We start from the raw sequence: 131,468 nt of genomic DNA on the forward strand, positions 1-131,468 counted from the left end.
AGAGGGAGGGGTTTAGTCCCAGGGTCCTTAGCTTAGTGTTGAGCCTCGTGGGCACTATGGTGTTGAACGCTGAGCGGAACAGCATTCTCACATAGGTGTTCCTTTTGTCCAGGTGGGAAAGGGAAGTGTGGAATGCGATTGAGATTGCGTCATCTGTGGATCTGTTGGAGCGGTATGCGAATTAAGAGTGGGTCTAGGGTATCAGGGAGGATGCTGTTGATGTGAGCCATGACGAGCCTTTCATTTAGGCCTGTTGAAAAACAAATGATAAGCGCATACTAGATGGGATGGTGTATTGTTTCAGAATGCTGTGGTAGCCATGCTGGTTAAGTGTTCCTTGAATTGTAAATAAATCACAGACAGTGTCACCAACACATCACACCCCCTCCTCCATGTTTCACTGTGGGAACCACACATGCAGAGATCATCTTTTCAGACACGGCAGTTGGAACCAAAAATGTCTAATTTAAAAAAATCTGACCAAAAGACAGATTTCCACTGGTCTAATGTCCATTGCTTGTGTTTCTTGGCCCAAGCAAGTCTTTTCTTATTATTATTGTCCTTTAGTAGTGGTTTCTTTGCAGCAATTCGACCATGAAGGCCTGATTCATGCAGTCTCCTCTGAAAAGTTGATGTTGAAATGTGTCTGTCACTTGAACTCTGTGAAGCATTTATTTGGGCTACAATTTCTGAGGCTGGTAACTCTAATGAACTTATCCTCTGCAGCAGAGGTAACTCTGGGTCTTCCTTTCCTGTGGCGGTCCTCATGAGAGCCAGTTTCATCAAAGAGCTTGATGGTTTTGGGACTGCACTTCAATAAACTTTCAAAGTTCTTGAAATGTTCCAGATTGACTGACCTTCATGTCTTAAAGTAATGATGGACTGTCATTTCTCTTTGCTTGTTTGAGCTGTTCTTGCTATAATATGGACTTGGTCTTTTACCAAATAGGGCTATCTTCTGTATACCACCCCTACCTTATCACAACACAACTGATTGGCTCAAATGCATTAAGAAGGAAAGAAATTCCACAAATTAACTTAACAAGAAACACCTGTTACAGTTTTTGACAACTGCTTACACATGATTTCTGAAACTATGGCTCCTTCTCTCTAGACACAAAACCCCAAAACACACACACAACATGCAAAACGTCACAGAACTCTTGCAAAACCAAACACTTAATTCAAAACTATTTTAACTCTTCTCAAAATTGTGTTTTTGCATCAAAAATCTACACACAAACCATCAAATGATTAGCTGTTATACACGGCAATTACACACGGATGTGACAAATATAAAACACTATCTTGTGTCTTTTGCATGTTCAGTGGAGTCCACGGCAGTTTGTCATAGCACTCAGGCATACAAATATAAATATATACAGTATATAAGTATATAAATATATACAAATATATACAGTAGGTATGCATATTCAGTATATATACTGCTCAAAAAAATAAAGGGAACACTTAAACAACACATCCTAGATCTGAATGAAAGAAATAATCTTATTAAATACTTTTTTCTTTACATAGTTGAATGTGCTGACAACAAAATCACACAAAAATAATCAATGGAAATCCAATTTATCAACCCATGGAGGTCTGGATTTGGAGTCACACTCAAAATTAAAGTGGAAAACCACACTACAGGCTGATCCAACTTTGATGTAATGTCCTTAAAACAAGTCAAAATGAGGCTCAGAAGTGTGTGTGGCCTCCACATGCCTGTATGACCTCCCTACAACGCCTGGGCATGCTCCTGATGAGGTGACGGATGGTCTCCTGAGGGATCTCCTCCCAGACCTGGACTAAAGCATCCGCCAACTCCTGGACAGTCTGTGGTGCAACGTGGCGTTGGTGGATGGAGCGAGACATGATGTCCCAGATGTGCTCAATTGGATTCAGGTCTGGGGAACGGGCGGGCCAGTCCATAGCATCAATGCCTTCCTCTTGCAGGAACTGCTGACACACTCCAGCCACATGAGGTCTAGCATTGTCTTGCATTAGGAGGAACCCAGGGCCAACCGCACCAGCATATGGTCTCACAAGGGGTCTGAGGATCTCATCTCGGTACCTAATGGCAGTCAGGCTACCTCTGGCGAACACATGGAGGGCTGTGCGGCCCCCCAAAGAAATGCCACCCTACACCATGACTGACCCACCGCCAAACCGGTCATGCTGGAGGATGTTGCAGGCAGCAGAACGTTCTCCACGGCGTCTCCAGACTCTGTCACGTCTGTCACGTGCTCAGTGTGAACCTGCTTTCATCTGTGAAAAGCACAGGGCGCCAGTGGCGAATTTGCCAATCTTGGTGTTCTCTGGCAAATGCCAAACGTCCTGCACGGTGTTGGGCTGTAAGCACAACCCCCACCTGTGGACGTCGGGCCCTCATACCACCCTCATGGAGTCTGTTTCTGACCGTTTGAGCAGACACATGCACATTTGTGGCCTGCTGGAGGTCATTTTGCAGGGCTCTGGCAGTGCTCCTCCAGCTCCTCCATTGCACAAAGGCGGAGGTAGCGGTCCTGCTGCTGGGTTGTTGCCCTCCTACGGCCTCCTCCACGTCTCCTGATGTACTGGCCTGTCTCCTGGTAGCGCCTCCATGCTCTGGACACTACGCTGACAGACACAGCAAACCTTCTTGCCACAGCTCGCATTGATGTGCCATCCTGGATGAGCTGCACTACCTGAGCCACTTGTGTGGGTTGTAGACTCCGTCTCATGCTACCACTAGAGTGAAAGCACCGCCAGCATTCAAAAGTGACCAAAACATCAAAACGTCTGTGGTTACCACCTGCAGAACGACTCCTTTATTGGGGGTGTCTTGCTAATTGACTATAATTTCCACCTGTTGTTTATTCCATTTGCACAAATCAAATCAAATTTCAAATCAAATTTATTTTTTTATAGCCCTTCGTCCATCAGCTGATATTCTCAAAGTGCTGTACAGAAACCCAGCCTAAAACCCCAAACAGCAAGCAAAGCATGTGAAAGAAGCACGGTGGCTAGGAAAAACTCCCTAGGAAAAACTCCCTAGAAAGGCCAAAAACCTAGGAAGAAACCTAGAGAGGAACCAGGCTATGAGGGGTGGCCAGTCCTCTTCTGGCTGTGCAGGGTGGATATTATAACAGAACATGGTCAAAATGTTAAAATGTTAAAATGTTCATAAATGACCAGCATGGTCAAATAATAATAATCATAGTAGTTGTCGAGGGTGCAACAAGCACGTCCGGTGAACAGGTCAGGGTTCCATAGCCGCAGGCAGAACAGTTGAAACTGGAGCAGCAGCACGGCCAGGTGGACTGGGGACAGCAAGGAGTCATCATACCAGGTAGTCCTGAGGCATGGTCCTAGGGCTCAGGTCCTCCGAGAGAAAGACAGAAAGAGAGAAAGAGAGAATTAGAGAGAGCATATTTAAATACACACAGGACACCGGATAAGACAAGAGAAATACTCCAGATGTAACAGACTGACCCTAGCCCCCCGACACATAAACTACTGCAGCATAAATACTGGAGGCTGAGACAGGAGGGATCAGAAGACACTGTGGCCCCGGACAGGGCCAAACAGGCAGGATATAACCCCACCCACTTTACCAAAGCACAGCCCCCACACCACTAGAGGGATGTCTCCAACCACCAACTTACCGTCCTAAGACAAGGCCGAGTATAGCCCACAACGATCTCCGCCATGGCACAACCCAAGGGGGGGGGCGCCAACCCAGACAGGAAGACCACGTCAGTGACTCAACCCACTCAAGTGACGCACCCCTCCCATGGACGGCATGGAAGAACACCAGTAGGCCAGTGACTCAGCCCCTGTAAAAGGGTTAGAGGCAGAGAATCCCAGTGGAAAGAGGGGAACCGGCAAGGCAGAGACAGCAAGGGCGGTTCGTTGCTCCAGCCTTTCCGTTCACCTTCACACTCCTGGGCCAGACTATACTTAATCATAGGACCTACTGAAGAGATAAGTCTTCAGTAAAGACTTAAAAGTTGAGACTGCGTCTGCGTCTCTCACATTGGTAGGCAGACCATTCCATAAAAATGGAGCTCTATAGGAGAAAGCCCTACCTCCAGCCGTTTGCTTATAAATTCTAGGGACAATTAGGAGGCCTGCGTCTTGTGACCGTAGCGTACGTGTAGGTATGTACGGCAGGACCAAATCGGAAAGATAGGTAGGAGCAAGCCCATGTAATGCTTTGTAGGTTAGCAGTAAAACCTTGAAATCAGCCCTTGCCTTAACAGGAAGCCAGTGTAGGGAGGCTAGCACTGGAGTAATATGATCACATTTTTTGGTTCTAGTCAGGATTCTAGCAGCCGTATTTAGCACTAACTGAAGTTTATTTAGTGCTTTATCCGGGTAGCCGGAAAGTAGAGCATTGCAGTAGTCCAGCCTAGAAGTAACAAAAGCATGGATCAATTTTTCTGCGTCATTTTTGGACAGAAAATTTCTGATTTTTGCAATGTTACGTAGATGGAAAAAAGCTGTCCTTGAAACAGTCTTGATATGTTCTTCAAAAGAGAGATCAGGGTCCAGAGTAACGCCGAGGTCCTTCACAGTTTTATTTGAGACGACTGTACAACCATCCAGATTAATTGTCAGATTCAACAGAAGATCTCTTTGTTTCTTGGGACCTAGAACAAGCATCTCTGTTTTGTCCGAGTTTAAAAGTAGAAAGTTTGCAGCCATCCACTTCTTTATGTCTGAAACACAGGCTTCTAGCGAGGGCAATTTTGGGGCTTCACCATGTTTCATTGAAATGTACAGCTGTGTGTCGTCCGCATAGCAGTGAAATTTAACATTATGTTTTCGAATGACATCCCCAAGAGGTAAAATATATAGTGAAAACAATAGTGGTCCTAAAACGGAACCTTGAGGAACACCGAAATTTACAATTGATTTGTCAGAGGACAAACCATTCACAGAGACAAACTGATATCTTTCCGACAGATAAGATCTAAACCAGGCCAGAACTTGTCCATGTAGACCAATTTGGGTTTCCAATCTCTCCAAAAGAATGTGGTGATCGATGGTATCAAAAGCGGCACTAAGATCTAGGAGCACGAGGACAGATGCAGAGCCTCGGTCTGACGTCATTAAAAGGTCATTTACCACCTTCACAAGTGCAGTCTCAGTGCTATGATGGGGTCTAAAACCAGACTGAAGCGTTTCGTATACATTGTTTGTCTTCAGGAAGGCAGTGAGTTGCTGTGCAACAGCTTTTTCAAAAATTTTTGAGAGGAATGGAAGATTCGATATAGGCCGATAGTTTTTTATAATTTCTGGATCAAGATTCGGCTTTTTCAAGAGAGGCTTTATTACTGCCACTTTTAGTGAGCTTGGTACACATCCGGTGGATAGAGAGCCGTTTATTATGTTCAACATAGGAGGGCCAAGCACAGGAAGCAGCTCTTTCAGTAGTTTAGTTGGAATAGGGTCCAGTATGCAGCTTGAGGGTTTGGAGGCCATGATTATTTTCATCATTGCGTCAAGAGATATAGTACTAAAACACTTTAGTATCTCCCTTGATCCTAGGTCCTGGCAGAGTTGTGCAGACTCAGGACAATGGAGCCCTGGAGGAACACCCAGACTTAAAGAGGAGTCCGTAATTTGCTTTCTAATGATCATGATCTTTTCCTCAAAGAAGTTCATAAATTTATTACTGCTGAAGTGAAAGCCATCCTCCATTTGCGAAGGCTGCTTTTTAGTTAGCTTTGCGACAGTATCAAAAAGAAATTTCGGATTGTTCTTATTTTCCTCAATTAAGTTGGAAAAATAGGATGATCGAGCAGCAGTAAGGGCTCTTCGATACTGCACGGTACTGTCTTTCCAAGCTAGTCGGAAGACTTCCAGTTTGGTGTGGCGCCATTTCCGTTCCAATTTTCTGGAAGCTTGCTTCAGAGCTCGTGTATTTTCTGTATACCAGGGAGCTAGTTTCTTATGACAGATGTTTTTAGTTTTTAGGGGTGCAACTGCATCTAGGGTATTGCGCAAGGTTAAATTGAGTTCCTCGGTTAGGTGGTTAACTGATTTTTGTCCTCTGACGTCCTTGGGTAGGCAGAGGCAGTCTGGAAGGGCATCAAGGAATCTTTGGGTTGTCTGAGAATTTATAGCACGACTTTTAATGCTCCTTGGTTGGGGTCTGAGCAGATTATTTGTTGCAATTGCAAACGTAATAAAATGGTGGTCCGATAGTCCAGGATTAGGAGGAAAAACATTTAGATCCACAACATTTATTCCATGGGACAAAACTAGGTCCAGAGTATGACTGTGGCAGTGAGTAGGTCCAGAGACATGTTGGACAAAACCCACTGAGTCGATGATGGCTCCGAAAGCCTTTTGGAGTGGGTCTGTGGACTTTTCCATGTGAATGTTAAAGTCACCAAAAATTAGAATATTATCTGCTATGACTACAAGATCCGATAGGAATTCAGGGAACTCAGTGAGGAACACTGCATATGGCCCAGGAGGCCTATAAACAGTAGCTATAAAAAGTGAGTGAGTAGGCTGCATAGATTTCATGACTAGAAGCTCAAAAGACGAAAACGTCATTGTTGTTTTTTTTTTGTAAATTGAAATTTGCTATCGTAAATGTTAGCAACACCTCCGCCTTTGCCGGATGCACGGGGGGTATGGTCACTAATGTAACCAGGGGGTGAGGCCTCATTTAACACAGTAAATTCATCAGGCTTAAGCCATGTTTCAGTCAGGCCAATCACATCAAGATTATTATCAGTGATTAGTTCATTGACTATAACTGCCTTGGAAGTGAGGGATCTAACATTAAGTAACCCAATTTTGAGATGTGAGGTATCACAATCTCTTTCAATAATGGCAGGAATGGAGGAGGTCTTAATACTAGTGAGATTGCTAAAGCGAACACCGCCATCTTTAATTTTGTCCAACCTAGATCGAGGCACAGACACGGTCTCAATGGGGAAAGCTGAGCTGACTACGCTGACTGTGCTAGTGGCAGACTCCACTAAGCTGGCAGGCTGGCTAACAGCCTGCTGCCTGGCCTGCACCCTATTTCATTGTGGAGCTAGAGGAGTTAGAGCCCTGTCTATGTTCGTAGATAAGATGAGAGCACCCCTCCAGCTAGGATGGAGTCCGTCACTCCTCAACAGGCCAGGCTTGGTCCTGTTTGTGGGTGAGTCCCAGAAAGAGGGCCAATTATCTACAAATTCTATCTTTTGGGAGGGGCAGAAAACAGTTTTCAACCAGCGATTGAGTTGTGAGACTCTGCTGTAGAGCTCATCACTCCCCCTAACTGGGAGGGGGCCAGAGACAATTAATCGATGCCGACACATCTTTCTAGCTGATTTACACGCTGAAGCTATGTTGCGCTTGGTGACCTCTGACTGTTTCATCCTAACATCGTTGGTGCCGACGTGGATAACAATATCTCTATACTCTCTACACTCGCCAGTTTTAGCTTTAGCCAGCACCGTCTTTAGATTAGCCTTAACGTCGGTAGCCCTGCCCCCTGGTAAACAGTGTATGATCGCTGGATGATTAGTTTTAAGTCTAATACTGCGGGTAATGGAGTCGCCAATGACTAGGGTTTTCAATTTGTCAGAGCTAATGGTGGGAGCCGTCGGCGTCTCAGACCCCACAACGGGAGGAGTAAAGACCAGAGAAGTCTCGGCCTCCGACTCCGACTCGCTTAATGGGGAGAACCGGTTGAAAGTTTCTGTCGGCTGAATAAGCGACACCGGTTGAGCATTCCTACAGCGTTTCCCTCCAGAAGCCATGAGAAAGTTGTCCGGCTGCGGGGACCGTGCGAGGGGGTTTATACTAACGTTACTATCTGTACTTACTGGTGGCACAGACGCTGTTTCATCCTTTCCTACACTGAAATTACCCTTGCCTAACGATCGCGTCTGAAGCTGGGCTTGCAGCACAGCTATCCTTGCCGTAAGGCGATCGTTCTCCTGTATATTATAAGTACAACGACTGCAATTAGAAGGCATCATGTTAATGTTACTTAGCTTCGGCTGTTTGAAGTCCTGACGAACCATGTCCAGATAAAACCTCCGGGGTGAAAAAGTTGAATGAAAAAAGTTGAGTGAGGGAAAAAGTAAAAATATACGGTAATGAAAAAGTAAAAAACCATCAGGTATCAGAGTAAGATCGGCAACAAAAACGCACAGCAGCGTAAACAAGTCTGCAAGTTGTGACCGGAAACAGGAGCATGAGCACAACAGCATGTGAAATTCATTGTCAATCAGTGTTGCTTCCTAAGTGGACAGTTTGATTTCACAGAAGTGTGATTGACTTGGAGTTACATTGTGTTGTTTAAGTGTTCCCTTTATTTTTTTGAGCAGTGTATTTACACTATAAACAGAAATGCAAGGGGGGAAAAATTAAATGTATTTCTTTCTCAAAACATTGTATTTTCATCCAGATTTCGAGATGAACAGAAACAGACAAAACAAATACAGTAGAAGATAAACAAATAGGCTTGTCCTTGTAGTCCTCCTCCTCGTCCTCCTCCTTGTCCTTGTCCTCTTCCTCCTCCTCCTTGTCCTCGTCCCCCTCTTACTCTCACTCTTCTTCCTCCAACTCTCTCCAAAATTGTCCAAACCAAGAAAGCCAACCTGAAGCCTATTTATAGTACTCAAGCTCTGATTTCTAAGTGAAGAAATTCGCTGTAAGTGTTTTCACACGTGAGCACTGGGTGTAGGTAATCGGTAAAAGAGTGTGGCATTTGGAATGGCAGTGTTTTCCAAACGAAACTCAAGACCTGTTAGTTTTGAATGATGTGTCTAATGTAGAGAACTGTGTTTAGTGTTTTGTGTAAAGCTGATAATGTGCTTGCAGTTTTGCAGACTTTGTCTGAAGATTAGGTACATAAGTTAATGGTTTCACTGAGTGTGCCTCAAGTACCACTTTTAGTGTGTAAGCGATTGTAAAAAACTGTAATTGAAACCATTCCAGGTGACTACCTCATGCATCTAGTTGAGAGAATGCCAAGAGTGTGCAAAGCTGTCATCAAGGCAAAGGGTGGCTACTTTGAAGAATCTCAAATATAAAATATATTTTGATTTGTTTAACACTTTTTGTTGGTTACTACATGATTCCATATGTGTTGTTTCATAGTTTTGATATCTTCACTATGATTCTACAATGTAGAAAATATAAAAACTGGTACTGTATCTCCCTGGCATATTACATCATTTATGCAGCAGCATACAATATATTTTTGGACTCACCTTGTTGTGCTGTGCTCATTGTACAGGAAGGAGACATGGCGGTCCTTTGTGGGTGTCACAAAGTTCGTCGTCTGAGGAGGAGAAATCATCGGACCAATATGCAGCGGTTAAGGTGCTCATCTTCTTTTTATTTAGAAGGGAAAAGAAAACTCATACAAAAACAAACGACAAAAAACAGTCCCGTAAGGTGCTCAGACTATACGAGGAAACAACCACCCACAAACACAAGTGAAAACAAACACACTTAAATATGGCCTCCAATCAGAGAAAACAACAAACAGCTGCCTCTGATTGGAGGTCATTGACAAAACTAACAGAGACATAGAAAAAATAGAAAACCCACATAGAAATAGAAAACATAGACATCAACCAAAAACCCCGAAACACACTAAAACAAACACCCCCTGCCACGCCCTGACCAAACTACAATAACAAACAACCCCTTTTACTGGTCAGGACGTGACAGTGGGCAAATTTTGTCATCAAACTTCAAACTTTGTCATCAAATTTGGCATTCTCTGGATTTATGGTACTTTATGGTACTTTCAAGATAACTGGGAACTCAGTAAAAAAAAAGGTAGAATCATGATGACGTCAGTGACCTTCAGGTCGTAGCTCTAGAAAGAGGCCAGAGTTCACAACTTACAATTCAGAGTTGGATGACCGTTCCAAAAAGTTGGATGACCATTTTCCTAGTTGGAGCTAGTTTTTTCCTGAGTTCCCAGTTGTCTTGAACTCACTTAAGTCAGATGTCCCAGTTCTGAGTGAACAGTTGTTTTGAGTGGGCAGAAATCTTGCTGGATTGACAGCATGGCCAATGTTGAATGTTTATCATTTTAAGCTTGGAAAAGAGACCCTGAAACCGAGAATTGGGACCACAAACACTCCACTGAATAGCAGGCTAGTGATTGCTTTGCAATGCTTGCAGATAGCCACTGATTCCTTCCAAACCACTCATTGTTGAATTTGCGATTTCCAACTTGTGTAATGTTTATGTCCAATGGCCGATGAGCACTGATATGTTTTATTGATAAGATAATTTATCTGTTTAAGGTTTTGACTAAAGTATTCCACTCTGAAACCATACAACTTTGTGAAATGTATTAGAATTATAAGGCTATAATAATGTGTTAAAGACTATAATCCAATACTGTGTGTGAGTAGACTTTTTAAGACTAGGACACTGTTACTATTTCAAAATGAGCAGGGCATAGTTGATAAGACGACCTTGTGAAAGGAACAGGAAAAGGGGCCTCCCTGAGTTAGGGAGGGGAACAACTGCCCGAAAACGGCTAGGCGGGCAGACGATTAGGAGACAGGTGGCAGAAGTGTGATAAAGAATGTATGTGTACTCTGGAAAAATACAGCCGCCTAAAGCGGGGTGGAGTTCTTTACTGATGTGAGTTCATTTGTGTGTGTGTACATATAAAAAGAGTGTCCTCCTTTTTAAGCAGAGCTCTCGTGAATAAACATAGTTGACTATTGTAAGCTGGGCCTCCATCTGTGTCTTTTAACCAGAATCTTATAAACTCTGGGGTGCAGACTGAGTAGTTTAATTGAAGTTCAGTTTATGAACATTGGGAACAGAATTCTCATAACAATTTGGTCCTTCGAGCCGGATTCCAATACCTGTCCCTGTCGTCCAAAGGTGACACACCGAAAACCGTGCACGGGTGGGTCTTTGACCCGTAAATTAAAGACCTGACTCATGACATTGGGGTTCCATAACAGGCCGGCATATATCTAAGGTCGACAGAGACGGTGATGGAATCCAACCAACATTGCTTTTCCCAGCCTACAAGATGAAGGTCAGTAAATCTTTATTCACGAATTTGGGGGAATAATTTAAGATATCTTGGATTTGATGTTCTAAATACTTGGAATTTATCAATAATAGGAGCTTAGTTATTCTACACAGATTCACTAAGGTGTTTTTACTTTGTGTATTAACAAAATCGATAAGGGAGCAGGTCCGTGAAGACCTGAGGTACATGTGCACTACCATAAATAAAACTAGCTTAAGAGAGAAAAAAAATTGACAGGATCAGACGATAGAAAATGTTTCAATTGCGATGAGACAGGACATCTCGCCCGGGAGTGTAAGGCTCCCTGTAAACATTGTGACCGAGTAGGACACAACCACCGAAATTGCAAACATAAGGGGAAGGATAGGCGTGACAATCGGGAGAGAAAGAGAGAGGCAGAGACAACGAGAGCGAGATTAAGGAGAGTAATCGCAGGAGAAAGGTTTAGACCTTTAAATTAGGGCTATTTTCTGGAAATTGTATCGGTAGTACGTGCCTAATTTTACGACTACAGACAATTATAAATAGGGTTATAAATAGGGTTATTTGCGAGGAGTCTCCATCATTTCAATAGCGTTGGTGGTCCAGTGGTAGAATTCTTACCTACCACGTGGGAGACTCGGGTTTGTTTCCCAGCCTATGCACCAGTGGATTAAAGTTTGAGTTACTGATTGTAATTCAACTATTGGTATGTTTTGCCTGGAACGATACGGTTGTTAGTGGTTGTTAAAGATATAAACTGAATGTTTTAATAGATTGTTTAGGTTAAATTGAAAGACTAATTCATTCAAAATAATGGGCTATATATTGGCTGTAAAGCGATTCAGGTTTGGATAGTTGAATCGTAAAAGTTTTGTGATAGTTTCTGGTTATTGATTCTTGGTTTGATTGTTTAGGTAACACCAGTGAATTTGAACATGAAGTTAATGTATTCTAACATTATAATCTGTTTCCATTACGTGGATCAATGTCAGGTCAGTAAAGTGGATTGCAGGTTGAGTTAATTTTATTTTACAGGGACAGTGCACATTAATCACAGTTGTGTCTGTATAATGACAGGGTATTCCTATCAAACACTTTGAGAGCCTGTTTGCAGACAGACTGAAGGGGTTTTAATGTTGTAAAGCAAGCTTGGCCCAAATTAGTATATTAAGTAGGGGAGTTTCATAGATTTGAAGTACAGTATTGTATCCAAGGGTAGCGCATGTTCAATTAAATACAAATAACCATTGAGGAAGTTTAAAACTAATGATTTGTAAGGGCTGTCGTGAGAGAGAGACCAAGGTGCAGCGGAGTTAGTGTTCATCATAAAAGGTTTTAATGATCAACAAACACTATACAAAAAGAAACCAAAAAACAACTAGCAACAGTTCTGTTAGGAACACTAAACAGAAAACAATTACCCACAAAACCCAAAGGAAAAACATGCTCCTTATGTGTGACTCCCAATCAGCAACAACGAGCTTCAGCTGTGCCTGATTGGGAGCCACACACGGCCCAAAACAAAGAAATACAAAAACATAGAGAAAGGAACATAGAACGCCCACCCAATGTAACACCCGGGTCTAACCAAAATAAAGAACAAAAAACCCCTCTCTATGGCCAGGGCGTTACAGTACCCCCCCCCCCAAGGTGCAGACTCCAGCCGCAAAACCTGACACTGAAAGGGAGGGTCCGGGTGGGCCATCTTACGGCGGCGGCCCAGGTGCGGGACGTGGCCTCTGCTCCACCCTTGGCGTCGCCCTCTTAGGCGGCGCACCTGGCCGCGCCGAAGGTCTGGCGGGCGACCCTGGTTGCGCCCGGCTGGCGGGCGGCGACGGCTGCGCCCGGCTGGCGGGCGACCCTGGTTGTGCTGGCTGGCGGGCGTCCCTGGCTGCGCCCGGCTGGCGGGCGTCCCTGGCGGCTCCGGCGGCACTGACCCAGGATTCACCAGGCTGAGGAGACATGTAAGAGGCCTGGCCCTAGGCGTAGGCACAGGACTCACTGGGCTGGCGGGCGGCTCTGACTGCTCCGGACAGGCGGGCGGCTCTGGCGGCTCCGGACAGGCGGGCGGCTCTGGCGGCTCCGGACAGGCGGCGGCTCTGGCGGCTCCGGACAGGCGGGCGGCTCTGGCGGCTCCGGACAGGCAGGCGGCTCTGGCGGCTCCGGACTGGCGGGCGGCTCTGGCGGCTCCGGACTGGCGGGTGGCTCTGGCGGCTCCGGACTGGCGGGCAGCTCTGGCGGCTCCGGACTGGTGGGCAGCTCTGGCGGCTCCGGACTGGCGAGACCCACTGGAGGCCTAGTCCTAGGAGGCGGCACAGGACGGACCAGGATGGGGAGACCCACTGGAGGTCTAGTCCTGGGAGGTGGCACAGGACAGACCAGGATGGGGAGACCCACTGGAGACCTGGTCCGTGGAGTACCACGCTGCTTCCGGTAAGCACGTGGAGTTGGCTCAGGTCTACCGCCTGACTCCGCCAATCTCTCCGTGTGCCTCTCGTGTCTGCTGCGCTCCCTTTCCTCATACCAGCGCCTCTCAGCTCTCGTCACCTCGATCTCCCACTGCGGGCGGCGATAATCCCCAGCTTGAGCCCATGGTCCTTTCCCGCCCAGGATTTCCTCCCAGGTCCACGAATCCTGAACGCTCCTCTGATGGCGCTTCTCCTTCCTCCGCTACTTGGTCCGTTGTTGGTGGGTAATTCTGTAAGGGCTGTCGTGAGAGAGAGACCAAGGTGCAGCGGAGTTAGTGTTCATCATAAAAGGTTTTAATGATCAACGAACACTATACAAAAAGAAACCAAAAAACGACTAGCAACAGTTCTGTTAGGAACACACTAAACAGAAAACAATTACCCACAAAACCCAAAGGAAAAACATGCTCCTTATGTGCGACTCCCAATCAGCAACAACGAGCTTCAGCTGTGCCTGATTGGGAGCCACACACGGCCCAAAACAAAGAAATACAAAAACATAGAGAAAGGAACATAGAACGCCCACCCAATGTAACACCCTGGCCTAACCGAAATAAAGAACAAAAAACCCAACTCTATGGCCAGGGCGTTACATGATTGGAAGGAGTACAATGGAATTATAAGTGTTATTAGGTTTTGTTTGTAGTTAACGTTTGGGTTTCTGAATCGGTGTAGGATAATGAAATGCTGACCAAGTGGTTGTTTTTTTTGGGGAAAAGGAATGCTTCATTGTCTCTCTTTGGAATGTTTCCTAGAGCCACAATTTCTTAAAGGGGTATACACACATAAGGAATCTTAGAAGTTACACACACATGGAATTGTTGAAGTTTTGTTTTCTGAGTTTTAATTAAACACGTGAAGTCTTTTGATAAGGGAAATGTTCTGGGAACTTGGGATCCAACATGTGGAAAATGTGTGATGGTTTTTCCTTCATTCTAATGTTGTAAGAAAGACTGTTTTGAAAGGGTGGTATGATTTTTGACCTCTATCATGGCTTTCCTTTGTGGTCTGATCAGCCTCATTGAAAAGCCATTTGGATAGTGAATTTAAGGTAATTTCTAATACTAATTTTAAGGAAATAACTGATAATGATGGTAGAGTTTAAAGTTCTTAGACATATTTGTAATTTGAACTAATGAGAAGACTGAAAGGGCAAAGCCTTAGACTAAGGGTAGGCTTCCTTAATAAGTCTATTTTCCTAGAACCATAAGGGTACAATGATTTTTCTTTGTGGAATTGTTCAGATTAGTGATTTTCATCTGATTATGTTATTTGAATATCTTTTGACCAGTAGTAGTATTTCTATACATTATCTAGCTAAGTTTATTTTCACTTAGGTAGTCAGCTGTTGTTGTATGCAGAGTAAGAAATGTAACACAACAAGGCTGTGAAATTAATATAATAGTATTATTAGATTTTGTTGTTGAATAAGGTTATAATCTTAGCAAGAAAAGTTGAATAATGGTAAGACAGGTTAAGTATTTAGGACATATTCTAAGCCAACAGGACAGGGATATATGACATCTGTGGTGATCCTGTCACGTCCTGACCAGTAAAAGGGGCAGCTTGTTATTGTAGTTTGGTCAGGGCGTGGCAGGGTGTGTTTGTTTAGTGTGTTCAGGGTTTTTGGTTTATGTTCTGTTTTCTATTTCTATGTGGTTTTTCTAGTTTTTCTATTTCTATGTTAGTTCTGTCAATGACCTCCAATCAGAGGCAGCTGTTTGTTGTTATCTCTGATTGGAGGCCATATTTAGTTGTGTGTGTTTTCACTTGTGTTTGTGGGTGGTTGTTTCCTGTTTAGTCTGTGCACCTTACGGGACTGTTTTCGTTGTTTGTTTTGTATAAGTGTTTTTTTCCTTCTAATAAAAAGAAGGTGATCAATATACCCGCTGCATTTTGGTCTACCTACAACGACGCTTGTTACAGATCCAGGATCACTGAGAGTATCAGATAAACTTACTTAACTATGCAATAATTTTGATATTACTACCATAGACATGTTGATTTTCTAAAATCCAGAAGTGCAACCAGGGAGACAGTGAGACAGTTAGTCAATAAGTGGAAACAGAACCAATATTTGACACTGACTGTTATGAGAAAGAGCGACAGACAGATAGAAGGAAGGGCAGACGGAGAAGTCCTCCCCTGCACTACTGAGACCTTGATGGTTTGGGAATAGTAGGAAGAAAGGAGGGGGGCCAGGAAGAGAAGATAGAAGTGACACAGAAGGGTTAGATAACAGTTACTGAGTGGAGACCAGCATAGTTAAATTATAAACAGGATTAGATGGCAGAGTATAAGGCTCTCCCGAGAAATGGGGGACAGAAATAATACCGTGACAGACAGAAAAGACAGAATAAGAATAAAAGGGGAAGAGAATTTGGTTCGCTTAGCTTTAGGATAGTAATTCATGGAGAGACTATCGGCTCCATTGGTTTTAAAAAAAAGGAAAAGTTAGGAGGAGAGGCATGTATTTTAGTTTTGATTTTCAGTTTATGTTTGGTAAATTCGCTAGGAAGAGATATGATGATTTTGTTGAAAGTAGTTGTTACCCTAACTAAATGGGGAATGAAAGCTTAGTTGGTTTCAGGAACGAAGGTGTTAGACAATGAACCATTGCCCAGACACTATTCTGCACAGCAGGCCGAAATAGTAGCATTGACTAGAGCCTGCGAAATAAGAAAGGATAGAAATGTTACTATTTACACAGACAAGCACATAGGCATTTAAAACCACACAAAGCAGCACAGATAAATCTTAAAGAAGATAAAACAGGACACTGGACAGAGAATTGTTACAGGATAGCCAAGAACGAACGCCCCAGGGAGAATTGGACATGTGGAAAATGAAAGGGGCAATCCTACAAGATAAGGTCTGACATAGAGATAATTTACTAATCTTACCAAAGACACTGTTTAGATATACTGTAATATTGACACATGGGCAGAGCCAGGTGTCAACAGGGAGGAAGGATGGTAGAGCAGGTAAGGAAACACTGCAGGTTAGGAAAGACTTAGTGGCCTAGACGATAATTACTTTAAAAAATAGTTTGTAGAATATCCATTCCAACATTTGGAAATTGACCTTATTGAACTATTCTGAAGTGAGGGGAAGAAGGGGTGTTTAACAATAATAGATAAGTATAGCAAATGGGTAGAAGCGTTCCCAACTTACTTGATGGACACGATTATGGCAGCTAAAATATTAGGTCAAGATATTATCCCTAGAGTTGGTTTACTAGGATCTATCTCTTTAAATGATGAATTACATTTCGCTAATCAGGTAGAAAAAATAGAATGCCAGAGTTGGGGAGACCAGAACAGATAGACATAGAAGTTGAAGATATACTAGCAGGGCACATGAGAAGACTGTTTGTTAACCAAACCCGTAGGTCCAAGATTTTGTGTCCAACAGGTGAATTACAGGAGAAGGTGATTCACTCAATCCAACCAGGAGACTGGGTGTGGATCCAGTCCCTGAGGAGAAAAGACTGGAAGCAGCCCCGATGGGAAGGCCCATACCAGGTTCTGTTAAACCACTGCCTTTAGAAAAGCTGAGAGAGTCACTTGGGTCCACGTTACCCACTGCAAAAGGGTATGTACACATACAAGCACTGCTGCTCACACACAGAGTTAGGAGAAGAACTGAGTACCAGCAGGGTCCGGGGGTTACCTCCTTAACCTGTTGGGGCTAGGGGGCAGTATTTTCATGGCTGGATAAAAAAACATACCCGATTTAATCTGGTTACTGATCCTACCCAGTAACTAGAATATGCGTATACTTATTATATATGGATAGAAAACACCCTAAAGTTTCTAAAACTGTTTGTATGGTGTCTGTGAGTATAACAGAACTCATTTGGCAGGCAAAACCCTGAGACATGTTCTGACAGGAAGTGGATACCTGATGTGTTGAATTACCTTTAAGCCTATGCCATTGAAACACACAGGGGCTGATTAATGTTTTGGCACTTCCTATTGCTTCCACTAGATGTCACCAGCCTTTACAAAGTGTTTTGAGTCTTTTACTGTGAGATCTGACCGAACAAGAGCCTTGGAACGGTGATGGCCGATTAGACTCTGGCGCGCGAGTTCATGTTGGGTACCCTCGTTCCAATACGTTTTAAAAGAGAATGCATTCGTCCACCTTGAATATTATTCATGTTCTGGTTAAAAAAGGCACTAATGATTTATGCTATACAACGTTTGACATGTTTGAACGAACGTAAATATATTTTTTCCCCTCGTTCATGACGAGAAGTCCGGCTGGTTTAGATCATGTGCTAACAACACGGAGCTTTTTGGACATAAATTATGAGCTTTTTTGAACAAAACTACATTCGTTATGGACCTGGGATTCCTGGAAGTGACATCTGATGAAGAGAATCAAAGGTAATGGATTATTTACATAGTATTTTCGATTTTAGATCTCTCCAACATGGCTGTTTGTCTGTATCGCAAAGCGTATTTTTCTGGGCGCAGTGCTCAGATTATTGCAAAGTGTGATTTCCCAGTAAGGTTATTTTTAAATCTGGCAAGTTGATTGCGTTCAAGAGATGTAAATCTATAATTCTTTAAATGACAATATAATATTTGACCAATGTTTTCTAATTTTAATTATTTAATTTGTGGTGCTGACTTGACTGCCGGTTATTGGAGGGAAACGATTTCCTGAACATCAACGCCATAGTAAACCGCTGTTTTTGGATATAAATATGAACTTGATAGAACTAAAAATGCATGTATTGTCTAACATAATGTCCTAGGAGTGTCATCTGATGGAGATTGTCAAAGGTTAGTGCATCATTTTAGCTGGTTTTATGGTTTTGGTGACGCCTGTCTTTGAATTGACAAAACATTACACACAGCTATTGTCAATGTACTCTCCTAACATAATCTAACTTTATGCTTTCGCCGTAAAACCTTTTTGAAATCGGACAACGTGGTTAGATTAAGGAGATGATTATCTTTCAAAGGGTGTAAGATAGTTGTATGTTTGAAAAATTAGAATTTTGACATTTATTTGGTTTCAAATTTGCCGCTCTTGAAATGCACCTGCTGTTGATAGGGTGCACCACGGGTGGCACGCTAGCATCCCACATAGCCCCAAGAGGTTAACGAAGATTCCCTATCCCGACCGTTCATCACTGTGTGTGCTCCTAGAGGTGTGAGTATGGGGTGGTACCTAGCAGACCGACTAAGGGCAGGAGAGGGTTGGCGGTTTTTGGGAAGAGTAGGGACTCTGAGCTGCATCATAGTCTTGGTAATCTTTCTGATACATCCAGATCCACCACTTTCCAATACTAATCATCCGACACTGTTGTCATTGATAAGAAGTAAAAGATAAACTATATAATACACTGATGAGTGACATAGAATAAGGAGTCAAAGAAGATCAAGATGTAGGGTTTAAGGTAAACATTAAACAATTCCCTAGGAAAGCAAATAACTTTACAGGGATTGGGTTAGCCAGATTGAAGTACTTGGCCAACCCACCTCGGTTCACTTTAACTCCTGATGAGTACCAGTGTTATAGATACAAGAATGGCACCGAGAACTTAGATGATTTTAAGGGTTGAAAGGTAATCGTTAATGTGACTGACTTAGGTTTAGAAGTACAGGAGAAAATTCTTAACCTCACAGCACCTATAACTGATGTAGGGTGGGCTAGTACACAAAGGACACATACGACAGAAACTACCAAAAAGGGTGGTTAGGAACTTGCACCCCGGGGTTATTGGTCCAACCAGTTCGAGTTAGTCATCAGAGGCCAGTTATAGGAGGCTAAAGTAGGCACAGGAGGAGTTTTGACTCTCATTTCCAGGGCTCTGGAGAGATCGATGACGGAGCAGATGGTGAGATACGGACCGATTCCAAGTTCAGACCAGTGGGATGACAAATACCTACCGCCGAGCCTGGTGGAGGATTCATTTAATTACGAGGAGCCCATGTTAGATGAGACTATCTTTAAGGATTATCCAGAGTGACTTACAGTAGTGAATATATACATTTCATACATTTGTTTTCTCCGTAGCCCAAGCACACATCTAATATATGGTAAATTTGCCAGAAATTCTATATTTTGCAATGGCCATCTCAGTCTCCTGTGGTTTGAATTGAAGAGGGCGGTCCATACACGCAGACAAAGGATATCAAGGATCGAGAAAGATTCTGTATGAAGGAAAGGTCTAAGATCCCTCCCAACATGTTCTGCAATCTCAGAAATAATTTTATAAAAGGCTCAGTGTAGAGTAGTGTCTTTGTAGAAAATCAAAGGTGATGAATTAAAAATAAATAAAAGGTGTCTCTTTGATAAGAGAGGTCAAGGAACACGCAGCACTTGTCTGTAGATACATTTGACCTATCACAGGAAATATTGATACCAACGTTTTTTTCCACGGTGAGAGACTTGTTTTTAGAGAGGTGGATTTTTAAAAGTAGAAGTTCAAATTGTTTGGGTACAGACCTGGATAGTAGGACAGAACTCTGCAGGCTATCTCTGCAGTAGATTGCAACACCGCCCCCTTTGGCCGTTCTGTCTTGTCTGAAAATGTTGTAGTTAGGGATGGAGATTTCAGAGTTTTTGGTGGTCTTCCTAAGCCAGGATTCAGACAAGGCTAGGACATCCGGGTTGGCAGAGTGTGCTAAAGCAGTGAATAAAACAAACTTATGGAGGAGGCTTCTAATGTTAACATGCATGAAACCAAGGCTATTATGGTTACAGAAGTCATCAAAAGAGAGCGCCTGGGGAATAGGAGTGGAGCTAGGCACTGCAGGGCCTGGATTCACCTCTACATCGCCAGAGGAACAGAGGAGGAGTAGGATAAGGGTACGGCTAAAAGCTATGAGAATTGGTCGTCTAGGATGTCCAGAACAGAGAGTAAAAGCAGCAGGTTTCTGGGGGCGATAAAATAGCTTCAAGGTATAATGTACAGACAAAGGTATGGTAGGATGTGAATACAGTGGAGGTAAACCTAGGCATTGAGTGATGATGAGAGAGATATTGTCTCTAGAAACATCATTGAAACCAGGTGATGTCATCGCATGTGTGGGTGGTGGAACTGAGAGGTTGGATAAGGTATAATGAGCAGGGTTAGAGGCTCTACACGGAAATAAGCCAATAAACACTAACCAGAACAGCAATGGACTAGGCATATTGACATTAAGGAGAGGCATGCTTAGCCAAGTGATCAAAAGGGTCCAGTGAGTAGTGAGGTCGGTTGCGGTCACGGCGATTCAGACAGCTAGCCAGCTACTCTCTTCATTAGTTTGTTTTGGGCCCTTTTTGATTTGTCCTTCAGATTTGTTGTTATGTCACTGAACCACGAGATACAAGAATAGTCATAGTGTGTGGTAGCATACTATAGGAAGAGAGAGACTGTAGATTCATCTTACAACAACTTTATTATAAGATTTGCAAAAATGAAGCAATCAACCATTACCAAGAATGTTTCAGAGTTGAAAGCTTAACAAACATAGTCGGGTCTCTGCTTTTATAGAAAAAATACAATCCCTTTTTGTATGTGTAGGTCAACAGATAGTGTGTAAAAGGCAATTCGTTTTAAGATAGATGGTTGAGCCCTCGGTCTATCAACCTCATGCTAACTGCATTCACAACAGAAAACACAATAATGTGCTCCTTTCTGCAAATATAATATACTTGTAATATACTTGTAGATAATAAACCCATGGGATGTCGCATGCTGCGGTCACACCCAAAACGGCTCAGCTGTAAGCCCAGTCTTATGACTAAATCACAGAAAGACAAGTTTGTATCAGTTTAGAAAAAAACTATCATATAACAAGGCAGTAAAAAATGGGATGGCATGACTAATTACGTAATTTTTACATAATCAGTTTGTGCTTCTAGCTCCGACAGTGCAGTAATATCTAACAAGTAATATCTAACAAATTACACAACATATACCCAATACACGCAAATCTAAGTAGGAATGAATTAAGACTATATACATATGGACGAGCGATGTCAGAGTGGAATGGACTAAGATACAGTAGAATAGTATAGAAAACAGTATATACATATGAGATGAGTAATACAAGATATGGAAACATTAAGTGAATGAGATAGTATAGAAAACAGTAAATACATATGAGATGAGTAATGCAAGATATGTAAACCTTATTAAAGTGACTAGTGTGTTCCATTTCTTAAAGTGGCCAGTGATTTCTAGTCCATGCCTATAGGCAGCAGCCTCTAATGTGCTAGGGATGGCTGTTTAACAGTCTGATGGCCTTGATATAGAAGCTGTTTTTCAGTCTCTCGGTCCCAGCTTTGATGCACCTGTACTGATCTCGCCTTCTCGCCTTCTGGATGATAGCGTGGTGAACAGGCAGTGGCTCGGGTGGTTGATGTCCTTGATGATCTTTTTAACCTTCCTGTGACATCGGGTGCTGTAGGTGTCCTGGAGGGCGGATAGTTTGCCCCCGGTAATGCATTGGGCAGAGCGCACCACCCTCTGGAGAGCCTTGCGGTTGCTCGATGTGCAGTTGCCGTACCAGGCGGTGATGCAGCCCGACAGGATGCTTTCAATTGTGCATCTGTAAAAATTTGTGAGGGTTTTAGATGACAAGGCAATTTCTTTTAGCCTCTTGAGGTTGAAGAGGTTCTGTTGCGCCTTCTTCACCACACTATCTGTGTGGGTGGTCCATTTCAGTTTGTCAGTGATGTGTATGCCAAGGAACTTGAAGCTTTCCGCCTTCTCCACTGCAGTCCCGTCGATGTAGATAAGGGGATGCACCCTCTGCTGTTTCCTGAAGTCCACGATCATCTCCTTTGTTTAGTTGACGTTGAGTGAGAGGTTGTTTTCCAGGCACCACGGTACCAGAGCCCTCACCTCCTCCCTGTAGGCTGTCTCATCATTGTTGGTAATCAAGCCTACTACTGTTGTGTTGTCTGCAAACTTGATGATTGAGTTGGAGGCGTGCATGGTCACGCAGTCATGGGTGAACAGGGAGTACAGGAGGGGGCTGAGCACGCGCCCTTGTGGGGCCCCAGTGTTGAGGATCAGCGGAGAGGAGGTGATGTTTCCTACCTTTACCACCTGAAGGTGGCCCGTCAGGAAGTCCAAGACCCAGTTGCACAGGGCGGGGTTCAGACCCAGGGCCTCGAGCTTAACCTCTTACATCTAGATGTTCCGCTAGCGGAACACCTGCTCCAATAGCCAATGATAGGCGTAACGCGAATTACAAATTCCTCAAAAATCCCAAAACTTCCATTTTTCAAACATATGACTATTTTACACCATTTTAAAGACAAGACTCTCCTTTATCTAACCACACTGTCCGATTTCAAAAAGGCTTTACAGCGAAAGCAAAACATTAGATTATGTCAGCAGAGTACCCAGCCAGAAATAATCAGACACCCATTTTTCAAGCTAGCATATAATGTCACAAAAAACAAAACCACAGCTAAATGCAGCACTAACCTTTGATGATCTTCATCAGATGACACGCCTAGGACATTATGTTATACAATACATGCATGTTTTGTTCAATCAAGTTCATATTTATATCAAAAAACAGCTTTTTACATTAGCATGTGACGTTCAGAACTAGCATTCCCACCGAACACTTCCGGTGAATTTACTAAATTACTCACGATAAACAATCACAAAAAACATAACAATTATTTTAAGAATTATAGATACAGAACTCCTTTATGCAATCGAGGTGTCCGATTTTAAAATAGCTTTTCGGTGAAAGCACATTTTGCAATATTCTCAGTAGATAGCTCGCCATCACAGGCTAGCTATTTAGACACCCACCAAGTTTGACCCTCACCAAACTCAGATTTACTATAAGAAAAATTGGATTACCTTTGCTGTTCTTCGTCAGAATGCACTCCCAGGACTTCTACTTCAATAACAAATGTTGGTTTGGTTCCAAATAATCCATAGTTATATCCAAATAGCAGCGTTTTGTTGTGCGTTCAAGACACTATCCGAAGGGTGACGAACGGTTACGCGCACGACGCGTTTCGTGACAAAAAAATTCTAAATATTCCATTACCGTACTTCGAAGCATGTCAACCGCTGTTTAAAATACATTTTTATGCGATTTTTCTCGTAAAAAAGCCATAATATTCCAACCGGGAAACCCTGTTTTCGTTCAAAGACGAATGAATAAAAACATGGTGTCGCCTCGTGCACGCGCCTCAGTCTCATGGTTCTCTGATCGACCACTATCTAAATGCGCTACTGTTTTTCAGCCTGGGCCTGCAAAGGCATCATTCAGCGTTTTGCCGTCTTCTGAGAGCCTATGGGAGCCGTAGGAAGTGTCACGTTACAGCAGAGATCCTCAGTTTTCAATAAAGAGAGTGTAGAAGGCCAAGAAATGGTCAGAGTGCGCACTTCCTGTAAGGAATCTTCTCAGGTTTTGGCCTGCCAAATGAGTTCTGTTATACTCACAGACACCATTCAAAGAGTTTTAGAAACTTTGGAGTGTTTTCTATCGAAAGCTAATAATTATATGCATATTCTAGTTTCTGGGCAGGAGTAATAATCAGATTAAATCGGGTACGTTTTTTATCCGGCCGTGAAAATACTGCCCCCTATCCATAACAGGTTAATGATGGCAGAGGTGAGTGCTATGGGGCGATAGTCATTAAAGTCAGTTACCTTGGCCGTCTTGAAGCATGTGGGGATAGCAGACTGGGATAGGGAGAGATTGAATATGCCCGTAAACACACCAGCCAGCTTGTCTGTGCATGCTTTGAGGACGCGGCTAGGGATGCCGCCTGGGCCGGCAGCCTTGTGAGGGTTAACTCTTTACTCACTTGTGAGGGTTTAAATGCTTTACTCACATTGGCCACGGAGAAGGAGAGCCCACAGTCCTTGGTAGCGGACCGCGTCGGTGGCACTGTGGTATCCTCAAAGCGTGCGAAGAATGGGTTTAGCCTGTCCGGAAGCAAGACGTCGGTCTCAACGACGTGGCTGGTTTTCCTTTTGTAGTCCGTGATTGTCTGTAGTTCCCGCCACATACATAACGTGTCTGAGCCGTTGAATTGTGACTCCCCTTTATCTCTATACTGACATTTAGTTTGTTTGATTGCGTTGCGGAGTGAATAGCTACACTTTTTTTATTCTGCCATATTACCAGTCACCTTGCCCTGGTTAAATGCGGTGGTTCGCACTTTCAGTTTCGCATGAATGCTATCATCTAGCCACAATTTCTGGTTAGGGTAGGTTTTAATAGTCACAGTGGGTACTACATCTCCTATACACTTCCTTATGAACTCAGTCACCGTATCTGTGTATGCGTCTAGATTATTTTCACAAGCTACCCGGAACATATCCCAGTCCACGTGATCAAAACAATCCTGAAGCGTGGATTCCGATTGGTCAGACCAGCATTGAATAGTACGAAGCACGGGCACTTCCTGTTTGAGTTTCTGCCTATAGGACGGGAGGAGCAAGATGGAGTCGTGGTCAGATTTGCCAAATGGAGGGCGGGGGAGGGCCTTGTAAGCATTCCGGAAGTTTGAATTGCAATGGTCGAGAGTCTTAGTTCGCGCGAGTAGGACAGTCAAGATGTTGATAGAACTTCGGCAGCCTAGTCCTCAGATTTGCTTTGTTAAAATACCCAGCTAGAATAAATGCAGCCTCAGGATATGTGATTTCCAGTTTGCATAAAGTCCAGTGAAGTTCTTTGAGAGCCGCCAATGTTTCGGCTTGAGGTGGGATGTAACATCCGTGGCGATGACGGAGGAGAATTCTCTTGGGAAATAATATGGTCAGCGTTTAATTGTGAGCTATTCTAGGTCGGGTGAACAAAATGTCTTGAGTTCCAGTATGTGCCCAGAATTACACCATGAGTCATTAATCATGAAACACAGACCTCCGCCCTTCTGCTTTCCGGAGAGATATTTATTCCTCTCTGCATGATGTACTGAGAATCAGAGATGTTGTCAGGGTCCTCATAGTCTCTGTATCCAGGAACTTGGTGTCTATTTCCAGGAACTTTGTCCTGTAGTGAACCTTCCCAATGACTTTCAGAACCATGAGTTCACCTGTCATGTGTTGGTCCAGATTACATCCCAAGTATGTAATGCAGCATTTCTCCTTCACCGCTAGACCATTACACTTGACCGAGAAGTTGGAAGAGTTTCTCACTTTGTGTTTGGAACCAAACAGGATACATTCTGTCTTGCCTAAATGCAGAGACAGTTTGTTGTCGGATAACCACTTACTGACTTTAGTCAATTCATTGCTTAGGGTCTTTTCAATGGTCTCCTTATTCTTTTGTGAAACCAGTCATCCACATACTGGAACAGAGGGCATGAACAGGCTGAATCCATGTCATTTATGTAGAGCAAGAATAGGAGTGGATCCTGTTACAAAAAGAAGAATCTCACCCAGTCATAACACATGGTATCCAGTATAGCATAAATACCCCACAGGGAACAAAACACAATTTTAAGCAAAACAAAGACACAAATAGCATACAAATAAAGTGGAAAGACAGGATTAAAGTTGCCACTAGTATCAATACAACTGGAGGAGAAAGTTATGCAAGCCAATGTTGGGTAGCATGGTGGTTTCATTCGGTGGCCACATCAACTTTGATAAAATAATATGGTGTATAGGCTTCTTAACCTATAAGAGAAAACATTGGGATATCAATAAGGCTACCAAATAACTAGGAAAATGCAGAAGTTCCAGAAATAGAATGGCACTACTAATTTCTCTTGCTTCTAACCAGATCAGTAGAGCTGTTAATAATACTTAAGAGTCTAAACCGAATAGCACATTCATGAATTGCAAATAAAACAGTAAAAAATAAATCAAAAGGAATAAGGCTTTAAAATGTCTGTCCCATTTCTAGGAGATACTGTATAAGAAAGCTCTGGATGTTGTTGTTATTGGACACACATTGAACCCCATTTTTTGGGTAGGCACAAACTACCTCCATACTTCCATTAATCTTTTAAACTGGTACCGGTTACCTTCAGACGAGTCCTCTGACAATTGTGGGGGTCGTAGTGTTCTCCGTTTTGCTCTATATTTCCATAAAGTGGCCATACAAGCCAAACCGTCCGAACGATACAGTTGTTTTCATGAGAAGACCAATTTTCAGGATGTTTCATGGTTTTTCAAAAAACGCTGTAGCTCGGCAATCTTCCACCACAGATGCAGAAGGCCGCCATAAGCGGATTCGGTGGATTTAGCCACAGCCCATGCAAAAAAACAGATATCTATAGCTTAAACTGACTGATTTTGATAGGAATTTTTGTATTACATGACTTAGACTGACTCTTCGGAGCGTCAATAGAGTCTAGAGCAGTGGTTCCCAAACTTTTCATAGTCGCGTACCCCTTCAAACACCTCCAGCTGCGTACCCCCTCTAGCACCAGGGTCAGCGCACTCTCAAATGTTGTTTTTTGCCATCATTGTAAGCCTGCCACACACACACTATACAAAACATTTATTAAACATAAGAATGAGTGTGAGTTTGTCACAACCTGGCACGTGGGAAGTGACAAAGAGCTCTTATAGGACCAGGGCACAAATAATAATATAATCAATAATTTTACTCTTTATTTAACTATCTTACATATAAAACCTTATTTGTTCATCGAAAATTGTGAATAACTCACAACTAGTTAATGAGAAGGGTGTGCTTAAAAGGATGCTCATAACTCTGCAATGTTGGGTTGTATTGAAGAGAATCTGTCTTAAATCATTTTCCACACACAGTCTGTGCCTGTATTTAGTTTTCATGCTAGTGAGGGCCGAGAATCCACTCTCACATAGGTACCTGGTTGCAAAGGGCATCAGTGTCTTAGCAGCGCGATTTGCCAAGGCAGGATACTCTGAGCACAGCCCAATCCAGGAATCTGGCAGTGGCTTCTGATTTAAATTCAATTTTCACAGCACAGCTTGTTGCAATTTCGATGAGGCTCTCTTGTTCAGATATCGGTAAGTGGACTGGAGGCTGGGCATGAAAGGGACAACAAATCCAGTTGTTTGTGTCATCCGTTTTGGGAAAGTACCTGCGTAATTGCACACCAAACTCACTCAGGTGTTTCGCTATATCACATTTGTAAGCTTTAGTTCATTTGCACACAAAAAATCATACAATGATTACAAGACCTGTGTCCTTGTTAATGCAGACAGAGTAGAGCTCCAACTTCTTAATCATAACCTCAATTTTGTCCCACATATTGAATATAGTTGCGGAGAGTCCCTGTAATCCTAGATTCAGATCATTCAGGCGAGAAAAAACATCACCCAGATAGGCCAGTTGTGTGAGAAACTTGTCATCATGCAAGCGGTCAGACAAGTGAAAATTATGATAAGTAAAGAACTTTAAGCTCGTCTCTCAATTCAAAAAAGCGTGTCAATACTTTGCCCCTTGATAACCAGCTCACTTCTGTATGTTGTAAAAGCGTTACATGGTCGCTGCCCATATCATTGCATAGTGCAGAAAATACACGTTCAGGGGCCTTCCTTTAACAAAGTCAACCATTTTCACTGTAGTGTCCAAAATGTCTATCAAGCTGTCAGGCATTCCCTTGGCAGCAAGAGCCTCTCGGTGGAGGCTGCAGTGTACCCAGGTGGCGTCAGGAGCAACTGCTCCATCAGTGCAGATACCAACACATCTTGACCACCAAAGTCCATTTGATGTCACAAAGCTGTCCGGTACTTAAAAAATATCCTCTTCTGTTGTCCTATTTCCAGTGGTTTGCAGAAGAGGATGTCTTCCTTAATTTACCCCCCATAAACGTAACGGACATATACCAGAAACTGTGCCAGGCCCGCCACATCTGTTGACTCATCCAGCTGTAATGCACAGAATTCACAGGCTTGTATGCGAAGCAGTAATTGTTTCAAAACATCTCCTGCCATGTCACTGATGCGTCAGGAAACTATTGTTTGATGATGACATTGCCTGTATAGTTTTTTGGGCCTTTTCCCCCAGAATTGTCCCAGCCATATCCGCGGCAGCTGGAAGAATTAAGTCCTCCACAATAGTATGGGGCTTGCCTGTCCTAACTACTCGGTAGCTCACCATATAAGACTCTTCTAGCACTTTCTTATTAATGGTACCTGTTGTTTTTATACGTCTTACTACTCGAAAGTCGTCTTAATTCTCGCTCAAAAAACTCCTGTGGCTTATTTTTCAAATTGGCATGTTTTGTTTCTAAATGTCTGCGCAAGAGTGAAGGTTTCATAGAGTTGTGAGATAGTACTTTTGCACATATAACACACTGTGGCTTAGGAAAGACACTACTTCCAATATAAGTGAACCCCAAATCAATGTAGTTCTCATCATATGTGCGCCTCTTCGATGGTCCAACGTCCCTGTCTGTTGTTCTGTGCTTTCCCGGGTAAGGGGGCAGTAGCTCTTCGGCTGCATCAGATTCACAACCGTCAGTGTCCATGCTAGCTGAGCTAACAACAAATGTAGAATTACTGATGCTAGCATTAGATGTGCTCGTGGAAGCAGAACAACTTGTGTCGTCAACAGGTGCAGGTGTAGTACTGCTGGTAGTAGTGTAACCGATGTGAAATGGCTAGTTAGTTAGCGGTGGTGCGCGCTAATAGCGTTTCAATCAGTGACGTCACTCGCTCTGAGACTTGAAGTAGGGTTTCCCCTTGCGTTGCTTTTGTGGCACGGTGGGTAACGATGCTTCGTGGGGTGTCAGTTGTTGATGTGTGCAAGGGTCCCTGGTTCGAGCCCAGGTTGAGGCGAAGAGAGGGACGGAACCTACACTTTTACAGTAGCAGTAATACCAGTAGAGCTGGTATGTGTCTCTATGGACGCGGACCTTAGGAAATGGACTGTTTGAAAATGTGAATTTATTTTATATATATAAAAAAAAAATTATAGATGTGAATCACATTTTAATTTGGCTTACCCCCGACGGCATTGCCCCAGTTTGGGAATACCTGCTTGAGGGTTTTAAACCAGTGGCAAGTATGTAGGCAGTTCTGCAATTAATAATTTGCAGAAATTAGGCTTTTCGTTTAATACATATTATTATATATTGCTTTTCTAAAACCCAAAGATGCTACATAAGCAACTATAAGGAAAACCAACACAAAAAAGCAACAAATTACCTGGGATAGGGTAGAAGAGGAGGCAGGAAGAAAGAGAAAACACAAACAAAAACTTCTAGATGGTGTGTCAAAACAGAAGTGAAATGTTGCAATCACCAGAGGACATCCTCTGAACTTTGCACTCTACAATACACTGCAATAAGTCATGCAGTGACAGTCCAAACACATAGGGGGTTCCCAACACTAATGTAATATTTCTTATATTTAACCTTATTTTGACAGGGAGTCATATTGTGACCAATGTCTCTTTTGCAAATGAGACCTGTAATTACAAAGATACACACATCAAATACAATTATGATATGCAAAACAGCACAAACAGCAAACATTAAGGTGTTGAAACATTTCACACTGTGCAAGTGTGAAACTGATGTCACTGCATAGCCAAAGAGCATTGTGGTTAAAAAGGTACCAACACCCTTCCCCTGACAGACATTTAGCAACTAGCTAACTATTTATCTTATTAGAGCAAATGTCAATGTGTACAATGTGGCAATTAGGACAAAATTTGATTAAAATTATTAAGTAAAATTGAAGCAAGGAGAATCTCAATCAAACTGGTATCCAGAAGTGTCTGAGGTTAGACAAAGTAACTGTTCTTGCGCTGCTGCTAGGCCTATGTGATTTCAAACACAATTAATAAAACGAAACTATAGTCATACGTGAAATAAAATGAAACTCAACTGAATAGCCAAATAAGCTTTCTCATATGTTTGTTGTTGCCTCTGTAGTATTGTGGTGGATGAATCAGAATTAGTTGGGTAACATAGATGATTAAGCTGTTTTATTAGTATAATATGCTTATGTGAGATACTTGTCATTAGAAAGTGTCCTTTGCACTCTGGTATGTTTCAGTTGCACGTTTCCCTTAGCTGGGGCTCAGTCACTTGGGGCCCAGAGAGGGGGAGAGGTCAGACTTGTCTTTTATATGTGAATGTGTCTTTACCTATTCTTAAACCATGTGAAGGGATGGCGTGATTAATGGGAAAACCAAAGACTTGTCTCCACAATGTCTGTGAGCAAGTCACTCCCTCCTTTTCTTTATTGTGGGGAGGTTTATGGTAGTGTCTGGGACCATTGTATGTCCTCTCTTAGATCTTGCACTTATCCTGTGATAGTATATGGCCTAGAGGCTCACTCCCCCCAGTGAGCCTGTCCAGGAGTGGGAACAAGAGGTGTTTTACTGAGGATGGGCCTCTATGAGATAGCACTGACAGAGGAGATTTATGATGTATTTTGATAAGAACGCCTAAAAAGCATTCCAGAGGACATGAGCTAATCGTTCTGTTCAATACCGTACCAGGGAGGGACGGTTCTAAGGGGACCAGATACTGGGCTATATAATGAACCCTGTTGATATAGCAGTTACTGCCTGCTGTGTGGATATCTGTCATACAAAACTTAACCTTGTGACCCATTCTATGTATCTGTGGTTTGTCATGTACGTTGAGAGGGGTGGACCTTGAGTATAAAAACTCTTTGTATTGAGGTGTAGGCACCTTATTCAATGGTTCATTCGAGAGAATGCATTATTGAAGGTCAAGTGCTTTTGCAAAAGTATCTTAAGTATTAAAGATGTAGTTTAACTCAGACTGGTGTGTTTGTAACTCTCCTCATTTGGTAATGCAGAAATTAGCCACCACAGTATGTACTCTGTACCGGTTTTCTTGACAGGGTTCTCACATTTGATACTTATAAGGTATTTTCACTGGGGAAGTATAAAAGAAGGGGATGGGGCAATGTACCAATACCAATAGTGCAAAAGAGGAAATTGCATAAAACATGTACATCCACTTTCTCACCCAAATGATAATAATCCACCGCAGCTACTTTGCAGCTACTTTCGTGAGTGGAGACACTCTCATATAAGACGAGGCACACAGGAAACAAAGTGCAAGAATACAAGTCATTTTCATTTGCAAAGGTTGAGTGGTGCAATATTTTCCTCACCTCATGCTAGTGAACAAAGTGAGGGAGAAGATGTCCAGGCAGGGACCCCTCTGCCTGCTCACCTGCATGGCAGCCATGGGTAAGCGCTGACTATCAGGATTTCACTCAGCTTAATATTCAATTACATATTAAAGTGGTTGGAGAAAACCTCAGCTGAACTCGTAAAAAAGTAAATGACTTACATATTTTAAATTACAGTTTATTTTTTGGGGAGCTGAGTATGAAATACTGAAGTATGTTGAACCGTTCACACCATTGTAACCAATAAGTATAGTTGAAGTAGAGGAGGATATGTTTTCAAATGGATGCTTAACTTGCACAGGGATCATTTATGAATCTTCCACTAACATGGTTCTGTGGCAATGCACCACATAACCAATAAGCAAAGCATTAACAATGAAGGTTCCAACACACACTGGACCAGAGCCATTTATTTGGGCTGGACTAACCAATTATGGGACCCAGGGCAAGAATGTATTTAACCAACTGTTAGCCTAAATGTAATTCAGAACACAGTGCCATGTTGTAACGATTTGGGAGAAGCCCAGGTAACGTATAGGCTAACCTGGGAATGTACATCCACATACTCACCCAAATGATAGTGAACTACCACAGCTACTTTTGGGGGTGGAGACACCTCATATAAGAAGAGGCACACAGGAAACAAAGTGCAGGAAGACAAGTAAGTTTCATTTGCAAAGGTTGAGTGTTGCAATATTTTCCTCACTGCATGCTAGTGAACAAAGAGAAATAGAAGATGTCCAGGCAGGGACCCCTCTGCCTACTCACCTGCATGGCAGCCATGGGTAAGCGCTGATTATCAGGATTTCACTCAACTTAATATTCAATTACATATTAAAGGGGTTGGACAAAACATCATTAGCTCAAATAGTAAAAAGAAGTAAATTACTTTCAATATTACACGTTTTAAATTACAGTTTAGTTTTAGTTTTGCTATTCCTGACTAAATCTAAATATGTTGAACTGTTCACACCATTGCAATCAGTAGACAAACTTGAAGTACTGTAGAGGAGGATATGTTTTCAAAATGGATGCTTAACTTGCACAAGGATAATTTATGTAAAAGGAAGGTGCCTAATGTTGCCATTGCCATCGACTAATGGGGATCAAAAATTCAATGCTCTGAATTTAATTTACTTGTTAGATGCTCCATTGTCACTATTTGGGGGCTTTTTAGAAAACAGAACTAGTCATACAGTATCTTGTGGTTTCAAGTCAATAACGGTAACCGACTTCCACTTTTTTAAATTTAAGGCAGTAGTTGGTTGGGACCATAGGTCACTTAACCTTTTAAACCTAGATACAACTTCCTTGTCGATTCATGTGTTTTAGTCACTCAATGATAAGCATTAACTTTTGGCCATTTATCACACATTTTTCATAGTGAAAAAGTTATAAAGAAGTTATTTACAATGTTACAGCTACATTAACTATTGATGGCAGTTCTGGTTGAACCACAGTAGCCTATAGCACACCTATGTTCAGTCAAAAAAATGTAAATGATGATTCCTCAAAATACGTTTATGCACCTTTTCATCCATGTGCACATCTTACACATTGAACCTTTACTTGTTTTCACCAGAGCCTGCGCCAGACTATGATCAGCTGGGGGTATTTATTATGAAGAGCTATATGATATTTAAATCTGTCTCTGGTGGATATTCTATGACCCGGTCTTACATAGCACAGGTCAGGGGGTATGGCAGCCTAGGCCTACGAATGATTGATTAATATATGAATTACCCAAATTTGTAACACATCTCTGTCTTCACTATTCCCGTCTTGCGCAATTCACGCATCTCTGCAAGCATCGGCTCCACTGGCCTCTCTCTCTTCCCCTCTCCTCTCTCTATTGATAATAGCTCTTGTACGAGTATCCTAGCTCAATGCAAGTCCCAGGAATAGCAATATAGTTTGGTCACTTATTTTGAGCAATTTCTTTTAACTAATAGGGAGAAGCAGCTTGCTCTTGCTTGTTGAGTATAAAATAGGCTACAGGGTTGGCAATGAACTGGCGGGCAGTTTGACTGGCTAGAGCATGTAGCTCTGGTGTAGTAATATTTATATCAATAAATGACTGTATCCAAATGTTGATAGAAGGTTTTTTGGGTGGGCACAAAAGTCAAAAGTCAAAGTCATTGCCCCCCGCCCCAATGCCCCCATAGTGCCGGCACTGGTTTTCACTGACCACAATCTAAAATATGAAAATATGCCAATTTCCTGTGTTGTAGGGAAGATCGGATATCGAACATTTGTGTGAAATGCTGTTTAGATGACGTATTTTATTGTAAATCGTGGATTAGGCCTTATAGACAGCAAATATTAAAGAATATAATTTTTATGCATCTAACCCAAATAGTTGTGTCTATCATCCGATTGTACCCTTCTTTATTTTCACTCGCCAGCTGTCTCTTCAATGGCTTTCAACATCGATGAAGCAAACCCAAAAATCTACAAGGGGGCAGAACAGGATTTCTTTGGATACAAAGTCCTGCAATTCATATCTGGCAAGGAGAAAGGGCAAGTGTTACTGTTATCGTCATAGTGAAAAATGCTAAGTATTACAAACTTAATCTGCAAAACAATATCACAAACCTGAGGAAACAAAAATGACCAGAAAAATGCACCTGTATCTGCAAACATGCACTATATATATCCATAGCTATGTATTTAGAAATATATATATGTTTCTGTAAGCTCCAAAAGTATTGGGACAGTTACACATTTTTTGTTGTTTTGGCTCTGTACTCCAGCACTTTGGATTTTAAATGATATAATGACTATGAGGTTAAAGTGCAGACTGGCAGCTTTAATTTGAGGGTATCTTCATCCGTGTCTGGTGAAGCGTTTAGAAAGTACAACACCTTTTGAGTGTTAGACGTACAAATATCACACCCCAAGACATGCTAACCTCTCACCACTACAATAACAGGGGAGTTTATGCCTCTGTAACTTTCTCACTCATTGTTATTCAAGACTCATTGAGGATTATCCTTTCATGGTAGCATCCACATATTATATTCTTCTTTCGTTTCTTAAATGATGTGAGCTGCATCCAATGCCCATGACTAATGTGCATCAGTGTATTAGTTATGCATACGTTGATGGAATGGAAATTCTGACTTGTGTTCCGTCAAATCACACCTCTGACAACATCCTGCTTTCCTCCTTCACCATGCCGTTGCTATTCTAACCTTAGTAACCAAAAGAAAACAGATATACAAAAGTAATTTACCACATTGTCAGAAATGTTATGCAACCATTCTTGATCTAAAGTTTGTCATATGTATAACAAGTGTATGCAGTCTCATCTAAATTGGCCAAACTAACCTTTTTATTTTTCGCACACAGGGTAATGGTCAGTGCGCCACATCAGAAGAACGGATCTGGTGGAATCTGTAGATGTGCTCAAGACCGAACAAACTGTACAGACTGTTACACTCCTCAAGGTAGAGATGGATGTTGATGATGCACTATACTGTACTTACTGGACTGCAATTTAGAAAGGTGGCTACCTTAACAAAATGAATAATTATAAGTATTATTAGAACATGTAACACCTATCACGGTAACCATGGCTAATCGAGTATTAAAATATTGTTGAAATGTCAACAAGATCTTGAAAATGAGAAACACTAGTTGATTCTGCAAGTCTGCCTTTTCCCTTCCAACAGAAACTGACACAATCAAGTACATTGGACTGTCTATGGCTGGACAATCTACTTCTCCTCCAACGTTCACTGTAAGATAACCACCAAACATTTAATTTGATCATGTTCTTGTTTTCAAATACTCCATATGTAATATGTTTGGCAGCATTTACATAGGCAGCCCAATTCTGCATTTTTCTTCACTAATTGGTCTTTTGACCAATCAGATCAGCTCCACCAATTAGTGGAAAAAAGATCAGAATTGGGCTGCCTGTGTAAACCTGAATGACTTGTTTCACTTGAGTTATAAAACAATAGCTAAGCAATCTAAAAATGATCATGCCAAATTCCTGTAACTCTCTCTTTTGAAGACATCTGAGGTCCACCAGAAAATCCATTATTTTATCACATTTACAATGACGTATTCTCCTCATTCAGGCCTGCAGCCCTGGCCTGGCACACGAGTGTGATGGGAACTCCTATCTGAACAGTATCTGTTATCAGTTCAACAGCCAGCTCCACATCACCTCGAACTTCACACCTGCCTTCCAAGGTATAACAGTGAAACTTGAACATATCTGTAGATAAAATAACCTAAGATTTTTTGGTATATATTGACTGTTTATTCATGTCATGCTAAATTACATTAGGATTAGGTCACAAAATATTAATTGTGAATGATAAGATCTGGATTCCTGAATATGTGAAGAATGTTGTGAGTGTTGTACATCATATAGACTTATGTAATTCACTTTCTCTAACAGAATGTACTAAGAAAATAGTGGACCTCGTTTTCCTCTTTGACGGATCAGGAAGCATGACAGCGGATGAATTTGATAAGAACAAAGGTTTCATAAACAATATCATGACAACCCTAAAAAACTCCTCAATCAAGGTATTCTTCCCTTTTAAAGTTCATAACTTAAATCATGCTCGTGAGGTTGCTGAACATACATCTGTTTCTCTACACTCTTAGAAGTAAAGGTGCCTAGAAGAACCATTTGGGTTGCCATTCCGGCGGAACCTTTCCAGTTCAAACAGGTTCCTTGAGGAACCTCTTCTTAAAAGGGTCTTGGAGGAACCCCTGTGTAAAGGTTCAAACCATAACCTTTTTCTGATGGGAGGAGTTACATTTTGAACCTTTTTAATAATATATTGTAGTGGTGGCAGCCTATCAGATTGGAGCCGTGGCTTTCAGATAGGCACTTTTTGGACACCCGTTAGCGTAAATGTCATTCCTGTTCATCATGTTAAGTTTCACACTGCAAACTAAATCCTTTAATATTTATACATATTATATATTTCAATAAAATTTTAATAATATTAATTCTGTTCACATATAGTAATAAAGTGGCAACTATTCCCATTTTGGAAGAGCACAGGCTCTTGAGGAACACCTCTGTAAACCTCATTGACAATACAAAAATATTATTGTTTAACCTTCACATGTGATGACAATACAGCAGAACAGATAAACAGGAGTGACATTTACTCTTACGGGTGGCCTACAAAATATATACTGTATCTTAAAGCCACGCCCATACTAAGCCACGCCTCTACTCCAGGGTTCCTCCACGAACCCAATGCCACATTGAACCATTCAAAGTTCCTCCAAGAACCCCTCAACTAACCAAAGGTGCAAATATGAACCACTTGACTAGCAATGGTTCCTTGAGGAACTCCAGGGGTTCCTTGAAGATCTTCAGGGTTCCTCAAGTCACCACTAATTCTAAGAGTGTATGTGCAATGGAAAGTATGGTATTATGGTAAAGTATGGTATTAGTCAATATTAGTCATCTTTTCCTCTTTTGTAAACGACAGTTCGCAGCGGTTCAGTTCTCAACAAACACCAGGACAGTTTTCAACTTCAGAGACTACCAAGAGGAGAGAGCCTTGACTAAACTTTGGGAAGAAAAGCACATGGCTTATCTAACCAACACACATAAGGCAATAGACTTTGTCTTGTAGGTCCCAGTTGATAATTATTAATCAGTTTTACTTTCAAAGTTCTAACCGAATACTCTGAATCTGATCAAAGAGGAATGTGGTGTAGGAAAGATAGCTTGATCTGTTGTTTGAATACATCTATTTCAGGAACAACATTTTTGAAGACCAAGCTGCCGGCGCCACCGCAGATGCAACTAAAGTACTGGTCATAATAACAGATGGAAATCCCAGTGATAATGATAGAAGGTTAAACTCTATCAGAAGAAGTGATGAGAAAAACATCATCCGCTTTGTCATCGGGGTAAGTCCTATAATACCTATAATACCCCCTACACAACACCACACAATTGTATGACTTAATTCAATTACAACTGTTCATCCTCATGTTAGTTAGCTAATGCTAAAGCAGCAGTATTTTTATCTTCTCCATTTACCATAAACTGTTGTGGGATAATTAGGAGTACAGCAACACCTTCCATCCCTGGATTGAGATACATTTTCAAATTGTTTCACTTGAAGTTCACCGAGGTGCAAATATATTGGCATATGGCCGTTTCGACTAGTTGATCACCAGTGTATACCAGTGTTAGTGCTTTTAATGTATGATTTCAATGTATGCTGCTTACATTCATGTGTGTTTCCCAAATATTACACTAGTTGGGAGTTTTTTAAAGCTGCAATGTATGTACCTTTTTGGGCCACCTGACCAATTTCACATAGAAATGTGTGTTATAGATCTGTCATTCTCATTGAATGCAAGTCTAAGAAGCGGTAGCTCTGGTAGATATCTTCTATGTGCGCTATTTCTATGCTCCCCGTTTTTAAGTTTCGATTTTATATCTTTTACTTTCAGCTTTGTACACCAGCCTCAAACAGCTGAAAATACAATATTTTTGATCATGGAAACTATATTCTACAGCGGTTTGATTCTCCACACTTGCTTGTTTTGTCACAAACTGAAATTAAGCGAACTATTAGAAGTTCATCAACCAGGAAATATCAGAGTGATTTCTGCATAGTGCATCTTTAACCTATTAGAATCCTTTAACATTGTGGTACATGCCACAGGGCCTACACACAACAAAGGCCATACTCTTGATCTCGTGCTGTTCTATGGTCTGAATTTTGATAACTTGGAAACTATTGATGTGTGTGTCTCTGACCATCTCAGTATTGTTTTTAAAATGCTTTCTCCTCCACCTAAAAATGTGTCTGTTCCCACTCCCTCACCCATCAATACCTCCACAACTGCTAGTAAATTTACAAATGCTTTTTAATCCTCTACTAAGGATCCTGTTCTGTGTCATCACACTGATGATTTGCTGAACAGGTTCAATTACATACTGTATGTCAGGCTACGTTTGACTCAGTGGCACCAGATATAACCAATAATAAACTGTCTGCCAGAGTCTCATCTTGGTTAGATGACCACACTCGTTACCCTTAAAAAGGGTTTAAAAAAAATGCTGAACGTGAAAGGAAAGCCTGCAAACTTCAAGTATTCTATGAGATAATGAAGGATCTGATGATAAATTACAATGTTGTGGTTAAAGATGCAAGAGCAAACTACTTCTCTACCCCTGATCTCTGAGAACTCCCACAACTCGAAAATTCTGTTTAAGACAATTGAACATATTGTTTGTGCCAATCGGGCTTCAGCTCACTTCACAGCACTGAAACTGGTTTATTGAAAATCAATAATGAAGTGCTGTGGTGGTCAGGACATTTTGTCATACAGTTATTGTCATGCAAAAGGATTTAAGTAGTTCGCTCTTGAGAAGTAGTTTGCTCTTGCATCTTTAACAACATATATATAATTTGAAACATGTTGTAACGAGTGCACAGGGAGACGGGAAGCAAGTTCAGGAGAGCATAATTTAATAAACAAAACAATAAACACGAACAACGCACAGACAGGAAACTGAAACAGAAACAATAACGCCTGAGGAAGGAACCAAAGGGTTCCAATGGGTGTATATGTGTGTGTGTGTGTGTTTATATATATCAAATCAAATGTATTTATATAGCCCTTCTTACATCAGCAGATATCTCAAAGTGCTGTACAGAAACCCAGCCTAAAACCCCAAACAGCAAGCAATGCAGGTGTAGAAGCACGGTGGCTAGGAAAAACTCCCTAGAAAGGCCAAAACCTAGGAAGAAACCTAGAGAGGAACCAGGCTATGAGGGGTGGCCAGTCCTCTTCTGGCTGTGCCGGCCGGGGTGGAGATTATAACAGAACATGGCCAAGATGTTCAAATGTTCATAAATGACCAGCATGGTGAAATAATAATAATCATAGTAGTTGTCTAGGGTGCAACAAGTCAGGAACTCAAGAGTAAGTGTCAGTTGGCTTTTTCATAGCCGATCTTTGAGAGCATCTCTACCGCTCCTGCTGTCTCTAGAGAGTTGAAAACAGCAGGTCTGGGACAGGTAGCACGTCCGGTGAACAGGTCAGGGTTCCATAGCCGCAGGCAGAACAGTTGAAACTGGAGCAGCAGCACGGCCAGGTGGACTGGGGACAGCAAGGAGTCATCATGCCAGGTAGTCCTGAGGCATGGTCCTAGGGCTCAGGTCCTCCGAGAGAGAGAAAGAAAGAAAGAAAGAAAGAAAGAAAGAAAGAAAGAAAGAAAGAAAGAAAGAAAGAAAGAAAGAAAGAAAGAAAGAGAGAATTAGAGACAGCATATTTAAATTCACACAGGACACCGGTGTCGTGTCTTTGGGGTACCATTACACTGAAGATATGTTTATCAATTAGCTCCCTGTAATTATTATCACGCGATTAAACTGATTAATCGTTTAATTGTAATTAACTAGGAGATCGGGGCACCAAGGAGAATATTCAGATTACAAAGCTATAATTTTCCTAATATAACTTTCCTGTACTATAATATTCTATTCTATTATAGTATAGGCCGATTATCTTCTTGTTGAATGGTGTATGTTGAATGGTGTATTTTACCTCCAGTCCAGTCTCATTCCAAACGTCGTAAATTGTTGTATCTGCACGAACCCAGTCTTTACTGAAATCATCCATACATCAATTGTCTTAAAATCATTTATTTACTACACTAAGTAATTAACAGAAAAACATACACACAGTAATTATCGTCACAAAGGATTGGTATAGTAATGTGCCCTACTGGCTAACAAGCATGGCTGGTCTGTTAGACAATGGGTCATAAACGGTCAGCTGAGAAGTTTACACAGAGTTCATTAATATTAACAATTGACAATTGAAGGCTCACTCATTCGGGAACAATTGCAATCAATATATATATTTACGCTCATGTGTCGTCGTGATCCTTGTTCGAGAGTTCTGTTCTGTTGGGGAGTTTTGTCCGCGTTCTCTTTCTCTCTCTCTCTCTCGGTTAGAATGGATCTTTCAGAGCGACATTCATTAATGTCGTCATAGAATGGTTGTTTCGTTGGTCTTCGCGTTTGATGATATAATTTACTTAGCTGCAGACTAATAATTAATATCAAAGACTTGTTCTTATTCTGTCGGTATCAATAGTCTAAAAGTTAACCACGTGGTATGGTTCACTTTCAGTAGAGGAATTGGAAGGTAAAACCTATTAGCCAACGGAGTGTAGGCCTGGTCTGGGGAAATGTAAATCAAGGGGTGTTTTATAGTGCCCATAGAACAGCTTGTCAAATGACGCCTGGTCCTGTATGGGTCCCTGGGGGCGTGCCTATGGCTGAGTTAGATTTGGTTACAGAAATACAATTCTATCACATTACATCAGTACATAGCATCTCAATGTCTTACAAAAGCTTTATCCTTATTAATACATTCTATACAACCATTATGATGCTATTATATAAACAGTTTTATGGTAATATGGCTATATTGTCTCTTCTGAGTATCACAAAATTGTACCAAGCGGATCAGTTCGTAGCTGGATTCTTCACCAATCTTCCATACCTTCTCCAGAACACAAAATGTCGCTTGGCTTTCCAATTCTATGAGTTGGAAGAATTTCCTGTGTCTCTCTATGGGCCAAGTGGCCAGAGACTCTCCTGGAATTTTAGAGTTTTTACAACCCTTTACACACAGGGTGGATTGGGGTGGGAGGTAGGTTGGGTGGTGGTGCAACAGGGAGGGGGGGGTCAACTGTCCTCCCTGTACCAAAAGAGGCCAACGTCATGACATACCCCCTGGTGGTTTGGATCTTGTTTATCCTGCAAGTTACAAATCAACATAAAATCATGATCACGTGATGTCCCATTGGTAGATCATCGTTGCAGTCCTCTCTGGTGGTTGAACTTGGTAGGCTCTCTGAAAGCGGAGCCGTCCACCACAAGGATGGGCAGTTGATGTCCGGTTGGTGATCGCCGTTGCGGTCTCCTCAATTGGTGTACCTTGGTAGGTTCCCTGGAAGCTGTAAAGTACCCCAGGAAGGGCCAGGGGATGTCCTGGTTGGTGATTGCCGTTGCGGTCCCCCCCTCTGGTGGTTTACCTTGGTAGTCTCTCCGGATTTGGGGTCGCCGTTCCGGACCCGTCGTCCAGACTGGAAGATCTGGGCAGTAACTTAGGCAGATGTTAACAACGCACACACACTCATGAAATATATATAATTACATTCATTCCCCAATGAGCGGCGTTGTGGCACTAAGTGATGGTTGTATGGGGAAATGTTTATGGCTCTATCACTTCCTAAGTGTCAAAGGAACTGAACCGAAAAGGAATGAAAGCATAAACAAAACAAAAATATACAAAATATAGTTCACACAAAAAATCATCTAATTGGACTGTATTCTATATACGTCCAATGTTCTGGCAAAATGATTATCATGGCATTGTCTCTAATGACATATCTAGGGTTTTTCCTACTTGGTGTGTTGCTTAGGCGCTATCCTAAGTTGATAACTATATGATAAGTCTACAGCTGTAATGCACCAGTTTTGGGCAGTCTACAGGTATGACCTACGGACTTCTGGGAAGAAAACTGGTGAGTGCTGTAGAGTCAAAGGCCTAGAAGTAAATGTTCAACTTTACTAAGGCTGGTATATTGCTTGGGCCCTTAAGTGGTCCTAGCATAAATCCTAATTGGATGTTCCGTTGTGCATGTGCGCTTATGCTTACACAAGCGCGCATGTCAAGGGAAGAAAACCAAGTATCCGGGCAGATTACAACTTGTTCAGAATGAGTCTGACGTAGTCAGGTAATTTTCAGGTCAATGCCTGGAGGTCAGTCAGAATTGGTGTCAAGGGAGTCTGTAGTAGTTTTTCTACAAGTCACTGTCTTCCCCTATTGTAGTGGCGATAGGTATGAAGTCTATTTCATAGCTATGTTATCCACGGAGGAGCTAACCTCACGACGGAAGTACTCTTTAAGTATTGGACCAGTCATACGTGGTGTGATCGTGGTTCATGACTTCTAATAATTTTACTCCTGAATGGAGGGTCCTATTTATTAGTGACATGTGTGTTAACCATTGGAAGAGTGCACTGGAGATTCCCCTCCACGTGTTGCACTCTGAGTGACTCCTATGTCGCTGTTGTCAATGGTAATTTGATTGGTTAAGTCTCTAACCTTCTTACTGATTGTAGCTGGACTGACTGTTGCTCGTATTGGTACTGGTACTCAAGGGGACCAGTTATCCTACCGATTTATTCTGAAATATTATCTACCGGAACACATGATTGGAGCATTTTACTAGTTGTATCGTAGTGGAACCTACGCATGGCAAAGAATGATTATTGATGCCATTAGTTTTGGAGGTGGACAAGTCCACTGGACTTCCTTTACGACCAGTGTGGTACACCTCAGTACTATCTTAGATGTCTTCTAAGATAATCCCCGTCTAGGGGCCTGTCTGCTCCTCACTGTTCTCATAGGAGAGTTTACAACTAGATTTGATGTATGCTCTGGCGGCCTCGTACGGTGTTGTCCGTAGTCTTGACCCCCCCACCGGCCTCGATGAGGCTCATCATGGGTCTGGGCTACTATTCCCCCCCTTTGTGCCTCGGGACCCCCCCACCAGCGGTTGGTGTTGGTGTCCGATGCGCAAACGAGAAGATCGGACCCTACGTACGAGTTTTCAGCAGCCGCGTTGTTATGAGAGTGGCTGTAACCTTTCAACCAAATCTCCTGGTGTTTGTGCTTCAAAACGCTCAGTGGCTGTCGAGGCATGTCAGTCACCACCGCGTCCGCGTGTGGCAACCTCTTCATTACCTGCGAACTGAGACGAGGATATCGGTCTGTGATATCGCAAAGTGTTTCACAAGTGGGAGTCATCGGGTCAGTTGCTGGACTGACGCCATTAGTGTCATTGTAAGGGGTGACAGTCCCCCCAAAGCGGAAGGTGTATCATCGGAAGCAGAGTATACTCTGCGCATCAATGTTTTTCTTGCTGGGACGGCCGCAGTGCTTGTGGAAGTGTCCAAAGGGAAAGAAAAGTTCATCTCAACTACCGTATTACATGACTGCAAGGAGGAGGGAAGTTTCTTATTCACAGAGACAGCTGTCTCGAAATCATGAAAAGAATGGTCAATCAGGTTGGCTGATGGAATGTGTTGAGATATCGTACTATCTCCGTGGATTGGATTTTGTACCAAGAGGTTTCTAAACGTCTTTTTCTCAAGGGGTGCTTTCGACAGATACCCCTCGTGAAGGACTGCGTTGCAGCTAGCGTTAGGGGGAGACGGTGTGGTCAGTGGAGAAGGCACTGTGGCCTGTGACCATACCTGGTTGGTTTTCCAATCCATCAATGGGAGTAACCGATCCATCAAGTCTGCGCCAAGTAGCAGGGTTACAGTTTCGAGGCTGGTAACATACACAGGGTGAACGAGCGATACGTCCTGGAAGTGTAGTTTCAGCATGACTCTCAATGTGAGAGGCGAGGTAGTCTGAGTGACCCCTCGAAGTTTAGTGTCGCATCATTCCACTTTTAACCAACGTTTAGTTGGTTTCAAAGCCCTTTTGAGATCATCAAACAATGTTTGAGTGATGAGTGATATTGTCGCACCCGAATCAATTAGCGCATGACAAGCTAAACAGTCCTCCAGGACTGTTTCCAGGTATGGCCGTTTAGATTCGTGGTTAGTGGACATATTCCCCACAAAGTGGAGTGGTCGTTCGCAACGACGTGATGTGCCATGTCTGTTCAAGATGGAAGCAGATTGACTTTTCCGATTTTGAGTGGGCTTGGCTTTAACGAAGCGTTTGACCTTTTTCTTCGCAACTTCTGTATCAGAGTCTATAGACAGAGCCCGGGGGCTTGTTTCTTGATCAAGCGGGCCCTGGATAGGGTTTTGAATGAGAGCGGGAGAAATTTGAACTTTAACGTCCATGCTATGGGTGTTAATTCCTGCGGACCTGGTGTCCGGTAATTCCCCGTCTAGTCCTTGTGACTTATCTTTTACCCTTTTCTCAAATTGTTCTCGCTTAAGTTCTTCCCGTAATGGGACTTCTGGAGAACATTGGTCTACGTTTTGATCGTCCTTCAACCCTTTGTTACCCTTGTGCTCTGACACTTTTGGTGGGTTGGGTGCAGGAACGTAGCGAACGGGTCGATTGTAGCGGTAGTCATGTTGATGGCTACGTACTTTACAGTTATTTCGACCGCGGAGGTTATTGGAATCATGGTTTCGTGGTAGAAACTGTTGTTGTGCGTCATCTCTCGACGCTCCAATACCTGATAATGCACCCTCTAACTGGAGTGAGTGCTCCTGGTTAAACTTCAAAACTGAGTGGTCAGGGCTCTTAGCGTTGTGAACTTTTGATGCCTCAAAAGCTGAGCTTGCAAGCTCTCTGAGTTGTAAGATAGGCAAGCCAACGTGGGCTGCAGGGCCCAAGTAGGTAATGAAGGTGGGATACATGTTCGACAGAAACCGTTGTTTGAATGGTAACAGCTCTTCCATTCCTGTTTCTGTGAGTAGGCCAAAGTAAGCTGAACGAAGCCTATGATAGAAAGCTTGTGGGTGTTCGTTCCGAGCTTGTTTGACGGTGTTAGCCAGCGAGCTATCGTGTTTGCGAGTCGCAGAACCACTGAATTCTAATTTCAAAGCTGTGGCAAGTTTAGCATAGTCATTTAGCACGTGTTGCTGTTGTAGACGAATGGACCTCGTCACGTGTCTATTCGACGTTCGCTTCAACAGGTAAACCCTGTCAGAACCCGTAGCGTTCGGGTAGCCACCCAACGCGTCCTCTATGTCAGCTAGGAACGTCTCAGTATCGTTTGGCTGACCTGGAACGGGGTCAAAGGTGGGGAAATTCTTGACGAGTTTGTCAAGGTATTCCGCGCCAAGCGGGCGGAGAGGGTTGGCTTTATCCTGTGGAGAGATTGGGGCCGAAAGGCCAAGAGAAGAAGCCAAGCCTTGTTGTTGTTGGCCAAGAGGCGCCATATTACTCAGTGCCAAAGGGCCAAGAGGAGAAGACTGAGGGACACATGAGGGAGGCAAGGTCTGAAACCTATTGTCTTCACTCCTGTGAGTACAGGGCTCCGGTTGCTTGGATGGGAAGTCGCGCTGTAGAGCGTGACCATTCTGGATTTCCTCCAGATGGTACCTAAGGGTGGAATTCTGCTGCATTGCAGAGTCCACTTGAGCGCTTAGAGTACTGATTTTGGACACGTGAGTGTCACACCTGCTCCTTTCGGTCTCAAACTTATCTGTCATGGTTTGCAGATAGAGGTCTTGAGTACGGAGCGAGAGATTCAGTGATGAGATTTCCTCTGCTTGCTTAGAAATCAATATTTCCAACCTCATCACCTGAGTTCTCTCATCATTCATTTGGTCAGCGACTTCAATAAGTTCTGCTGATTTATCATCCAACTTTGTCATTGTGTTCATTAACTGATCGTCTTTGGTCTGCAGCGCTTTGAGGAGCACCGTGTTATTTTGAGTAACATTCAACAAAACAGCATGCATGTTGTCAAGTTGAGCGCTCCTGTTTGTAGATAACTCTTCAGATTTATCTAGTTTGGCATGGACATCATCGTATTTAGTATTGGCTAAATCGAGTTGTTCCTGTAGAAAACGATTTTGTTGAAGAGCTTGTGCTTGTTCATCGTCATACGTTTTTGCAATTACATTTAATTGTTCAGTTTTCGAACGCAGTTCCATAGCTAGCAGAATTTTTCCCTTTTCTGCATTTGTCATTGGTTTCCCGGTTCTCTCCACCTGTCCCTTTATGTCTACCGTTACCTGCTCGTGCTTCAGCTGTGCACTGCGGTATTGGACAGATGGCAATCTCGGATGGCAAGACATCAGAGCTAGACTGGAGAGAACCTTTACGAGGCCTGCGCCCGATGGTTGATTTTGGAAAACATTGTTGTCTGCTTTTCCACTAATGGCATAATTAGGGTTGTTATCGCTGCTGAGGTCAGAGATCAATCCATTTACGGGTGGAGGTTCACTAATTAGCGGGCAAGTGGGAACCACCCCCTCTGATAGCTTGCACATTATTAGAACATTTGAAAGGAAAAATGTTTTTCCTAATTTTCCAAAATTTGGTTTTGGAATGTGGAAAACTGCAAAGACGATTTTAATCTATTTATAGACGTTAATGAACCATCAGTACTGTACAGTACTGTGGAAGTTGGACGTGAATGAATTTGCAAAAGCAAATTGAATTAATCAATGCCAATGATTAGTCCTACCTGGGTAGGCTATCTGGGTATTAAACTTGAATTACCTGAGAGGTTGCTTCATCAAGGTTAATATGCAAAGTTTAAGTTGTCTCATTTAATTGGAAGAACCTAGAAAGGTATGTTCGACAATTTAACTAAATAAATTGAATGAGACGATAATCCATACAATCTCCATTGATTGGATATCATAAGTGTAAACCTTAGTTCAAATGTTGGGACCCTTCACCACTAGGGTACGCTCCTCCCTGGGGCTGAGCCACATGGGATTCACTCCCGTCAGTAATGGGTTTGGTGAATGTGCTTTGCTAAAGCAGATTTTACTGATTAATCTATTTATGATATATCAAACCTGTATAGGCTATTAACCTGAGAGCATTGCTTCATCTAAGTTAAGTTTGGAAAAAGTTAATCATGTCTCATTGTAGACGCCCAATCAATTTTGGATATTATTTGAAAGATCCACTTGAAAAGGTAAATCTGGCAATTTCACTTGTTAGTTAAATTGAATGAGACGTCATATCCAGTCAATTGTGATTGTCTGGATATGTTACCGTGCTCCACGTTTGGATTTCCCCTAGAGATGTACTGGCAATTCTTCACCACCAGGGTGCAGAATGCTGAAATTAAACGGAAGTACAAAGGTCGGACTTCCGTCGCGCCAGCGGAGAAATTTTAAACGTGTTACGGTGGAGGGTAAAATGTTCCCTCTCTGTTAGCTTACCCGTAATGCTAAGCTATTGCTACTTGGTTCAGGAGTATCCTTCCAAGCACCCAAATAGGATCCTTTCACTTATGGAAAGGGTGGGTTTTCTAGTGACGTCTCACCTTAACCCCATTCAGCATATTCTGCTGGCGTTTATGTTGACCGGAGCGACACGGTACTTAACTACAAATACGCATACGGTCTGCCCACACTGTCTTAGTGCGGTAGGCAAATTATTCGGCTCGGTTTACCGGACAGTTAACTTGTAATTTCTAACCTTACTCTAGAAGTTAATATTGACCGACAGAAATAGTACCGTTTGGCCTAACGGACTAAATCTGGAATTTAATCCTCACTGCTATCGACATAAGACCAGAGCTACTCTAAATAGCTTCTCTCAATGGAAAATGCACAATCACTTTGTTTACATAGCAGGCTGTTTGTACAATTCTGTTTGCACAATTGATATATAGAATTTCACAGCAAAGTCCAATTCTATCTTAGATTCCTCGCACGGGGGCTCCAAATGTCGTGTCTTTGGGGTACCATTACACTGAAGATATGTTTATCAATTAGCTCCCTGTAATTATTATCACGCGATTAAACTGATTAATCGTTTAATTGTAATTAACTAGGAGATCGGGGCACCAAGGAGAATATTCAGATTACAAAGCTATAATTTTCCTAATATAACTTTCCTGTACTATAATATTATATTCTATTATAGTATAGGCCGATTATCTTCTTGTTGAATGGTGTATTTTACCTCTAGTCCAGTCTCATTCCAAACGTCGTAAATTGTTGTATCTGCACGAACCCAGTCTTTATTGAAATCATCCATACATCAATTGTCTTAAAATCATTTATTTACTACACTAAGTAATTAACAGAAAAACATACACACAGTAATTATCGTCACAAAGGATTGGTATAGTAATGTGCCCTACTGGCTAACAAGCATGGCTGGTCTGTTAGACAATGGGTCATAAACGGTCAGCTGAGAAGTTTACACAGAGTTCATTAATATTAACAATTGACAATTGAAGGCTCACTCATTCGGGAACAATTGCAATCAATATATATATTTACGCTCATGTGTCGTCGTGATCCTTGTTCGAGAGTTCTGTTCTGTTGGGGAGTTTTGTCCGCGTTCTCTCTCTCTCTCTCTCTCGGTTAGAATGGATCTTTCAGAGCGACATTCATTAATGTCGTCATAGAATGGTTGTTTCGTTGGTCTTCGCGTTTGATGATATAATTTACTTAGCTGCAGACTAATAATTAATATCAAAGACTTGTTCTTATTCTGTCGGTATCAATAGTCTAAAAGTTAACCACGTGGTATGGTTCACTTTCAGTAGAGGAATTGGAAGGTAAAACCTATTAGCCAACGGAGTGTAGGCCTGGTCTGGGGAAATGTAAATCAAGGGGTGTTTTATAGTGCCCATAGAACAGCTTGTCAAATGACGCCTGGTCCTGTATGGGTCCCTGGGGGCGTGCCTATGGCTGAGTTAGATTTGGTTACAGAAATACAATTCTATCACATTACATCAGTACATAGCATCTCAATGTCTTACAAAAGCTTTATCCTTATTAATACATTCTATACAACCATTATGATGCTATTATATAAACAGTTTTATGGTAATATGGCTATATTGTCTCTTCTGAGTATCACAAAATTGTACCAAGCGGATCAGTTCGTAGCTGGATTCTTCACCAATCTTCCATACATTCTCCAGAACACAAAATGTCGCTTGGCTTTCCAATTCTATGAGTTGGAAGAATTTCCTGTGTCTCTCTATGGGCCAAGTAGCCAGAGACTCTCCTGGAATTTTAGAGTTTTTACAACCCTTTACACACAGGGTGGATTGGGGTGGGAGGTAGGTTGGGTGGTGGTGCAACAGGGAGGGGGGGTCAACTGTCCTCCCTGTACCAAAAGAGGCCAACGTCATGACACCGGATAAGACAAGAGAAATACTCCAGATGTAACAGACATACCCTAGCCCCCGGACACATAAACTACTGCAGCATAAATACTGGAGGCTGAGACAGGAGGGGTCAGGAGACACTGTGGCCCCATCCGATGAAACCCCCGGACAGGGCCAAACAGGCAGGATATAACCCCACCCACTTTGCCAAAGCATAGCCCCCACACCACTGGAGGGATATCTCCAACCACCAACATACCATCCTGAGACGGTATATATATATACTATATATATATATATAGTGTATATATGTGTGTGTGTGTGTGTGTGTGTGTGTGTGTGTGTGTGTGTGTGTGTGTGTGTGTGTGTGTGTGTGTGTGTGTGTGTATATATATATATATATTGTGGCAAACCTCTTCAAAGTTAGGAGCGTTTGTCACAAATTAAGTGGGAAACTGTCACCAAAGTCAGCCCAGAATGAAAGTTCTTTCGAACATGACAGTACCTGTGTGTTTGTTTCGCTGTCCTGGTCCACCCGGGCCGCATGTAAGGTCAAGGATAGCAGGGTTCGGTACACAAATCTGGTTCTCGGTAGGTCCAGGTCTAAACACCAACAGGTAAGTCCAAAACAGTCCAGCTCGTACACGGTAAATCCAGCCAATGTAGATTGTCTCTTTCTCTATGGTTCATAGATCCTTCCCGCCCTCTCTCTCTCTTCCTGGTTTTTCTTGACCTTTTATCTGTGGGTCGGCTCCACCTTCTGAAGGTTCCCCTTGCTTCTGGGAATTGTAGTTTTGGCAGTCGGCCATTTTGTGATCTGTAGTTCTGATCGGGGTGGCCATTTTAGTGATCGGGCAGAGCCCGTTTATTAGTTCTGCCCTCACATATCTGCCATTTATCACTCGACCCCCTTCTTTGCCACAATATATATATATATATAGAAGGTAATCAGGGAAGTGATTGAGTCCAGGTGATTCTGATGACGCGCCGCCTGGTGCGCAGCCTGGTGACCTAGAGGCCGGAGAGGGAGCACACGTGACACATGTCCGATAAACTAGATTTATAGTTATTTGGAATCTTTAGTTGTCAATGATACAAACCTTTAGAATGCCTTAGAAATCAAAAGATATATGGGCTGTTGGTGATTTGAGAAAGTCGCAAAAAAATCTTGCGCTCTGTTCATTGTCTCAGGCTGCACACACTCCCATCAAGTGATCATATTTTCGCACATTTAAATATGGTCATTAAATATTTACTTTACTAATATGTCAAATTAGTTTTGATTTAGAATGGCCTATTGTCAAATGGGCAGGAACAGGGGCAAGACAAAAAAGACATGTCATGGGTATGCACTCGAATAGCGAATGGAGGCCACTTTCCCGCTTGTACATTTTTAACTGGCATTGGTCAAGCTACTCCGGTTATTTCACTGCGTGACAGGTGATATTTCACCCAAACTCTGTATGCCATGGGCTCTCCAACCCTGTTCCTGCAGCTACCGAGTGCTTAATTTGGGAAACCAAGTGAAATCTGTTCGGGAACATCGATAGTAACATGTTTTCACAACTAAACATATTTCATTAAACTGTTCAGCCCCTCTCTCTGCACACTTTGTGTTGAGATATTCTGTAGCTAAAGGTTTCAACCTATTCATTTTGAAAATATTTAAAATTCCCTATTACTAGGCCATTCAAAATCAAATACAAATGTGCTATAATTGTAGGCTAACTCTGAATTAGCATCATTAGGCTAGACCAATTATGTACCAATCTTAAATCAGTGTTTTTTAAAAATGTTTTTCTGCCATGTGTAATATGCGGTAGGCTATGTATTGTATACAGTGCCTTCGGAAAGTATTCAGACCCCTTGACATTTTCCACATTTTGTTATGTTACACTAAAATTGATTAAATAAAAAAAATCCTCAGCAATATACACACAATACCCCATAATGACAAAGCGAAAACAGGTTTTTAGAAATGTTTGCAAATGTGTGTGTAATGTGTATATATATGTATTCAGACCCTTTGCTATGAGTCTCGAAATTGAGCTCAGGTGCATCCTGTTTTCATTGATCATCCTTGAGATGTTTCTACAAATTGATTGGAGTCCACCTGTGGTAAATTCAATTGATTGGACATGGGAGAACCTTCCAGAAGGACAACCATCGCTGCATCACTCACCCAATCAGGCCTTTATGGTAGGGTGGCCAGACAGAAGCCAATCATCAGTAAAATGCACATGACAGCCCCCTGGAGTTTGCCAAAAGAGAAACAAGGTTTTCTGGTCTGATGAAGCAAGATTGAACTCTTTGCCCTAAATGCCAAGTGTCACTTCTGGAGGAAACCTGGCACCATCTCTACGGTGAAGCATGGTGGTGGCAGCATCATGCCGTGGGTGTAACGGCTGTCGTCGGGAATAGAGGACCAAAACGCAGCAGGAATGTGGATGCTCATCTTGTAATTTATTTTAAATAAAGAGAACACCAAAATAATAAAACGAAGAACGCACGAACAACAAAACAGTCTTGTCAGGCTCACACAGGCAAAACAAGAAACAATCTCCCACAACACTACACCAAACAATTACCCGTATATAGGACTCTCAATCAGAGGCAACGAGAAAGCACATGCCTCCAATTGAGAGTCCAACTCCCCATTAACCTACACATAGAAATACCACAAACCAGAAAGAACATAGAGATACAAAACATAGAACATAGACCAAAACCCGGAAATAATAAATCAAACACCCTATTACAAAAATCACCACCCCGAACCACATAAACAAAATACCCTCTGTCACGTCCTGACCAAACTACAATAACAAATAACCCTTATACTGGTCAGGACGTGACAGTACCCCCCCCTAAAGGTGCAGACCCCGGATGCACCTCATAACTAACCAAAAAACCCAAAACAACAACAACAACAACAAAAAATACCCCTAAACTAAAGGGAGGGAAGGGAGGGTGGCTGCCGTCACCGACGGCACTTGTGCTACACCCCCCCTCCCCAACCCACCTATACAGGAGGTGGTTCTGGCTCCGGCCTACTGTCCTCCAGAATGCAGACAGACTTGATTAGTTTCGGGCCGTAGGCAGACTCCCCTTGTTCCGGATCGTAGGCAGACCTCTTCCTTTCCACACTGTAGGCAGACTCATTAAATACATAGTTAATCATTTTTAGTTCCGGATCGTCAACTGACTTACTTAGTTCCGGGTTGCTGATAGACTCCTTTGGTTCCGGGTCATAGGCAGACTCACACGGTTCTGGGTCACCGACAGACCCCTTCGGTTCCGGGTCGCAGGCAGACCCCTTCAGTTCTGGGTCGCAGGTAGATTCCCTCAGTCCCGGGTCGCAGGCCGACCCCCTCGGTTCCGGGTCACAGGCCGACCCCCTCGGTTCCGGGTCACAGGCAGACCCCCTCGGTTCCGGGTCGCAGGCAGACCCCCTCGGTTCCGGGTCGCAGGAAGATCCCCTCGGTTCCGGGTCGCAGGCAGACCCCCTCGGTTCCAGGTCGCAGGCAGACTCCCTCGGTTCCGGGTCGCAGGCAGACCCCTTCGGTTCCGGGTCGCAGGCAGACCCCCTCGGTTCCGGGTCGCAGGCAGACTCCCTCGGTTCCGGGTCGCAGGCAGACTCCCTCGGTTCCGGATCGCAGGCAGACTCCCTCGGTTCCGGATCGCAGGCAGACTCCCTCGGTTCCGGATTGCAGGCAGTCTCCCTCGGTTCCGGACTAGACACTGTTGCCGGATACTCTGGACTGCACACTGGTGCCGGATACTCTGGACTGCACACTTTTGCCGGATACTCTGGACTGCACACTGTTGCCGGATACTCTGGACTGCACACTGTTGCCAGATACTCTGGACCGCACACTGTTGCCGGATACTCTGGACAGCACATTGTTGCCGGATACTCTGGACCGCACACTGTTGCCGGATACTCTGGACCGCACACTGTTGCCGGATACTCTGGACCGCACACTGTTGCCGGATACTCTGGACCACACACTGTTGCCGGATACTCTGGACCGCACACTGTTGCCGGATACTTTGGACTGCATACTGTTGCCGAACTCTTGAGGCTGGGCTGACGCACTGGAAGCCTGATGCGTGGTGCTGGTACTGGAGGTATCAGCCTGGGAACACGCACCTCAGGGCTAGTGCGGGGAGCGGGAACAGGCCGAGTCGGACTGGGCTGGCGCACTGGAAGCCTGATGCGTGGTGCTGGTACTGGAAGTATCAGCTTGGGAACACGCACGTCAGGGCTAGTGCGGGGAGCGGGAACAGGCCGAGTCGGACTGGGCTGACGCACTGGAAGCCTGATGCGTGGTGCTGGTACTGGAGATATCAGCCTGGGAACACGCACCTCAGGGCTAGTGCGCGGAGCGGGAACAGGCCAAGTCAGACTGGGTTGACGCACTGGAAGCCTGATGCGTGGTGCTGGTACTGGCGGTCTCGAGCGCAGAACTGGCATCGCTCTTACTGGCTGGATGCCCACTTCCCCCTGGCAAATGCGGGGCGCTGGTATTGCGCGTACCGGCCTAAAAATACTTGGCCTCGCCACAATACCCATTACCCCGAAGCACGGGACCTGTCCATTCACTGGTTGCCCAGAAAAGGTATGGGGATTTGGCCTGGGGCTCACTCCTCGCCCAGCCAAACTACCCATGTGCCCCCCCCAAAAAAATAATTGGGGCTGCCTCTCGGGCTTAAACGCCAGTCGTGTTCCCCGGTAGCGTTCCCGGTCCTCACTAGACTTCCTCCATGGGCCCTCTCTGGCCAGAATCTGCTCCCACGTCCATTTCTCCCGCCAGTCCATATTGAATTGCTCCTTACTCCGCTGCTTGGTCCATTTGTGGTGGGAGATTCTGTAACGGCTGTCGTCGGGAATAGAGGACCAAAACGCAGCAGGAATGTGGATGCTCATCTTGTAATTTATTTTAAATAAAGAGAACACCAAAATAATAAAACGAAGAACGCACGAACAACAAAACAGTCTTGTCAGGCTCACACAGGCAAAACAAGTAACAAGCAAAACAAGAAACAATCTCCCACAACACTACACCAAACAATTACCCATATATAGGACTCTCGATCAGAGGCAACGAGAAAGCACCTGCCTCCAATTGAGAGTCCAACCCCCCATTAACCTACACATAGAAATACCACAAACCAGAAAGAACATAGAGATACAAAACATAGAACATAGACCAAAACCCGGAAATAATAAATCAAACACCCTACTACAAAAATCACCACCCCGAACCACATAAACAAAATACCCTCTGCCACGTCCTGACCAAACTACAACAACAAATAACCCTTATACTGGTCAGGACGTGACAGTGAGGATGTTTTTCAGCGTCAGGGACTGGGAGACTAGTCGGGATCAAGGCAAAGATGAACGGAGCAAAGTACAGAGAGATCCTTGATGAAAACCTGCTCCAGAGCGCTCAGGACCTCAGACTGTGGTGAAGGTTCACCTTCCAACAGGACAATGACCCTAAGCACACAGCCCAAACGCAGGAGTTGCTACGGGTCATGTCTCTGAATGTCCTTGAGTGGGCCAGCCAGAGACCGAACTTGAAAATAGACCTGAAAATAGCTGTGCAAAGACGCTCCCCATCAAACCTGACAGCTTGAGTGGATCTGCAGAGAAGAAGGGGAGAAACTCACCAAATACAGGTGTGACAAGATTGTAGCATCATACCCAAGAAGACTCAAGGCTGTAATTGCTCCCAAAGGTTTTTCAACAAAGTACTGAGTAAAGGGTTTGAATACTTATCTAAATGTGATATCAGGTTTTTATTTTATCTACAATTGCATTATGATATATTTCTTGGCAGGTCAAGAATGTCGATTTGACGAAATTAAAGTCCCTGGCATCAGAGCCAAAAGAGAACAACACTTTCCTCATCGAGGACTACAACGGACTAAAAGGAATCCTTGACAACTTTCAAAAAAAGATTTTCAACATTGAAGGTACAACTCCGGATTCAGATAAACTCTTAGTACTACTTACTTATTTTTCAGCAAAGTCCCTGTCAACTGAAAGTTATTATTCATAAAAAAACACAAAGTGGCACTACTGGTCACTTCCTGAAATATACTACATTTTACATTTTACATTTTAGCCATTTAGCAGACGCTCTTATCCAGAGCGACTTACAAATTGGTGCATTCACCTATAATATCCAGTGGAACAACCACTTTACAATAGTGCATCTAAATCTTTTAAGGGGGGGGGTTAGAAGGATTACCTTATCCTAACCCAGGTATTCCTTGAAGAGGTGGGGTTTCAGGTGTCTCCGGAAGGTGGTGATTGACTCCGCTGTCCTGGCGTCGTGAGGGAGCTTGTTCCACCATTGGGGTGCCAGAGCAGCGAACAGTTTTGACTGGGCTGAGCGGGAACTGTGCTTCCTCAGAGGTAGGGAGGCGAGCAGGCCAGAGGTGGATGAACGGAGTGCCCTTGTTTGGGTGTAGGGCCTGATCAGAGCCTGAAGGTACGGAGGTGCCGTTCCCCTAACAGCTCCGTAGGCAAGCACCATGGTCTTGTAGCGGATGCGAGCTTCGACTGGAAGCCAGTGGAGAGAGCGGAGGAGCGGGGTGGCGTGAGAGAACTTGGGAAGGTTGAACACCAGACGGGCTGCGGCGTTCTGGATGAGTTGTAGGGGTTTAATGGCACAGGCAGGGAGCCCAGCCAACAGCGAGTTGCAGTAATCCAGACGGGAGATGACAAGTGCCTGGATTAGGACCTGCGCCGCTTCCTGTGTGAGGCAGGGTCGTACTCTGCGAATGTTGTAGAGCATGAACCTACAGGATCGGGTCACCGCCTTGATGTTGGTGGAGAACGACAGGGTGTTGTCCAGGGTCACGCCAAGGCTCTTAGCACTCTGGGAGGAGGACACAAGGGAGTTGTCAACCGTGATGGCGAGATCATGGAACGGGCAGTCCTTCCCCGGGAGGAAGAGCAGCTCCGTCTTGCCGAGGTTCAGCTTGAGGTGGTGATCCGTCATCCACACTGATATGTCTGCCAGACATGCAGAGATGCGATTCGCCACCTGGTTGTCAGAAGGGGGAAAGGAGAAGATTAATTGTGTGTCATCTGCATAGCAATGATATGAGAGACCATGTGAGGATATGACAGAGCCAAGTGACTTGGTGTATAGCGAGAATAGGAGTGGGCCAAGAACAGAGCCCTGGGGGACACCAGTGGTGAGAGCACGTGGTGCGGAGACAGATTCTCGCCACGCCACCTGGTAGGAGCGACCTGTCAGGTAGGACGCAATCCAAGCGTGCGCGGTGCCAGAGATGCCCAGCTCGGAGAGGGTGGAGAGGAGGATCTGATGGTTCACGGTATCAAAGGCAGCAGATAGGTCTAGAAGGATGAGAGCAGAGGAGAGAGAGTTAGCTTTAGCAGTGCGGAGAGCCTCCGTGACACAGAGAAGAGCAGTCTCAGTTGAATGCCCAGTCTTGAAACCTGACTGATTAGGATCAAGAAGGTCATTCTGAGAGAGATAGCAAGAGAGCTGGCCAAGCACGGCGCGTTCAAGAGTTTTGGAGAGAAAGGAAAGAAGGGATACTGGCCTGTAGTTGTTGACATCGGAGGGGTCGAGTGTAGGTTTTTTTCAGAAGGGGTGCAACTCTCGCTCTCTTGAAGACGGAAGGGACGTAGCCAGCGGTCAAGGATGCGTTGATGAGCGAGGTGAGGTAGGGGAGAAGGTCTCCGGAAATGGTCTGGAGAAGAGAGGAGGGGATAGGGTCAAGTGGGCAGGTTGTTGGGCGGCCGGCCGTCACAAGACGCGAGATTTCATCTGGAGAGAGAGGGGAGAAAGAGGTCAAAGCACAGGGTAGGGCAGTGTGAGCAGGACCAGCAGTGTCGTTTGACTTAGCAAACGAGGATCGGATGTCGTCAACCTTCTTTTCAAAATGGTTGACGAAGTCATCCGCAGAGAGGGAGGAGGGGGGGAGGGGAGGAGGATTCAGGAGGGAGGAGAAGGTAGCAAAGAGCTTCCTAGGGTTAGAGGCAGATGCTTGGAGTTTAGAGTGGTAGAAAGTGGCTTTAGCAGCAGAGACAGAAGAGGAAAATGTAGAGAGGAGGGAGTGAAAGGATGCCAGGTCCGCAGGGGAGGCGAGTTTTCCTCCATTTCCGCTCGGCTGCCCGGAGCCCTGTTCTGTGAGCTCGCAGTGAGTCGTCGAGCCACGGAGCAGGAGGGGAGGACCGAGCCGGCCTGGAGGATAGGGGACAGAGGAGATCAAAGGATGCAGAGAGGGAGGAGAGGAGGGTTGAGGAGGCAGAATCAGGAGATAGGTTGGAGAAGGTTTGAGCAGAGGGAAGAGATGATAGGATGGAAGAGGAGAGAGTAGCGGGAGAGAGAGAGCGAAGGTTGGGACGGCGCAATACCATCCGAGTAGGGGGAGAGTGAGAAGTGTTGGATGAGAGCGAGAGGGAAAAGGATACAAGGTAGTGGTCGGAGACTTGGAGGGGAGTTGCAATGAGATTAGTGGAAGAACAGCATCTAGTAAAGATGAGGTCAAGCGTATTGCCTGCCTTGTGAGTAGGGGGGGAAGGTGAGAGGGTGAGGTCGAAAGAGGAGAGGAGTGGAAAGAAGGAGGCAGAGAGGAATGAGTCGAAGGTAGACGTGGGGAGGTTAAAGTCACCCAGAACTGTGAGAGGTGAGCCATCCTCAGGAAAGGAACTTATCAAGGCGGAAAGGAACTTATCAAGGGGGAGGAGGATTCAGGAGGGAGGAGTACTGGTATTTATTTTTGGTGATAACACCTTACTCAAGAAATTCCACAGTAGAAGTATTAATGTATCGCTAGTTATATCAGTGTCCGTATGTTCTAGGTTCCAAGACTGCTCTGGCTGGAAACTTGACTAAGGAGATGTCTCAGAGTGGGTTCAGTGCTGTCTACGTTGATAAGGTGAGATACACAATAGTATGTCCAGCATGTTTTATCATCTTAAATGTTCATTTGTAATATGTATCAATTGTTTTAAAATGTTTAGTACAATGCTTCTACATTGTTCTGCAAATCCTTGTAAATGCTTAAATATGCATTTATAAATGTAATGACCACCATTGCAGCTAGTTTATAGACACAGTATATAGTTAATGAATGCTTATTAATAATATTTCATACAACATGACCCAATGTTTTATTTCCTCTACAGGACACCTTGGTTCTGGGCTCAGTGGGATCAAACAACTGGCGTGGATCTCTCTTTGAGACTGAGGGTCTGAGATCAGAGGAAAGGGAAATTCAGGACCCCACATTGGACAAAGATTCCTATATGGGTAATGGAATATTAAGCTCAACAAAATTATATTGCTCAAATGTGAATTTGAACAAACACTATTTTCAAGGCTCTGTTAGTTCAGATGTTTCAGTGAAGGGAGTGTAGTTACAATGGACCTACATTTCTTCATTGTTATTACAGGATACTCTGTAGCTGTTGGGAAGAAGAATGAGAACCTTCTATATTTTACCGGAGCACCAAGATCTGAACACATTGGACGGATCCTACTTTTTCACAAGGTTAACAACAACTGGACTGTGGCACAAAAATTGCCTGGAGAACAGGTTGGTAACATTAGCTAATTCTGCAAGCAGTGTGGTATCTGAATCAAGTTATACAATAGGGACAGCATGAAACCAGCTTTTGGGGTTACTTCAAAGGTTGAATCACTCCTCTGATAGTAAAGAGGAACACATGATGTCACTTTTTATGTTTACTTATGAGTTCCATTCAAAACCAGAGGACTTCTTAGAAAATTTCAAAACCATTTTTGTATGAATGTAAGTTTTGATTTTCTCAGATGGGCTCCTACTTCGGGGCAGAGCTGTGTTCTGTGGACATAGACTCAGACGGCAACACAGACTTCCTACTGGTGGGTGCACCAATGTTTCACAAACCTCCGAAAGAGGGCAGGATCTACGTCTACACACTGACTGATAAGGTGGGCTGAACTGTGAACCTCTGAACATTAGATTCAAATGCTGGATTTTTTGGTTGAATATGTTCATCAGGGACAAGGTAATCTGGGAGCCGATATTGATTCATTTGGATATAAATATCCATCATCTTCAATAATAATGCACAAAAAGACAGTGTAATATGGATTTATCTTCATGTGATCTCTCCTCGCCCTTCCGTTATTAGCTGGAACTGAGGATGGAGATGAATGTTTCAGTGCTGTCTCAGGGTAGATTCGGCTCCTCCATCTCGTCTCTCACAGACCTGAATGGAGATGGGCTGAAGGATGTAGCTGTGGGCGCTCCACTTGAGGATGATCACAGGGGGGCCGTGTACATCTACCTGGGTGAAAAGCTAAAGGGGATCCGCCCTGAATTCAGCCAGGTGAGGCAGACGAAGATGGAAATCATTAAAAGAAGCCCTTCATGATCAAAGAAAACAGACATCCCTCCTGGGATATCAATATCAATGGCTTTACATTAAATGTGTATGTCTTCTTATTGCAGCGCATCTCAGCTGTGATGATGAGATCTAAGCTCCAGTTCTTTGGCCAGACGATTGATGGGAAGATGGACCTGGGTGAGGATGGACTGACTGATATCGTTGTAGGAGCGCGTGGCGCAGTTGTTGTCTTGAGGTACGAGTCCAAAAAATGATAAGAAAAGACAGCTGGTTTAAACAGACAGTTGTTTAACCAGTAAAAATATCCCACTAGGGTGCGATCTGCACTGAACGGGGGCTGTGCTCAATGAGGTGTGGGCGGAGCTACCCAACATCGTACAATGTAGGCTAACATCCCAATCTTTATCTCGATCGCTCACAGGTCCAGACCGGTCCTCAGCATCTCTGCTCATCTCCACTTCCATCCCTCGGAGATCAGCACTGATAGATTTGATTGTCTGGCAAAAGAGATCATTTCCCCCGTGGTCACTTTAACAGCCTGCTTTAACATGGCAGAGGCAACAAAGAGTAAAGCTGGTAAGAACTCTCAGAACTTTAGGAACACTAAAGGCTTTGTGCTTTCCAACAGAAATGGAGTCATGATCTGAGACCACATAATTGTGGCCTTGGTGGTCCAGGTCAGAGCCTCGGTGAATAGCTAAATCACTGACCACAATAAGTGTGTCTTGGTCTCTTCCTAGTCTGAAGACCAGTGGAGGCTGCTGAGGGGAGGCTGCTCATAATAATGTCTGGAACAGAGCAAATGGAATGGCATCAAACACATAGAAACTATGTGTTTGATACCATTCCACCTATTCCGCTCCAGCCATTACCACAAGCCCGTCCTCCCCAATTAAGGTGCCACCAACTTGTGGTGAAGATGAAGTCCAAGTGTATCGAAAGGTTGGGCCTTGGTCTGGATCTGGGTCAAAAGAGTTAAGGTCTTGACTCCTAATGGTGTTCATCAGCAGACAACCATGAGGTTCAGAACTTCTCTCCCTGATAAGGAAGACTCTTGTGTACTTTTCCAGAGGTGCTGAGTGCAGGGATGAACGTCTCCTACTCGCTGGATGTGGATCCAGTGAGACAGAGGAGCCGAGCCTTTTACAGTGACACGAACAAAGGGGCCAGAAGTCTTCTCTCTACAGTGGAGCTGAGAAAGGAGCGGACCTGCTTCAACCACTCAGTCTATATGACAGTATGAACAATGACAAACTGTAGCTATGCAACAATACAACAACTATAATGTATCTCGTAAGGAGGGGATTTAATGAATAACATTAAGTTGTTAGGTTGTTGAATTCTTCTTGTGTATTGATCTTATTCAGTGATGAGAAGAATTAGGGTTTTTCAGCACTATGGATAGGGAAATTAATGCCACATTTTATTTTCTTCCAGCAATGCGTGATCGACACATTATCGCCCATAATCATCCAACTTCATTTTTCTCAATCTGAAAGCCAACAAGAGGGTCTTACTGCCATTCTGAATACTGCCAGTCCTACACAGGCTGTGGTCGAGGTACGAAGATACATTCTGGGTCTGACTAAAACCTGTTCACTTACAATGATCAAAAGTACTAGCAATGACTGTGGACTGAGTACTGTAGTTTATCCAAAGACTTGTAAAAACAGGTAATCTAAACACATTCACAGTTGTCTTGAATTCGTCATAGGTGCCCTTTGAAAAGAACTGCAAAGAAAATGAAACATGTGTGGCAGAGCTTGAGGTGGATTTCAACTTTATGTAGGTATCTGATAAACAGAGGCAACATAAAGTAACTTGTTTGTAGCTGTAATAATTACTGACTGCTCAAAAAAAGCATGTTTTCTCTGACTGTATGTATTTTGTCTCTCTTATCAGCACATCAACTTTATTAGTGGTGGACCAGAGTTACTTCAACGTGACTATAAGACTGTCCAATCATGGGGATGACTCCTACAACACCAGTCTAACTCTCCTCTACCCTCCTGGCCTCTCATTCTCCATGATGCATCTTCTGAAGGTAATACCGACACCACTCCATCTATTGTGTAATTCATTCTGATGTTTTCTTCTTGCTCTCATCTAAACCAGTGTTATTCAAACCTGGAAACCTAAAACATGTTCAGCCAATCAAGGTTTTGATGATTAGTTTAATCAGGGGTGTTCCTTCTGGGCTGGAACAAAAGCTTGCCTTGCTCATCTTGTGGGACTGCAGAACCAGGATAGGAGAACGTTAATTTAAACATCAGTTTTCCGACAAACATTTAAATGTTCACTACATGTGCTAATTATTCATAAAATGTAGCAACATATTTAGTGTTGAATTGATTAATTCCTTAAACTGTTAATATGCTTGTTTGTTAATTTTAGACTATGTCACTGACTCAGATGTACAAACCCGGAATTATTTACAAACTTGACATATTGTCTGTATTCCATAGTCTACAAGGAGAACGGTGTTCAGCTGTGGTGGTCTGGAAGGTGAAATGGACAGAACTACATGCAGTGTCAGCCTCCCTGTCTACCGTAGTAAAACTACAGTGAGTGATTACTTAGATATACCCGTAAATAATACTGTGAATCCACTGGTAAAGCTTTTAAAATGTTGTCCTTCGATGATAAAGACTCAGCGCTAAAAGCAGTGACAAAGCAGTAACTCAATGTCATTAAAACAGCTTTGATCTTTGAGTGATACATGCCTTGTGAAGAAAGAATTCAATTTAATCAATTTTGAATTCAGGCTATATAAAAAAAAATCCACTTTCCCAGTTTTTATGATCTCATTTCAAATCGTCTTTATTTTTTCTTCTGAACTATGCCATCTTCCTTCTCAGGCAGTGTTCACCAGTAAATTCCATGTTTTGAATAAATACGACTGGAACGACACAATGGAGATGACCGTCATCGGACTGAGGTAGAAATCTGCTTCCAGTGTGAATATGTTAGAGCAGTAGCTAGACGAGAGATTAGAATCAGTCCAGGAAACACCCTTCCTTTCCCCATGCAGTCGAAGTTTTGAACATTCATTGCTTACAACTAACTCGTTTTATACAACCTCAATACCTTCTACTCAATTAGCTGAAGGACTTCATAGCATTCCATTTATGTACACAAAAAATGCATTTGCCTTTCCTTTATTCACAGTGACAATGGAAACTCAACCAATAGTTCCCTTACCAGGACCATCCCTGTTCAATTTGCAGTTGACCTGGTAGTAAAAGCGTAAGTCTTTACAAGCCTGTACTTAACATTTTGTTTGAGAATGACTGCAAGTTAATTGAATAAAATCAAGGTGACTTATATATCTTGTTGTTGTTGAAGCCTTCCCCAAGACTCCACCACATACATGAACTTTACTCTGGAGGACACATCACCTAAAAGACTGGTGAATGTATATGAGGTAAACAATCAACTGCTATTGCTGTGACTGATATTAAAAGTGTGATTCACACGATGTGGGGGTAATGTTCTGTGTTTTAAACAAAACATACTTTATTGTTACTCAAACCATTTACATACATTCAATAATACGATTATTGTGAATTCTCTGATTAATATAATATTTTGATTAAAATGTATAAATGCATTGCAAAAATAAAAATGTCCCTTAAAATCCATTTTACATGGACAGCTGATAATCAGGCTACCTGATCGGACTGAAATTCTGAAGATCGCCAATCAAAATAAACATTGTATCACAACGATCATATCATTTTTGGGAAGCCCATTAGATTCTTAGTGTACAAAACATTAAAGATATCTTCCTAATATTGAGTGGCAAACACCCCCTTTTGCCCTCAGAACAAGCCTCAATTCGTCAGGGCATGAGCTCTACAAGGTGTCGAAAGCGTTCCACAGGAATCAAATAAAATGTTATTGGTCACATACACGTGATTAACAGATGTTATTGCGGGTGTAGCGAAATGCTTGTGCATCTAGCTCCGACAGTGCAGTAATATCTTACAAGTAATATCGAACAAATTACACAACATATACCCAATACACACAAATCTAAGTAGGACTGAATTAAGACTATATACATATGGACGAGCAATGTCAGAGTGGAAGTGACTAAGATACAGTAGAATAGTATAGAATACAGTATATACATATGAGAAGAGTAATACAAGATATGGAAACATTAAGTGAATGAGAGAGTATAGAAAACAGTAAATACATATGAGATGAGCAATGCCAGATATGTAAACATTATTAAGTGACTAAGATACCGTAGAATAGTATAGAATACAGTATATACATATGAGATGAGTAATGCAAGATATGGAAACATTAAGTGAATGAGAGAGTATAGAAAACAGTATATACACACGAGACGAGTAATGCCAGATATGTAAACCTTATTAAAGTGACTAGTGTTCCATTCCATAAAGTGGCCAGTGATTTCTTTCTTTTTTCTTTTTTTGTATTTTCTCCCCAATTTCGTGATATCCAATTGGTAGTAGTTACAGTCTTGTCTCATCGCTGCAACTCCCGTACGGACTCGGGAGAGGCGAAGGTCGAGAGCCATGCGTCCTCCGAAACACAACCCAACCAAGCTGCACTGCTTCTTGACACAATGCCCATCCAACCCGGAAGCCAGCCACACCAATGTGTCGGAGGAAACACCGTACACCTGGTGACCATGTCAGCGTGCACTGCGCACGGCCCGCCACAGGAGTCGCTAGTGCGCGATGAGACTAGGATATCCCTGCCGGCCAAGCCCTCCCCTAACCCGGACGACGCTGGGCCAATTGTGCGCCGCCCCATGGGTCTCCCGGTCGCGGCTAAAGTGGCCAGTGATTTCTAGTATATGCCTTTAGGCAGCAGCCTCTAATGTGCTAGTGATAGCTGTTTAACAGTCTGATGGCCTTGAGATACAAGCTGTTTTTCAGTCTCTCGGTCCCAGCTTTGATGCACCTGTACTGACCTCGCCTTCTGGATGATAGCGGGGTGAACAGGCAGTAGCTCGGGTGGTTGATGTCCTGATCTTTTTGGCCTTCCTGTGACATCGGGTGCTGTAGGTGTCCTGGAGGGCGGGTAGCTTTCCCCCGGTAATGCATTGGGCAGACCGCACAACCCTCTGGAGAGCCTTGCAGTTCCCCTTGATGTTGGCCCATGTTGACTCCAATGCTTCCCACAGTTGTGTCAAGTTAGCTGGATGTAACTTGGGTGGTGGACCATTCTTGATACACTCGGGAACCCGTGGTGCGTGAAAAACTCAGCAGCATTGCAATTCTTGACACAAGCCGGTGCGCCTGACACCTACCACCATACCCAGTTCAAAGGCACTTTAATATTTTGTCTTGCCCATTCACTCTCTGAATGGCACACACCCAATCCATATCGCAGTTGTCTCAAGACTTAAAAAATCTTTTAACCTGTCCCCTCCTCTTCATCTACACCTATTGAAGTGGATTTAACAAGAGACAAGGGATAAGGGATCATAGAATTAACCTGGTCAGTCTATATCATGGAAAGAGCAGGTGTCCTTTAATGTTTTGTACACTCAGTGTATAAAGTTTGTATGTGAAAAGTAATTATAAGATGCATACGTTAGGATTTTCTGGACTCTCATCACTCGCACCACAGAGGGATGCTCGCGGTGCTCATGATAGCAAATGCGCAGTTCAGATACATCACAGGATACAGATACACCATTAAAGGGATACTGCAAGATTCTTGTTCTACTCACCCAGAGTTGGATGAACTTGTGGAAATAATGTATTTCTCTGCGTGCAGTATGAAGGAAGTTAGTGGTCGTTTTGCGAGCCAATGCTAACTAGCGTTAGCTATCGCAAATACTGGAAGTCTATAGGTACGGTAGCATAGCTCTCTCACAGTGTCCCTTTAAAGGAGTTTACATGTTCCAATAATTTGAAAAGATTGCAAATAAGATGTTTTAATAGGTTTACGCTTACTTCGCTCATGAGCTTACGTCATTTAAGATCATCAGAGAAAGGTGTTTACATGACTAATGCTAAACTTAGTATTGCTATAATCAGTTAAATATTGAATTATTTGTGTGCATATTCTCTGTCCACAGGAGGTTGGTGGAACCTTAATTGGGGAGGACAGGCTCGTGGTAATGGCTGAAGAGGAATCAGTGGAATGATATAAAATACGTCAAACACATGTTTGATGCCATTCCATTTGCTCCATTCCAGCCATTATGAGCCATCCTCCCCTCAGCAGTCTCCACTGCCTCTGTCGCCCTAAGCTTGCTCATTTGGGGGTTTAAGTATATGTTTTGTTACACGTTCTGTGACAAATGCCTTTGTATAGAATCTCAATATAAATGATTGATTGAATGTGTCATTGTTTACAGGTGCAGAACCTAGGCATTATGCCTGTACCCATCACAGTCACCTTCACTTTCCCAACTAAGCTTGAGCACAAATTTGAAATGAAGGACTACCAAATATCTGTCTTACAGGTAAATTGTTCACATTGCTTACGAAAATGCTGACATTTTACTGCCACAATTTATTTCAATAGGAAACAGCCTAATACAAGTTGTGTTTCTTTTTTTATGAAGAACCATACTCAATGTGGAAAGATTATCAATTCAACAACAGAGGTGGGTATTCAAATATGCCCCTCACTCTTGACATTGTTGGTAACCTATCCAATCAGGTTACAACTCAGTATAGTAATCATGTTACTGAAACACACATTTTGTCCTGGCTGTGTTAACAGTACCGCTCTCCAGAAAAATCCATTGAGTGTGAAAGTTTCCTTTTGGAGAAGTTTTCGACAATTACATTTGTGCTGTCTGGAAATGTTTCCTTCAAGGACCTCGATCAAGATGCAAGGGTCTGTATTAAGCCAACTTGAACAAATGATGGTACAGAGTAACAACATGCTAATAATTAACGAGACTTTGGGACAGCAAACATCCCTCTTTAAATCTTTGTCATGCTTATTATTCATTAGCACGCTACACCATTTAAGCTAGAAACGCCATTCAAACTTTAAAATGTGCAGAGTGGTCAGGACCAGTGTGCTTGCATACAACTTATTGATATATATATATTATACTTTTTAAACTATTGAGCTTTTTGTCCTCCATCTACTTCCATGGGATTTCTTCAACATTCTAAAAGTTCCATTGTTACAGACTCCCATGAATTCCAACATTCTATTATACAAATCAAGAGATTCAGATGTCTTAATAACAGCATCAACTTTATTCACTAAGTTGACTTCCCACTTTTGAGTACGCCATGCAACAGACGTGGCAAATAGCCTAGTAGTTTAAAAAAAACTTTTGTAGGCTTTTGAGTGGTCTTCAATGGGCAAAATTGTAGCGCAATAGTTAATAAACTTGAAGCTCATGCAAAAGACCAGGGATATGAACATGGAAGTATGACGTAGGAACGTGTCACTTGCTTGGCTTATTAACTGCCATAGAACTTTCAAATTAATAGCACTGGGTGAACACATTCTAAGCATGAGACAATGAGTAAACGGTGACTGAAAAATCAGCTACTTTCCCAAAAACTTAGAGGGTATGACATCTTGGTCTACTTCTCTGCTTTTCATGTGTAAAATCAGAACAGAAATATCTTCTACCTATCAAATGATGCCGCTTTGTTAGTAACTGCATCAACTACATTTTCTGTCAACTTTTACAATCTGAAATTTTGACCACATTCCGAACATTTTATACCACAACTTAGACATTATAACATATGGGTCTACTTCTCTGCTATTCAAATCTGAAATCAGACAGCTGTTCTAGTAACCTCAACTATTTTCGTCTAAACTTTTTGAAACAATTGCCGTTTTGACCACTTTCCCAACAAGTTAGACAAAAACATAGAGCTTCATCTAACTTCTCTGCTATTTAAATCTGAATTCAGAACACTTCTTCTACTACCACAAAATACTTTTAAAGAACTGAAGCAAGTAACACAATTTTACTTAATGTAAAATGACCACCTAGTTCTACTAACAATATCTCACTCTACAGAGCTTGTCATTGCCAAAGAAATTCACTGGGGATAGAGAAACAGTCAATTTCATCAGTTTTGTGAAACTCAGCTATGACAAAAAACGATTTGTCCAGACAGCGAGTGACCCAAGGGTAAGTTTCCTGTAAAAAAAAAAAACTTTCTTCAACAAAGATATAAATATTTATTGAGCAAAGATTCACAAAAGCATCAATTTTGTATGTATTTATTTGCTCATTAGGATAACTCTTCAAGCTTCCACCAAACACAGGTAATTCCATTTGTGGAATGAAACTGGTTTACTGTATAAGAATGGTTTTTAAATTGCTTCTTCCATCGTCACTCATTGTCTCAAAATGTATTCCTCCAGATTGATGTTCAGGCTGAGATCATCATTCCTCCCCATAGAGACCTGATAATAGGGACAGGAGTTGGAGTAGGACTCTTCCTCTTGATCATCATCACAATGGTCATGTATATGGTGAGTATCAAAGCTGCGACAGAACCTTTGCTTCTGCATTGTAAGGACCAACACTTTGATTCACATTTTTCACATTGTTTTTCCTTTCTACTCAGCTGGGATGTTTCAAGAGAAAAAGGCCTGTTGATAATGCACAGGAAGATGAGAAAGAAGGGCAACAGTGTGAGCAAGAGCTACAGCCTGAGAGTGGAGCAAAGGAGTCAAACCTTCTCCTTGACGACAGTCAAACAGAAAACAATGGCTTCCCCACTAGTGAGGCGGTAGGGGAGGGACCAAAAGAGAAACAGGATGTGTCAGTCAGAAGCAGGCTAATGGAGTAGAGAAACTCTTTTCACGCCACTTCCATATGGAAGGGACTTTTTAATAGCAGGTTAGGAGAACTTACACAGCAGGTTAAGATAATTAATGCAGCAGGTTAGAGAAAGGAGTAGAGGTCCAAGCAAAAAAAACTTAGATACAGAATAATTGTTAGATTAATTAATATAGAGTCTGACCTGACCACAGAACCATATATATCACTCAATATGTGATTAGGTCTGAAATACTTTTTCAAAAATAGATGTTTCATGGACATTTATGTTTGATAAAACATGACCAAAGTGATTCAGTATTATACACGAGTGGTCCCGTGTGGCTCAGTTGGTAGAGCATTGTGTTTGCAACTCCAGGGTTATGGGTTTGATTCCCACAGGGGACCAGTACGGGAAAAAGAAAATTTATGAAATGTATGCTAAAATCTAAATACTGTTTCAATGTTTATGTCAAGGTAAAAAATATGACTTTGTATGATTGCTGTAATGTCATTAATTGAAATGACTGTGTTCTTGCTAAAGAAATGTACATTATATGTAAGATGTATACTATATATACAAAAGTATGTGCACACACTTTCTAATTAGTGGATTTGGCTACTTCAGCCACACCTGTTGCTGACAGGTGTATGAAATTGAACACACAGCCATGCAATCTCCAAACAGGGCAGTAGAATGGCCTTACTGAAGAGCTCAGTAATTCATAGCCATAACATGATGCAGTCACCACCATTTCTTGAAAATACGACGAGTGGTAGCCAGTGATGTGTTGTGTTGGATTTTTTGCAGTATTTATTTTGCAGTGCCTTATTTCAAGCAGAATGCATGTTTTGGAATATATTTATTTATTCTTCTTTTCACTCTGTACAACATTGTTGAGTCATCCTCAATTCTCTCATATCACAACCATTAATAACTCCAACTGTTTTAAAATCACCATTGCCCTCACGATGAAATCCCTGAGCAGTTTCCTTCCTCTCCGGCAACTGGATGGATGCCTGTATCTTTGTAGTGACTGGGTGTATTGATACACCATCCAAAGCCTAATTAATAACTTCACCATACGCAAAGGGAAATTCAGCGTCTGCTTTAATCATTTTTACACATCTACCAATCTGTGCCCTTCTTTGCAAGGCATTGAAAAATCTCCCTGGTCTTTGTGGTTGAATCTGTGCTTGAAATTAACTAATCAATAAAGTGGTTTTACAGATAATTGTGTGTGTGTGGGGGGGTCCATACAACTTATTATGTGAAAGCACATTTTTACTCCTTAAATCATTTAGGCTTGCCAAAACAAAGGGGTTGAATACTTATTGCCTAAAGACATACATCTACAAACAAACTTCCACTGACATTATGGGTGGTGTGTGGAGATCAGTGAAACACAATATCAATATAATCCATTTTAAAGTCAGGTTGTAACATGTGGAAAAAGTAAATGGGTGTGAATACTTTCTGAAGGCATGAAAACCTTTACGTTCAGTTGTACATGTTACTTGTTTCATTTCAACTTTAAGTGGGTAGAGTATACAGGGGAAGTACTGTATATTCAAGATCTAGTGTATTTGTTAATTGCATACCAATATACTTTAGAGTTACTGTAAATACTAAGTTGAGAAAAATTCATGATCAGATCATAAAAAACAAGTAACATGCAAAATAAACAAAAACTATGAACAAACGTTTAATACTAATCACAGCCAAATCCTGAAAAGGCTCAACATAATATACCTTACTATAAGGAGGGAGAACCAATACATGCTATTTTTTTGTGTATAACATTTTCCTAATAGGAATAAGGACCAGTTGACTGTAATAACACTCCATTGTTCACTCATCGAATAACAGGAAATGTAGTCGGCACGAGTGGATGAAGAGAGAAAGGGTAAGTTGTTACTAGTTTACTGGCTAAGTGTTTTAGTATGTTACTTTCTGCTTTAATCACATTCAATGAACATGATTAGTGTTGATTAATTATATCAAAAAACCTTTCAACATTTTTGTGAGCTGTATGCCTCATCTAACGTAAAATCCCCAAACAATGCACACTGAGACAGACTAGGCTGACTATTACATTTACATTTACATTTTAGTCATTTAGCAGACGCTCTTATCCAGAGCGACTTACAAATTGGTGCATTCACCTATAATATCCAGTGGAACAACCACTTTACAATAGTGCATCTAAATCTTTTAAGGGGGGGGTTAGAAGGATTACTTTATCCTATCCCAGGTATTCCTTGAAGAGGTGGGGTTTCAGGTGTCTCCGGAAGGTGGTGATTGACTCCGCTGTCCTGGCGTCGTGAGGGAGCTTGTTCCACCATTGGGGTGCCAGAGCAGCGAACAGTTTTGACTGGGCTGAGCGGGAACTGTGCTTCCTCAGAGGTAGGGAGGCGAGCAGGCCAGAGGTGGATGAACGGAGTGCCCTTGTTTGGGTGTAGGGCCTGATCAGAGCCTGAAGGTACGGAGGTGCCGTTCCCTTCACAGCTCCGTAGACAAGCACCATGGTCTTGTAGCGGATGCGAGCTTCGACTGGAAGCCAGTGGAGAGAGCTGTTGCTAAGTAAAGATATCAAATCAAATTGTATTAGTCACATGCGCTGAATGCAAGAGGTGTAGACCTTACAGTGAAATGCTTACTTACGAGCCCCTAACCAACAATGCAGTTTAAAAAGAAAACAATACGGATAAGAAATAAAAGTAACAAGTAATTAAAGAGCGGCATCCATCCAGCACGACTACATTTCCTGAAGTCGTGCTGTACTTCGCTTCGCTCCGCAGGTAATATTAAACTTTACCAGCTAGCAGTACTGTATTATTTTAGTCAATAACATTTTTGCAATGTAAGCTTAACTTTCTGAACATTCGAGATGTGTAGTCCACTTGTGTAGCTAGCAGGACTGACTTTGTGTTAGCTAGCCAACGTTTAATTACTTCTGCGTTATGAAAGGAACTAGACACGGACACAAATGATCCATTGGTAATTTGTTGTAACCAAGTATTGGTGCTAACCGTGTGTTATTGGATGCTAGCATGCTAGTTAGCTACGGCGTCATAGGATACGGTGCACTGGGTGGGTTTCACGGAAGAATACTGTACCAAGTTATCTAGCTGAATAAACTAAGTTTGAGCCTATTCCTGGAAACATTGAATCACTGTAGTTTACATCAATTATAATTTCTAAAGTAGAAGTTGGAAGAGTTATATTTGAGTGTTTCAGTGAAAGGTTAGTGAGGGAGGCCCTGCTCTCTCGCTTCCCCAGTTGTTTAGCTAATTTTCATTCCAATCTCCTTTGCATTAGCGTAGCCTCTTCTGTAGCCTGTCAACTATGTGTCTGTCTATCCCTGTTCTCTCCTCTCTGCACAGGCCATACAAACGCTTCACACCGCGTGGCTGCTGCCACTCTAACCTGGTGGTCCCAGTGCGCACGACCCACGTGGAGTTCCAGGTCTCCGGCAGCCTCTGGAACTGCCGGTCTGCAGCCAACAAGGCAGAGTTAGTCTCAGCCTATGCTACCCTCCAGTCCCTCGACTTCTTGGCGCTGACGGAAACATGGATTACCACAGAAAACACTGCTACTTCTACTGCTCTCTCCTCGTCTGACCACGCGTTCTCGCATACCCCGAGAGCATCTGGTCAGCGGGGTGGTGGCACTGGAATCCTCATCTCTCCCAAGTGGACATTCTCTCTTTCTCCCCTTACCCATCTGTCTATCTCCTCCTTTGAATTCCATGCTGTCACAGTCACTAGCCCATTCAAGCTTAACATCCTTATCATTTATCGCCCTCCAGGTTCCCTTGGAGAGTTCATCAATGAGCTTGACGCCTTGGTAAGTTCCTTTCCTGAGGATGGCTCACCCCTCACAATTCTGGGTGACTTTAACCTCCCTACGTCTACCTTTGACTCATTTCTCTCTGCCTCCTTTCCACTCCTCTCCTCTTTTGACCTCACCCTCTCACCGTCCCCCCCTACTCACAAGGCAGGCAATACGCTTGACCTCATCTTTACTAGATGCTGTTCTTCTACTAATCTCACTGCAACTCCCCTCCAAGTCTCCGACCACTTCCTTGTATCCTTTTCCCTCTCGCTCTCCTCCAACACTACTCACTCTGCCCCTACTCAGATGGTATTGCGCCATCGCAACCTTCGCTCTCTCTCTCCCGCTACTCTCTGCTCTTCCATCCTATCATCTCTTCCCTCTGCTAAATCCTTCTCCAACCAATCTCCTGATTCTTCCTCCTCAACCCTCCTCTCCTCCCTTTCCGCATGCTTTGACTCTCTATGTCCCCTAGCCTCCTGGCCGGCTCGGTCCTCACTTCCTGCTCCGTGGCTTGACGACTCATTGCGAGCTCACAGAACAGGGCTCCGGGCAGCCGAGCAGAAATGGAGGAAAACTAGCCTCCCTGCGGACCTGGCATCTTTTCACTCCCTCCTCTCTACATTTTCTTCCTCTGTTTCTGCTGCTAAAGCCACTTTCTACCACTCTAAATTCCAAGCATCTGCCTCTAACCCTAGGAAGCTTTTTGCCACCTTCTCCTCCCTCCTGAATCCCCCTCCCCCCTCCTCCCTCTCTGCTGATGACTTCGTCAACCATTTTGAAAACAAGGTTGACGACATCCGATCCTCGTTTGTTAACCTCTTACATCTAGACGTTCCGCTAGCGGAACACCTGCTCCAATATCCAATGATAGGCGTGGCGCGAATTACAAATTCCTCAAAAATCCCAAAACTTCAATTTTTCAAACATATGACTATTTCACAGCATTTTAAAGATAAGACTCTCCTTTATCTAACCACACTGTCCGATTTCAAAAAGGCTTTACAGCGAAAGCAAAACAGTAGATTATGTCAGCAGAGTACCAAGCCAGAAATAATCAGACACCCATTTTTCAAGCTAGCATATAATGTCACAAAAACCCAGAAGACAGCTAAATTCAGCACTAACCTTTGATGATCTTCATCAGATGACACACCTAGGACATTATGTTACACAATACATGCATGTTTTGTTCAATCAAGTTCATATTTATATCAAAAAACAGCTTTTCATATTAGCATGTGACGTTCAGAACTAGCATACCCCCCGCAAACTTCCGGGGAATTTGCTAACAATTTACTAAATTACTCACGATAAACGTTCACAAAAAGCACAACAATTATTTTAAGAATTATAGATACAGAACTCCTCTATGCACTCGATATGTCCGATTTTAAAATAGCTTTTTGGTGAAAGCACATTTTGCAATATTCTAAGTACATAGCCCAGGCATCACGGGCTAGCAATTTAGACACCCGGCAAGTTTAGCACTCACCAATATCAGATTTACTATTATAAAAGTTTGATTACCTTTTGTTGTCTTCGTCAGAATGCACTCATAGGACTGCTACTTCAATAACAAATGTTGGTTTGGTCCAAAATAATCCATCGTTATATCCGAATAGCGGCGTTTTGTTCGTGCGTCCCAGACACTATCCGAATGGTAAAGAAGGGTCGTGCGCATGGCGCAATTCGTGACAAAAAAAATCTAAATATTCCATTACCGTACTTCGAAGCATGTCAACCGCTGTTTAAAATCCATTTTTATGCCATTTTTCTCGTAAAAAAGCGATAATATTCCGACCGGGAATGTCCATTTAGCTAAACAGAGGAATGAAAACAAACCTTTCGGTCGACGCGGGCACGAGCCTGAGTCTCACAGTACTGTAACCAGCCACTACCCAAACGCGCTACTTTGTTTCAGCCAGAGCCTGCAAAGCCACGATTCCGCTTTTTGCCGCCTTCTGAGAACCTATGGCAGCTGTAGGAAGTGTCACGGGACAGCTAAAATCCTCACTCTTCAATAAACAGAGACAAGAAGAACGACACCTTGTCAGACAGGCCACTTCCTGCATGAAATGTTCTCAGGTTTTTGCCTGCCATATGAGTTCTGTTATACTCACAGACACCATTCAAACAGTTTTAGAAACTTTAGGGTGTTTTCTATCCAAAGCCAATAATTATATGCATATTCTAGTTACTGGGCAGGAGTAGTAACCAGATTAAATCGGGTACGTTTTTTATCCAGCCGTGAAAATACTGCCCCCTAGCCATAACAGGTTAAGTCAAACGACACCCCTATGCTTTGACCTCTTTCTCCCCTCTCTCTCCAGATGAAATCTTGCGACTTGTGACGGCCGGCCGCCCAACAACCTGCCCGCTTCACCCTATCCCCTCCTCTCTTCTCCAGACCATTTCCGGAGACCTTCTCCCTTACCTCACCTCGCTCATCAACTCATCCTTGACCGCTGGCTACGTCCCTTCCGTCTTCAAGAGAGCGAGAGTTGTACCCCTTCTCAAAAAATCTACACTCGATCCCTCCGATGTCAACAACTACAGACCAGTATCCCTTCTTTCTTTTCTCTCCAAAACTCTTGAGCGTGCCGTCCTTGGCCAGCTCGCTTGCTATCTCTCTCATAATGACCTTCTTGATCCAAATCAGTCAGGTTTCAAGACTGGTCATTCAACTGAGACTGCTCTTCTCTGTGTCACGGAGGCTCTCCGCACTGCTAAAGCTAACTCTCTCACCTCTGCTCTCTTCCTTCTAGACCTATCTGCAGCCTTTGATACTGTGAAACATCAGATCCTCCTCTCCACCCTCTCCGAGTTGGGCATCTCCGGCGCGGCTCACTCTCCAGGTGACGTGGCCAGAATCTGTCTCCGCACCACGTGCTCTCACCACTGGTGTCCCCCAGGGCTCAGTTCTAGGCCCTCTCCTCTGGCTATACACCAAGTCACTTGGCTCTGTCATATCCTCACATGGTCTCTCCTATCATTGCTACGCAGACGACACACAATTAATCTTCTCCTTTCCCCCTTCTGATAACCAGGTGGCAAATCGCATCTCTGGATGTCTGGCAGACATATCAGTGTGGATGACAGATCCCCACCTCAAGCTGAACCTCGGCAAGACAGAGCTGCTCTTCCTCCCGGGGAAGGACTGCCCGTTCCATGATCTCGCCATCATGGTTGACAACTCCATTGTGTCCTCCTCCCAGAGTGCTAAGTGTGACCCTTGGTGTGACCCTGGACAACACCCTGTCGTTCTCCGCTAACATCAAGGCGGTGACCCGATCCTGTAGGTTCATGCTCTACAACATTCGCAGAGTACGACCCTGCCTTACACAGGAAGCGGCGCAGGTCCTAATCCAGGCACTTGTCATCTCCCGTCTGGATTACTGCAACTCGCTGTTGGCTGGGCTCCCTGCCTGTGCCATTAAACCCCTACAACTCATCCAGAACGCCACAGCCCGTCTGGTGTTCAACCTTCCCAAGTTCTCGCACGTCACCCCGCTCCTCCGCACACTCCACTGGCTTCCAGTTGAAGCTCGCATCTGCTACAAGACCATGGTGCTTGCCTACGGAGCTGTGAGGGGAACGGCACCTCCGTACCTTCAGGCTTTGATCAGTCCCTACATCCAAACAAGGGCACTGCATTCATCCACCTCTGGCCTGCTGGCCCCCCTACCACTGCGGAAGCACAGTTCCCGCTCAGCCCAGTCAAAACTGTTCGCTGCTCTGGCACCCCAATGGTGGAACAAGCTCCCTCACGACGCCAGGACAGCAGAGTCAATCACCACCTTCCGGAGACACCTGAAACCCCACCTCTTTAAGGAATACCTGGGATAGGATAAAGTAATCCTTCTAACCCCCCCCCCAAAAAATACAAAAAAATATGATATAGATGTACTATTGTAAAGTGGTTGTTCCACTGGATATCATAAGGTGAATGCACCAATTTGTAAGTCGCTCTGGATAAGACCGTCTGCTAAATGACGTAAATGTAAAAAATGTAAATGCAGTAAAATAGCAATAGCGAGACTATATACAGGGGGGTACCGGTACAGAGTCAATGTGCGCGGGCGCTGGTTAGTTGAGGTACTATGTACATGTGGGTAGAGTTATTAAAGTGACTATGCATAGAGGATAACAAAAGAGTAGCAGTGGTGTAAAAGAGGGGGAAGGGGGGGCAATGCAAATAGTCTGGGTAGCCATTTGATTTGGTGTTCAGGAGTCTTATGGCTTGGGACTAGAAGCTGTTTAGAAGCTTTTTGGACCAACAGATGAAGTCAGAAATGTACATACACTTATGTTGGAGTCATAAAATCTCGTTTTTTCAACCACTCCACAAATTTCTTGTTAACAAACTATAGTTTTTGGCAAGTTGGTTAGGACATCTACTTTGTGCATGACACAAGTAATTTTTCCAACAATTGTTTAGAGACAAATTATTTCACTTATAGTTCACTGTATCACAATTCCAGTGGGTCAGAAGTTTACATACACTAAGTTGACTGTGCCTTTAAACAGCTTGGAAAATTCCAGAAAAGGATGTCATGGGACCACGCAGCCTTCATTCTGCTCAGGAAGGGGTCGCGTTCTGTCTCCTAGAGATGAACGTACTTGGCTGTGAAAAGTGCAAATCAATCCCAGAATCACAGCAAAGGATCTTGTGAAGATGCTGGAAGAAACAGGTACAAAAGTATCTATATCCACAGTAAAACGAGTCCTATATCGACATAACCTGAAAGGCCACTCAGTAAGGAAGAAGCCACTGCTCCAAAACCGCCATAAAAAAGCCAAACCACGGTTTGCAACTGCACATGGGGATAAAGATCGTATTTTTTGGAGAAATGTCCTCTGGTTTGATGAAACAAAAATAGAACTGTTTGGTCATAATGACCATCGTTATGTTTGGAGGAAAAAGGGGAACACTTGCAAGCCGAAGAACACCATCCAAACCGTGAAGCACGGGGGGTGGCAGCATCATGTTATGGGGGTGCATTGCTGCAAGAGGGACTGGTGCACTTCACAAAATAGATGGCATCATGAGTTAGGAAAATTATATGGATATATTGAAGCAACATCTCAAGACATCAGTCATGAAGTTAAAGCTTGGATGCAGATGGGTCTTCCAAATGAACAATGACCCCAAGCATACTTCCAAAGTTGTGGCAAAATGGCTTAAGGACAACAAAGTCAAGGTATTGGAATGCCCATCACAAAGCCCTGACCTCAATCCCATAGAACATTTGTTGGTAGAACTAAAAAACCGTGTGCGACAAGGAGGCCTACAAACCTGACTCAGTTACACCAACTCTGTCAGAAGGAATGGGCCAAAATTCACCCAACTTATTGTGGGAAGCTTGTGGAAGGCTACTCAAAATGTTTGACCCAAGTTAAACAATTTAAAGGCAATATTACCAAATATAAATTGGGTGTATGTAAACTTCTGACCCATGGGAATGTGATGAAAGAAAAAAAAGCTGAAATAAATCATTCTCTACTGTTATTCTGACATTTCACATTCTTAAAATAAAGTGAGGATCCTAACTGACCTAAGACAGGAAATTGTTACTATGATTAAATGTCAGGAATTGTGAAAACCTGAGTTTAAATGTATATGGCTAAGGTGTATGTAAACTTCCGACTTCAATTGTAGACTTGGCACTCTGGTACCGCTTGCCGTGCGGTAGCAGAGAGAACAGTCTATGACTAGGGTGGCTGGAGTCTTTGACAATTTTAAGGACCTTCCTCTGACACCGCCTGGTATAGAGGTCCTGGATGGCAGGGAGCTTGGCCCCAGTGATGTACTGGGCCGTTCGCACTACCCTCTGTAGTTTCTTGCAGTCGGAGGCCTAGCAGTTTCCGTACCAAGCAGTGATGCAACCAGTCAGGATGCTCTTGATGGTGCAGCTGTAGAACCTTTTGAGGATCTGAGGAACCATGCCAAATCTTTTCAGTCTCCTGAGGGGGAATAGGTTTTGTCGTGCCCTCGTCACGACTGTCTTGATGTGCTTGGACCATGTTAGTTTGTTGGTGATGTGGACACCAAGGAACTTGAAGCTCTCAACCTGCTCCACTGCAGCCCCGTCGATGAGAATGGGGGCGTGCTCGCTCCTCTTTTTCCTGTAGTCCACAATCATCTCCTTAGTCTTGATCACATTGAGGGAGAGATTGTTTTCCTGGCACCACACGGCCAGGTCTCTGACCTGCTCCCAATATGCTGTCTCGTCATTGTTGCTGATCAGGCCTACCACTGTTGTGTCATCTGCAAACTTAATGATGGTGTTGGAGTTGTGCCTGGCGTTGCAGTCATGAGTAAACAGGGAGTACAGGAGAGGACTGAGCACGCACCCCTGAGGGGCCCCCGTGTTAAGGATCAGCGTGGCGGATGTGTTGTTACCTACGCTTACCACCTGGGGGCGGCTCGTCAGGAAGTCCAGGATCCAGTTGCAGTGGGAGGTGTTTAGTCCCAGGGTCCTTAGCTTAGTGATGAGCTTTGAGGGCACTATGGTGTTGAACGCTGAGCTGTAGTCAATGAATAGCATTCTCACATAGGTGTTCCTTTTGTCCAGGTGTGAAAGGGCAGTGTGGAGTGCAATAGAGATTGCATCATCTGTGGATCTGTTGGGGCGGTTTGCAAATTGGAGTGGGTCTAGGGTTTCTGGGATAATGGTGTTGATGTGAGCCATAATCAGCCTTTTAAAGCCCTCATGGCTACAGACGTGAGTGCTACGGGTCGGTAGTCATTTAGGCAGGTTACCTTAGTGTTCTTGAGCACAGGGACTATGGTGGTTTGCTTGAAACATGTTGTTATTACAGACTCAGACAGGGAGAGGTTGAAAATGTCAGTGAAGACACTTACCAGTTGGTCAGCACATGCTCAGAGTACACGTCCTGGTAATCCGTCTGGCCCCACGGCCTTGTGAATGTTGACTTGTTTAAAGGTCTTAGTCACATCGCTTGTCTCGTAGGCTTGTGTCATTGGGCAGCTCTCAGCTGTGCTTCCCTTTGTAGTCTGTAATAGTTTGTGAGCCCTACCACATCCAACGAGCGTTGGAGCTGGTGTAGTATGATTCGATCTTAGTCCTGTATTGACGCTTTGCCTGTTTGATGGTTAGTCGGAGGGCATAGCAGGATTTCTTATAAGCTTCCGGGTTAGAGTCCCGCTCCTTAAAAGCAGCAGCTCTACCCTTTAGCTCAGTGCGGATGTTGCCTGTAATCCATGGCTTCTGGTTGGGGTATGTACGTACAGTCAGTGTGGGGACGACGTCCTCGATATACTTATTGACGAAGCCAATGACTGATGTGGTGTACTCCTCAATGCCATCGGAAGAATCCCGGTAACATATTCCAGTCTGTGCTAGCAAAACAGTCCTGTAGCTTAGCATCTGCTTCATCTGACCACTTTTTTATTGACAGAGTCACTGGTGCTTCCTGCTTTAATTTTTGATTGGAAGCAGGAATCAGGAGGATAGAATGATGGTCAGATTTGCCAAATGTGGGCGAGGGAGAGCTTTGTGTGTGGAGTATAGGTGGTCTAAAGTTTTTTCCCTCTGGTTGCACATGCTGATAGAAATTAGGTAAAACAGATTTAAGTTTCCCTGCATTAAAGTCCCCGGCCACTAGGAGCGCCGCCTTTGGATGAGCGTTTTCCTGTTTGCTTATGGCGGTATATAGCTCATTGAGTGCGGACTTAGTGCCAGCATTGATCTGTGGTGGTATGTAGGCAGCTATGAAAATTACAGACGAAAACTCTCTAGGTAGATAGTGTGGTCTACAGCTTATCATGAGATACTCTACCTCAGGCGAACAAAACCTTGAGACTTCCTTATCCTGCCGATGCAGTGTGTAACCCACCAGCTGTATGTTAATCATGTCGTCGTTCAGCTACGACTTGGTGAAACATAAGATATTACAGTTTTTAATGTTCCGTTGGTAGGATATACGTGCATTTAGCTCGTCCAATTTATTTTCCAGCGATTGTGCGTTGGCCAGTAGTACGGATGGCAAGGGCAGATTAGCCACTCGTTGGTGGATCCTCACAAGGCACCCAGATCTCTTTCCGCGATATCTTTTCCGTCTCTTTCTCCTGCGAATGACGGGGATGAGGGCCTGTTCGGGTGTCTGGAGTAAATTCCTCTAGTCCGACTCATTAAAGAGAAATTCTTTGTCCAGTTCAATGTGAGTAATCACTGTTCTGATGTCCAGAAGCTCTTTTCGGTCATAAGATATGGTAGCAGCAACATTATGTACAAAATAAGTTACAAAAAATGCGAAAAAACTAACAAAATACTATGGTTGGTTAAGAGCCCATGAAACGGCTGCCATCCTCTCCGGCGCCATCTTCCAAGCTGGTTCAGAGTCTATAATTTTTTTTGTACTGTTATTATGATGAAACTTACCACAAATAGCAACAGGTACAGAGAACGTTTTGAGTAAAGTTCAGTAATCAAATGCTGGGTAGGATGGAGGTTTCATTCCATGGCCAGATCACATTTGATCAAATTTTATGGTCTACAGGCTGCTAGACCTATAAGACAAAACGTATTGTTATATCAATAATGCTGCCAAAAGACTAGGAATGACAGGAAATAGAACATAATTAAAAGTGTATGGATTGCACAAAGGATACAGAAGTCACAGATACAGAATGGCACTACTTAGTTCTGTTATTTCTAACCAGATCAGTAGAGATGTAAGCCTGAATGAAACTACAGTTCTGCAATTCATAATTTGTATAAATTAGGCTTTTAGTTTAATACATATACTGCTCAAAAAAATAAAGGGAACACTTAAACAACACAATGTAACTCCAAGTCAATCACACTTCTGTGAAATCAAACTGTCCACTTAGGAAGCAACACTGATTGACAATACATTTCACATGCTGTTGTGCAAATGGAATAGACAACAGGTGGAAATTATAGGCAATAAGCAAGACACCCCCAATAAAGGAGTGGTTCTGCAGGTGGAGACCACAGACCACTTCTCAGTTCCTATGCTTCCTGGCTGATGTTTTGGTCACTTTTGAATGCTGGCGGTGCTTTCACTCTAGTGGTAGCATGAGACGGAGTCTACAACCCACACAAGTGGCTCAGGTAGTGCAGCTCATCCAGGATGGCACATCAATGCGAGCTGTGGCAAGAAGGTTTGCTGTGTCTGTCAGCGTAGTGTCCAGAGCATGGAGGCGCTACCAGGAGACAGGCCAGTACATCAGGAGACGTGGAGGAGGCCGTAGGAGGGCAACAACCCAGCAGCAGGACCGCTACCTCCGCCTTTGTGCAATGGAGGAGCTGGAGGAGCACTGCCAGAGCCCTGCAAAATGACCTCCAGCAGGCCACAAATGTGCATGTGTCTGCTCAAACGGTCAGAAACAGACTCCATGAGGGTGGTATGAGGGCCCGACGTCCACAGGTGGGGGTTGTGCTTACAGCCCAACACCGTGCAGGACGTTTGGCATTTGCCAGACTACACCAAGATTGGCAAATTCGCCACTGGCACCCTGTGCTCTTCACAGATGAAAGCAGGTTCACACTGAGCACATGTGACAGACGTGACAGAGTCTGGAGACGCCGTGGAGAACGTTCTGCTGCCTGCAACATCCTCCAGCATGACCGGTTTGGCGGTGGGTCAGTCATGGTGTGGGTTGGCATTTCTTTGGGTGGCCGCACAGCCCTCCATGTGCTCGCCAGAGGTAGCCTGACTGCCATTAGGTACCGAGATGAGATCCTCAGACCCCTTGTGAGACTATATGCTGGTGCGGTTGGCCCTGGGTTCCCCCTAATGCAAGACAATGCTAGACCTCATGTGGCTGGAGTGTGTCAGCAGTTCCTGCAAGAGGAACGCATTGATGCTATGGACCGCCCGTTCCCCAGACCTGAATCCAATTGAGCACATCTGGGACATCATGTCTCGCTCCATCCACCAACGCCACGTTGCACCACAGACTGTCCAGGAGTTGGCGGATGCTTTAGTCCAGGTCTGGGAGGAGATCCCTCAGGAGACCATCTGCCACCTCATCAGGAGCATGCCCAGGCGTTGTAGGGAGGTCATACAGGCACGTGGAGGCCACACACACTACTGAGCCTCATTTTGACTTGTTTTAAGGACATTACATCAAAGTTGGATCAGCCTGTAGTGTTGTTTTCCACTTTAATTTTGAGTGTGACTCCAAATCCAGACCTCCATGGGTTGATAAATTGGATTTCCATGGATTATTTTTGTGTGATTTTGTTGTCAGCATATTCAACTATGTAAAGAAAAAAGTATTTAATAAGATTATTTCTTTAATTCAGATCTAGGATGTGTTGTTTTTATAGCACTTTTATAAACACAAAGACGCTAAAATAAGGAAAACCAACAAAAAAAGGAAACAAATTATTTGGGATAGTGTAGAAGAGGAGGCGGGAAGAAAGAGAACACAAACGAAAACTTCCATATGTTGTGTAGATAGTTCAAACAGAAGGGAAATGTTGCAATCTGCAGAGGACATCCATGCACTCTGCAACACACTGCAATAAGCTGTGCACTGACAGGTTAAACACACAAGGGGTATCCCAACACTTACTTAAGATTCCTTGTATTATTTCTTATATTTTATCTTTAACCTTACTTGGACAGGGAGTCTTATTGAGACCAATGTCTCATTAGCAAATGAGGCCTGTAATTACAAAGATAGACACATCAAATACTATTATAAAATGCAAAACTGCACAAACATCAAACATGAGGGTATTGAAACTCAGCAACAGTTCACACTGTACGTGTCAGTGTCAAACGGATGCCACTACATAGACAAAGAGCATTGTGGTTAAAATGGTACTTAAACCCTTCCTCCCACAGACTATTTGTGTACTGAGCTATCATACTCTACTTATCTTATCAGAGCAAATTTCAATGTGTACAATGTGCCAATTGGGACAAAATTCGATATATTCATATGTGAAATAAAACGAAACTCAACTGAATAACCAGATAGGCTCAGGGTCACCCTGTTGAAGGCTGTTGTAGCCGCAACGCATCAGTGTTTTTTGTTTATGCCATACATAAGCCATAAGTCTTTAAACATTTTTCCACTACATGAGTGTCTTGAGTTCTTCTGGAAGTTTGTTTGGACAAGCGCTTTCCCGGCATTGTTTACTATCCAGCATCAACTTATTTTTGTTCTATAGTATTTTATCCCATGATCAAAGAGCACCTTGTGGATGAATTCTAAACCACAGAAGCACTCCTCTCCTGTGTCTCTAATCTTTCTCATATGTTTGTTGTTAGCCTCATTTAAAGCATCACTTCCAGACACCTGTTCTGTCTCAAATAAGACATTGTTGTAGATTGGGTGTAGTATGTAATCTGTATGTAGGTTTCTCACATTTAATACTTATACGGTTTTCTCACTATGGAAGTGTAAAAGAAGGGGACGGGGGAATTTACTAATACCAATCATGCAAAAGAGGAACAAGCAAAAAACATGTACTGTGCCTTCAGAAAGTGTTAACAGCCCTTGACTTTTTCCAAATGTTGTTGTTACAAAGTCATTTGTTGTCAACGATCTACAAAAAAACGCTGTGATGTCAAAGTGAAAGAGAAATTTGAACATTTGTAAAACATTAATGAAAAGTGAAACATTTACATTTTAGTCATTTAGCAGACGCTCTTATCCAGAGCGACTTACAGTAGTGAATGCATACATTTCATAAATTTTTTTTTCTGTGCTGGCCCCCCGTGGGAATCAAACCCACAACCCTGGTGTTGCAAACACCATGCTCTACCAACTGAGCTACTGGGAAAACACTAATATATCTTGATTAGAATAGTATTCCATCTTGAGTCAATACATGTTAGAATCAGCGATTACAGCTGTGAGTCTTTCTGGGTATGTTTCTAAATAGCTTTCCACACCTGGATTGTGCAACATTTTCCCATTATTATTTTCTAAATTCTTCAGGCTCTGTCAAATTGGTTGTTGGTCATTGCTAGACAACCGTTCTCGGATCTTTTAGTCAAAACAGTAACTCAGCCACTCAGGAACATTCACTGTCTTCTTGGTAAGCAACTCCAGTGTAGATTTGGCCTTGTGTTTTAGGTTATTGTCCTGCTGAAAGGTGAATTCATCTCCCAGTGTCTGGTAGAAAGCAGACTGAACCAGGTTTTCCTCTAGGAGTTTGCCTGTACTTTTTATCCTGAAAAACTCCCCAGACCTTAATGATTATAAACATACCCATAACATGATGCAGCCACCACTATGCTTGAAAATATGGAGAGTGGTACTCAGTAATGTGTTGTATTGGATTTGCCTCAAACATAACACTTTGTATTCAGGACAAAAAGTTAATTGATTTGCCACATCTTTTGCAGTATTACTTTAGTGCCGTGTTGCTAACAGGATGCATGTTTTGGAATCACAGCCAATAAACTCTGTAACTGTTTTAAAGTCATGCTGAAATCTCTGAGTGATTTCTTTGTCCTCCGGCAACTGAGTTAGGAATGACGCTTGTATCTTTGTAGAGACTGGGTGTATTGATACACCATCCAAAGTGTAAGTAATAACTTCACCGTGCTCAAAGGGTTATTTAGTATCTGCTTTTTGTTTCATGTTTACCCATCTACCAATAGCTGGCCTTCTTTGTGAGGCATTGTAAAACCTCTCTGGTTGTCACGGCTCTTTGAAGGATCGGACCAAAATGCAGCGTGTTCGTAGTTCCACATACTTTCTTTATTGTGAAACTAAATGCAATACACGAAAAACACTTGAATACACAACAACAAACCGTGACGCAGAGATGAAAACACACTACACTAAAGATAATAACCCACAAAACAGGAAGAGAAAAACCCCTACTTAAATATGATCTCTAATCAGAGGCAACGAGGATCAGCTGCCTCCAATTAGAGATCAACCCAAACAATCCCAACATAGAAATAGAAAAACTAGAACTTAAACATAGAAATAGAAAACATAGAACAACCACCCAAAACACCCTTGTTACGCCCTGACCACTCTACTATAGAAAATAACAACTTACTATGGTCAGGACGTGACACCGGTGGTTGAATCTGTGTTGCTTGACTGAGAGACCTTACAGATAATTGTATGTGTGGGGTACAGAGATGAGATAGTCACTCAAAAATGATGTTGAACACTATTATTCCATGCAACTTATTATGTGACTTTTTAAGCAAATTTTAAAGCACATTTACGCTTGCCACAACAAAGGGGTTGAATCCTTACTGACTCAAGACATTTCAGCTTTTCATTTTTAATTAATTTTCACATTAACTTTATATGTTCGAATTCATAATCAAATATGCTTCCCAAAAATAACATGGACGCTGTGGAAGAATGTTTAATTTGATTGGTGATGTTCTGCATTTATCAGAGTGCCATAAGGTAGCCTAATTTCAGATGGATCCATTTAACAGGATTATTAAGGAAATTGTTATTCTTGCAAAGCATGTACATGTTTTAATCAAACTGTTATCTTAATCTGAATATCCACAATAATCAAATTATTGTGTGCATGTAACCATACTCATTATGTGGTATTGTATGTATGCCAGTAAAAAAAAAATGTGAAAAAAGTCAAGGGTGTAAATACTTTCTGAAGGCAATGTACATCCACATTCTCACCCAAATGATAGTGAACTACCACAGCTGCTTTTGGGGGTGGAGACGCCTCATATAAGAAGAGGCATCCAGGAAACAAAGTGCAGGAAGACGAGTAAGTTTCATTTGCAAAGGTTGAGTGTTGCAATATTTTCCTCACTGCATGCTAGTGAACAAAGTGAGGGAGAAGATGTCCAGGCAGGGACCCCTCTGCCTATTCACCTGCATGGCAGCCATGGGTAAGCGCTGACTATCAGGATTTCACTCAACTTAATATTCAATTACATATTAAAGGGGTTGGAAAAACATCATTAGCTCAAATAGTAAAAACAAGTAAATTACTTTCAATATTACACGTTTTAAATTACAGTTTATTTTTTGGGGAGCTATTCCTGAGTGTGAAATACTGAAGTATGTTGAACCGTTCACACCATTGTAACCAATAAGTATAGTTGAAGTAGAGGAGGATATGTTTTCAAATGGATGCTTAACTTGCACAGGGATCATTTATGTCAAATGTCTCTAATATCGCCATTAGTGTAGGCTAATGGGGATCCCAATCAAATCTAATGCTCTAAATTTAATTTACAGAACTAGTCATATCTTTACTTGTCGTTTTACATCAATAACAGTAACCCACTTCCACCAAAAACGTTTTGGGTTTTGAGGCAATAGTTGGTTGGAACCATAGGTCACTTCATCTTTTAAACCTAGATAACACTTTATAACGCATTCATGTTTTTGAGATAGTCAATGATGAGCATTAACTATTGGACACATTTTTCATAGTGAAAAAGTCATAAAGAAGTTATTTACAATGTTGAAGATGCATTACCTTTTTGAGGGCAGTTCTGTCTGAACACACCAAGCACACCCATGTTTACTCAAATATGTTGAAATGATGATTCCTCAAATTACATTTGTGCACCTTCTCATCCATGTGCACCTATTATAGACTGAACCTTGTTTACACCAGCGCTGGTGCCAGACTATGATCAGCTGCAGGTCATTTTTTTCTTCAAAGGAGGCCACTCTTTGATGCTCTATTTACAGTTAGGCTATATATAATATATGCCACGAATCTTCCACCAACATGATTCTGTGGCAATACACCATTTACATTTTACATTTACATTTAAGTCATTTAGCAGACACTCTTATCCAGAGCGACTTACAAATTGGTGCATTCACCTTATGATATCCAGTGGAACAACCACTTTACAATAGTGCATCTAAATCTTTTAAGGGGGGGGGGGGGGTTAGAAGGATTACTTTATCCTATCCCAGGTATTCCTTAAAGAGGTGGGGTTTCAGGTGTCTCCGGAAGGTGGTGATTGACTCCGCTGTCCTGGCGTCGTGAGTGAGCTTGTTCCACCATTGGGGTGCCAGAGCAGCGAACAGTTTGGACTGGGCTGAGCGGGAACCGTGCTTCCTCAGAGGTAGGGGGGCCAGCAGGCCAGAGGTGGATGAACGCAGTGCCCTTGTTTGGGTGTAGGGCCTGATCAGAGCCTGAAGGTATGGAGGTGCCGTTCCCCTCACAGCTCCGTAGGCAAGCACCATGGTCTTATAGCGGATGCGAGCTTCAACTGGAAGCCAGTGGAGAGAGCGGAGGAGCGGGGTGACGTGAGAGAACTTGGGAAGGTTGAACACCAGACGGGCTGCGGCGTTCTGGATGAGTTGTAGGGGTTTAATGGCACAGGCAGGGAGCCCAGCCAACAGCGAGTTGCAGTAATCCAGACGGGAGATGACAAGTGCCTGGATTAGGACCTGCGCCGCTTCCTGTGTGAGGCAGGGTCGTACTCTGCGAATGTTGTAGAGCATGAACCTACAGGATCGGGTCACCGCCTTGATGTTAGTGGAGAACGATAGGGTGTTGTCAAGGATCACGCCAAGGTTCTTAGCACTCTGGGAGGAGGACACAAGGGAGTTGTCAACCGTGATGGCGAGATCATGGAACGGGCAGTCCTTCCCCGGGAGGAAGAGCAGCTCCGTCTTGCCGAGGTTCAGCTTGAGGTGGTGATCCGTCATCCACACTGATATGTCTGCCAGACATGCAGAGATGCGATTCGCCACCTGGTTATCAGAAGGGGGAAAGGAGAAGATTAATTGTGTGTCGTCTGCATAGCAATGATAGGAGAGACCATGTGAGGATATGACAGAGCCAAGTGACTTGGTGTATAGCGAGAATAGGAGAGGGCCTAGAACAGAGCCCTGGGGGACACCAGTGGTGAGAGCGCGTGGTGCGGAGACAGATTCTCGCCACGCCACCTGGTAGGAGCGACCTGTCAGGTAGGACGCAATCCAAGCGTGGGCCGCGCCGGAGATGCCCAACTCGGAGAGGGTGGAGAGGAGGATCTGATGGTTCACAGTATCAAAGGCAGCAGATAGGTCTAGAAGGATGAGAGCAGAGGAGAGAGAGTTAGCTTTAGCAGTGCGGAGAGCCTCCGTGACACAGAGAAGAGCAGTCTCAGTTGAATGCCCAGTCTTGAAACCTGACTGATTAGGATCAAGAAGGTCATTCTGATAGAGATAGCAGGAGAGCTGGCCAAGGACGGCACGTTCAAGAGTTTTAGAGAGAAAAGAAAGAAGGGATACTGGTCTGTAGTTGTTGACATGGGAGGGATTGAGTGTAGGTTTTTTCAGAAGGGGTGCAACTCTCGCTCTCTTGAAGACGGAAGGGACGTAGCCAGCGGTCAAGGATGAGTTGATGAGCGAGGTGAGGTAGGGGAGAAGGTCTCCGGAAATGGTCTGGAGAAGAGAGGAGGGGATAGGGTCAAGTGGGCAGGTTGTTGGGTGGCCGGCCGTCACAAGACACAAGACACCACATAACCAATAAGCAAAGCATTAACAATGAAGGTTCCAACACACACTGGACCAGAGCCATTTATTTGGGCTGGACTAACCAATTATGGGACCCAGGGCAAGAATGTATTTAACCAACTGTTAGCCTAAATGTAATTCGTTCTGAATTAGTGCCATGTTGTAACGATTTGGGAGAAGCCCAGGTAAAATGGTGACACGTATAGGCTAACCTGGGTTATCCAGACAATGTGCCAGCCCAATGGATAAATACAGTCTCATCACAATGCGCAACAACAGAAACTAATTAATTTACTTTAGGAAACTTTCTGAATGGACATAGAGAGAATAAGCAAACTCACACGCATATCCGTCAAAAGGACCCACCATTTAAAGCCACCAGCGCATTTCAAACACACAACAGCAAATCAAATTTCTCCTTTCCTAAAAACGTTGGCTAATAAAAACCTAGGCCTTGGATAATGCTAAAACAATGTAGCCTACCAAATGAATTGACAAGGAAAGTTTGAAGGGGGAGAGAGAGAGCTATGCCTAACATCATCAATATCCAGGCCAACACTACAGGATTTTAATCTATGGGTAGTTTTTGAGCCGATGTCTTTTAAAATGTTCCACAGATTTTGAGGCTGATGTAAGTTGTCATTAACAGCGTCTATGTAGTATTAATTGTGTATCTATCCTGGTTTCTACAGTTAATATAACCATCATAATCTTGTTGTAGACTTTTCCTTCTCAATTTGGCCAGGTACCGATCCCTTTTCCTTATGAGGTCTAAGATCTCAGAAGTGATCCATTTCCTTGACCACTGTTTGATTCTAATTTGTTTCATCGGAGCCAGAGAGTCGAGTGCAGACAAAAACGAGCTTGATCATCACAGTTCAGTACATAAGACCAATCCAAAATTCCAAGTACTTCTACAAAACTTTCCTTTGATTATTGATTCATTAGACCGTACCTTCATGTAGTTATTACATGGCTCAAGTAGAATTTTGGATTTCTTACGGGTACAGTAGGTTACCATATGATCACTAAAACCAATATTTAAGACTCCTGACTGTCAGATGTTCTCTTGGTCTGATACAATAATCAAATCCAAAGTTGATTTACTGTCAGTACACAATGAATTGCAGAATAAATCAGAAACGCCACACAGCCTTAATCCCCGGTATGGAGAACGTTTTTCCGGTCCAAACATGTCCCTTGCATCAATACATGTGCTAAGGACCAGTCCAATCTACTATGCTTGATGAGCACAAACAAAGCAACTGGGCTGAAAACCTTCCTGCAAGATTCATAAAGGATTGTGCTTGTATCAATGCTAAAATGATATTGTAAACCTTTCTATTAGTAGTAGTACATTTCCCAATGATCTCGAAACAGCCCAGGTTGTTCCGCTCCACAAGAAGAGCAGTAAAACAAATGGAGGAAACTACAGGCCTGTGTCGATCCTCAGAACCTTATCCAAAGTTGTTGAGATTCGTTTTTAATCAACTTGAGGGATACCTTCTCGAGAACTTCTTTATGAACTCCAATCTGGCTTTACAACGGCTCATTCCACTGATACTTGCCTTATCCACCTTTTTGACCACATTAAGCAGGAAAGTGAGAAAGGGAACTATACAGGTATGGTCATGTTAGACTTGCAGAAAGTGTTTGACACTGTGGACCATGATATTCTCCTGATGAAACTGAAATGCATGGGTCTAAATGATGTAGCATTGAATTGGTTTAGGTCTTATCTGACCAACAGAACACAAGTATGTAATGTTGGTGATGTTCTGTCAGAGGCCAAAGAAATATCCCGTGGAGTACTGCAGGGATCCATTTTAGGGCCTCTCTTATTTATTATATACGTTAATGATATGCCAGATACAGTAAAGTGCAAACTCCTGCTTTATGCTGATGACTCAGCCATACTTGTATCAGGGAAGGATACAGTTTACATAGAGGAGACCCTGAGTAAGGAATTGCATTTTGTTAGAGATTGGTTGACTGACAACAAATTGTAAATATATTTCCGAAAAACTGAATGGATTTTGTTTGTAACAAAACATAGATTGCTTAGGGCTGACAAGATAAAGGTAAACTGTGCAGGCAAGGAGATTGAATCTAAAACAAGTGTATCTTATCTTGATTTAGACTTGATTGCTGCTAAAATTCTTTCCAAAATGGTGAACAAATTTAAATGTTTATATCGTAACACGCAATATTTTAACATCAAAGTTAACAAACTGCTTGTCTCAACCTTGATTCAGTGTTGTTTTGATTATGCCTGCTCTGCTTGGTATAGTGGGCTATCAAAAAATCTGAAAAAGAGAATGCAGGTCATGCAAAATAATGTTATCCGGTATATGCTGAATGTTCCCCCGAGGACCCACATAGGGTTACAGGAGTTCCGGGAGGTGGGCTTGTTGTCTTTGGAGTCCAGAGTGGACCAACTTAATCATATGTTTGACATCTTAAATGATTGTGCCCCAGGTTATATGAAAAACCACGTTGATAAGGTCTCTAACCAAAACAGTTACAATGCCAGAGTAATTGTAAAATCCCAAGAGTAAACAGTACTGCGAAGAGTATGTGTTGCTATACAGGCATTTATCTATGGAATAGCTTCCCCTTGGAGATCAAGCAAAGAAAAAGCAGAAATAGCTTTAAAAAGCAGGCAAAGGTTTTCATTTGGACAAGGTTGCCTAAGTAAGAGAAACCACTCCACTGCCTCTTGTGCCCCCTACTGCTGGTCAGGTGTATTTATTTGAATGATAGGTATGATGTGCAATGAATAGATTGTTTTTAATGTCAAATGAATATGGTTCATTTTTACGGTTAGGGAAAAGTGCAGTGAATAGTGCCACTTTTTAGGTTGTCAATATAAATGAATGTATTTATGGTCGTTTGTAATTTTGTCTTGCCTTTTAATCATTATATGTGTTATTGTTTTTACCATCGAAGACCACTTTGGAAAAAAGCATTTTAATGAATACTTTCAAGTGATATCCTCTGGGTTCACATTGTACATTTTGTTCTACATGTATGTTACCCAAAATAAATTCAATTAAATATGTGATTGTAGGCCTATATTATGAAGGCCTGTATGATGATATCTAAATCTGTCTCTAGTGGATATTATTTGCCTCTGTCTTGCATAGCACAGGTCAGGTGGTATGGCAGCATAGGCCTAAGAATGATAGATTGATATATGAATAACCCTCATTTCTAACACATCTCTGTCTTCAATGTTCCTGTCCTGCACAATTCCCACATCTCCTCCGCTGGCATCATCTCCACTGGCCTCTCTTACCCTCTCCTCTCTCTCTTCCTAATAGCTAGCTCTTGTATGAGTTGCCTAGCTCAATGCGAGTCCCAGGAATAGCAATACATATACACATATATATATATATATATATATACATATACACACACACACACACATACATACACATATATATATATATATATATATATATATATATATATATATATATATTTTTTTTTTTTTTCAACTAATATTCGAGGGGATAAGCAGCTTGGTTTTGCTTGCTGAGTATAAAATAGGATACCGCGTTGGCAATGAGAACTGGCTGGAAGTTTGAATTGCTAGTTTGTAGCCCTGGTGTAGTGTGATTGGCTGGTGGTGATAAATTGCTAACCTACATTTCTGCACTGATAGATTGCAAACGTAGGCTACAGGACAGTCAGTGATTCATGAATTAATTAATTCACGCAACTCCTGCTGTAGATACTGGTGTGGGTGATGTTTTTTAGTGAAGCGTGATGTCAACATATCCATCGGTGCCTTAAGATCTCAATTGCTTTTGATTGGGGGGGGGGGGGTCTAAATGATCTATTCTGGCTATGATTTTATCATTGTAATTTTAACCCACAAATTCATTTGGAAATTAAAATGTTTCATATTTATATAAATAAATATATATTAAATAGATGATATATTGTGTTTTGGGGGTAGCAAGAAAGTCAATTTAGGGAGGCAATTGCCCCCCAATCGCCCCGGCACTGATTTTCACTGAGCATTATCTAACATATTACATAGTAAATTATGCCAATTTTGTTGTAGGGAATCGTGGGGAATATCTGATATCTGGGTAAAATGAATTATGAGAGAAATCGCTTTTATGCGCAAATATTTATATAATAATCAGCATATTGAAGTAAACTTGGAATCACACGATAAAATGTTGTGTTGTCCTCCCACTACAACTCACCAGGAAAGCATGCGTTAATTAGGCTACTAATTAAATAAATGATGATGAACTTCACAGGGTGGTGAAAGTGCAAGGTGAGGAGCTTGATGATCATTTACAATAAATTCTGTGGGTCTTATTCTTGTGACACGTTCATCAATGCTTGGCTGCCGTTTGACAAGTAAAATGATCTAGGTTTTTATATGTGCACTACGTCATCACGCACAGACTTTTGTCCTTGTCCCATCGCGCTCTAGTGACTCCTGTGGCGGGCCGGGAGCATGCATGCTGACACGGTCGCCAGGTGTACAATGTTTCCTCCGACACATTGGTGCGCCTGGCTTCCGGGTTAAGTGTGCATTGGGTCAAGAAGCAGTGCGGTTTGGCAGGGTTGTGTTTCGGAGGACGCACGGCTCTCGACCTTCGCCTCTCCCGAGTCCGTACGGGAGTTGCAGCGATGAGGCAATACAGTCACCAAAGAGTTGTATAACTAAAACAAGATAGACCACAGCCTGTCATTTCCAATAGGAACAGATTAATCAAAGTGGGCAGAACAAGCAAAGAGGTGGGCACGAGCTAGCGAGATCCTATTGGACCGTTCTAGCAAACATCTGCATATTTCCGTTAGGGAACGCCTACTGTGTGAAATGCGCGTGTGCAATAACTCAATTCGACTTTGCACTCCTAAACAACGCGATTTTTAAAACTTTGGCCAAGGCAAAAATTTACAAAACTTAGTCCACTCTGTTCATAACAGTGTATACTGTTATTTCTCCTCCACAGGGTAATGGTCAGTGTATACTGTTATTTCTCACCCACAGGGTAATGGTCAGTGTATACTGTTATTTCTCACCCACAGGGTAATGGTCAGTGTATACTGTTATTTCTCCTCCCCAGGGTAATGGTCAGTGTATACTGTTATTTCTCCTCCAAAGGGTAATGGTCAGTGTATACTGTTATTTCTCACCCACAGGGTAATGGTCAGTGCGCCATATCAGAAGAATGGATCTGGTGGAATCTGTAGATGTGCTCAAGACCGAACAAACTGTACAGACTGTTACACTCCTCAAGGTAGAGATGGATGTTGATGATACACTATACTGAGTGTTATACATCATATACATTTGTGTAATTCACTTTCTCTTACAGAATGTACTAAGAAAATAGTGGACCTCGTTTTCCTCTTTGACGGATCAGGAAGCATGACAGTGAATGAATTTTATAAGAACAAAGGTTTCATAAACAATATCATGACAACCCTAAAAAACTCCTCAATCAAGGTATTCTTCGATTTTAAAGCTCATAACTTAAATCATGCTCGTGAGGTTGCTGAACATGCATCTGTTTATCTACACTCTTAGAAGTAAAGGTGCCTAGAAGAACCTTTTGAGTTGCCACCCCGGCGGAACCTTTCCAGTTCAAACAGGTTCCTTGAGGAACATCTTCTTAAAAGGGTCTTGGAGGAACCCCTGTGTAAAGGTTCAAACCATAACCTTTTTCTGATGGGAGGAGTTACATTTTGAACCTTTTCAATAATATATTTGTAGTGGGGGCAGCCTATCAGATTGGAGGCGTGGCCAATTGGAGACGTGGCTTTCAGATAGGCACTTTTTGGCCCCACGTTAGCATAAATGTCATTCTTGGTCATCATTTTGAGTTTCACACTGCAGATGAAATCCTTGAATATTTATATATATTATATCGGAAGTTTACATGCACTTAGGTTGGAGTCATTAAAACTAATCTTTCAACATTTCCTGTTAACAAACTATAGTTTTGTCAAGTCGTTTAGGACATCTACTGTTTGCATGACACAAGTAATTTTTCCAACAATTGTTTAGAGACAGATTATTTCACTTATAATTCACTGTGTCACAATTCCAGTGGGTCAGAAGTTTACATAGACTAAGTTGACTGTGCCTTTAAACAGCTTGGAAAATTCCAGAAAATTATGTCATGTCTTGTCACGCCCTGACCGGAGAGAGCCATTTTTCTCTGTTTGGTTAGGTCAGGGTGTGATGTGGGGTGGGCATTCTATGCTCTCTATTTCTTTGTGGTTCCCAATCAGAGGCAGCAGTCTATCGTTGTCTCTGATTGGGAATCATACTTAGGCAGCCTTTTCCCACCTGTATTTGTGGGTAGTTGTTTTCTGTTTTGTATTTCTGTACCTGACAGAACTGTGAGCTTTTCGTTTTGTTATTTTTGTTTGAGTGTTTCATTGTTAATAAAATCATGAGCACTTACCACGCTGCGCTTTGGTCCACTCCTTCCGACGAAACCCGTTACATGGCTTTAGAAGCTTCTGATAGGCTAATTGACATAATTTGAGTCAATTGGAGGTGCACCTGTGGATGTATTTCAAGGCCTACCTTCAAACTCAGTGCCTCTTTGCTTGACATCATGGGAAAATCAAAATAAATCAGCCAAGACTTTAGAAAAAAAAATTGTAGACCTCCACAAGTCTGGTTCATCCTATGGAAGCAATTTCCAAACGCCTGAAGGTACCACGTTCATCTGTACAAACAATAGTACGCAAGTATAAACACCATGGGACCACGCAGCCTTCATTCTGCTCAGGAAGGAGACGCGTTCTCTCTCCTAGAGATGAACGTACTTGGCTGTGAAAAGTGCAAATCAATCCTAGAACAACAGCAAAGGATCTTGTGAAGATGCTGGAAGAAACAGGTACAAAAGTATCTATATCCACAGTAAAACGAGTCCTATATCGACATAATCTGAAAGGCCGCTCAGCAAGGAAGAAGCCACTGCTCCAAAACCGCCATAAAAAAGCCAGACTACGGTTTGAAATTGCACATGGGGACAAAGATCGTACTTTTTGGAGAAATGTCCTCTGGTCTGATGAAACAAAAATAGAACTGTTTGGTCATAATGACTATCGTTATGTTTGGAGGAAAAAGGGGGAGGCCTGCAAGCCAAAGAACACCATCCCAAACGTGAAGCACGAGAGTGGCAGCATCATGTTGTGGGGGGTGCATTGCTGCAGGAGGGACTGGTGCACTTCACAAACTAGATGGCATCATGAATTAGGAAAATTATGTGGATATATTGAAGCAACATCTCAAGACATCAGCCAGGAAGTTAAAGCTTGGTCGCAAATGGGTCTTCCAAATGGACAATGACCCCAAGCATACTTCCAAAGTTGTGGCAAAATGGCTTAAGGACAACAAAGTCAAGGTATTGGAGTGGCCATCACAAAGCCCTGACCTCAATCCTATAGAAAATGTGTGGGCATAACTGAAAAAGCGTGTGCGAGCAAAGAGGCCTACAAACCTGACTCAGTTACACCAGCTCTGTCAGGAGGAATGGGCCAAAATTCACCCAACTTATTGTGGGAAGCTTGTGGAAGGCTCCCTGAAACGTTTGACCCAAGTTAAACAATTTAAAGGCAATGCTACCAAATACTAATTGAGTGTATGTAAACTTCTGACCCACTGGGAATGTGATGAAAGAAATAAAAGCTGAAATAAATAATTCTCTACTGTTATTCTGACATTTCACATTCTTAAAATAAAGTGGTGATCCTAACTGACCTAAGACCGGATATGTTATAAGGATTAAATGTCAGGAATTGTGAAACCATGAGTTTAAATGTATTTGGCTAAGCTGTATGTAAACTTTAACTTAAACTGTATATATTTCAATATAATGCTAATACTATTAACAAATCTGTTTACATATAGTAATAAAGTGGCAACTATTCCCACTTTGGAAGAGCATTTGCTCTTGAGGAACACCTCTGTAAGCCTCATTGACACTACAAAAATATTTGTGTTTGACCTTCAAAGCTGATAACAATACAGCAGAACAGATAAACAGGAGTGAAATTTACTCTTACGGGTGGCCTAGAAAAATATATACAGTATCTTAAAGCCACGCCCATACTAAACCACGCCTCCACTCCAGGGTTCCTCCACGAACCCAATGCTACATTGAACCATTAAAGGTTCCTCCAAGAACCCCTGATCTAACCGAAGGTGCAAATATGAACCATTGACTAGCAATGGTTCCTTGAGGAACTCCAGGGGTTCCTTGAGGATCTTCAGGGTTCCTCGAGTCACCACTAATTCTAAGAGTGTATGCGCAATACCCACGCTGCTGCATGGAAAGTATGGTATGAAATCAATATTAGTCATCTTTTCCTCTTTTTTAAATCACAGTTCGCAGCGGTTCAGTTCTCAGCAACAGCCAGAACAGTTTTCAAATTTCAATGACTACCAAGAGGGGAGAGCCTTTACTAATCTTAGGAAAGAAGAGCAAATGGCTGAACAAACCAACACACATAAGGCAATAGACTTTGTCTTGTAGGTCACAGTTGATCATTATTAATCAGTTTTACTTTCAAAGTTCTGACCGAATACTCAGAATCTGATCAAAGGGGATTGTGGTGTAAGAAAGATAGCTTGATCTGTTGTTTGAATACATCTATTTCAGGAACAACATTTTTGAAAACCAAGCTGCCGGCGCCACCGCAGATGCAACTAAAGTACTGGTCATAATGACAGATGGAAATCCCAGTGATAGTGATAGAAGGTTAAACTCTATCAAAAGAAGTGATGAGAAAAACATAATCCGCTTTGTCATCGGGGTAAGTCCTATAATACCTATAATATCCCCTACATAACACCACACAATTGAATGACTTAATTCCATTTCAACTGTTTCATTTCCATAACTACAGCTTGTTGATCACTAGCCGAAACATGTTGACTAGAAGGTATGCTCTCCTCCTAGTTGAAACAACCAAAGCCTAATATATTTGTGAACTTCAAGTGAAATGGTTTGCAAATGTACCTCAATCCAGGGATGGAAGGTTTCGCTGTGTTGCTACTTATCCCACAACAATCTACGGCGAATGTAGAAGATTGATATACTGCTATTTTTTTATTAAACTGCCTTGTTCATCCTCATGCTAGTTAGCTAATGCTAAAGCAGCAGTGTTTTTATCTTCTCGATTTACCATAAATTGTTGTGGGACAATTAGGGTTGAGGTACATTTTCAAGTTCACCGAGGTGCAAATATATTGGCATATGGCCGTTTCGACTAGTTAATCACCAGTGTATACCAGTGTTAGTGCTTTAATGTATGATTTCAATGTATGCTGCTTACATTCTTGTGTGTTTCCCAAATAATGCACTAGCTGGGGAGTTTTTTTAAAGCTACAATGTATGTACCTTTTTGGGCAATGGACCAATTTCACATAGAAATGTTGGTTATAGATCTGTCATTCTCATTGAAAGCAAGTCTAAGAAGCAGATCTGTTCTATGTGCGCTATTTCTATGCTCCCCGTTTTTAAGTTTCGATTTAGCACCTTTTACTTTCAGTTTTGTACACCAGCTTCAAACAGCTGAAAATACAATATTTTTGGTAATGGAAAATATATTTCACAGCGGTTTGGATGGTACAATGATTCTCTACACTTTATTTGCTTGTTTTGTGACAAACTGAAATTAAGCGAACTTTAAGAATTTTAACAACCAGTAAATGGCAGAGTGATTTCTGCAAAGTGCATCTTTAACCTGTTAGAACATGTAGCACAATGTTAAATGATTCTATCTATAAGCTAGATTTATAGTTATTTGGCAACTTTACTTGTGAATGATACAAACCAATAGAATTTTTTTAAATTGAACCTTCATTTAACTAGGCAAGTCAGTTAATTAAGAACAAATTCTTATTTACAATGAAAGTTAGGAACAGTGGGTTAAGTGCCTTGTTCAGGGGCTGAACGACAGATTTTCACATTGTTCGATCCACCAACCTTTCGGTTACTGGCCCAACGCTCTAACCACTAGGCTACCTGCCGCTATAGGCTATTTGTCATTTGAGAAAGTCGCAAAAATATATATATTTCACAGCGGTTTGGCTGATATAATGATTCTCTACACTTTTGCTACATGCCACAGGGCCTACACACAACAAAGGCCATACTCTTGATCTTGTGCTGTTCTATGGTCTGAATTTTGATAACTTGGAAACTATTGATGTGTGTGTCTCTGACCACATCAGTATTGCTTTTAAAATGCTTCCCCCCACCTAAAAATGTGTCTGTTCCCACTCCCATCAATACCTCCACAACTGCTAGTAAATTTACAAATGCTTTTTAATCCTCTACTAAGGAACCTGTTCTGTGTCATCACACAATGATTTGCTGAACAGGTTCAATTACATACTGTATGTCAGGCTACGTTTGACTCAGTGGCACCAGTTAAAACCAAGAATAAACTGTCTGCCAGAGTCTCATCTTGGTTAGATGACCACACTCGTTACCCTTAAAAAGTGTTTAAAAAAAATGATGAACATAAAAGGAAAGCCTGCTAACTTCAAGTATTCTATGAGATAATGAAGGATCTGATGATAAATTACAATGTTGTGGTTAAAGATGCAAGAGCAAACTACTTTTCTACCCTGATCTATGAGAACTCCCACAACTCGAAAATTCTGTTTAAGACAATTGAACATATTGTTGGTGCCAATCGGGCTTCCGTTCACTTCACAGCACGGAAACTGGTTTATTGAAAGTCAATAATGAAGGGCATAGGCGGGCATGAAATTTTGTCAGACAGTTATTGTCATGCAAAAGTATGCCGGTCTCACGGTAATTGACCATTAATTAGCATAAACATGTTTGGCATCGCCAGGCCTCCACACATACAAGCCATATACAAGCCGCTGATGCGCACCTTTGGAACTTCTACATTTTAAAGTCTAATAAATCAATTGAATATACACCATCACAATAAATACATTGTTTATTTTAGTCAGGTCTAAAGAAACATCATGATATGAAGAAAATGTATTTCAGAATAACAGAATATGAGTTGGCCTACTGTATGTTCTCTGGCTGTAGGCTTGTTCATTTAGGAGACAATATATGCTTAAGTCCCTTGCCATTATTTTATATTATATGATGTTATAGTAAGAATTATATAATTGAACTTAGCAAATTATAATAGAAAGGACATTTTTCCCATTCCAGAGCGAGAGTGCGCATATGAAATGGCTTATATTGAGCTTAAACGTGATCATCTGAAACTTGTACGATAAATTAGATTTGTAGTTATTCGGTAACTTTAGTTGTGAATGATACAAACCGTAGAATGCCTTAGAAACCAAAAGATATATGGTCTACATGATGTGACTATAGGCTATTGATGATTTGAGAAAGTCGCAAAACAAGCTTGCGCTCTGTTCCTTGTCTCAGGCTACAAACGCTGTTCTCTCATCAAGTGATCATATTTTCGCCCCATCAGACTATTCTCAATGAAATATTTTCTTTGCTAATATGTAAAATGAGTTTTGATTTAGAATGGCCTATTGTCAAATGGGCTGGAACAGGGGCAAGAAAAAAAAGACATGTCATCCATATGCACTCAAATAGCGAATGGAGGCCACTTTCCCACTGGTATTTTTTTTCACTCACATTAGTCAAGCTTCCGCCCAAACTCTCTATGCCATGGGCTCTCCAACCCTGTTCCTGCAGCTACCCAATGCTTATTTTGGGAGACCAAGTGAAATCTGTCCGGGAACATAGATATCAACATGTTTTCACAACAAACATATTTCATTACACTGTTGACAGCCCCTCTCTCTGAACGCTGATATTCTGTAGGTAAAGGTAATGTGTCAACCTATTAATTTTGAAAATATAAAAATCCCTATTACCAGGCTATTCCAAATCAAATACAAATGCACCATAATTGTAGGCTAACTCTGAATTAGCTTCATTAAGTCTAGATCAATTATGTACCAAAGATATCTTAAATCAGTATTTTTTTTAAATGTTTTTCTGCTGTGTGTAATATGCGGTAGACTATTTATTGTATACAGTGCCTTCAGAAAGTATTCAGACCCCTTGACTTTTTACACATTTTGTTACGTTACAGTCTTATTCTAAAATGTATTAAATAAATAAAAATCCTCAGCAGTCTACACACATTACCCCATAATGACAGAGTGAAAACAGGTTTTAGAAATGTTTGCAAATGTGTATATATAGTCCACCTGTGGTAAATGCAATTGATTGGACATGGGAGAACCTTCCAGAAGGACAACCATCTCTGCATCATATATAGGCCTATGTGTATGCATCAACTCTATGGGTGTTTTAAATTAATCATCACCTTAGAAAGCGCTGTCCATTTCATTGTGTTAGTTGTTCTCGATGTTGTTGCAAAGCCTATGTTGTCCACTCAATTTCAACCTGTTGTATTCCACTAGTGTGCGATCTGCACTGAATGGGGGCTGCGCTCAATGATATGTGGGCGGTGCTACCCAACGTTGTACAATGTAGGCTAAGTGTTTGATGTGATTTTTGATTGCATTTGCATTGATGTCAGAGTGGTTAGAGGGACAATACAGCTCTGAGTAACAGGCCATCAGCCACCTGATGATCATTAGCGAGTTGGGTACAACTAACACATGTCCATAGTGTATAAGAGAAGATTACCGTGTCTCAACAGTCACATAGAATTTCACTGCGTTCATAACTAATGAGTGTATGTGTGGCAGTAATACGGTCACCGGAACAGCCCTATAGTGACCTTCTTTCTGTTGGCTGCTGATACTAGTGGATGCTCTATTCTAGTTATTTTGGATCTTAAAACCTGTTGGGGATAGGGGGCAGTATTTGCACGGCCGGATAAAAAACGTACCCGATTTCATCTGGTTACTACTCCTGCCCAGTAACTAGAATATGCATATAATTATTGGCTTTGGATAGAAAACACCCTAAAGTTTCTAAAACTGTTTGAATGGTGTCTGTGAGTATAACAGAACTCATATGGCAGGCAAAAACCTGAGAAGATTCCTTACAGGAAGTGGCCTGTCTGACCATTCCTTGAGCTTCTTGACTCTGTTTATTGAAGACTGAGAATCTTTGCTGTAACGTGACACTTCCTACGGCTCCCATAGGCTCTCAGAAGGCGGGAAAAAGCTGAATGATGTAACTCCAGCCCCAGGCTGAAACACATTAGCGCTTTTGGCAAGTGCTCTATCAGAGTACAATGGGCTTAGGCGCGTGCACGAGTCGACCCCATGTTTTTATTTTCGTTCGTCTCTGAACCTAAACACAGATTCCCGGTTGGAATATTATCGCTTTTTTACGAGAAAAATGGCATAAAAATTGATTTTAAACAGCGGTTGACATGCTTCGAAGTACGGTAATGGAATATTTAGATTTTTTTTGGCACGAAATGCGTCGTGCGTGTAACCCTTATTTACCCTTTCGGATAGTGTCTTGAACGCACGAACAAAACGCCGCTATTTGGATATAACTATGGATTATTTGGGACCAAACCAACATTTGTTATTGAAGTAGAAGTCCTGGGAGTGCATTCTGACGAAGAACACCAAAGGTAATAACATTTTTCTTATAGTAAATCTGACTTTGGTGAGTGCTAAACTTGCTGGGTGTCTAAATAGCTAGCCCTGTGATGCCGGGCTATCTACTCAGAATATTGCAAAATGTGCTTTCACCGAAAAGCTATTTTAAAATCAGACATATCGAGTGCATAGAGGAGTTCTGTATCTATAATTCTTAAAATAATTGTTATGCTTTTTGTGAACGTTTATCGTGAGTAATTTAGTAAATGTTTAGGAAATTCACCGGAAGTTTGCGGGGGGTATGCTAGTTCTGAACGTCACATGCTAATGTAAAAAGCTGTTTTTTGATATAAATATGAACTTGATTGAACAAAACATGCATGTATTGTATAACATAATGTCCTAGGTGTGTCATCTGATGAAGATCATCAATGGTTAGTGCTGCATTTAGCTGTGGTTTGGGTTTATGTGACATTATATGCTAGCTTGAAAAATGGGTGTCTGATTATTTCTGGCTGGGTACTCTGCTGACATAATCTAATGTTTTGCTTTCGTTGTAAAGCCTTTTTGAAATCGGACAGTGTGGTTAGATTAACGAGAGTCTTGTCTTTAAAATGGTGTAAAATAGTCATATGTTTGAGAAATTGAAGTTTTTGCATTTCTAAGGTATTTGAATAACGCGCCACAGGATTCCACTGGCTGTTACATAGGTGGGACGATTTCGTCCCGCCGACCCTAGAGAGGATAACATCCTTGTTGAACGGCTGGAGAGGTGGGCGGGAATCTATGACGTTGCCCTCGACAAGTTTACGTCATATCTATGTGGCAGACGTTTCTCAGTGAGCATGGGTGGTTCAATATCAACCCCGGCACCTATTCACTATGGCATCCCTCAGGGGTCAATTCTGGGCCACATTCCCCCCGTACATGCTTCCCCTTGGTGACATCATCCACAATCATCACATTCCGTTTCACTGCTATGCAGATGACACGCAGCTTTATTTACCAATCAGACCCAGTGACCAAGCTAGGGTAGCTACCATTAACAAGTGTCTTGTTGACATCAAATATTAGATGTTTGACAATTTATCCAGCTCAATGATAAGAAATCTGAAGTTATTTTATTTGGACCCCACCTGCTTTTATGATATCATCTAGGAAATACAGCACACTCTGTAATTATTGTTATAGTGAAGCACTTTTATTTTCTTTTGGCTCTATACTCCAAAAGTTTGGATTTGAAATGAAACAGTTACTATGAGGTTAAAGTACAGACTATTAGATTGTATTTGAGGGTATTTGTGTAAATATTGGTTGTACCATTTAAAAATGACAACTCAGTAGTTCCTATATTTCAGGGCACAAAAAGTATTGGGACAATTGGATTGACAGGTGTTTCTGGTTAGTCAGATGTGTTCCGTCACCATCATTTGTGCAGGCATAAGAGAGCTGTCAATGTCTAGTCTTGATTCTAGGCTTTGCGTTTGCCTTTGGTGGAAGGAGAACTAAGGGTTCCATTTTTAAGGCTTGGTTAAGCGCCATTCCATTTCTTCGATATTTTATCACCCTATGAGCCTGGATGCAGCCTGAGATCCTCTGACAGGCCACTGTTGACCATTCCAAAGTTTAGGTTGAAAACTGTTCTTCATTCTCCTTCCTCCTGTCTTTGTTATTACTTTTTATTTTATTTTCTGATGTGAAGCACTTTGTTACTTGTATTAAAAAGCACTATACAAATAGAATTTGTATTATTATTCCTAGTCTCAAATGGTCCAGTCCAACTTCCCAGTTATTTTTTATTTCACCTTTATTTAACCTCTATGGGCTAGGTGGGACGCTTGCGTCCCACCTACTCAACAGCCAGTGTAATCCCGTGGCGCGATATTCAAATACCCCAAAAATGCAAAAACTTAAATTTTTCAAACATATTAATATTTTACACCATTTTAAAGACAAGACTGTCGTTAATCTAACCACACTGTCCGATTTCAAAAAGGCTTTACAACGAAAGCAAAACATTAGATTATGTCAGCAGAGTACCCAGCCAGAAATAATCAGACACCCATTTTTCAAGCTAGCATATAATGTCACATAAACCCAAACCACAGTTAAATGCAGCACTAACCTTTGATGATCTTCATCAGATGACAACCCTACGACATTATGTTATACAATACATGCATGTTTTGTTCAATCAAGTTCATATTTATATCAAAAACCAGCTTTTTACATTAGCATGTGACTAGCATGTGACTAGCATTCCGACCGAACACTGCCGGTGAATTTACTAAATTACTCACGATAAACGTTCACAAAAAGCATAACAATTATTTAAAGAATTATAGATACAGAACTCCTCTATGCACTCGATATGTCCGATTTTAAAATAGCTTTTCGGTGAAAGCACATTTTGCAATATTCTGAGTAGATAGCCCGGCATCACAGGGCTAGCTATTTAGACACCCAGCAAGTTTAGCACTCACCAAAGTCAGATTTACTATAAGAAAAATGTTATTACCTTTGGTGTTCTTCGTCAGAATGCACTCCCAGGACTTCTACTTCAATAACAAATGTTGGTTTGGTCCCAAATAATCCATTGTTATATCCAAATAGCGGCGTTTTGTTTGTGCGTTCAAGACACTATCCGAAAGGGTAAATAAGGGTGACGAGCATGGCGCATTTCGTGACAAAAGAATTCTAAATATTCCATTACCGTACTTCGAAGCATGTCAACCGCTGTTTAAAATCAATTTTTATGCCATTTTTCTCGTAATAAAAAGCGATAATATTCCGACCGGGAAATCGTTTTTTATTACAAAGAGAGTGAAAGTAAAAGCATGCTATCCCCTCATGCACGAGCCTCAGTCTAATGGCCCTCTGATAGAGCACTTGCCAAACGCGCTAATGTGTTTCAGCCTGGGGATGGAATTACATCGTTCAGCTTTTTCCCACCTTCTGAGAGCCCATGGGAGCCGTAGGAAGTGTCACGTCATGCCAGAGATCCCCTGTATTTGTTAGAGATGATCAAGGAGGGCAAGAAATGGTCAGACAGGCCACTTCCTGTAAGGAATCTTCTCAGGTTTTGGCCTGCCAAATGAGTTCTGTTATACTCACAGACACCATTCAAACAGTTTTAGAAACTTTAGGGTGTTTTCTATCCAAAGCCAATAATTATATGCATATTCTAGTTACTGGGCAGGAGTAGTAACCAGATGAAATCGGGTACGTTTTTTTATCCTGCCGTGCAAATACTGCCCCCTAGCCCCAACAGGTTAACTAGGCAAGTCAGTTAAGAACAAATTCTTATTTACAGTGACGGCCTACAGCGGCCAAACTCGGATGACACTGGGCCAATTGTGCGCAGCCCTATGGGACTCCCAATCATGTCCGGTTGTGATACAGTCTGGATTTGAACCAGGTTGTCTGTAATGACACCTCTAGCACTGAGATGCAGTGTCTTAGACCACTGTGATGTGAATGTTTAAATATCATTCATATTGAAAAGAAAATTAGACATCACTATAATTCCTGTCCTCAAGTGATATATTTCTTGGCAGGTCAGGAATGTCGATTTGACGAAACTAAAGTCCCTGGCATCAGAGCCAAAAGAGAACAACACTTTCCTCATCGAGGACTACAACGGACTAAAAGGAATCCTAGACAACTTTCAAAAAAAGATCTTCAACTTTGAAGGTACAACTCCGGATTCAGATAAACTCTTAGTACTACTTACTTATTTTTCAGCAAAGTCCCTGTCAACTGAAAGTTGCTATTCATTTAAAAAAAAACTGAAGTGGAAATACTGGTCACTTCCTGAAATATACTGGTATTTATTTTTAGTGATAACACCTTACTCAAGAAATTCCACAGTAGAAGTATTATTGTATCGCTAGTTATATCAGTGTCCATATGTTCTAGGTTCCAAGACTGCTCTGGCTGGAAACTTGACTAAGGAGATGTCTCAGAGTGGGTTCAGTGCTGTCTACGTTGATAAGGTGAGATACACAATAGTATGTCCAGCATGTTTTATCATCTTAAATGTTCATTTGTAATATGTATCAATTGTTTTAAAATGTTTACTACAATGCTTCTACATTGTGCTACAAATCCTTGTAAATGCTTAAATATGAATGTATAAATGTAATGACCACCATTGAAACTAGTTTATAGACACAGTATATAGTTAATGAATGCTTATTAATAAATGTCATACAATATGACCCAATGTTTTATTTCCTCTACAGGACACCTTGGTTCTGGGCTCAGTGGGATCAAACAACTGGTGTGGATCTCTCTTTGAGACTGAGGGTCTGAGATCAGAGAAAAGGGAAATTCAGGACCCCACATTGGACAAAGATTCCTATATGGGTAATGGAATATTAAGCTCAACAAAATTATATTGCTCAAATGTGAATTTGAACAAACACTATTTTCAAGGCTCTGTTAGTTCAGATGTTTCAGTGAAGGGAGTGTAGTTACAATGGACCTACATTTCTTCATTGTTATTACAGGATACTCTGTAGCTGTTGGGAAGAAGAATGAGAACCTTCTATATTTTACCGGAGCACCAAGATCTGAACACATGGGACGGATCCTACTTTTTCACAAGGTTAACAACAACTGGACTGTGGCACAAAGATTGCCTGGAGAACAGGTTGGTAACATTAGCTAATTCTGCAAGCAGTGTGGTATCTGAATCAAGTTATACAATAGGGACAGCATGAAACCAGCTTTTGGGGTTACTTCAAAGGTTGAATCACTCCTCTGATAGTAAAGAGGAACACATGATGTCACTTTTTATGTTTACTTATGAGTTCCATTCAAAACCAGAGGACTTCTTTGAACATTTCAAAACCATTCTTTGTATGAATGTAAGTTTTGATTTTCTCAGATGGGCTCCTACTTCGGGGCAGAGCTGTGATCTGTGGACATAGACTCAACACAGACTTCCTACTGGTGGGTGCACCAACGTTTCACCAACCTCCGAAAGAGGGCAGGATCTACGTCTACACACTGAGTGATAAGGTGGGCTGAACTGTGAACCTCTGAACATCAGATTCAAATTCTGGATTTTTTGGTTGTATATGTTCATCAGGGACAAGGTGATCTGGAATCCGAAATATATTCATTTCGATATAAATATCCATCATCTTCAATAATACTGCACAAAAAGACAGTGTAATATGGATTTATCTTCATGTGATCTCTCCTCGCCCTTCCGTTATTAGTTGGAACTGAGGATGGAGATGAATGTTTCAGTGCTGTCTCAAGGTAGATTCGGCTCCTCCATCTCGTCTCTCACAGACCTGAATGGAGATGGGCTGAAGGATGTAGCTGTGGGCGCTCCACTTGAGGATGATCACAGGGGGGCCGTGTACATCTACCTGGGTGAAAAGCTAAAGGGGATCCGCCCTGAATTCAGCCAGGTGAGGCCGACGAAGATGGAAATCATTAAAAGAAACCCTTCATGATTAAAGAAAACAGACATCCCTCCTGGGATATCAATATCAATGGCTTTTCATTAAATGTGTATGTCTTCTTATTGCAGCGCATCTCAGCTGTGATGATGAGATCTAAGCTCCAGTTCTTTGGCCAGTCAATTGATGGGAAGATGGACCTGGGTGAGGATGGACTGACTGATATCGTTGTAGGAGCGCGTGGCGCAGTTGTTGTCTTGAGGTACGAGTCCAAAAAATGATAAGAAAAGACAGCTGGTTTAAACACACAGTTGTTTAACCAGTAAAAATATCCCACTAGGGTGCGATCTGCACTGAACGGTGGCTGCGCTCAATGAGGTGTGGGCGGTGTTACCCAACATCGTACAATGTAGGCTAACATCCCAATCTTTATCTCGATCGCTCACAGGTCCAGACCGGTCCTCAGCATCTCTGCTCATCTCCACTTCCATCCTTCGGAGATCAGCACTGATGGATCTGACTGTCTGGCAAAAGAGATCATTTCCCCCGTGGTCACTTTAACAGCCTGCTTCAACATGGCAGAGGCAACAAAGAGTAAAGCTGGTAAGAACTCTCAGAACTTTAGGAACACTAAAGGCATTGTGCTTTCCAACAGAAATGGAGTCATGATCTGAAACCACATAATTGTAGCCTTGGTGGTCCAGGTCGGAGCCTCGGTGAATAGCTAAATCATTGACCACAATAAGTGTGTCTTGGTCTCTTCCTAGTCTGAAGACCAGTGGAGGCTGCTGAGGGGAGGCTGCTCATAATAATGTCTGGAACAGAGCAAATGGAATGGCATCAAACACATAGAAACCATGTGTTTGATACCATTCCACCTATTCCGCTCCAGCCATTACCACAAGCCCGTCCTCCCCAATTAAGGTGCCACCAACTTGTGGTGAAGATGAAGTCCAAGTGTATCGAATGGTTCGGCCTTGGTCGGGATCTGGGTCACGAGAGTTAAGGTCTTGACTCCATCTCTGCTTTCTACTTTAATGGTGTTCATCAGCAGACAACCATGAGGTTCAGAACTTCTCACCCTGATAAGGAAGCCATTTCAGACTGTTGTGTATTTTTCCAGGGGCACTGAGTGCAGGGATGAACGTCTCCTACTCGCTGGATGTGGATCCACTGAGACAGAGGAGCCGAGCCTTTTACAGTGACACGAACAAAGGGGCCAGAAGACTTCTCTCTACAGTGGAGCTGAGAAAGGAGCGGACCTGCTTCAACCACTCAGTCTACATGACAGTATGAACAATGACATACTGTAGCTATGCAACAATACAACAACCATAATGTCTCTCGTAAGGAGGGGATTTAATGAATAACGTTAAGTTGTTAGGTTGTTGAATTATTATTGAATTATTGTGTATTGATCTTATTCAGTGATGATAAGAATGAGGGTTTTTCAGGACTATGGATAGGGAAATTAATGCCACATTTTATTTTCTTCCAGCAATGCGTGATCGACACATTATCGCCCATAATCATCCAACTTAATTTTTCTCAATCTGAAAGCCAACAAGAGGGTCTTACTGCCATTCTGAATACTGACAGTCCTACACAGGCTGTGGTCGAGGTACGAAGATACATTCTGGGTCTGACTTAAACCTGTTCACTTACAATGATCAACAGTACTAGCAATGACTTTGGACTGAGTACTGTAATTTAGACAAAGACCTGTGAAAACAGGTAATCTAAACACATTCACAGTTGTCTTGAATTCGTCATAGGTGCCCTTTGAAAAGAACTGCAAAGAAAATGAAACCTGTTTGGCAGAGCTTGAGGTGGATTTCAACTTTATGTAAGTATCTGATAAACATAGAGGCAACATAAAGTAACTTGTTTGTAGCTGTAATAATTACTGACTGCTCAAAAAAAGCATGTTTTCTCTGACTGTATGTATTTTGTCTCTCTTATCAGCACATCAACTTTATTAGTGGTGGACCAGAGTTACTTCAACGTGACTATAAGACTGTCCAATCATGGGGATGACTCCTACAACACCAGTCTAACTCTCCTCTACCCTCCTGGCCTCTCATTCTCCATGATGCATCTTCTGAAGGTAATACCGACACCCCTCCATCTATTGTGTAATTCATTCTGATGTTTTCTTCTTGCTCTCATCTAAACCAGTGTTATTCAAACCTGGAGACCTAAAACATGTTCAGCTAAACAAGGGTTTGATGAGTAGTTTAATCAGGGGTGTTCCTTCTGGGCTGGAACAAAAGCTTGCCTTGCTCATCTTGTGGGACTGCAGAACCAGGATAGGAGAACGTTAATTTAAACATCAGTTTTCCGACAAACATTTAAATGTTCACTACATGTGCTAATTATTCATAAAATGTAGCAACATATTAAGTGTTGAATTTCTTAATTCTTTAGACTGTTAACATGCTTGTTTGTTTATTTTAGATTATGTCAGTGACTCAGATGTACAAACCAGATTTATTTACACACTTGACATGTCTGTATTCCATAGTCTACAAGGAGAACGGTGTTCAGCTGTGGTGGTCTGGGAGGTGAAATGGACAGAACTACATGCAGTGTCAGCCTCCCTGTCTACCGTAGTAAAACTACAGTGAGTGATTACTTAGATATACCCGTGAATCCACTGGTAAAGCTTTTAAAATGTTGTCCTTCGATGATAGACTCAGAGCTAAAAGCAGTGACAAAGCAGTAACTCAATGTCATTAAAACAGTTTTGATCTTTGAGTGATATATGCCTTGTCAGGAAAAAATTCAATTTAATCAATTTTGAATTTGTCTTTATTTTTTCTGAACTATGCCATTTTCATTTCCAGGCAGTGTTCACCAGTAAATTCCATATTTTTAATACATACGACTGGAACAACACAATGGAGATGACCGTCATCAGACTGAGGTAGAAATCTGCTTCCAGTGTGAACATGTTAGAGATGTAGCTAGACGAGAGCTTAGATTCTGTTAGGAGTGTGTATTGGAGGCAAAGTCAGGTGCAGGAGAGCATTTACATTTTAGTCATTTAGCAGACACTCTTATCCAGAGCAACTTACAGTAGTGAACACATACAATTCAATTAATTTCATACATTTTTTTTTTTTTCCTTACTGGCCACCCGTGGGAATCAAACCCACAACCCCAAACACCATTGCAAACACCATGCTCTACCAACTGAGCCACAGGGAGGTTAGTGTAGTGAACAGGTGCACTTTTTACACAGAGTGTAGTGAACAGGCGCACTTTCATTCCGGTCAAACTGACAGCACAAAAATAACATAAAATGTGCCCAAAACACGGAACATAGACAAAAAGTAATGCGCGTAACAATATCCAGAATATCAAAATACACGTAACACAAACAATCCTACACAAAGACATGATGGGGAACAGAGGAATAAATACATATAAATTGATTGGGGAATGAAAACCAGGTGTGCAGGGAACAAGACAAAACAAATGGATACATGAAAAATGGAGCGGCGATGGCTAGAAAGCGGAAGTCGTGCCAGTACCCCCCCGACATGGTGGAACTCACGCAGTAGTTCAGGGTCTAATACATCCGCCACCGGAACCCAGCACCTCTCCTCCGGACCGTACCCCTCCCACTCCACGAGGTACTGAAGGCCCCCTCCCGATGCCTTGAATCTAGGATGGAACGGACGGAGTACGCCGGGGCCCCCTCGATGTCCAGAGGGGGCGGAGGAACCTCCTGTACCTCAGACTCCTGGAGCGGACCAGCCACCACCGGCCTGAGGAAAGACACATGGAACGAGGGGTTAATATGGTAATCGGGGGGAAGCTGTAACCTGTAAGATACCTCGTTCACTCTCCTCAGGACTTTGCATGGCCCCACAAACCGCGGGCCCAGCTTCCGGCAGGGCAGGCTGAGGGGCAGGTTTCGGGTCGAGAGCCAGGCCCTGTCCCCTGGTGCGAACACCGTGGCCTCAATGCGGTGAATATCCGCGCTGGTCTTTTGGCGCAGCACGGCCTAATGGAGGTGACCATGGGCAGCTTCCCAGGTCTCCTCCACGCGTCTGAACCACTCATCCACCGCAGGAGCCTCGGTCTGACTCCGATGCCATGGTGGCAGAACTGGCTGGTACCCCAATTCACACTGAAAGAGGAAGCAGTTAGTGGAGGAGTAGCGGAGCGAGTTCTGCGCCATCTCTGCCCAGGGCACGAACGCCACCCACTCCCCCGGCCGGTCCTGGCAATAGGACTGCAGAAACCTGCCCACATCCTGGTTCACTCTTTCCACCTGCCCATTACTCTCGGGGTGGAAACCCGAGGTAAGGCTGATTGAGACCCCCAAACGTTCCATGAACGCCCTCCAGACTCTCAAAGTGAACTGGGGACCCCGATCAGACACTATATCCTCAGGCACCCCGTAGTGCCTGAAGACGTGTGTAAACAGGGCCTCCGCAGTTTGTAGGGCCGTAAGGAGACCGGGCAGAGGGAGGAGACGACAGGACTTAGAGAAACTATCCACAACGACCAAGATCGTGGTGGTCCCCTGTAAGGGAGGAAGATCCGTTAGAAAATCAACCGACAGGTGTGACCATGGCCGTTGTGGAACGGATAAGGGATGTAGCTTACCTCTGGGCAGGTGTCTAGGAGCCTTACACTGGGCGCACACTGAGCAGGAGGAAACATAAACCCTCGCGTCCCGAGCCAAGGTGGGCCACCAGTACTTCCCAGACAGACAGCTCACCGTCCGACTGATCCCCGGATGACCAGAGGAGGGTGATGTGTGGGCCCAATAGATCAACTGGTTACGGACAGCAGACGAAACGTACTGAAGTCTGACGGGACACTGGAGTGGAGCGGGTTCAGTACGCAACGCCCGCTCAATGTCCGCGTCCACCTCCCACACGACAGGCGCTACCAGGCAGGAGGCCGGGAGCATGGGAGTCTGATCCATGGGCCGCTCCTCTGTGTCATACAGCCGGGATAGTCCGTCTGCCTTAACATTCTGGGAACGTGGTCTGTAGGACAGGGCAAACACAAAACGGGTAAAGAACATGGCCCACCTTGCCTGACGAGGATTCAGTCTCCTAGCTGCCCGGATGTACTCCAGGTTGCGGTGGTCAGTCCAGATGAGGAAAGGGTGTTTAGCCCCCTCAAGCCAATGTCTCCACGCCTTCAAAGCCTTAACCACAGCCAACAGCTCCCGGTCCCCCACATCATAGTTCCGCTCCGCCGGGCTGAGCTTCTTCGAGAAGAAAGCACAGGGGCAGGGCTTCGGTGGTGTGCCCGAGCGCTGAGAGAGCACGGCTCCGATCCCAGCCTCTGACGCGTCCACCTCCACTATGAATGCCAAAGAGGGATCCGGATGGGCCAGCACGGGAGCCAAGGTAAACAGAGCTCTCAGCTGCCCAAAAGCCCTGTCCGCCTCAACCGACCACTGCAGACGTACAGGACCCCCATTCAGCAGTGAGGTAATGGGTGCAGCCACCAGGCCAAAACCCCGGATAAATCTCCGGTAGTAATTGGCAAACCCTAAAAATCGCTGCACCTCCTTTACCGTGGTGGGAGTCGGCCAATTACGCACGGCTGCTATGCGGTTACTCTCCATCTCCACCCCTGATGTGGAAATGCGATACCCTAGGAAGGAGACGGACAGTTGAAAGAACAGGCATTTCTCAGCCTTGACGTACAGGTCATGCTCCAACAGTCGTCCAAGTACCTTGCGCACCAAGGACACATGCTCGGTGCATGTAGCGGAGTATATCAGAATGTCATCGATATACACCACTACACCCTGCCCGTGCAGGTCCCTGAAAATCTCGTCTACAAAGGATTGGAAGACTGATGGAGCATTCATCAACCCGTACGGCATGACGAGGTACTCATAATGCCCTGAGGTGGTACGAAACGCCGTCTTCCACTCGTTTCCCTCTCGGATACGCACCAGATTGTACGCACTCCTGAGATCCAGTTTAGTGAAGAAGCGCGCCCCGTGCATTGACTCAATCGCCGTGGCGATAAGAGGTAGCGGGTAACTGTACCTCACCGTGATTTGATTGAGACTTCTATAATCAATGCACGGGTGCAGACCTTCATCCTTCTTCACAAAAAAATAAACTCGAGGAGGCGGGTGAAGTGGAGGACCGAATGTACCCCTGACGCAGGGATTCGGAGACATATGTCTCCATAGCCACCGTCTCCGCTTGCGACAGGGGATACACGTGACTCCTGGGAAGTGCAGCGTCTACCAGGAGATTTATCGCACAATCCCCCCGTCGACGGGGTGGTAATTGAGTCGCCTTCTTCTTACAGAAGGTGAGAGCCAAATCGGCATATTCTCGGGGAATGCGCACGGTGGAGACCTGGTCTGGACTTTCCACCGTGGTAGCACCAACGGAAACCACTACACACCTCCCCAAGCACGCTCGCGACCACCCCGTGAGAGCCCTCTGTTGCCAGGAAATGGTGGGGTTATGATGAGCCAACCAGGGAAGGCGTAGTACCAGGGGAAACGCAGGAGAGTCAATGAGAAAGAGACTGATTCTCTCATCATGAACCCCTTGCATCTCCATGGCCAGGGAGATGGTGGCCTCCTTGATTAGCCCGGACCCTAATGGTCGACTATCCAGAGCGTGAACCGGAAAAGGTCTATCCACAGCAATAATGGGGATCCCTAAACTAAGTGCTAACGCTCTGTCAATAAAATTCCCAGCTGTGCCTGAATCGACGAGCGTCGTATCTTCTATGGGACATCTGGGACGCTAGCATCCCACCCACGGTACACACTATCAACAGCCAGTGAAATATCAGGGCGGCAAATTCAAAACAACAAAATCTCATAATTCAAATTTCTCAAACATACAACTATTTTACACCATTTTAAAGATAAACTTCTCCTTAATCGAACCACATTGTCCGATTTCAAAAGGCTTTACGGCGAAAGCATAAAGTTAGATTATGTTAGGACAGAGCCTAAACAAGAAAAACCACACAGCCATTTTCCAAGCAGGAGAGGCGTCACAAAAACCAGAAATACAGCTAAAATTAAGCACTAACCTTTGATGATCTTCATCAGATGACACTCCTAGGACTCAATATTACACAATACATGTATGTTTTGTTCGATAAAGTTTATATTTATATCCAAAAACCCCATTTTACATTGGCGCATGATGTTCAGAAAATATTTTGCCTCCAAAACCTCTGGTGAATGAGCACAACAATTTACAAAAATACTCATCATAAACGTTGATAAAATATTAAACTGTTATTCAAAGAATTATAGATAAACATCTCCTTAATGCAACCGCTGTGACAGATTTAAAAAAAGCTTCACGGGGAAAGCACACTTTGCAATAATCTGAGTACAGCGCTCAGAAAACAACAGCAGGCAATACAGATACCCGCCATTTTGGAGTCATCTAAAATCATAAATAGCATTATAAATTCACTTACCTTTGATGATCTTCATCAGAATGCACTCTCAGGAATTCCAGGTCCACAATAAATGTTGTTTTGTTCGATAAAGTCCATCATTTATGTCCAAATACCTCCTTGTTAGCGCGTTCAGTAAGCTACTCCAAATGAAGGAAGCGCAACGAACATTTCACGACAAAGTCAAAAGAAGTTATATTTACGTTCATAGAAACATGTCAAACGATGTATAGCATAAATCTTCCATAATATTCCAACCGGACAATTCCAATGTCTTCAAAAACGTTATGGAACACAGCGACCTCTCACGTGAATGCGCACCACTGAACTCATGTCACCAATTTCAAGGCCTTCTTGTTCGCTCTCTGTTCACTGCAAAAGCCTGAAACAAGGTTCTAAAGACTGTTGACATCTAGTGGAAGCCCTAGGAAGTGCAAAATGAACCCCAAGTCACTGTGTGTTAGATAGGCAATGACTTGAAAAGACTACAAGCATCAGATTTCCCACTTCCTGGTTGGATTTTTCTCAGGTTTTTGCCTGCCATATGAGTTCTGTTATACTCACAGACATCATTGAAACAGTTTTAGAAACTTCAGAGTGTTTTCTATCCAAATCTACTAATAATATGCATATCCTACCTTCTGGGACAGAGTAGCAGGCAGTTTAATTTGGGCACGTCATTCATCACGAATTTCCGAATACTGCCCCCTATCACTAAAAAGTTATGCTGTGAATGCGGGGAGAACTCAGGGAAACAAACGGGTACAAACAAGTGAACAACAGAGGACTCTGGATCAGAGTGGTGCATACTCACCTGGGGTGACGTCAGAGTGCCCTGCCTGCTGCCTCGACTCCCAGAGGGACCAACCCGGCACCGACCGGCAGTGTGCCCTCTGCGGCCACAGATGGTGCACGTGAAGGCCCCTCCTCCAGCCTCCCTATGCGCAGCCCCTCCCAACTTCATGGGCACCGTAGCGGGAGTGCTGGGAGATATCCACAATAACAATATCCACAATATCAAAATACACGTAACACAAACAATCCTACACAAAGACATGATGGGGAACAGAGGAATATATACATATACATTGATTGGGGAATGAAAACCAGGTGTGCAGGGAACAAGACAAAACAAATGGATACATGAAAAATGGGGCGGCGATGGCTTGAAAGCCGGTGACGTCGACCGCCGAACGCCGCCCAAACAAGGAGAGGGCCGACTTCGGCAGAAGTCGTGACAGAATCAGTCCAGGAAACACCCTTCATTTCCCCATGTTGTCGAATTATTGAACATACATTGCTTAAAACTAACTAGTTTAATACAACCTCAATACCTTCCACTCAATTAGCTGAAGGACTTCATAGCATTCTATTTATGTACACAAAACATGCATTTGCCTTTCCTTTATTCACAGTGACAATGGAAACTCAACCAATAGTTCCCTTACCAGGACCATCCCTGTTCAATTTGCAGTTGACCTGGTAGCAAAAGCGTAAGTCTTCACAAGCCTATACTTGATATTTTGTTTGAGAATGACTCCCAAGTTAATTGAATAAAATCAAGTTGACTTATATATTTTTGTTGTTGTTGAAGCCTTCCCCAAGACTCCACCACATACATGAACTTTACTCTGGAGGACACATCACCTAAAAGACTGGTGAATGTATATGAGGTAAACAATCAACTGCTATCGTGTGATTCACACGATGTGAGGGAAATGTTCTGTGTCTTTATACTCTAAAAACAAAACATACTTTTATTGTTACTCAAACCACTTACATGCATGCAATAATAATTATTGTGAATACTCTGATTAATAATATAATAGTTTGATTAAAACGTTTAAATGAATTGCGAAAATAAAAATGTCCCTTACAATCCGTTTTACATGGACAGCTGATAATCAGGCTACCTGATGGGACTTTGAAAATGTCAGAAAATCGACAATTAAAAAATATGTTCTATCATAGCGATCATATACTTTTTGGGAAGCCCATTTGAATTTGAGTGTACAAAATATTAAAGACACCTTCCTAATATTGAGTTGCACGCACATCCTTTTGCCTTCAGAACAAGCCTCTATTCATCGGGGCATGGACACTACAAGGCATCGAAAGCGTACCACATGGATGCTGGCCCATGTTGACTCTAATGCTTCCCAAAGTTGTGTCAAGTTAGCTGGATGTCCTTTGGCTGGTGGACCATTCTTGATACACACAGGAACCTGTTGTGCGTGAAAAACCCAGCAGTCTTGCAGTTCTTAACACAAACCGGTGTACCTGACACCTACTACTATACTCCGTTCAAAGGCACTTAGATTTTTTGTCTTTCCCATTCACTCTCTGAAGGGCACACACACAATCCATGTCTCAGTTGTCTCAAGGCTTAAAAATACTTTAACCTGTCCCCTCCTCTTCATCTACACCTATTGAAGTGGATTTAACAAGAGACAAGGGATAAGGGATCATAGCATTCACCTGGTCAGTCTATATCATGGAAAGAGCAGGTGTCCTTTAATGTTTTGTACACTCAGTGTATAAAGTGTGTATGTGAAAAGTAATTATAAGATGCATACGTTAAGATTTTCTGGACTCGCATCACTCGCGACACAGAGGGATGCTTGCGGTGCTCATGATAGCAAATGAGCAGATCAGATACACCACAGGATACAGATACACCATTAAAGGGATACTGCAAGATTCTTGTTCTTCTCACCCAGAGTCGGATGAACTCGGGGAAATAGTTGTTATGTCTCTGCGTGCAGTACGAAGGGAGTTACTGTTCGTTTTGCGAGCCAATGCTAACTAGTGTTGGCTACCGCAATGACTGGAAGTCTACAGGTACAGTAGCATAGCTCTCTCACAGTATCCCTTTGAAGGTGTTTACATGATCCAATAATTTGAAACATTGCAAATAAAATCTAGGTGTTTTAATAGGTTTACACTTACTTCGCTCATGACCTTACTCTGATTAAGATAATCAGAGAAAGGTGTTTACATGGCTAATGCTAAACTGAGTATTGCCATAATCAGTTTAATATTGAATTATAAGTGTGCATATAAACATATTCTCAGTCCACTGGAGGTTGGTGGCATCTTAATTGGGGAGGACGGGCTCGTGGTAATGGCTGGAGCGGAATCAGTGGAATGGTTTCAAATATGTCAAACACATGGTTTCCATGTTTGTGATGCCATTCCATTTGCTCCGTTCCAGCCATTATTATGAGCCATCCTCCCCTCAGCAGCCTCTACTGTCTGTCACCCTAGGCTTGCTCTTTTGGGGGCTTAGGTATATGTTAGAAATGTTATTGTTAGGTTGGTTGATTGAATGTGTCATTGTTTACAGGTGCAGAACATAGGATTTACGCCTGTACCCATCACAGTCACCTTCACTTTCCCAACTAAGCTTGAGCACAGATTTGAATTAAAGGACTACCAAATATCTGTCTTACAGGTAAACTGTTCACATTGCTTACGAAAATGCTGACATTTTTCTGCCACAATTTCTTTCAATAAGGAGTTTCCTTTCTTTTCTTTGAAGACCCGTACTCAATGTGGAAAGATTATCAATTCAACAACAGAGGTGAGTATTGAAATATGCCACTCACTCTTGACATTGTTGGTAACCTATCCAATCAGGTTACAACTCAGTATAGTAATCATGTTACTGAAACACACATTTTGTCCTGGCTGTGTTAACAGTACCGCTCTCCAGAAAAATCCATTGAGTGTGAAAGTTTCCTTTTGGAGAAGTTTTCGACAATTACATTTGTGCTGTCTGGAAATGTTTCCTTCAAGGACCTCGATCAACATGCATTGGTCTGTATTAAGCCAACTTGAACAAATGATGGTACAGAGTAACAACATGCTAATAATTAACGAGACTTTGGGACAGCAAACATCCCTCTTTAAATCTTTGTCATGCTTATTATTCATTAGCACGCTACACCATTTAAGCTAGAAACGCCATTCAAACTTTAAAATGTGCAGAGTGGTCAGGACCAGTGTGCTTGCCTACAATTTATTGATATATGTTTTACTTTTTAAACTATTGAGTTTTTTGTCCTCCATCTACTTCCATGGGATTTCTTCAACATTCTAAAAGTTCCATTGTTACAGACTCCCATGAATTCCAACATTCTATTATACAAATCAAGAGATTCAGATGTCTTAATAACAGCATCAACTTCATTCATTAAGTTGACTTCCCACTGTTGAATTACGCCATGCAAGAGACATGGCAAGTAGCCTTGTAGTTTTTTTAACTTCTGTAGGCTTTTGAGTGGTCTTCAATGGGCAAAATTGTAGCGCAATAATCTTCATCGCAAAAGCATCATGAAATGCATCTGATTTTATGATATAAACTTGAAGCCCATGTAAAAGACCAGGGATATGAACACGGAAGTATGACGTAGGAACGTGTCACTTGCTTGGCTTATTAACTGCCATAGAACTTTTAAATGAATAGCACTGGGTGAACACATTCTAAGCATGAGACAATGAGTAAACGGTGACTGACAAATCAGCTACTTTCCCAACAACTTAGACAAAAACTTAGAGGGTATGACATTTTGGTCTACTTCTCTGCTTTTCATATGTAAAATCAGAACAGAAATATCTTCTACCTATCAAATGATGCAGCTTTGTTAGTTACTGCATCGACTACATTTTCTGTCAACTTTTACAGTCTGACATTTTTACCACTTTCCGAGCATTTTATTCCAACTTAGACATAATAACATATGGATCTACTTCTCTGCTATTCAAATCTGAAATCAGACAGCTGTTCTAGTAACCACATCAACAACTTTTTGAAACATCTGCTGTTTTGACCACTTTCCCAACAAGTTAGACAAAAACGTAGAGCTTTCTCTTACTTCTCTGCTATTTAAATCTGAAATCAGAACACTTCTTCTACTACCACAAAATACTTTTAAAGAACTGAAGAAAGTAACACAATTTTACTTAATGTAAAATGACCACCTAGTTCTACTAACAATATCTCACTCTACAGAGCTTGTCATTGCCAAAGAAATTCACTGGGGATAGAGAAACAGTCAGTTTCATCAGTTTTGTGAAACTCAGCTATGACAAAAAACGATATGTCCAGACAGCGAGTGACCCAAGGGTAAGTTTCCTGTAAAAAAAAAAAAAACTTTCTTCCACAAAGATATAAATATTTCTTGAGCAAAGATTCACAAAAGCATCAATTTTGTATGTATTTATTTGCTCATTAGGATAACTCTTCAAGCTTCCACCAAACACAGGTAATTCCATTTGTGGAAGGAAACTGGTTTACTGTATAAGAATTGTTTTTAAATTGCTTGTCCATTCATCACTCATTGTCTCAAAATGTATTCCTCCAGATTGATGTTCAGGCTGAGATCATCATTCCTCCACAAACAGAGCTTATAATAGGGACAGGAATAGGAGGAGGATTCTTTCTCCTGATCATCATCACAATGGTCATGTATATGGTGAGTATCAATGCTGCGACAGAACCTTTGCTTCTGCATTGTAAGGACCAACACTTTGATTCACATTCTTCACATTGTTTTTCCTTTCTACTCAGCTGGGATGTTTCAAGAGAAAATGGCATGTTGTTAATGCACAGAAAGATGAGAATGAAGGGGAACAGAGCGAGCAAGATGATGCTGCTCAGCCAATGTTAATATATCAGAGATAAAGCTACAGCCTGAGAGAGATCCTGAGAGTGGAGCAGTGGAGTCAAACCTTCTCCTTGACGACAGTCAAACAGAAAACAATGGCTTCCCCACTAGTGAGGCGGTAGGGGAGGGACCAAAACAGAAACAGGATGTGTCAGTGTCAGAAGCAGGCTAATGGAGTAGAGAAACTCTTTTCTTGCCACTTCCATATGGAAGGGACTTTTTAATAGCAGGTTAGGAGAACTTACGCAGCAGGTTAAGATAATTAATGCAGCAGGTTAGAGAAAGTAGTAGAGGTCCAAGGGAAAAAAACTCAGATAGAGATGAATTGTTATATGAATTAATATAGAGTCTGACCTGACCACAGAACAACGCATATCACTCGATATGTGATTAAGTCTGAAATACTTTTTCAAAAATAGTTGTTTCATGGACATTGATGTTTTAATAAAATGTGACCAAAGTGATTCAGTGTTATATCTAATATATACTGTTTCAATGTTTATGTCATGGTAAACTTTTTTATATATTGTATGATTGCTGTAATGTCATTAATTTAAATTACTATGTTCTTGCTAGAGAAATGTACATTGGCAAAGAGCTTAATTATTTTGTGTTTCACATTATACTGTAAGATGTACACTATATATACAAAAGTATGTGCACACCCCTTCTAATTACTGGATTTGGCTATTTCAGCCACACCTGTTGCTGACAGGTGTATAACATCGAGAACACAGCCATGCAGTCTCCATAGACAAACATTGGCAGTAGAATGGCCTTACTGAAGAGCTCAGTAAAGCATATTCATAACATGATGCAGTCACCACCATTTCTTGAAAATATGACGAGTGTTAGTCAGTGATGTGTTGTGTTGGATTTTTTTGCAGTATTCCTTAAGTGCCTTATTTCAAGCAGAATGCATGTTTTGGAATATTTTTATTCTGTACAGGCTTCCTTCTTTTCACTCTGTCATTTAGGTTAGTATTGTGGAGTAACTACAATATTGTTGATCCATCCTCAATTCTCTCATATCACAACCATTAACAATTAAACTCTGTAACTGTTTTAAAATCACCAATGCCCTCATGATGAAATCCCTGAGCAGGTTCCATCCTCTCTGAGTTAGGAAGGACGCCTGTATCTTTGTAGTGACTGGGTGTAGTGATACCACATCCAAAGCCTAATTAATAATTTCACCATACGCAAAGGGTTTTATAATTTTTACACATCTACCAATTGGTGTCCTTCTTTGCGAGGCATTGAAAAATCTCCCTGGTCTTTGTGGTTGAATCTACATTTCAAATTCACTACTCGATTAAGTGGCCTAACAGATAACTTAAGTCATTTAGGCTTGCCATAACAAAGGGGTTGAATACTTATTGACTAAAGACATACATTTTTTACAAACAAACTTCCACTGACATTATGGGTGGTGTGTGGAGATCAGTGACACATAATCTCAATTTAATCAATTTTAAAGTCAGGTTGTAACATATGGAAAAAGTAAATGGGTGTGAATACTTTCTGAAGGCATGAAAACCTTTACGTTCAGTTGTACATGTTACTTGTTTCATTTCAACTTTAAGTGGGTAGAGTATACAGGGGAAGTACTGTATATTCAAGATCTAGTGTATTTGTTAATTGCATACCAATATACTTTTGAGTTACTGTAAATACTAAGTTGACAAAAATTCATCATCAGATCATAAAAAACAAGTAACATGCAAAAGAAACAAAAACTATGAACAAACGTTTAATACTAATCACAGCCAAATCCTGAAAAGGCTCAACATAATATACCTTACTATAAGGAGGGAGAACCAATACATGCTATTTTTTTGTGCATAACATTTTCCTAATGGGAATAAGGACCAGTTGAGTAATAACACTCCATTGTTCACTCATCGAATAACAGGAAATGTAGTCGGCAGGAGTGGAGGAAGAGAGAAAGGGTAAGTTGTTACTAGTTTACTGGCTAAGTGTTTTAGTATGTTACTTTCTGCTTTAATCACATTGAATGAACATGATTAATTATTATTGATTAATTATGTCAAAAAAACATTTCAACATTTTTGTGAACTGTATGCCTCATCTAACGTAAAATCCCCAAACAATGAATCCCCGAGACAGACTAGGCTGACTATTCATCAGTACCATTAGCTGTTGCTAAGTAAAGATATCAATATGAGTAACACTGTTTTCAAGTGGCCTTAAGGGTTTTGTGGTTTCCACGTAGCTAGATAACAGTCACAATGTCAAAATTGCTATCATAAAAATTAATTAACACAAACATTTGGTTTTTGGCCTAAATTTAAATGGGGATGGTATATGACTTTGTGGCTGTGTTAAATAGTGAAAACTAGGTTTTGTGTGTGTGCGCAATGGTTTCCTTTAGCATTTTACACAATTGTGCAATGAATTGCTGTTCTCATAAGTGATGATTATCACGGTTCCAGAAACACTAGAGTGAAAGCATTCATATTAAGGCTTAAGTGTTTGTGTAGTTCTTTAGGTGTGTAGTCCATTGACCGACATTGCATACATGATGAGCCATATTCCAAATGCCGTTACTGTCAGAAGGGAGATGCAGTGGTGTCAAAGTCTTAAAAAGGTCTGGCAGTGTTTTTTTGTCACGTAAGTTTGCTCTTTTGCTCCATGGTGCTTGCCTACGAAGCTGTGAGGGGAACGGCACCTCCGTACCTTCAGGCTCTGATCAGGCCCTACACCCAAACAAGGGCACTGCGTTCATCCACCTCTGGCCTGCTGGCCCCCCTACCTCTGCGGAAGCACAGTTCCCGCTCAGCCCAGTCAAAACTGTTCGCTGCCCTGGCACCCCAATGGTGGAACAAGCTCCCTCACGAAGCCAGGACAGCGGAGTCAATCACCACCTTCCGTAGACACCTGAAACCCCACCTCTTTAAGGAATACCTGGGATAGGATATAGTAATCCCCCACCCCCCCCACCCCCCCACAAAAAAAGATATAGATGTACTATTGTAAAGTGGTTGTTCCACTGGATATCATAAGGTGAATGCACCAATTTGTAAGTCGCTCTGGATAAGAGCGTCTGCTAAATGACGTAAATGTAAATGTAAATCTGTCCACTCAGTCGCTTTGGTTGTACGTCAGTGTGAGGTGGTCAAACGTACCATCGCTTGGATTGGTAGGTTGTGAAAGCCGGGGGTACCGACCTGGAACGGACTCCTACCTGAATTACTGAAGGGAGTGAGATACTCTCCTGCAGCCTCCTGGGAGTTTGAGTCCTGTGAGGATGTCTGTGGCCTGATTTCGGCAGGGCTGAAGAGTCCAACTGCAGGACCTGATGTCCTCTCAGTAAAGGGGGAGGACCGAAGGGACCGAGGCCTGGGGATGGAGGGGGAGGGAGAGGGGAGAAAGAGGGGAGAGGTCCTCAGGGATCAGACCAAGTCCTGGGCAAAGATGGGCCGTGGCAGGGTGATGTCAACCTGGAGATGGTGGTGAGGGTTGCTGAGTGGCACACAAGGTACTAATGATTCTAATGGAATCACCAACGGCTCCGCTCGCTCACTCTCCAACTCCTCAACCTCCTCCTTAATCCCCCTCTTTGGAGAAGGGTGTAATTGCGGCCCTCAATTTTGGGCGCTCCTGCATGTGGGCATTCCAGCATCTGCAGGAACCCATCTTTATTATTTTATTAGTACATTTTTTTAGCAAGGACTCCGGTACACAGGCAACACCGCAATGTCATTCACCGCTGCCTGTCGAACACTGCTTTCCCGCAGTTCGGTTAACGTTACAGCGAGGGCATCTGTGTCTGTTTATTTACTACATAACTTCCTCCCAGCTTTGATATAGAGAGGGGTGGGGTGGCTGGTATATCTGTTATATCTGCTATCCAATGCATCAACATATTACACATACATTTTAAGCTAAAACATTGCACATTAATTATATTACAATGATGACACAGCCTAAACGAAAAACTTGAGTAATACTTTTATTTTCGTATTGACCCACATTTTAAATGTGGGTCAGGGGAGGTTGTCTGGCTGATGGGGCCTGCGAAGAAGCTGTGAAAGGGTTTTTCCACTGGCTTATCAGACAACTCAATGGCATCCTTAGGACCTAATGTAGCGCTGGGTGAATCTGGTTAGTTCTGTGTTGGAGGGTGGGGAGTGGTGGTCTGAGTGATGGGGCCTGCAAAGAGGCTGCGAAAGGGTTTCTCCAGGGGCTTGTGGGGCTCAAGCCCCTGGAGAGAACCTGGTTCCTTACGGCTTTGGAAGTTTATTGGCGGGCTCTGGAGGCCTCTGACAGGGAGGACAATTCTGATTTAGAATATATTCTTGTCTTCCAGGATCTTAAAGATCTCATCACAAACATCAACCATTTGAACAGATAAGATGAACTGGGTAAGGGATTGATTATTCATACTTTACTAGTGTACACACTAGGACAGACCCCATTTAGTCGGCTGATCGATTGTTTGGTTGATAGGTTGTTGGTCGACAGCTTTTTTTAGTCGAGCAGTCGCAATATAATTAAAAAAATGTCATGGCACATGAGACACAAGTCTGATTCGCTCCTGTCTCAGTGGACTAATCCCATTGTGAGGGGCACAGGGATGACACAGTGTCACATCTGTTCCTGCCACGCCCTCTAGTGTTCATCCGGTGTCTCCTTGACCTGCAGGCACTCCCCCAGTACACTCTCTCTCTTCCTCTCCCTCGCTCTCTGTGTATGTGATTGTGTGGTTGGAGACAGGTGCACTGGAGTCGGAGCAGATCCCCACCAGCTGCAACCCGTTCCATAATCAAGACCTCTACAAATACACAGTCCTGCCACTTCCACTCTGCCAGATCGTAATCTCTATTCAGTCAGTCATGCGTTTAGCTATTTGTTATTATTTAAGATCCTGTGTCCTGCTGTGCCTGTTTCCCTGCCTGATGCTGTTTATCCTCTCACTGCAGTTTTGCCGCTCTGACTCTGGTTCCTGTCTCCTGTTCCACATCTCACCACCCTGCTACCCTGTTCTGGACTCACCACACCACCACTCCCTTGGATTCCCCTCCGGACCTGTTTACCCTGTCCCAACCCAGCTCACTCCAACCTCGGCCTCCACATCTGGTTTTCTGCAACCCATCTGAACTTCCTCGGGCCTGCACTCCATCTCTCCCTGTGTTACAATAAATACCTTGGTTCATTCATCCCTGTTTCCTTTTCTGAGTCTGCTCTTTGGTTCCCCTGTGCTGCTCCACCTAACACACAGTCCATCGATATAAGACAGGCATCTGCAACATAAGGCACGCGTGCGGGTACTTGCCAGGGGCACGCCAAACAATTTGATAAAACTGAGAAAATAAGTTAAATTTCTATAATTTCAAAATTACATTGTTTTTCCAGAAATGGCTACTGCTTTGGACCTGACACTGTTTGTGAGAGTATTCCTTAGGCTTACAGTATGTGTGAAGATAATGTGTCTTGTTAAGGGGAGTGTGACTTAGACGCACAAGGCCCGTCTCTCTTTTCAGAATGCACCAATTTGTGCACATTCATTGTTTCGTAACTTCATTCTGTGAATTGTTTGCCCTTTGATTGTTAGTGTCTATCAATTCTCCATTACATATATCCACTGGCGTAACGCCGTTTCTCGACTGGATTTACCACCGTAGATAAAGCTGAGGAGATGGCGCCGCAGAAGAGGTGTGAGAGTGTGGAACAGACAGAGACAATGCAAGTCTTACCTTCCGTCTATTATCATGGGGAACGTGCGCTCACTGCCCAACGAGGGAGATGAGCTGTCCGCGAACCAATGGGACTTTCGTGATGGGAGCTTGTTTTGTTTCACAGAAACTTGGCTTGGAGAGGATACACCTGTTGAATCAGTAACTTTGGACGGGGTTTCTCTCGTGCGCTTCGATAGACTGCCACAGTAAAGGTAAAAAGGTGGAGGGCAGAGTCTGTTTTTATGTCAACACCAGATGGTGTAATGCTGGACATATCACAATCAAAAAGACATTATGCACTCAGACCATCCTTCCCTTCAACGTGAGTTCACGGTGCCATGGATAGTATACAGGCAATCGGTTCTCCCAAACAACAGGCAATTTGTTTAATGCCCCACTCGTAATGATAAGACTATTGAAGTGTTGTATGCTAATGTAAAGGATGCATACTTATTCAGTGCCCTCCCCCCTTTAGGGCAGGCTAACCACAATATGATTCACCTCCTACCCAAGCACAGAACAACGCCAGAAGCCCAAAACCATCATGGTACGGAAATGGTCACAGGAAAGCTGTGAAACGCTGAGGGGATGCTTTGAGTTTACCGAGTGCAATACATTCATTGATGCTTCTGGTGGTCATATAAATCTTCTATCCAACATTCTGACTATATCATCTTCTGTGTGGACAATGTCGTTCTACAGAGAGCTGTGAAGTGCTACCCAGATAACAAACTATGTATTACAAGAAACACTAAGAACACACTATGAAAAAAACAAGCATTCCTGAGGTGTGACATTGTCAATGTGGAAGGGATACAGAAGGAACTAAAACAAATTATCTGGGCTGGTAAGAAGTACTACAAGAACAAGATTGAGCAACAGTTTGCTCGCACCAACATCGGGGAGGTGTGGAAGGGGATGTAGCTCATAACTGGATATGCTGGGCGTTCAGCTGAGGGAATTGTGGAGGCACCAGCTAATGAGCTCAACCAGTTCTTTGCACGCTTTGACTGTGATTTCTCCACAGAAAGACATACTTTATATCTGGTATTAGTTGTTTAAGTTTACACTGAAAGCGTTGTTCCGTCCCCAAAATGTTATAAGAAAAAATAAACATTTTTTTTACACTGTTTGGATTTAGAAGACCCAAAAAATCTGCCTAAGGCTTTCAATGGCAACAGAAATCCCTGGATAATAAACAAATTCTAATGTATAACATAAATGGTGTGCTGTTCTGTTAACTTTTTTTTACTAGGACCACTGCTTACTACCTACTGTATTGTATAGTTTTTTGTTAAACATCAGTTATTTGATTAAGGGAAAGGGAACGGGAAAGGGGGATACTAGTCAGTTGTACAACTGAATGCATTCAACTGAAATGTGTCTTCCGCATTTAACCCCTCTGAATCAGAGAGGTGCGGGGGGCTGCCTTAATCGACATCCACATCTTTAAGTGAGGGTTATCAAGAAATATGGTTGTATAAATCCCATTCGATTTATTTAAAGCCACAATCTGGAGTTTCAGCAAAGAGCGATCCCGCCACTTAAATGAGGATATCCCCCATTTCGACTTATACCTGCTTTAGCACTTACCTACTGTTGTTTGATATCCCAGATATGGATATAGTTTGTGGTCCATATCCCAGAAAAAGATACTTTATAGGCATATCATGTTATGCCATTTCCCAATATGATCCCATTCAATGAAGAAATTAATCTAAAATACCTTAGAACCACACTTATCCACATCCTAATACACCAACATTACCTGTAAAGACCTTGGAGAAATAACTTTTTTTTTTAAATGTCACTTTCTACGCTAAAGTCCACTTTTTCCTTTTGAAAATATATGCACTTAATTACAGTACATATACTTACCGTAAAACTGCAATTAAACGGAGATTCTCAAATAGCCAGGCAACGGCACACATTTCAGCAAATTAACACCTGTTTCAAATAAATGCTGGGTCTAAATTATTTGTTTACTAGGTTACCATGGACACAGCTCTGATTTTCCCACGGTCACGTGCATTAAAACATTAAAAAAAATGTTTATTCTCTCATCGTTGCTAGCCATGGCACCAACAAAAAGAAAACACGACATCAAGAAGTGCAAAATCGTGGGTGTATGATCGGCAGCCTAGTTTTGCAAGTCTGATCTGTGATGGATTTGTTATTATAATGTATTAAATGGTCACAATAAACATTGTGGTAGTGTTTTCAACATTTTATTAAGCAAAAAATGTGTGCATTAAGGAAATTTCAAATAGAAGCCCGCTTTGAACAAGTGCTGGTTGTGTTCAGTGATTGAAGCAAAGGAGGTGAGGAAAGGAAGGAAAGGGATCATGGAATGGAAGCCAGGATAGAAGGAATGGAAGATAGGAAAGATCAAGGAAAGGAAGCTAGGAAAGGAGGAGAGGAAGCCAGGGAAGGAAAGGGAGCAAGTGAAGGAGGAGAGGAAAGGAAGCTAGTGAACAAGGACTGGAGGAAAGGAAGCTAGGATAGGAGGAAATGAAAGGGAGTTAGGAAAGGATAGGAGGAAAGAGAGCTAGGAAAGCAAAGAAGGGGAGTAATGGAAGGAAAGGAAGATAGGATACACCAAAAGGATGCATTTCTAAAAGTAATTGTGATATATTAATTTTTATCTTATTTTCATGAGAACAGAGGATGTGCTAATATGGATTCCATATCTTAAATCTGCACAAACTGATCTGTAAAACGCAACTCACAAACATGTGGAACAACTCACAAATATAATCATAAATATGTAAAATGTTGGTCACAAATATGATCTATGTAGTCACAAATGTCATATTCACAAAAACATATTTGACCACTGTTTGCTTTGCAAATTAAGAAATATCTTTGTAAAATGTGCTGTGAAAAACCCTGTCTGGTGTCGAGACCCCTTGTGTAGCCTATTACTGGCAACTTCAGGAGTGTGAAGGCAGAATCTGCAAAGGCCAGCAGGAGCAGCAGGAGGAGAGTCAGAAACAGTTTTATTCTGGTTATCTTGAGCTCTGGCTTCCTCTTGAGTCGACTGTGTGTCTCAATTATTTAATAAAACAGTGCGCTTAAAGCATCAGACAAGCTCAGTGCATATTGTGGATTTTAATATCAAATCATATCATCAAATAACATTTTATTTGTTACATGCATCGAATCAAACAGGTATTAATATCAAAATAACATGGAAATCAGGCAAGGCCGCAATTTAATATCACATTTTAGTATTTTATTTGTATTTATTTTTGCTAAAAATGTGATGCTCTGCCACACCTGCCCTAAATGATGGGTCACCACTGTGTACAATGCATCTCATTCATCAGTTGTGATACAATTTAAGGATCCATTTATTGGGTTTGTCTTTGTAACGGGTGTCTTCGTCGTCAGATGAAACAGAGAAGTCATCGTCGGAAAAGGTGGACCAATACGCAGCGGAGTGAGTGTTCATATTCAATATTTAATTAATAGAAACACTTTAAACAAAACACGAAAATGAACGACAGCCTACAGTTCTGCTAGGTACAAAACTAAACAGAAACAATTACCCACAAAACCCAAAGGAAAAACATGCTCCTTATGTGTGACTCCCAATCAACAACAACGAACTTCAGCTGTGCCTGATTGGGAGCCACACACGGCCCAAAACAAAGAAATACAAAAACCCTAGAAAAAGAACATAGAACGCCCACCCAATGTAACACCCTGGCCTAACCAAAATAAAGAACAAAAACCCCTCTCTATGGCCAGGGCGTTACAGTCTTAGAAAAAAAATCCACAATTGTTATGTAAAGATTTTAGTGCATACAAACTTAACGCATGAACCAGGTCATTGTAGCCTAAATAAGACATTGGTACACTGTTGGGATTTTGTAAATACTGCACAGTAGGCTATATTATTATTTCTTCTACATTTAAATGTAAATATGTTGATGTGTATTTATTTTCTCACATCTGTCGTTTGTTGGCCTCTTGGTATAGGTGTAGTATAGGTGTAGCCAAAGAGGCTTTAGTAAGTGTAGATATTAAAATACACTACCCCAAAACATTTACCTCTCCCATTTGTCATTTGATGTATTTTTGTAAATTGGATGTAAATCTCCTTAGATGGGTTGATATGATGTCTATTTGTTTGTAAATATTTATGTGTGTCCTCAGTATCTTGTCTCATTGTCAAACTAGTGTCTGTCAATATAGTTGTATTTCTAAATCACAATAAGTTGGGCTGGATGTATGCACAACAAAAAAGTTATCCTTCAAACATGGGAAAGGGTGGTGCCTGGTGGCGGTGTAAAGTAAATCATCACAAACAATGAAATACTGATATTCATTGATTTGCACAAAATTACTCTCAATGTAAATGCAATTCATATTGGCATTGAAAATGTGTTCCTTTATGTTATTAAGCTAGCTTAAAGTTGCACAGATAATTAGCCTTTAACTCAACAGGCCTTGTGGCACCCAGAGGTAGCACTGTCTGTGTGACCCTTTGTCAAACTTACAACACACAAAAGTACACCACTTGTCAGAATTCTGCAATTCCTCTTTTCTGCAACGTTAGGTGGCTCCTGTTAGAAAAATAAGAAACCCACCCAGTCATAACACTTGGTATGCCCACAAGTTACTCGATTCCCACAGGGGACCAGTATGAAAAAAGTATGAAAATGTATGCATTCACTACTGTAAGTTGCTCTGGATAAGAGCGCCTGCTAAATGACTAAAACGTAAATGTAACAATGTTTGCAGTATAGCATAAAAGCCCCACAGGGAACAGAACAGAATTTTATGCGAAACAAACACACACAAAGCACAAAAATCTAGTGGAAAGACAGGATTCCAAGCTGGTCCAGAGTCTATAATGTTTTTTGTACTGTTATTATGATGAAACTTGCCACAAATAGCAACGGGTAAAGAGAAAGTTTGAAGTATAGTTCAGTAATCAAATGTTGGGTAGGATGGG

The 131,468-nt window shown here is 42.5% G+C and overlaps 1 protein-coding gene and 1 pseudogene across 3 annotated transcripts; both read left to right on the forward strand.

Moving 5' to 3' along the window:
- The first annotated feature begins 31,358 nt into the window (after positions 1-31,358).
- Positions 31,359-69,717, forward strand: LOC106588086 (integrin alpha-L). Of its 3 annotated transcripts, XM_014176755.2 has the most exons (32): positions 31,383-31,583; positions 32,242-32,310; positions 33,931-34,045; positions 34,877-34,974; positions 35,200-35,267; positions 35,614-35,728; positions 35,940-36,070; positions 36,997-37,139; positions 37,270-37,423; positions 55,199-55,334; positions 58,204-58,280; positions 58,531-58,654; positions 58,798-58,940; positions 59,177-59,317; positions 59,521-59,718; positions 59,841-59,971; positions 60,158-60,312; positions 60,807-60,973; positions 61,174-61,296; positions 61,451-61,521; positions 61,639-61,780; positions 62,202-62,300; positions 62,595-62,674; positions 62,905-62,982; positions 63,082-63,160; positions 66,086-66,193; positions 66,296-66,337; positions 66,457-66,573; positions 67,733-67,846; positions 67,954-67,983; positions 68,083-68,193; positions 68,289-69,717. In XM_014176755.2, exons 2-32 carry the CDS (start codon positions 32,262-32,264, stop codon positions 68,511-68,513), a joined length of 3,564 nt encoding a protein of 1,187 aa, XP_014032230.2. In that variant the 5' UTR covers positions 31,383-31,583; positions 32,242-32,261; the 3' UTR covers positions 68,514-69,717. The 3 variants fall into 3 exon arrangements, with proteins under 3 accessions (XP_014032228.2, XP_014032230.2, XP_014032229.2); XM_014176753.2 differs by lacking the exon at positions 32,242-32,310 and having other exon boundaries at positions 31,359-31,583; XM_014176754.2 differs by lacking the exon at positions 31,383-31,583 and having other exon boundaries at positions 32,158-32,310.
- Positions 69,718-86,025: 16,308 nt separating this feature from the next.
- Positions 86,026-121,267, forward strand: LOC106588085 (integrin alpha-X-like; annotated as a pseudogene).
- The last annotated feature ends 10,201 nt before the right edge of the window (positions 121,268-131,468 follow it).

This window comes from Salmo salar, chromosome ssa02, assembly GCF_905237065.1.
Source record: "Salmo salar chromosome ssa02, Ssal_v3.1, whole genome shotgun sequence".
NCBI lineage: Eukaryota > Metazoa > Chordata > Actinopteri > Salmoniformes > Salmonidae > Salmo > Salmo salar.

Coding starts and splice junctions, on each gene's coding strand:
- LOC106588086 (XM_014176753.2), top strand. CDS start 31,508: ATGCTAGTGAACAAAGTGAGGGAGAAGATGTCCAGGCAGGGACCCCTC. Junction 59,719..59,840: donor TCCGCCCTGAATTCAGCCAG/GTGAGGCAGACG, acceptor TTCTTATTGCAG/CGCATCTCAGCTGTGATGAT. Junction 60,313..60,806: donor GGCAACAAAGAGTAAAGCTG/GTAAGAACTCTC, acceptor GTACTTTTCCAG/AGGTGCTGAGTGCAGGGATG.